The 132,692-nt window shown below is 47.8% G+C and overlaps 24 protein-coding genes across 26 annotated transcripts; 10 read left to right on the top strand and 14 right to left on the bottom strand.

Annotated features, from left to right (window-relative positions):
* The first annotated feature begins 141 nt into the window (after positions 1-141).
* Positions 142-1,913, top strand: LOC128270169 (uncharacterized). The gene is made up of 2 exons (XM_053007575.1): positions 142-303; positions 372-1,913. The coding sequence occupies exons 1-2, from the start codon at positions 142-144 to the stop codon at positions 1,911-1,913; spliced, it is 1,704 nt and encodes a 567-aa protein (XP_052863535.1).
* A 23,678-nt stretch (positions 1,914-25,591) lies between these two features.
* Positions 25,592-27,555, bottom strand: LOC128275051 (uncharacterized). The gene is made up of 4 exons (XM_053013427.1): positions 27,398-27,555; positions 27,000-27,208; positions 26,718-26,913; positions 25,592-26,641 (listed from the first exon to the last, which is right to left on the bottom strand). The coding sequence occupies exons 1-4, from the start codon at positions 27,438-27,440 to the stop codon at positions 26,358-26,360; spliced, it is 732 nt and encodes a 243-aa protein (XP_052869387.1). The 5' UTR covers positions 27,441-27,555; the 3' UTR covers positions 25,592-26,357.
* Positions 27,556-28,348: 793 nt separating this feature from the next.
* LOC128275050 (uncharacterized) lies at positions 28,349-35,599 on the bottom strand. 2 transcript variants are annotated; one of them, XM_053013425.1, is made up of 4 exons: positions 35,536-35,599; positions 30,541-30,827; positions 29,265-29,392; positions 28,349-29,189 (listed from the first exon to the last, which is right to left on the bottom strand). In XM_053013425.1, the coding sequence occupies exons 1-4, from the start codon at positions 35,583-35,585 to the stop codon at positions 28,923-28,925; spliced, it is 732 nt and encodes a 243-aa protein (XP_052869385.1). In that variant the 5' UTR covers positions 35,586-35,599; the 3' UTR covers positions 28,349-28,922. The 2 variants fall into 2 exon arrangements, with proteins under 2 accessions (XP_052869385.1, XP_052869386.1); XM_053013426.1 differs by lacking the exon at positions 35,536-35,599 and adding an exon at positions 35,222-35,508.
* Positions 35,600-35,927: 328 nt separating this feature from the next.
* LOC128272656 (uncharacterized) lies at positions 35,928-37,334 on the bottom strand. Its single transcript, XM_053010513.1, has 2 exons — positions 37,196-37,334; positions 35,928-36,963 (listed from the first exon to the last, which is right to left on the bottom strand). The coding sequence occupies exons 1-2, from the start codon at positions 37,332-37,334 to the stop codon at positions 36,422-36,424; spliced, it is 681 nt and encodes a 226-aa protein (XP_052866473.1). The 3' UTR covers positions 35,928-36,421.
* Positions 37,335-37,725: 391 nt separating this feature from the next.
* On the top strand, positions 37,726-38,867 carry LOC128273206 (uncharacterized). Its single transcript, XM_053011133.1, has 2 exons — positions 37,726-38,108; positions 38,223-38,867. Exons 1-2 carry the CDS (start codon positions 37,802-37,804, stop codon positions 38,777-38,779), a joined length of 864 nt encoding a protein of 287 aa, XP_052867093.1. The 5' UTR covers positions 37,726-37,801; the 3' UTR covers positions 38,780-38,867.
* Positions 38,868-38,924: 57 nt separating this feature from the next.
* Positions 38,925-40,574, bottom strand: LOC128270168 (uncharacterized). The gene is made up of 3 exons (XM_053007574.1): positions 39,796-40,574; positions 39,633-39,729; positions 38,925-39,561 (listed from the first exon to the last, which is right to left on the bottom strand). Exons 1-3 carry the CDS (start codon positions 40,572-40,574, stop codon positions 39,088-39,090), a joined length of 1,350 nt encoding a protein of 449 aa, XP_052863534.1. The 3' UTR covers positions 38,925-39,087.
* Positions 40,575-40,764: 190 nt separating this feature from the next.
* On the top strand, positions 40,765-42,100 carry LOC128275352 (uncharacterized). The gene is made up of 2 exons (XM_053013824.1): positions 40,765-41,184; positions 41,248-42,100. The coding sequence occupies exons 1-2, from the start codon at positions 40,809-40,811 to the stop codon at positions 41,529-41,531; spliced, it is 660 nt and encodes a 219-aa protein (XP_052869784.1). The 5' UTR covers positions 40,765-40,808; the 3' UTR covers positions 41,532-42,100.
* Positions 41,639-43,576, bottom strand: LOC128275348 (uncharacterized). The gene is made up of 3 exons (XM_053013819.1): positions 42,790-43,576; positions 42,630-42,726; positions 41,639-42,564 (listed from the first exon to the last, which is right to left on the bottom strand). The coding sequence occupies exons 1-3, from the start codon at positions 43,542-43,544 to the stop codon at positions 42,067-42,069; spliced, it is 1,350 nt and encodes a 449-aa protein (XP_052869779.1). The 5' UTR covers positions 43,545-43,576; the 3' UTR covers positions 41,639-42,066.
* Positions 43,577-43,735: 159 nt separating this feature from the next.
* On the top strand, positions 43,736-44,948 carry LOC128275349 (uncharacterized). The gene is made up of 3 exons (XM_053013820.1): positions 43,736-44,376; positions 44,446-44,475; positions 44,541-44,948. The coding sequence occupies exons 1-3, from the start codon at positions 44,049-44,051 to the stop codon at positions 44,900-44,902; spliced, it is 720 nt and encodes a 239-aa protein (XP_052869780.1). The 5' UTR covers positions 43,736-44,048; the 3' UTR covers positions 44,903-44,948.
* A 254-nt stretch (positions 44,949-45,202) lies between these two features.
* On the top strand, positions 45,203-46,393 carry LOC128275351 (very-long-chain (3R)-3-hydroxyacyl-CoA dehydratase 2). The gene is made up of 3 exons (XM_053013823.1): positions 45,203-45,367; positions 45,440-45,560; positions 45,641-46,393. The coding sequence occupies exons 1-3, from the start codon at positions 45,297-45,299 to the stop codon at positions 46,139-46,141; spliced, it is 693 nt and encodes a 230-aa protein (XP_052869783.1). The 5' UTR covers positions 45,203-45,296; the 3' UTR covers positions 46,142-46,393.
* On the bottom strand, positions 46,361-47,423 carry LOC128275350 (very-long-chain (3R)-3-hydroxyacyl-CoA dehydratase hpo-8-like). The gene is made up of 3 exons (XM_053013822.1): positions 47,238-47,423; positions 47,008-47,128; positions 46,361-46,946 (listed from the first exon to the last, which is right to left on the bottom strand). Exons 1-3 carry the CDS (start codon positions 47,315-47,317, stop codon positions 46,446-46,448), a joined length of 702 nt encoding a protein of 233 aa, XP_052869782.1. The 5' UTR covers positions 47,318-47,423; the 3' UTR covers positions 46,361-46,445.
* A 480-nt stretch (positions 47,424-47,903) lies between these two features.
* LOC128274443 (60S ribosomal protein L30) lies at positions 47,904-48,955 on the bottom strand. Its single transcript, XM_053012650.1, has 4 exons — positions 48,937-48,955; positions 48,790-48,846; positions 48,569-48,714; positions 47,904-48,231 (listed from the first exon to the last, which is right to left on the bottom strand). The coding sequence occupies exons 2-4, from the start codon at positions 48,808-48,810 to the stop codon at positions 48,048-48,050; spliced, it is 351 nt and encodes a 116-aa protein (XP_052868610.1). The 5' UTR covers positions 48,811-48,846; positions 48,937-48,955; the 3' UTR covers positions 47,904-48,047.
* A 625-nt stretch (positions 48,956-49,580) lies between these two features.
* Positions 49,581-59,365, top strand: LOC128274442 (YTH domain-containing family protein). 2 transcript variants are annotated; one of them, XM_053012648.1, is made up of 8 exons: positions 49,581-49,766; positions 50,352-50,656; positions 50,802-50,826; positions 52,773-52,894; positions 52,965-54,364; positions 54,433-55,142; positions 55,208-55,581; positions 55,756-59,365. In XM_053012648.1, the coding sequence occupies exons 2-8, from the start codon at positions 50,636-50,638 to the stop codon at positions 55,855-55,857; spliced, it is 2,754 nt and encodes a 917-aa protein (XP_052868608.1). In that variant the 5' UTR covers positions 49,581-49,766; positions 50,352-50,635; the 3' UTR covers positions 55,858-59,365. The 2 variants fall into 2 exon arrangements, with proteins under 2 accessions (XP_052868608.1, XP_052868609.1); XM_053012649.1 differs by having other exon boundaries at positions 55,719-55,851.
* A 1,624-nt stretch (positions 59,366-60,989) lies between these two features.
* LOC128271745 (uncharacterized) lies at positions 60,990-68,567 on the bottom strand. Its single transcript, XM_053009373.1, has 12 exons — positions 68,428-68,567; positions 66,472-66,931; positions 66,262-66,394; positions 66,053-66,198; positions 65,611-65,760; positions 65,351-65,521; positions 65,196-65,260; positions 65,039-65,121; positions 64,218-64,425; positions 63,685-63,795; positions 61,292-63,132; positions 60,990-61,210 (listed from the first exon to the last, which is right to left on the bottom strand). The coding sequence occupies exons 1-12, from the start codon at positions 68,565-68,567 to the stop codon at positions 60,990-60,992; spliced, it is 3,729 nt and encodes a 1,242-aa protein (XP_052865333.1).
* A 1,989-nt stretch (positions 68,568-70,556) lies between these two features.
* Positions 70,557-71,457, top strand: LOC128275758 (NADH dehydrogenase [ubiquinone] 1 alpha subcomplex assembly factor 3). The gene is made up of 2 exons (XM_053014369.1): positions 70,557-70,679; positions 70,751-71,457. The coding sequence occupies exons 1-2, from the start codon at positions 70,621-70,623 to the stop codon at positions 71,259-71,261; spliced, it is 570 nt and encodes a 189-aa protein (XP_052870329.1). The 5' UTR covers positions 70,557-70,620; the 3' UTR covers positions 71,262-71,457.
* A 4-nt stretch (positions 71,458-71,461) lies between these two features.
* Positions 71,462-75,116, bottom strand: LOC128275757 (PHAF1 protein CG7083). The gene is made up of 5 exons (XM_053014368.1): positions 74,931-75,116; positions 73,904-73,986; positions 73,233-73,840; positions 72,936-73,169; positions 71,462-72,857 (listed from the first exon to the last, which is right to left on the bottom strand). The coding sequence occupies exons 1-5, from the start codon at positions 74,998-75,000 to the stop codon at positions 72,494-72,496; spliced, it is 1,359 nt and encodes a 452-aa protein (XP_052870328.1). The 5' UTR covers positions 75,001-75,116; the 3' UTR covers positions 71,462-72,493.
* A 1,611-nt stretch (positions 75,117-76,727) lies between these two features.
* On the top strand, positions 76,728-83,208 carry LOC128274997 (ubiquitin carboxyl-terminal hydrolase 20). The gene is made up of 6 exons (XM_053013362.1): positions 76,728-76,793; positions 77,333-79,572; positions 79,662-79,932; positions 79,995-80,309; positions 80,384-80,993; positions 81,167-83,208. Exons 1-6 carry the CDS (start codon positions 76,728-76,730, stop codon positions 81,808-81,810), a joined length of 4,146 nt encoding a protein of 1,381 aa, XP_052869322.1. The 3' UTR covers positions 81,811-83,208.
* A 4,405-nt stretch (positions 83,209-87,613) lies between these two features.
* On the top strand, positions 87,614-106,485 carry LOC128275081 (influenza virus NS1A-binding protein homolog). The gene is made up of 9 exons (XM_053013463.1): positions 87,614-88,420; positions 89,832-89,980; positions 101,876-101,994; positions 102,080-102,163; positions 102,266-102,403; positions 102,895-103,233; positions 103,304-103,592; positions 103,666-104,428; positions 104,500-106,485. The coding sequence occupies exons 1-9, from the start codon at positions 88,410-88,412 to the stop codon at positions 105,164-105,166; spliced, it is 2,559 nt and encodes an 852-aa protein (XP_052869423.1). The 5' UTR covers positions 87,614-88,409; the 3' UTR covers positions 105,167-106,485.
* Positions 106,486-106,623: 138 nt separating this feature from the next.
* Positions 106,624-109,838, bottom strand: LOC128273454 (regulator of telomere elongation helicase 1 homolog). The gene is made up of 4 exons (XM_053011420.1): positions 109,641-109,838; positions 108,731-109,567; positions 106,798-108,670; positions 106,624-106,724 (listed from the first exon to the last, which is right to left on the bottom strand). Exons 1-4 carry the CDS (start codon positions 109,836-109,838, stop codon positions 106,624-106,626), a joined length of 3,009 nt encoding a protein of 1,002 aa, XP_052867380.1.
* A 465-nt stretch (positions 109,839-110,303) lies between these two features.
* Positions 110,304-113,912, top strand: LOC128270167 (DNA repair protein complementing XP-C cells homolog). Its single transcript, XM_053007573.1, has 5 exons — positions 110,304-110,479; positions 110,634-112,182; positions 112,265-113,155; positions 113,215-113,383; positions 113,466-113,912. Exons 1-5 carry the CDS (start codon positions 110,304-110,306, stop codon positions 113,756-113,758), a joined length of 3,078 nt encoding a protein of 1,025 aa, XP_052863533.1. The 3' UTR covers positions 113,759-113,912.
* On the bottom strand, positions 113,780-115,754 carry LOC128274884 (probable cytochrome P450 28a5). The gene is made up of 4 exons (XM_053013224.1): positions 115,551-115,754; positions 115,226-115,469; positions 115,046-115,153; positions 113,780-114,983 (listed from the first exon to the last, which is right to left on the bottom strand). Exons 1-4 carry the CDS (start codon positions 115,736-115,738, stop codon positions 114,009-114,011), a joined length of 1,515 nt encoding a protein of 504 aa, XP_052869184.1. The 5' UTR covers positions 115,739-115,754; the 3' UTR covers positions 113,780-114,008.
* A 585-nt stretch (positions 115,755-116,339) lies between these two features.
* Positions 116,340-119,620, bottom strand: LOC128275756 (probable cytochrome P450 28a5). The gene is made up of 4 exons (XM_053014367.1): positions 119,424-119,620; positions 117,710-117,953; positions 117,503-117,610; positions 116,340-117,436 (listed from the first exon to the last, which is right to left on the bottom strand). The coding sequence occupies exons 1-4, from the start codon at positions 119,609-119,611 to the stop codon at positions 116,462-116,464; spliced, it is 1,515 nt and encodes a 504-aa protein (XP_052870327.1). The 5' UTR covers positions 119,612-119,620; the 3' UTR covers positions 116,340-116,461.
* A 3,680-nt stretch (positions 119,621-123,300) lies between these two features.
* On the bottom strand, positions 123,301-127,497 carry LOC128270166 (uncharacterized). The gene is made up of 8 exons (XM_053007572.1): positions 127,313-127,497; positions 126,995-127,241; positions 126,310-126,937; positions 125,820-126,246; positions 124,926-125,153; positions 124,614-124,860; positions 123,919-124,546; positions 123,301-123,840 (listed from the first exon to the last, which is right to left on the bottom strand). Exons 1-8 carry the CDS (start codon positions 127,495-127,497, stop codon positions 123,401-123,403), a joined length of 3,030 nt encoding a protein of 1,009 aa, XP_052863532.1. The 3' UTR covers positions 123,301-123,400.
* An 819-nt stretch (positions 127,498-128,316) lies between these two features.
* LOC128273910 (DNA repair protein complementing XP-C cells homolog) lies at positions 128,317-132,216 on the bottom strand. The gene is made up of 4 exons (XM_053011983.1): positions 132,002-132,216; positions 129,409-131,938; positions 128,708-129,341; positions 128,317-128,606 (listed from the first exon to the last, which is right to left on the bottom strand). The coding sequence occupies exons 1-4, from the start codon at positions 132,214-132,216 to the stop codon at positions 128,317-128,319; spliced, it is 3,669 nt and encodes a 1,222-aa protein (XP_052867943.1).
* Between the last annotated feature and the right edge of the window lie 476 nt (positions 132,217-132,692).

Here is a 132,692-nt window from a genome sequence, read left to right as displayed (position 1 = left end):
TTTAAGACCAACACTTTTGGAATCCATGGCAACTCAAAAAAAGTCATGTAACCAATGGCCTTCACAAAAACGCCGAGCTTCATGTAGCAAAAGCATAGCAGGCGTAGCGATAAAAATCACAAACGTTTCGACCGATCGACAATGTTTCGTTTTGAATCGGGCCGAATTTCGGCCATGTTTTCGCGCAAGAAACTGACAGCGGCCAAGACGCGGCACCTGGCCGACCAGCTGAAGACGTGCTGCGGTATATTTTTGGATCCCACCATACGGTCGCCCAACATCCAGGAGGACCGGGCGCAGAAGGTATGCACTACAAACGCTGGGAACGTCGTCCGACGGATCGCCCAACATGGCCATGCTTGCTTCCGCAGATTCTCCGGACCCTGGTGAAACGATCTCGGCGTGACATAATCCAGCACATCCCCGAGCGGGACGCCATCCTGGAGTGTTCGCTGGTTTTGGTCCAAAACTATGTCGCCCATCTGCGACTCCGGCCGAGAGCTCTGTGGCACTGTGGCCGACGGCAGCCGACGTTTGCCGAGGCGAAGGAACTGTTCCAGGCAATGATCAACCAGCTGATACCGGAACAGCAGGACGAGGTGATCGACATTATACTGCGCTTTCTGCAGTACGAAAACCTCTGGAAGGTGGAGTTCATCTGTGTCGAAATACTGCTGTTCGTGCTCGAGGGTCGATCGCCCTCAGCCCTGCTGCTATCGAAGCTGATCGATCAGGTCGAACAGTTCCTCGCACGGGCCGACGTCGATCAGGTACGGCACGTGCTGTCGGTGCTGCAAAGCATCATTGTGCCCCGCCACTGGGATATGATCGATTACTCGGATCTCGCCAAACTGCTCCGTTTCTACCACAGCAGCGTCGTGATTGGGACCAGCCGGAACCAGATCTACGAACTGCGGCGTGGCTTCGAGAAGTGTCTGAAGAACCTCACCTCGCTGCTCTCGGTGACCGACTTGGGTTCGTTTGTCATCATGATACTTCCGCTCCACCTCGACACGGACATGTCCGACGAGGCACGGATCGAGTTTAGCTCGATCGTCGAGTACGCGGCATCGAAAATGTCTCTCTGCGATCCGCGTTACACCACGAACGGATCGTTCGTTATCGACTACCTCCTGAGCCACGTGGTCGGCCCGGATGCCACCAAATCGATCCAGGCGGCCAAGGTGCTGACGAAGCTGCTGGAAAGTGGCCACAACCCTACCCAGTTCCAGTCGCCCCAAATCTTCCACATCGAAACGCACTACGACATCGTGCTGGGCACCGGCTGTGAACGGCTTCGGCAACTGCTGATCGATGCGCGGCCCCAGTGGGAACATGCCCTGCTGGTGGCCATCCAGCGGCACAGCCTGCGCAAGATAAACCTGGAGGTGTTCTATCAGCTGCTCTGCGTGCTGCTTGTTGAGGCTCCGGACGGTTTTACCGCCTCGGCCGTCTGCTGTCTACTGCTGAAGGTCCAGAAGGCATTCCTCAACCCACCGGACGGAGCCGGTGCCGATGCCGGTGATTCGTATCGGCAGCCGCAGGAGCAGATAGAACATGGCCGCCGTGTCCATGGCACCGTGATGGCAGTGATGACCCTGATCAACTGGATCCACCGGACCGGCTCGATGAACGCGTACATCAACCGCATTCTTCACGCACGCTACGACGACGCCCCGTTCCTCAACCCGCCGCTCCGGGAGCGGTACCAGTGTGCCCCGCACCACGTCTGCTGGTACGAGCCGGCCCTGTTTTTCGACACGCTCGAGATCCGGTACGGGCTGTGGAAGTGTTTTCGCATCGCCGAGGAGAAGATTCCGAAACCGCCGGCCCGGATGCTGGCTGGTGGTGGTGCCACGGGCAGTAGACGCGGTCGGCTGCCTTGTACACTAAAGAAGTTTGCCGGAACATGAACGTTGACCCGTGTGTATGTGTGGGTGAGTTGGACTCATTAGTTTCTACTCGTGACGGAGATTCTCCGGAAATGAGTCGGTAACTGTAAAGCGTGCCCTGTTTGTTCTGCCTTCCTCCGTATGGTTAATTTTCGCATTACGAACTTTTGCGTTCGGGATCATGTTTCAGTCTTAATTAAAAATTTCCTGTATTTGTTTTTCAATGTTGTTGGTTTTCTGTTCAATCTAATTTAATGCACTTTATTGAGACTTTATAAAAACCATTACGAAATTTAAGTTGTGCTATGCTAGTGTAATGAAATATTATGTGAGAAACATCGACACCACAATAGTGAAGAATATGAAAACAGACCTATTTTTACACTGCTCAAAGGTAATCCGGTAATGTGAGGTAAATCCGGTCTTGTGAGTACTTTTCATATTTATAAATGTTTTAAACTATTTTAAATGGCACCGAAAACGAGAACCTCTAAATCAAAAGGAATTTGGTTGCGCTTTCCACCAAAGCAAACATTCGACTGAATAAACCGAAACCGGACATTATTCCGCTGTACAATGCGCTGGGGATTTGGTTTCAGAAAAAAAGTAAAAATAATAATTCTTTTCAAACCGTCAAATTAAAACAATGCGCCGTGTTCGTAAAGTTCGATGAAAACCGGAACGCGAAAAGGCGTCTCGGAAAAAAATACTGCACCGCAGTCACAGTGCAAATCTGATAACGGTGCATAGTTTATTTTTGCAGCCCTGTCACAGTCCGAGAACTTTAAAATATTCAAATAAATCCCCACCGACGGAGTGTTGCATTTGCGATATTGCCTCTGCCACCCGACGGATCGGAATCGACGACGGATGGGAAGCTGTGGCAAAGTGTTCATCCAAAATGGGTCTATACGTCGTCGAGGACCTGCAGACGTCCTATTTGCTTTGATTCTCTCGTTTAAATAATTGAAAATAATATTTTCGTTATCGAAACACGTCTTTCTCGGGGGGATTTCGAGGCGAAAAAAAAACATTGGCCATCGCTGCTAAATAATGCACATTAGCAATGATGATGTAAGACCGGCGAGCGGTACATTTCGATTGCCAACCGGTGGCCGACAGAGAGAGAGAGAGAGAGAGTAAGAGCGAGCGATTTTCGTTTTCCTAATGCAATCAAGCGTAAAGTTTTCCCCAAAGAAATAGCACACAACGTCCCAACTACTTCTATCGCGCAGGCGAAGGAAGTGAGAAACCGCAACAGGCCGTCCCGGGCGGTGCCAGAAGTAATCGGAAAATTCCTCACTACAACTACAACACTAACGGGCGCAGGAATCGGAACCAGAATCGACCCGGTGACGTGCGCTGCAATGAGCATAAATCAATCAGTGTATGAATATTTTAGAACGCGTTCCCGTCCGGTCTGCGGTCCTCCGTTTGTGGGCAGCCAGCAAGTGGCCACACAGTGGGTACGATGACGAAAACTTGATTTCGTTCTTTTTTGCCTTCACCATCTTATGCCAATGTAGCTTGCTGTGTTGCCACACTGAGTACGTCGGCCACAATCGCTAGCAGGTTCGATTCGACCGAAACCGCCGGCCACATGACATTAATGGTGTAATAAGACATTAGTGTATTGACATTATGGATATTGTTCGATTCGTGCAATTAGCATGAGGCGATAGGCTTCCAATAAGTCACAAATCCACGACTCATGATCGTTGACTACCGGTGTGAACTATTTATTACATTAGGCTTCATCATCGATCCTACACAAAGCTGACGCTCCCATCGGAGTAGGTTGAAAGTGTTAACACTTTCGCAGCCTTGAACTGCTGCAACCGACAACAGCTAGTCGTTTCACTCTCCAGTGCAACGGATACAACCGATTGATGATGGCACGGTTGAGCAGGCAGAACATTATGCAATGCGGTGCAGAAATGCAACCTTTCTCGGTTGCAACAGCCCACACCATTTCCTCTTCCGTTCGCAAGCATGCTCTCTGTGGCTTGGTACTTACCGCAATCGGTTTTCTTTCGCCGCCAGGTCCGGTCCGGAAAGGCAAACAAATGGCGTCGCAATCGAGAAACAGAAACGAGAAACGATTAAGAGTGCACCTTTGTGAACGGGAAAAAGTTGGCAGCTTTAAATATAGGGATGGATCCATTTCCTGCTGTGCACTCACACGTTTTGTGCCGTACTTGAGTGCGATGTACTGAACCATATTCTGGGCCAAACGCTCGCTTGGACACCATCACGTCTCGCCCATCGTTTGCATTTGATAGATTAACATATCAGCATATGTCATGCTCAAAGTACGATCGTTTGTCACGATGACAGCAGCCATTGCAATGCATTGGCAGCATCACCCGGGCGGTTTCAAGATGCTAGGTAGTAGTGAACCGAGCCAACTGGTTTTTGAAGTGACCAGCAGCCAGTGACACTAGTAGTTGCGACGGTATTGGTGGTATTAATAAAATCATGCCACTAATTAAATCATCAGCCCGGGCCAACAATGCACCCGAACGGTAATGGCTTCACTTCAGCAAGGGCCCGCAGCCCTTGCTGATGTTCGACCGGGGATGCATGCTAATTCTGTCCGCCGTCCCTGTGGTGGGCCAGATGGGCACGACATAATTGAACGTGTTTATGGCTTTCGAAATCGGTTATAAATAAGAGCTCGTGAATAAACGATGCGCGTTTGCTGTTAGATTGTTTTGTACTTTTCATAGGGATCCTCTCTTTGAACCAGTTCGAAGACGAATAATTGTTTTGTTTTCTTGTAGGTTTTGTTATAAGGTTCAACAAACATTCAGCAAATTGAAAGTTTGTCCCCGATAAGGGCAAATTTTGACTGCGTTATTTTTAAAATACCTCAACAAAAACCAAAACATGCCTAATTTTCGTGTAAAATATTGAAATTTGAATAGATTTTTGTTAAACATAATTAATCATCAAAAGTTTCTAAGCAGATACTGAATGTTATAACAGTACAGTAATGTTATAATGAAAGTGAACGAGAAAAACGCATGTTCAAAATCAGACACCAGCCGACCGCTCAAGCTCCAGGAATCGGGTTTCTGGAAATAATTTTCTCTTTATTTATCACTGCTTTCGAGGCAACAATCATTAGCGTCGAAACGTATGGGCCGGGCTTGGCCATACCCTTCAGACCACTTCAATCAGAGGTGCAAATTGGCGGTATCCCATCGCTCTGTGTATTTTTGTATAGCAGTCGCTTCTTCAACCTGTAATGTGGCTTCAAACACTGCAATTACTTACAATGATGTAGAACACCGATGGAACGCAAACCCGACCGACCCGATCTTGACCATTTCTTCTGCGTACTTTCGTGCCGAGGCGAGGGCATTGATGGAACCGAGCGGAGCCGAGCCGCAGCCGCACGGTGAATTAATTACGATCTGTTTCAAAGTGGCCACTCTTTAGTGGCGATTGGGGCATCGAATTTAAATGATTCGAAAATGGTTACTTTTGTTCAGAACGCGAAACTTTGTGGATGCATAATTTTTTCTGTTCATCGCAGAAAAGCAGTACAATTTTTTGTACAGCTTCTCGTTGCTTATCGCACTCGTGATTACCGAGTTTCCGCCCATTCTTCGCCCATGTTGGTGGTGATCTTGAAGCAAAAAGCCGCAGTTCTTCTTCCAGTTTCCATGTTGTTGGATGAGATTTCTGCTGCAGTGCAGCTAAAAACCCAGCCTCCAGACCAACGTTCATAAATGTCTGTCCGGCCGGGCCAGCATAACCGGTGGGAAATAGGGATTATTTTTCAAGAAAAACTTTCAAGCGATTCCCAAGAAGAAAACCGTCATGGCGCACGTTGCGTTGTTCATTTAATTTCGAACCGTGCCACAAACAACAACTCACTCAACCCATGAGCAACAGCGGCCTCCCGCCGTGTCGGGGTTACCAAGGGACCGCAACGATGAGGAGACGACGCATCGGCCATAGAGGGAGAGACCGGGGAGGCAGGAGGGTGACCAGGAGACAAGGTGAACCAAGTAAAACCCTCCCCGTGGTGATCGTAATTATGCTTGGCGTAAATATTTACTGGTTTCGAGATTTTAGTGGCTTATCCCAAGGGATTGCGTTTGGGATTTTCTTTTCTTCCGCTCCTCGCGCCCTTCCCGGATGGCCCCCCATCCTTCCTGCCGCATGCCACTTGCGCAGCTGACTGGCAGCGAGCGCCTGACTGAAATCGCCACCCCGCCGCGTACTGGCAGCATGCTGCGTGATGATACCCACCGCTCAAAACGTCAGTCTTGACGTCGAGTTAACAGAGCGTGAAAGAGCGAGAAGGGTAACACGGAGCGAGCGAAAAAGACACACACAGTTGAGGTGAGCGGAGGGAAACAAAACGAACACAATCCCACAAACCATCATTAGCGCCGTCCTCATTTTAGTTTCGTTTAGTTTCACAGCTACTTTTTTTTTAAAGGTAGATATATTTCACTGATTGGCCACCGGCGCGACGTTGTTGTGTACATCAGCGAGCGCCGCGACCGCGCGGCTCGAAACCATCGCCATAACAACGGCAACCGCAGTGTGAAAAGTTAACTCATTCGAAGTTGGGAAATAATGTGAAGAAAATATACGCTTCTAACTGCCACACTGTGCTAGGAAGAGAGAGTGAAAGACATAGAGAGAGAGGGAGGGATCGAAAGGTGTTGTTATCTACCTTTCGGATGGGAAAAGTAGCGAAAGGTGTAAGGTCCCGATTCGCTGCCACCTTCAGCTAATTACAGTTTGTTGGTCAACATGAAGTTGGCTCGTCTCGGAGCGTTTCGTCGTGTACCGTGTGACAACTATGCTCCTAGACTCGAAGCTTAGCGCGTTCAGTTGTTGGCCGTTGTTCCATTTTCTCAAGGGAAAACCTCTTTCCGGCTTCGTTTTCAATAATACCGGATGGAGATTGAGTCAATGATTTAAACACCAGGCTGCAAACTGAAGCTTGTCGTGCTCAATAATGCTGCGAGATCAGACGGATTCAGTAACTATTAAACGCTTCCAATTTTTCAGATTGAAGGCGCTGCTAGGCTTTTCACTAACTGAAGCAAACATTTCCTATCACGTCGCTCATCAAAATTTGAAATGTCCGTACGACCTTCGTGGTTCTAATGACCATTTCAAACACCTCTAAATAAGCAATCATCACTTCGCTACATTATCTTAAGTGCCTGGACGCTAACTTGATTTTACGGCACCATCGAACCATCGACGCAAACGTGGTGTTGATTGCCGTTGCTTGTTAAAATATATTCTCCCTCTGGTTGTAGCCTGACGGTCGTTGTGAGCGACATGGAACTTATTTCCCGCACTGTTTGCGATGCTGTGTCTTTTTTCTTCGCGCTCTCTCTCTCTCTCTTTCTCTCTCCCGGCTGGGCTGGCTGTCTAATTAGTGTGTGGTTTGTACGATTTTTACTGCAATTTGCCTGCGTTTGCGTCACGCCTGTCAAGCGAAGTTTAATGCTGTCGTAACGATGAATTGTAAATTAATTTAACGCGAACGTTTCGCACGCACGAAACACCAGAAACTGCAGGTGACAAACCTGATGCGAACCAATAACTGGTGCCCGGAAGGTTGAAACATTGTTTTGATTTAAGACCTGCAGGTCCGAACGACCCATAATTCACTGGTGTCCGCCAACACCAAACAACGACAAACAGCGACCTGGCGACCGACCACATCATCAAAACTCACTCAAAGCACTCTTGGTGGAGGCGCATGGTGGCGCACGCTTTTTTTCGCTTTACCCCATTTGCACATCTGTGTGTGGCGGCAGCAAAAAAAAGGAATTACAGACAGAGTAACCCGGTGGGTGGTGAAAACTTTTCCACTCCCCCTCCCCCCACGTGTGCCCGTCACAACGTGTCAATAAATCAATCGGAGCGGAAAGAAAATTACCGACGGCTACGTTACGCCGGCGGTTCGCTCCACCTGGGCCGGGCGGTTGTTTAGATCGTTCGGAAAGAGCAAAACTTTCCGCCGCGAACCGTTGATAAACGGTTCGTGGATGACGATGCTCCGATGTGGGGAGGGGTCGGCAAACGTCAAACGTGTTTCCGTCGGTCGTCCGCGCTGATGAGAGATGGTTGGTTAAATACACGTCGTCATCACCCCTTCTCGCGGACCACGGACCATATGGGCGAGATCCGATACTGAGGTAATGATGAACGGCCACAATCTTAAGCGGGACTATTATACTTGCTACAAACGATCGCACGTGTTAGATAAATTTTCTTTATTAGTTTGTCTGTGGGCAGTTTCCCCATTACATGTTGAGCTGGAGTTCTGCGTTGTTCTCATCAAAGTATGCACGACTTGCATAGCTCGAAGACGTAGCATTGCGATGACAACAACCATTCGAACCGGTGCCTGGTTTAAGAAAGGCGAGGTAAATCTTTGCAGCCTCAGCATACCGCACGCGACGAGTGATACATGCCTCCGTTTGTTCGACTTCTTGTTTTTCGTTCCACGGTCACCGTGACAGCGCTGGTAGACGAAAAATGAGACCCTTGCAGCCCAACCGGGCGAGAAATTGGAAAAAATCAACATTCCGAACTTGCTGCCGTAGCAAAGGACCGGTTTCGGTTGCCGGTGGCGGTGTATCACGGTGCAGATTCGTTCGAGCATAACGCGGCTCCAAGTGTTCCCAAATATGTTGTTTGCTCGGTGCTTGCGATAGCTACAGTGGCAGAGAGATGGAACGTTTCGTATCTACTTCTGCTACTTCTTAACCTCGCCATAGCAGCGGTTGGCTAGAGACCGATGCCGACGGTCGCCGAAGAAGCGATAACAACATTATCCGCAAACGCTTGCCTTTCCCGTGAGCGGTGAGCACCGATCGGTGAGAGGTGAGAAGCGAAAACGACTGAGTGTGCTGTGAGGCTGCGAGAGAACAGCCCAGCCTTCGCAGCGCAACGGAGATAAAATCGCAGTATCGGTCAAAGTGTGCCACCGTGAAACAGCTGTTCCTCAGCTACCGGTCTCCTTCGAAGACCCGTGGCCCTTACCCTAGCCGGTAAATGGCAAGAGAGCAAGCGAGAAAACGAGCGAACGAACGAGAGAGAGAGAGAGCCGGTGCGTGCGTGTGAGAGATTTTCGTGCGCCACTCAGCTCGTCCTGTTCGGCGTATGATGAATGGGTGGCGGTTCACATTTCATGGCCAAGGGCTTGGAAGCTGATCAACCTTTTGCTATTCTTCCCCCTTTTTGCTGCTGCTCTGTTTTTCAACTATCGATCGGGTGCCGCCGTTAAAGGCCATTTGCGCCCGTTCGGTTCGATTCGCCCAACTGCGGCCAACTCGGTCGACGCGTCCCTTGGCGTGCTGCTATTCCGTTGTGCGTGCGTGGAGCAGTTTAAAAACATGATTATTTTCCCGTCGAAATCACGGCGAAAACTCCGTCCGCTGGGAACGGGATGTTTCGGGAGGGCGCACCCGCAACAGGTGTTTGTAAGGCGTAGTCCGCTCGCTGCCATCTGTCATCCGACGGCTCAAATAGAACACGTCCACAGCTGGTGGGATGCGGAGAGGTGCGTGTAATATGCTTTGATGTTGCTGGTACCCAGAAGAGGCGAGAGCCACTCGAGCGCGCTTAGTACAGCACTGGGGACGGTCTTCAGACATATCAATTTGTGCTGCCAGAATGTCTTACCTTTTCCCACCGAGCGAAGTGAGTCCTTTCTACGAACGCACCGTGCCCGACCGGGCTGTAGAAACGAATAAATTATGCTGATCCAAGCCCGAGTCCTTTGCCGACTGTTAATGTGTGACCCGTTCGGGGCACGGTAAATAAAATGGGCCCCCCCCCCCAAAACCCAGCCCAGCCCAACATAAAACTGCCATCAGCGCCACCTGCGGCATCCGCCGGGGTTCGTGGGCGAACGGTTACTGCATAAGCGATGGGCTTCCATCACGGCGGCGACCGAGGCTCCCCCTTGGCTCATAAAAGTGTGCTGCACGCCGGTGCAGGTCAAGCGTCAGATCCAATTACTTTAATGAACCATAAAAACTGAGCCCCGTTATGATCAATCATAAAGAAACGGGCGAACAACGATTTTCTTCCGAATCAGCGCCATTTTGGCTGCAGCGACGTTGCGCTCTCCTCGAGAGTGTCCATTACGGCCCTCCGGCCCGGCTCGAGCCGCTATGAATAAACGGACGAAGCATCCGCCACTTATCCGACACTGGTAACGTCTTGCCACAGGCCGAAAAAGCCCTTCAGTTCACGTTTTGTTTTGGGCAAAATAATTTCCCAACTGTGACGCAGCGTGCTCCCGTTTTCTGTAAGGCACCAGCATCGACCCAAACCCCGTAGAGCGGCACCAACTTTGGCCCTTCTATGACCCCGCCAATACCCCGGGGCCAATCGTTGAAGGTCGTGCCCTTATTGTGTTTATGCTGATGCTCTAATTCACTGCGCGTCGCTCGGTTCGGCTGATACGGAGCTGTCCCGTTAACGGTGGGAAAATGTACTAATTCCGGAGCTGGAGCAGCCGCCTCAGTGGTTACCCATAAAAAAGCGGACCCGTTGAAGGATGCGAACAGGATAATGGGTGGTTTATTTATAGGTACATTGATTTCGGCTTCCAAACCTCCGGGGGTACGGTTGGGTATATAATTTGCACGACCACGTGCTTGTGGGAAAGAAAGGACTCCGGTCGTAGGACCCACCGTCGTCAATAGTTGGTGTGAGTGAGCGAAATTCAGACGTATCCAATGTGCTAATGAGCCGTTGATTGCTTGTGTACCGTGAACCGTTGTTGTTCACTTTTGCGGGGTTATTTTTGGAGCAACGATTTTGGGTTATCAATAAAATTATCTTTAGAAGCTGCACGCGCATATCCTTGGAATTCAATCAAAGTTTATGCGACTTTGCTTTCGCGTTAGGGGTTCCTCTGCATAAACCGTTCAAACCCGTATTAATTCCTACGCTCGCTGTCGCTACGCTATTCCTATCATTCGATCAGCTTACATTTAATTGAGTTTTTCATTAGCTTTGATTGTGCACACGCACTAACTGGACCCGAACGAACGCCGAGAACACGGTGGAACCTTTTCGCCAACCACCATAAAACGGATTGCTCGAGCTCGCTCGCACTGTATCGAACGAGCAGAAAACCAAGCGGCTGCATCCTTGAACTTGCAGCGCCGATTTGGCCGAGGGCCAATCGTTGCCGGAGCTGGGTCGAACAGCCAAGCGCAAGAAAAAGAAAGTTGGCAGTTCTTCGTCTCTGGTGCGGCAAAATTGCTGCTGCACGCATATCAAAGCGCAAAATTGCAGTACTCTTGCCCATTCGGGCCAGACGTACTGTGCATAAATGTGCATGCAAATGCTCTCCAGCGATGACGAGATTCTCTTTGAAATGGTTTAAAATTCGACGCTGAAGAAGTGAACAGTCGCATTTGGTAAGCTTGTTGATGTTCGTATGAAAACATAAAAAATGTAATAAGACCATCAGTCGACAAACGTAGAAAGGCTCTTTCAGAAGGCATCTTCTCACTTAATGAAATTGAAAATTAAACATTCAGACTTATTCTTACTCAAAAATTTATAAGACAATTTTATAAAACAAAGCCAAATCATTTGTTCGAAACATGCCACTTCTTTTACAGCATACCCCTCAGGGAGGCCCCAGCTAGACTACAGACTCTTTGTTTGCCTAATGTGGGTCGCAGTTATTGGTCCACGGGCTGGTTCAATTTTAAAATGCAATAAGCTAGTTAAACATTGGTTCCAAATGCACCCCTTCAGTTCTCGACCCACCCGCTGTCCGTCCTCGATTCTCTCGCAATTGGTGCCAGAGCGTTTTCTATCATCGTTAATGAGAATAAGCTTGGCCAGCAATTTGTCCACCGATACGATGTCAATAAAATCGAAATAGATATAGAGTGCCGACGAAGAGAAAGAGAGAGAAAGAGCCCGAAACGGGGGGTGGCACTAGTATAATGCCAGCATGTTTCAGCATCGGTGAAGAATTTTCACCGTAAATTACTCTACAAACTATCCGGAAGACCGCCCCGGACCATTTGCCGCGGCCGCGTGTTCGCGCAACACGCAGCAACACCAACGTGGAAGCTATTTTCCGATCAAGCGTATCGATTAACGGTTATTTTCCCTGTTTTATTTATTTTGTTTCGAGCATCGCATAAAATTTATGTTCCACCGCCACCGGTCGTCCCGGTGCATCCTGCGGTGCAATCTGTGCGTGGACCAACCGTTTGGATTAGACAGCGCTTTGTAGCGCTTCTTTTCCGGAGCTTTGCACCAAGCTTTGTACTAGGAGCGTGTGTTCGGAGTTTGGCACGCTGCCAACCGTCACCGTTGGGGTTTCGGATCGGGTCCATCGGTCCGCTAGGTGGTGGCCGCCGTCAATCTCCTTGACTGACCGCACGCTGGCTGGTCGGCTGGCTGGCTGACGTAACCACGACCCATCACGGTCGGGTCGTGGCCGCAATTCACACCCAGGATGCACAAGATGTCGCATCACGTTAAAGTGTCGCCACCGTCGCTAGGTGCCATCCCTAGGTGCCATTATATTGATTGATTTTTTGTTGTTGTCTGTTCTCTTCCCAACACAACACACCTGTCTCGTGGCGCTGCTCGACTGCACTATAAGCGGTGGACGAGCGAGAATAAACACGATCCAATCCAAATTTGTATCGTAAAACAACAACGATGCCACACGATGGTGATAGCGGCACACCGGGCCGATCGGTGACCACATCGACCTGGGACGAAACGGCGTCCACGGGGTTCGTGAGTTGTGCCATGTTACCGGCCTGTCCAAGCATCGCGGCCGCAAGGACGATTTACGATCGCGTAATAGTTTGGCACTTTGATGGATGGCTCATCCGGCGGAGTGTAGATTACCTCCATCATCAAAACGCGCGTACGCGACGCTGGCTTTGGAGCAGGTGCAAGTGTTGCCATTAGTGGCTTTGTGCTCTATTTTACTTCAATTCCGCACGACACCACTCGATTGCTTCGGAGCGTTGTAAGACATAAAATTAGAAGGAAATGCACATTTTATCAGGCACTCTAGTTTATTTGCCAAAATTGAACCTATCAAATGTGTGTCCTCGTGACATGTGAGCCCAATGCCTTGCTTGCCAACAACCCGACGGAGGCCAGGGATGCAATCGTCGCTAGCTGTGCCACATTCGCATGCGCGGCTCGTCGTTTTCCCGCCGGGCATCTTAAACCCGCGGGTTCGTCTGGAGGTCGTATTTTATCGCTAAGCCCCTCGATGGCGGAGACCGGGTCCAATGAGATACATTGTCCTTGACGCAGAAGTCCGCGTTCGGATGGTGTAATGGTTTTGGCATTGCCCGAAAAAGGGCAAACGCTGCAAGTGCCAGAGTTTGTACCACAGCAACATAAAAAAAGGAAAAAAGCTAGTTAATTTATTTATATTACTCATTGCCGGTTGCGAACTGAAAGAGTGTGCTGTACTATTGGTTGCATGTTGCTTCGGTGGTAGAATTTTCAGCGAAAAATGGAGATAATAATTTACTAAAACATTGCCCAAAATTATCCATTGTTCAGGATTCCATATTTGCGATAGTTAATTTGTACATGTTACGCTTATTCCCATATCGTAAAGCAGAACTCTGATAATCCAGGGTACAAATTGGCCAACCCTCGCAGAAAATGTTTACCAATTCCCAAACCCAAAGCGCGGACACGTTTTGGTGACGAACGAACCAACATTTCCAGCGTGTCCGTGTCAGAAAAACAGAAACTACGGATGAGCGCAAAAATGTCACTCAAAATTACACTCTTCCAGGGTGCGATGCGAAGAAGACTGATTAAATTACGACATAAATTACATCCGCTCGGTGATAATCGGCGAATTGTTTGAAGGCACCCGTGCCACGGGTGAAACAAGTCATTTTTGAGGCAGCAGGACCATGGCCAACGAACGTTGGCCTGATGCCAACGATGCCGCCGCCGCCGGTAGCCGGTCCGATTTATGAAAATTCACTCGTTTTCATTATTATAAACATGCGAGTTGTGCAGCAGCGAAATTTGAGTGCCAAAGTTTGGGCCACCGCGATGCGATGCTCCCCAGTACGTGCACCGGAGTGTTGCCCTGGTTCCTGGTTCCTGTCCGGAACATGGGCATCATTCCCGGCACCGCATTCCCTGTGGGGCTGTGCAACTCGAGCCTGGCATTATTACGGTGTTTTAAGTTTTTCGCGAACATCCCACACGCCCAATGGTTCTGGCTGGCCAAAAGAGGGTACATCGTATCCATACAATTATACCAAACGTGTACCGTCCGGACCTTGCCCAATTCTGCCCTGCTGGGAAGTGTGTGATGGGGATGCCGGTGATTTGCGTCACTCCAAACCCAGGTCGGACTAGGTTCTGCTATTTAATTAGTTTGGACTAGTAGTTTGGTGACGGTCAAAGTGTTGGAATAAAAATTACAGTACTTTTTGTGGCACTTCCCAAACGTAATCAGTTCAGTATTATAGAGAAACCAGATGACGTGTCCCCGCAAAAGGATACAAGTATTTTGTCAATACAAATTGGGACCATTCATATTGGCATTGCTTACAGTTCATTGAAGTTTATTTTGCAGGAACCTACAGAGTTCAGACCGGCGCCGGCATCCACCGAACGTCGTTTGTGGTCCGCTCCGTTAAGTACTTGTTTTAATGAAAGGATTACTTTTACAACAACGCAACGCTCGGTCTTGCGAAAAGCAATTTCTCCACCGGCCGGCCACGCTGCACGTGGCCCCCGATCGTATCGTAAATTCCGTTTGGCCCCATGCAATGTTGCAGTGTGTGGTGATGTGCCGGAAAATGGTTTTTCAGTCGGAAAATCCGGTCCTCAATAAAGTCCCGCCGCGTCGCGCAAGCCACGGAAGACGGTGAAAAGCCCCGAAACCCCATTAGAAGCCGTTTTCAAGCTCGTTTAGTTTGTTACGACCGTTACGAGGGAATAAAAATTGCATACCACCGACACGGGCACGGAAACCGACGGAAGCGACATACAGTCACCTCCTAGCCCCGTTCACCCGGGAGGGGGAGAGGGCGCACATAGTTTTAACGTCCTGTATTGGCTTTTTATTTCGCTCTAAATTGTCGTTGTCAGCCGGGTTTTTTCTAAGGAATCCCGATACCATGGTGCCCCATTGTAGTGAAAATGCTTTCCGAATCAATTTTTCATTTCATCACTCTCCCGTCTTATCGACGCCCGCACCGCACCCTGAACCGCACCTGCTTCCTTTTGTGGCTGCCCCACAGCCGGAAGATGGTACCAGGTTTCATGTTCACCCGGGGTGTGTGTGTGTGTGTGCTTTTGTTAGCTTTCTCTCCACATGACAATAACTTTGAGCCCTCTTGGCGTGCACTCCGGTTGCTCTCAAGTAGCTGGTGCTTCGTTAGCGAACGGATGATTCATCTGTTTTTGCTCGCTTCCACAGTACGGACCCCCACTCCCCCGCGCAACCGCACCTGGTTTCGTTCTAATCCGATCCTGGCCGGACTTCCGGTCAGGAGAACAAATCCCCGGAAAAGCGGCTGGCTCGACTGGCACGCACCGATCTAATGGGAAGTTGGCCGAGATTGGTTTTGTAAAACGCTTGCATTTTGTGTCGCTCCGCAACCGGAGCCGCCCGCCCTCCGCCATCTTGCCATCTTTGCCCGTTGTAATCAATATTAATGCCTCGCCGCCTGGGGTCAATAAGGACGAAGGCGACCCGGCAACTGCACTGCAACTGTGCAGGGTTCTAGCTGGTAACGTCACGACTCATCGTTCCTTGCGATTATCACGCAGGCCACCGGCCGAAGGCGAAGGACTGGCGAAGGAAGTAGAACTACTTACAAATGGCTCGTGACACGAAGCGATTGGCAAGGATTTGCGGTGCCTCATCTTCCTTGCCCCGTGGAGTGAGCACGTGCATTTCAATTACTAAAATTAGCACCCGGGGCCACTTCGCCACTAACGATGCCATGGTAGCACTTTTCAGTTCCTTCCTCTTTACCCGGATGAGGGGAGGGTTGTTATTGATTGATGTCAGCAAAAAGGCGAGAAAATTAATGCTTAATCGCGGAATGGGCTGGCGTAATTCCCATTGTAATGGAGTGCGGGTGGTCATGTTTCAAAAGGGATCGCACGCGCATACCTCCTTTTGTTATTGTGCGACACGAGACATCGCCATGCCGCTGCAACATTCTTGTGCTGCTGTAACTTGAGCCCAATTAGAAACCGATCAAACAGATGACGGTGCCCAGGATGGGAAGGCGGTACTCAAGTTGCAGCGGGGTTCTCTTGACGTTGACGCTTTTAAAAGGCCGTGCCACTCTTCTTCGCGTGCCGGCACCCTCGAAGGACATCCGATTTCGAACACAAATTGATCGACGCAATCATTACCGAGCGACACCTTATTAGACACAAAGTAGAGTCTTCAAAGCTGAACATACGAGTTTACAGTTCGATTATTTCCTTCCATAAAGCCTCATTTCTCTTTGGGTTACCATTTATCAAGTTTTAAACATAATCGAAAGCAAAGCGTCACAGCAAAATATAGAGCCACAATAACTTTCTTGAACAAATGTTGCACCCATTTGATGGGCCAATGTTAAGATCATGCCGTTGCCCTTTCATCATGCCATCATTAGACTCTAAATGTACAGTTCAAAGTAATGTCTCAATCGGGCATGCTCGGGATCCTACAAATTGTCCATATCTTGCTTCAACCGAAACGTGAGATAATATTTGTTCATTTCAGGGTAATTTGGGCACAAACTGCACCCTCGGACGGTTTTGCGCCAGGCTCCGCCCGGTTTGGAAAAATTGTAAAACCTAGGAATACGTAGAGCTGCATCAACACAGCTTAAGGCTGACTCGGTTTTGGGTGGCCATCACCATACGCTACAGCAAACCATAATTCTTGTCGTGGCGCAGCGCCAAAAGTTGCTCACCGATGCTCACCGGCATCGTACGGAGCGTGGCGACCGGAGCGTCAGTTCCGGTGCAAAATTTCATTCATCCACACACGCTGTTCGCATTTTTCCTGCTTCCGTTTAGGAGGAATTTTTCTAACGCTAGCGGTAGTGAACGAAAATTTGAACGAAGTACCCCGTCACACGGATTGCACACTAGTGCGCCATACAACAAATGGGTAAAATGCTACACTACGCTATACTTGTTAGATGCAGTTTATCTATTTTTCAAAAAATCTTTTCTTCGTGAAGCCAAGCATTTTGATAACACCTTCATAAATTTCTTTAACATATTACGGGCTATGCCGCGCGCTTTTTTGCATGTTTTCGTAACTTTCTTCTGCCACAGCATCGGTCGTGGACAAGGCGAACAGTTTAGCAGCCACGTGTGCCCCACGGGCGAAAGCATAAATGCCATGCAACCATAACAATATTCTATGTTGCCGCCCTGACGGTGCTCGTCTTCGTTGCCCAAGTGGATGGTACAAGAAATTACCGCCAACTAGTCACCGGGCACCGGGTCGGCGATGATGGTTTCATTCAGATTCTTTCCACTGGTGCTTCTGCCTGGTGCTTCTGCGAAAGGCGAACATGCCCCAGCCGCTCATCCAGCCAGCGCCCGAAGCCTTTCGGTGCACCGAGGCCAATCTAAACAACGACTGTTTGCCCACGCTCTCCCCCCGAGAACGGCAAACAATCTTTTCTGCACCGAAACCAGAACAAAAAAAAACCCGCAAAATGGTAATAAATCCCTCGGTTTTTTTCTACGGCAAAACTCGTTTTAAAACTGTAACGCCACATTTCTCCAATGGAATGGCGTGGTTTTTCTACGTAATGTCATCTCTCCCTAATTCGGCTGAACTGTGCAAATTGTGTGCTTTCTCAATGAGCAAGAAAAGGTGCTTTTTCGGGAGCATATTTAATTTGGCGGCCCGTCGTTCGTCGTTTGGCGCCCGTCGTCAGTCGATCGTTTGATGATCGCATTGGTTAATACGTTCATTTTATCTATTAGTTTTGATTATTATTTATTCTATTACGTTCTCCGTCATTTTGTTCGTCTGCTGATATGAAAGTGATAACGATGTTAATCACTTTCATGCAATTCTCTCTACTAAATAGACTTTAATTAAACGATTGTTTTTCGTTCATAATTTAAAAACAATGGATTGCATGCCTCGCATCTTCTCATAAACACAAGATGCGGAGTATGATCATTCAACCCGGCCACCGCATGGATGATTCGAAGGCGCAGGACAAATAGGACGCCTGAAACGAGTATTTATGTACCATTTTCTGGAGTGGCTTTGCTTAGCGCTGCTACGTTCCGTGAAATTTTCCTAGCATCTACTCGGGTTCCGCACATTTTTTGCGGTGACTGTGTGCGGGCTGTGTGTTGCTTTTTTTACTTTCGGTGGCGGTACATTCACCGCGAAGCTAGCGTTTTATTCGCCTTACCCGCAATTTTTCTCCCCGGTGATGTTGATTTTGAAATCATATTCTTCTGAATTCCATGCCCTGTCAGCTGCCCGTGCTCGGCGTTATCTCTGCTGGTGTTGCTCTTCCATTTCTTTCAACCTCTTGCCACGGTAATGTAATGCTTTTTAATGCCAACAGCTTGTACGGGGTACATTTTAGCGGAACAACAGCCATCCACAACGCTTTAATCATCGTGACGGTTGCCTTTAGCGGTGTTCAAGCATTTACACCATTATCTTGCTTCTTTTCGGCGCAACATTAGTAATTAGTTCTTGTGCTTGGAGTATTCAATTGTCGTGGCTGTAGTCATGGTTTAAATGCACTTCAGTTTTATTTTGAGTCTCTGAAAAATGACAAAAACGATTTTTACCTCGCCATTCAGTTTAATTTTAATCGACTTCGACCGACTCGACAAAATTTATTGCTATCATAGTTTACTTTTGTAGTAAATCATAGTTTTGTTGTGCATGAACATTTTCGAGTTTCGCTCAATGTTGGATGAGTCACAGGACATGTTGTTTACGTAGGTTTGTGTCAACTTCGTTTATACGAGCAAAATCCCCTAAGCTAGATCAGCGGATTAAGCGCAACTGACCGTACAACAGTAACGATGCAATGTGCATCACATTGCACATTGGTGGTTCACTCGCAAATCTTGTTACACAAATATCTTACGGCCACGGGGGTCGACAATTATTAGTTCTCTTTACCAAAATCCCTATGTACTTGCTAAAAGTTCACTGTCTAAGCGGGCAAAAGGCTGGTGGCATGCCCCACGCAAAACCATGGACACTCCGGGACTGCCCTAGTGCCCGCAGATGGGATTTTAAGCAATCTGCCCTTGTCCTTCGCACTTCGCGCGATTTCCGATTGCGAAGTTTCTCATTCTGAGCCAAAACCACGGGGCACTGGGTTGGTTGGTGCGAAAACACTTTACCATCCGAAATAATATAAATTATTGCGCACATACTGCATTATGCGGATGCAGATTGCCAAAACCCGAGACACATATACACACACATACACATGTTTGCTTAATGCCCGGCGGAAGCCAAAACTTTCCGGAAGTCAAGCACCGTGGGGACGAGGGCGCGCGCAGGGGGGTGCACCCTTCTTCATGTTTCAGCCCACTCCAGCATACATACAGATTGCCCGACCGCTCGCAGAACGCTCGAGCCAAAGTGCATGTGCTGTCCCCGTTTCTGATTACATTGCGAAATCGATTCGGGTTAAGTTCAAAGTTTTTCGGTACAAGGGAACACAGTTTGCCCTGAATTAAAAAGTTAAACCGTTTAAACGTTACAGGCTTTCGGGAATTAGTGGGCACATCTGGTGGCTGGGCCGGACATCTAGGGTAGAGCTCCGCCACAGCCATATGTCGTAGTTGCACGAAATTTTAATTTTACAATAGAATGGAATTAATTTATAAACAGCCAGCGTTTCTTCCTTAACGTTTGTTCTTCTTTATGTTAAACAACCTCAAGGAGAGATCGCCTTCGTCCCGTTTGCGATTCCCGTAACGTCTGTTGAACTCAATAAATGGAGCGTCCCCCGGACGGTCGGCGCTTGATGGAATTTCAAATGAAACAAGACGATGGCAAATGTGACATGTGTGCAACGGACTCGGATAAATGTGCCTCCGGTTGCTAAACGCTTGACAGGGTTATGCCAGGTACTGCAACCTGGACCTTCCCACGAATGGTCCCGGTTTCGTCATCCGGTGCTCCACTGGGCACGCCATTGCACCGGTATGCTGTGCAAGTGATGCTTCTGCAACGCGTGTTGGAATAAAATTACTCTTCAGGGGCCAGTTGCGACCGGGGCCACTGAATGTGGTGACATGACCTATGTAGGCACCTGCAACACCGCCGTTGGAGGTAGTGGTGACCTTCAGTTCGCTTGGTAACCACCTGCCAGCAGCTGCAGCCTAATGGGCAGCAGTGTTTCTCCGGAATCGCCTGCATTCGGATGCAGCTGCGATCGGAAAAATTGGTTAATTTTTCACCTCCCTGGACGCATTTGAATTCTCAAGTTGAACTTATCGTGTGTAACCAAAGGTAATAATTATGGCTGAGCATCGATAAAGGTACATCAGTAAGAATGGCAAATTCCTGGATTAAGTCGGTAAAGGGTTTTTTGTTACACGTTTTATTTCTTCGATAATGTTCGTCTGTATTGCCCAATAAAATGACGCATTCTTCTACTACATCCATGGCTAAAAGTATCGTAAAAGTAAAAAGTACTAAAGTAAGTATAGCTCAAATGTGAACTCTAATATGCAGCACTTTCCAGTCAAACTTTATTAAGCATTTTCTTAGCACTAAAACATCCCGATAATGAGCCCATGGTTCTATCACGATTCCTTGAAGGCACTGGCCTGTACTGCTGCATGACAAATTTGGCACCAATTTCACTTTTCGACCATCGCACGCCGCATTCTCAGTGGACAAATCAATCAAAGGGCTTGGATCATGGCCCATTAGCTGGGCCCCGCTGAACTTCCCACCCGAACGCATCCGCGTTACCATCCACATCGATGTTTATACGGCCTCGGATACCGACGGACCACGGCGTTTTTTTTCTGACTCTGCCCTTAGAGCAGCCAGTCACCGACGGACAAAGAGTTCGCAGACCCCACAACCGAGGGTGATTGATTGTCCCAAAGCAGGCCAACATCAGAAACCCATAAAGCACCGAACACCGGAACTCCGTATGGCAACTTTTTGGTCCCACAGCGCCCTCCCCCTTACCGTCGTATCCGAACTCGATCATTTATGCTCCCCTTTGCGCCACGGTGGCACGAGGGCATAAGGGCCGTGGCACACGTGGCTCATGCCCCCTGGATGGCAAAAAAACAAAAAAGGATCCGCAGGCGATGCACCACCGGTGGCACCGACGACGTCGGCCGAAGCCCCTGGATGGGTGTGTCCTTTTTCCGGTCGCTAGTTTTTGGAATTAGCATAAACGACGCTTATAGAAACGTTAGCCGAGCGTCTGAACTCTTCTTGGGGGGTTGTTGAACTGCTGCAGACGGCTGGATCCGGCAGAAAAGGCGGAAACCCGACAGATGGCCGTTGCTTTAAATTCAGTAACCGGAAACATACAAAATATGGCATACACACACACACACACACAGTCAATTAAACAAGCGCTAGTAAGGGTGGACCAAGATTTATTCGTTGTCGTCCTTTCTTCCGGCCGACGGTGACGTGCGGGAAGCAGGTTCATTTAAAAGACTTACATTTCGTACACTTGAGGTTACTGCATCCGGTTGCAGGTACTGCAGGTTGTTGCATTGCGTCCGCCGGCACCGTACAGTTCGGATCTGTTCGGACAAGAAGGGAACACCGGGCAATAAAATCGAAACGCGTAAATCAAAGCACTGAATGAAGGAAATCCGTTTCGGCTGGGCCATGCCACTCACCAAGGAAGTACTGTGCCTCGGACGGTTGACTTTCGGAAAGGACGTGTTGTCGTTGTTGATGGTATTCCGGTGCATGTTGCTGGTCTGCCTTCGGGAGTGTCTGGTACTGATGTTGCTGTTGGTGGAGATGTTTGCAGCCTTGCTGCTGGCATTGTCCGGTGAGCCCACAACCCTCCGCGCAGCCAACTATGGTGGCCGGCTGAGTGTTAGCCCACGGCTGGTTAGCCATCAGCATCATCGGCTGCTGCTGGTGACAGCATCGTAACGATGGCTGTAGCCGTTGAACCTGGTGCTGAGTGGGAAAGCCAACGGAACAGCCATCCGGACTATGTTCCGAGATTGGCCGATCGTTGACCATGTTGCCACAACATGACGCACCAGTGCACTTTAAATTCTGCAGATGCTGCTGCGGCTGTTGCTGTGGTACGAAGTTCTGAGGCGTCATGATCGGGAACGAAGGATCCACCGTAATGTATCCTGGCCGTTGCTCTTGGCACTGTCCCGGTTGCTGCAGCTGACTCGGAGCAACACTCAACGCAGGTGGTGGTGGTGGACACTGATGGCCGGGACATGCTACCTGCAGTCCATTGCGCTTTACACAATTTTCTTTCCGGGGCACAATTGGGTAGAAAAACCACGAATAAAGTAAGATAAAGCGTATAAAATAGGACCACTCAAACTTACCGCCTGGACGCGAACCACTCAAGCGGGATTTGGAATTTCGATTCATGTTGTATCAGAACTGGAAAAAAGGAAACTCTATAGGAAAAAGGCGACCGAACGATTCGAGATACTCCGATACAATGGCGAGCGTACAGACTGCGGTAGAGTTTAAAATGTGAATCTACCGACCATTGGTTACTCTGATGGTTGGGAAGTGTTCAAGTTACTGTTTCAAGTTACTTCACGATGTCGTCTGTGAAGTTTGAGATTTTCACTTTATAATCAAACAATTTATTTATCTTTATTGAACTTTATTATCCTTTTTTTAATTTTCCAACCATAAATGAAGAACACACACCATCATGATTGTCTCGAAACGATAGGAATTGAATGTAACCATAGACTTTCATTTAAAACATTCGTCTTTTTCTGTGGCAATAGTTCCCACCATACTCCATCCCGACTTGGTTCTGATCTAGTGCACTACGAGTGTAGGAAGCGTTAAAAAAGACAAAAATAATAGTACGCCATTTTTATCGTTTATCCTTGCAGCTGGATGGCGCAACATACCACGCGAAACAGGCCATATCGGCGGGTGGTGTGGGGCGGAATATCGCCGAAGGGATCTACAAAATTTATGGCAGCGTTAATCTGATTTCTGCGGTTGGCGATGATCAAGTGAGTAGGAACCGGCAGACCGTTAGGTGCACGGTGCCAAACCCAATTCCGACCGGCCCCAACAAGCGGTCCTTAAAAGGGGTCGAAACTAATTGGCACGCCCAACGACTTCCGCCAGAAAGTGGAGTTGCAAGGGCGTTTTTTTCTTCTTCTTTTACTTAAAATGTGCATTCTTTACCCCCGTCAGAACGGAGCTTACATTCGGCAGCTGCTGCCGGAAAACTGTGCCTCGTCGATTGTTCAAACGGGCAGCTTTCCAACGTCCTGCTTTACGTTGCTGTTCGATCGGCACGGCGATTGTCGGATAATCGTAGGCGACATGGCCGCCCATCAGACCATTACCCCGGGCTGGGTAAGTAGCGCACGCCCTGCCAATTGGCAGGGCACGGCATCGGAGACATTTATATTGGAACGCTTAACTAGTCCTGGCATACCATTGTGTGACATGGTGTTCAAATGAAATCGTCCTTGATTTTTCGCCTCCTGATGGCCTCATAAAGCCTCGATGAATATACGCGTTCCCTTTTTTTGTAAATCCTTTTTGGTAGAACAATCATCTCAAAGTGGACGCTACTGGCCGATATTAGATTGTGCGCGCAATTAAAATAAATCCAAACGAATCCTGTTCCAATCCCTGGCATTGGCGCTATTCGGTTTGCTTCAAAATACTTCACACCATTTCAACATACAAACTAGAACATGGGACATGGGACATGTCGATTTTTCGCACTGTGCTTTACCATTTTCTATTGCATTTTCCTTCACCGTTGTTTCATGGAAATCCATCAACATCCAACGGCACGGGTAGAAGAGTGATCGAATTTCACGCTTCACTGAGATTCGGGTATTCTGGTGGATGTTATTGTCACTTTTTGTGAAATTTTTTAAATTAATCCCATCACAGACGCTACCGCTAATTCGATTCACCGTCAACGGGTTGGGCAATAAAAAATAACTCCATTACCTCGAATAAAGTAATTGGGAAAACCAGGAGAAATCTGATGATTCTGTGGGGTTTTTTAAAATATGAGCACTCCTCGAACGGCATTAACATGGTCATACGAAAGCGGGACATGGCAGTTTCGTTCGATTGGAATAAATTTTGTAAATTTCCCATATTAATTAAATATCTTCTCTCTCTCTCTCGTGTCGCCGATCGGAACTGGATGTAGATTCAGTCAAACGCACATCTGATCCAGCGGTCACCGTTAACGGTAATGGATGCGAATATCAACGAAGCAGCCATGTTAACCGTCTTTCAGGAGTGCCTGCGCCACAATAGACCGGGTAAGTCACGCGCTCTACATATTTTTAACCCAATTGCAATCTCCTATGTTACCGATACATTAACAAACCGTGTTTTAGGTCCCTCATTCTCTAGAACTAAGGTGAGCTGAAAACATTCTGCTTCACGTGTGATTTGTTTAATGTTAATTACTCAAACCTTGTTCGAAATTAATTGCTCTGTTGTTTTAGTTTTCTTTTTTTCTCGCCTCTATGCTTCGCAAAACTTGATGCTAACTTGACAACACTGCGGTTGAAGTTTTCGTAAACTACGGTTGTAAATTTATGCAAAATCCAGATTCCTTCACCCTTCAGTCGTGAAGGATGTTTGCTCGCCGTGACTGTGACTGGTGACTGGTAGATAGCACTAATTTAAGTGCTTTTTTTACGGCATCACGAACAAGCCTGCGAGCCTGCGCTATTTGTGGTACAAACATTGCACAGCATAATTAATGCACAAGAGCCCCGTTAACTACTCGCGTTAAAGCTCGCATTCTCTCTCGACGCCGTCACGTTGAACCTTATGAAGACGAAGCGGCCGTTTCCTTCGTGGAAGGCGACAGTGGTTAGGCTAATTTCGTTTAGCTTTATTATTATTATTATTCAATGCTTTCAGCCGGCTAGGTAGGTGGATACATCCCGATCTTCTCCCACAAGCTTCTTTGAATCCTTCGTCGGAGTATTCGCAACGGGCCTGCAGTACTGGACCTTAACAAAAAACACTTCATACTGTGGGAGCAAAAAAAGGCGAATATATCGTTGACGATTTTTCGCAACCTTTGGGTCCAGAGTAATTACGAATAGCTGATGCATAGGAATTTGCTCCCTTCCTATCATGCAGACTCCACGGTCAACAGGAGAACATCCTTCGCTGTTCAAATATATCATAAAGAAGCCATTGATTATCCAAGACATGGAAGGTTGTGCTAAAATTATACGCCATTTATTTCCATCGTCGTCTGTTATCAACTTTTTTGAGATCCGTTTCATTAGAGCAGTTCAATCGATCGCGATACATCAACCGCGAATTTCAAACGATTTTATGACTCAATCGTATTTTATCCCTCTCGTCACGACCGATTAAGAGCCGCCCTATCATTCGATCGGAAGGAAAATTACCCGTTTAATCGCTGTCTGCGTTTTATGCCTGCGTGGGGATGAAAATAAATTACCGTTTTTGGTTGGTTATTTTTTTAATCACTTTATTACATCAAGTATGTACCACTTTTATCGAACATTGCCGATTGTCGATGCTATAAACTATACGTAGATACGCACATAACGTCTAGCTATCTAGCGCCATTTGATGAATAAAATTAAACAATACGTTCGTGGACGGAAGAGTTCTAAATGAGATTATTCGTTGCTCCCGAGAGGCTGTGGCCCATCTGGTTGCTAAATACAGCGATCGGTTAGCAAACTAAATTCAGGACACCAGCCATAATCTAAAGTAAAAAAATTAGATGACGAATATGCTTAACAAACACAAACAATACTCGAGTTACCGGACGGATAGCGTTCGCTTCGTGTCATTCTAAAACGGAGTGAGACAATAAGATTTTAAACCTAAGCCGGAAACGCTGTATGAATATAATCGAGGGCAGCGCTGGTCGGTAGATCTAGTGCGATCGTGTACCCTAAATAAGTTTTCGTTCATGTGTTACATGGAGGCACTGTTTTTTGCGCTAATCAAATACTTCAAGGCCACGTGCATTCGTGTATGATATTCTAAAATTCTGCTTTAAAATTCGCATTTGTTTCACAAAAAATATGTCCAATTGGTTCCAATTCAGTAAGGCAAGCAGGGACAGTCAGTCCCCTTCCAACGCTGTGTATAAAAAGCCAAAAGCGTTACGATTAATTATTCTCCATTATCGCGACACGGAGAGGTAGACAAAGATATGTTTGAATGAGTGCCGTGAACGAGGAATGAGGAGCCATTCGTAAGCCGTTCGATCTTTATATGTAGCCCCCACTGTGCAGGCTTCGGCTGGTGTGGTGGGACGGAGTGTAGCCCGGTTCGTGCATCTGCATTTGCATAACCAGGTTCTTGGCTTCGCGGCGCATTTCGTACGACTTGCGGGACTCCTTGTACAGCAACATTGCGGCCAGAGCAAGAATCATAAACGAAACCACGGCCAATTCGTACGACCACGATAGCACATTGAACTTCGGGTACATCAGCCAGTCGCGACGGTAAGCGTTTCCACCGAAGATGGCCACGGCCAGAAACATGAAGAATGCTACGGGAAAAAAGAAAGAGAAAGCTTTCATCAGTCTTCGGGTCTCGTCTAGTCATCACCCTCGGAGATCATTTACATGACGATGCGATGCCGGCGAAGGAGATGCTACTCAGCAGCCATTCGTAGCGCAGCACGAACTTCAGCGGCCATCTGATGATTTCACACGCCATAATTACCAGCGAACCGAAAGTAAACAGAAAGGAAACGGTCACAAATCCTTGTACCACCATTAGCCAGCCGGGCAGCAAATATTCTCGGATGACGTAGTACTCCTGCAACGGAACGCAACAGGGGCAATTAGACACGCTCCAGACATCATTAGCGACCGCGTCTGGGCGGCTTTCACACTCAGACGTACGTGGCTGAAGATGTGGTGGCAGCCGTTGAACTGCTTAGGAAACTGATAGTAAGGATAGGTGAATTCACGGAAGCAGTACTCCCAGAGCCCCATGTTTTTGAAGGTGCTGAAAGACTCCGGATACGACGCGATCCAGTAGGGCGAGCAAAAGCTCATCAGCAGAAACACAGCCGCAAGATACGAGAGCCCCGCTCCAAACACCAGCGCATCTAAAATGGACCAGACAACCGAAACAGGCGTGTTATTCGATGCATTTCGCACGTTGTGCCCATTCCAAAAGGGTGTGTTTCGTGCGTTTGTTTACTGTGTCACACCCGACACCGCAGCAATGTCACCAAAGGGGGCCAAAACGGGTTCACGGAGCGAACAAATTCCATCGCGCGATTTGTGCAACTTACTGGAGGCCTTCGGGTACTCGTTCTTTTCCACTGTCGAAGACATCGTGTCAACAAGGCACTGGGGAACAACGGGGAAAGATTTGTGGGCCTAAAAACTATCTCTAATCACATAAAACAGCACTTCCACTATCTCCCGTCGTCAGCGTTCAACAACTCCAGCAACGCACCGTCAAATTTGTGATGCAGGTGAGAAACTCCTCCCTTTCGAAGAATGTTCATCGCAAGTGTTCACTCACCTCTCAGCGCTGCCAACATTGCAGCGGTTAAACGTAAACAGTGAGAAGTTCATCCGAAGGAACTGTCACTCTGAACTGCGGCACCTGCGCGGAAGGGTGGAAAACAACAACCTGTTACTTTTCCTGCAAAACAATGCCCACAATAACCGTTGCCAGGGCATTACGTACGTAAACAAATTGTTATGTTTCTACGCCTTTTCCGATAGATTGCCTTGCCCTTGTCGACACGCATAAACATCGTGGCACAAGTCTATTAAAGGAATTCGCCCTTTGCACAAAGTTTGTGCATGGCTTAGCATAAAGAGCGAACAGAGAACGTCCGACGATTCTCGTAATAACTTTTATAAACATGTCATCAATTTGAATGATATAAGTAAACACGGCAAGCATTGAGTTCGATAAGTTTATTTTTCATTATGTTACCGCATAAAACTTCTCCATTCTGAACACATCTCTTTTCCGTACCTCACTAGCGACTTTGATTGTAAACTTGTTTTCTACCTTGTTTTTGAATGATTACTTTTTGCTAATAAGGCTGTAGTTTACCAAAGGGCACGGTTCCTTTCTTCCTTTTTCGTTGTAACTGGTACATCTAAATGTTCTTCTTTGTTCTTTCGGCGAACCTGTTTGCCGATTGATTAATTTAAATTTCGAGAAGATGCGCGTGTACTGTTCTATATTAACTAAGGCAGCCATTTGAGGTACGCACAGAGACCTTCCATCAGTTGATATGAAAGAGCAGAAAGAAAAATGACATGTAACACTTTTTGTCTGGAATGTTAAGGCCAATTTTGCATTAAAAAAACGTTCCCTCCTAACGTTCTGGCTAGTAAAATATTCGTTAAAAAGTTGTTATAGTAACACTAAAATGGACGGATAGAATTCCGATAGAGTTTTGTAACGTATCTGTAATGAGACAATTCTGCTTAAAACTATGCGAAGACGCAATGGACGGTCCCTACTTTGATTGAGATTGCTTAAAACGTAAACTAATCTTCTAGAAATGACAATCATTACATCCCTTACTGCGTTTTACTCGTCGAAGGCGCTGAGCAGGCGCCAGCAACAAAATTAAAATCCACTCATCCCGTTGTTAACTATTGTACTTCTTCCACTGGACGTACTCGTTTATGTGGTGGTGCGGTTCGATGGGATGGGAGACGAATGAAGTGTCCTGCGTAGCACGTCCAACTAATCAGTTGCATGTGTTTTTTTCTCTCGATCGTTCGATGTTGTGCTTGGAATGACGTACAAAATGTGCGATCGTACAAAATTGCTAGGGTAGCAACTTAGGCTTTCGATTCGCTGTCCATCTGGAACTGCGTCTGCGACTCCTTGAGCTGTCTCCGTTTGCGACCCTGCACGTGCGCTTCGGCGAAGAAGAGGGAAGACGTTACGCCGCACGCCACGACCCCGATGCAGGCGAGAATAAACGACCAGCCGAACCAATTGTTCGCATGCTCCGGCATCCATTTGTCCTTGTTACCGAAGCAGGCGAACACGACGACTCCGATGCTGCCGCATACCGCGGCCGCCAACGTGATGTAGCTGATTGCCTGCGTGCGTACAAAGTAGGCAGGGGATTAAAAGTGAGCCGAACAAAGTTACTTTCGCTGAGCGCGATCGCTTACTTTGATGAGTTTGACGAAGAACTTTTGATCCGGACCGGCGCAAAGGAAGTAAAGCAGCACCAAGACCATCGCCAGGATGACGGCTATGGCACAGAGGGTGTAGAAGAACTGTGTCGCCACCATGAACGCTAGAAACCGGCGAAAGAAAGTTTGAGTTCCATTAATAATCGATTACCACATTAGCAGTGCCGATGAGGGAAACGCTTGCTGCTGCGTTGCTTGTTGGCTTCGGGACTTAGCCGCGTAACGGTAAACTTTAAATTGATGGCTAAACTTGTTCGTGTGTTGTTTACTTGCGGAGATTTATAGTTCCTATCCTATATTTATCCTCCAAACAGAACATTGCTCTTCGAACACCAACCGACCCAAGCCCAACCGACCCAAGCCCAAGCCGACCCAACCTGTGCGTTAAAAGCTTTCTTTTCGGAACCACTGAACCAGCAAAACTTCTCTCACCAACCAGAATCGTTCGTGCGATCGCATAAAGGGCGATTCTAGTTTGCGTGTTTCACGGGCCAAGGGTTGGCCGTGCTTTGTACCCTTTATCGTGTCGTGTGATATGTCGTGGCGACCACCGTTCTCTTCGGTGCCTATGGGGGGTGGGAAAAAGATCGACTCCGGTGCCGCCTTTTCAATTGATTTCCATCCACGTTCCGTAATGACCAATGACTTTAAACGTACCCTAAACCGCACGCCAGAGGCCATATTTTCAGCGGCTGATTCATTCGACTGCCCTCCAACCAACCAACCATTAACGGAGATCTATGAATGGTCGTGTATTGTTCGTGCTGGCGTTAGGAGCGTGCCATGTTTATGTCGTGCGTGATGCATTATTTTATTTACCTTTGTCAAGCCGTTTCTCGCCTTGACACCTTTGCGACACCGCACTAGAGGCGCATATAATATTGTACACAGCATGGCATCCATTTTGTATGGAAATCCAAAAAAAATCTTATGTGCTGGAAGTTTGTTAGCCACACAATTCTTATTATTTATCTTGTAATTGGGTGGGTAACCGCCGTTGGCCATCGATGTCAACATTCGTTCGACCAGTAGCCACGCGGAACGGCTACAGTTAATTAACTCAATTAAAAGTCTCTCGCTCTCAATCGGCTACCACAAACACAGCATTCCTCATCCCGCGACACTCAGCAACTGGCCAGTGTCGCACGAAAGATAAACTGTGACACGCTCCAGTGTAGATGATTCACGATCTGCCGCAACCGGAACATGTTTACGGTTGCGCTCGACTCGACACTTCACTTTGAATACTTACGCGGGATGAGAAATCCTCGGATCTCGTCGTAACCGGTCGTGAACGGATCGTACACCCAGCGGCATCCGACGAAGAACCGGCGCTGGTAGTCATCGTTGACATCGGGCAGCGACCGGAAGCAGTGTGTCCACAGGCCCAGCCGATCCAGCTTGGCCCCGGTGATCCGGTAATCGCTCACCAGCCAGCTCGGCGTTGCAAACGCGACCAGCACCGTCACGAGCGCGATCACGAACACTCCGACGCCACAGTTTCCGGACAGCGATCGTCGCTTCATCGTGGCAATGTCGCTGTGGTCGGGTCGAGGAAAAGATTACAGTTTAAAAACTTGCGGAACGAGCAATGCGTGCGTTGTAGGGCATGCAAAGCAGCATCGAAGCGGTGATTAGCATTAAAACGCAAGGATTCCCCTTGCAGCAGGTGTATGCAGATGCGGGCGAGGAAACAGTTTGCAAATAATTGCGCACCCTCAGCAGGAGTGCAGAGCCGGCCGGCTTTCGTGCGGCACCGATTGTCCATTTAGCCTGCCCCGCCGTGTGCGCGGCTTTTCCGAGTGCATATCGTTCTGATTGTTGACGGTGAGAATGTTGTTCGTGCAAAGTTTGTTAGCAATCGATGCAGATACCCAACTTTTGCAACCCCCCCTCGGGGGTAACCTGTTGCCGGAAACGTTCGAGAACCATTCTAGACACCTGCGGGTCCCCCATACCCGGTGGACACAACAACATACCGTGCACCAATCACGTTTCCCACACACCGACTTGGCGAAGTGCCACCACTCGAGGAACTGAAACATGCAAACGAAACTATTCTACAAACATTCGCAACCTACGGTCGGGCCGTCCCCTCCGACGACCTGAGTTGGCCAACAACGGTATTCAATTAGCCGTATAATGGAAAGGGTTCTCCGCGAGTGGCGCCAATTCATTCACAGCCAAACCAAGTGCCGAGAGGATCTTGGGGATCGAATTTTGCCACACCTAACATGAAAGGTTTGGAAGAGCTGTGAAAATGACAACTGTTTTTGTGGATTTTTAGTATTGTATTTGAAATTTGGAATATTTTCTTGTGCGACTTATTCAAGACTCTATCGGCCACATGGATCCTTGTCGGGACACTTTTCCCCATCAATTAGCGAACGAAACGAAACGAACGAAAAACTTTTTAACCAAACCGGAAACCGAGCCCTGTCACGAACGCGTTAGTTAAGAAGCCTCATCATTGGTCTGCTTCACCTTGTGGTACAAAGTTCGCAAAAAGTGGCCACAAATTGTGTCGTTTAAGTGCCGTGTGGGGAAAAGAGGTGGCTCTAAGTTCGTGCTTCGCTAATGTGACCCCACGAAGCGGGTGAGCGCTATTTTCCTACGCTATTAAGCGGAAGTTGGCGGAAGGTGCTTTAGTAGCAACGATCATGCATAACGTGCCACGACGTATTGCAGTACTTAGAATGATGTGAGTGATGATGGATCGCGAACGGGGAATTATTGTTACATGATGTGTGATGGGTGTTAGGTGAAGCCTTACGGCTCGAAGGCCACTAAATAGGCGCCATGGATTTTGTCACCACAGTGAAGAACGGGTTTTGATGCTGGCATTTTCGGCCGCAGCGGTGGAAATCCGTCGCGTAATTACTCACAATGCAAGTACGTTTCGAATAGACGTGCGGGGCTGGACGGGTGGTTCCGGTCGTTGAGCGTCCGCTAAATCGTCAATGTCACAGAGTCAATCTAATGCCTAGCGTGTGCGTATCCTTGAAGATTTTTTCTCTTTCCTCGTCACTGCACCACGCGCAAAGAGACAAACGTCCGTCCGTCCGTCAGCATGTGAATCATATGGCGAAAGAAATATTGTTTGTTAGTGATACGAGATCCGGCCCGCCCGATATACCCGGGCAATGTCCCATTGTTTCCGAGTGGCGCCCCGCAATTAAGACGCTGACTGTGTGCCACCACGCGGGAACGACACGCGCACCACGTGGACGGGCACACATATTGTTCTCACTATTATGATGACCGCAAAACAATTTCACGTTGCCGCCGGTCCCCTACGGGCCCCCCGGTTTCCCTCAAATGACGGAGACCGCGAGATCGCGTAGCGATTAGCGTCTGTCGATTGTGCAATGCTTCGTTGCGCACGGGAACCCACGTGTGTCGGACACCTCCGACCACCGTTCTCCCGGGGGTCCGAACCGAAACGGTTGTCCGTTTAACCTACTTGTTGTCCCGAAGGACTCTGCCTGCCAAGGACACGCGCTGATCACGCGATCGGTTTTCTGTTCGGCGTATGTAGAGAATTGTTTCACTATTCGTTGTTGCATCGCGCCATCGCGCCACCGCGCGTAATATTGTGATAAATGACCACAGACGGCAATTAAAATATCCCTTTTCTCCTCGCATGCCAATTGCAGTTTTCTTTGAACCCACCGACATGAAGATTGCCGCAAAACCGTTCAACGGGAGCGCAGCATTGACGGCCGCCGCCCTGCAAACCATTCGATTCAGCTCGCCCAATCTGTACGAACTACGGCAGCTGGCTAAAGTGCTGCAGTATCCGCACCCGATAGCGGATATCCCGCTGGAGAAGTACGGCTCCGTGGAGGATCTACTGGCCGACATCAAACCGCTCGGAAGCTTCGTGTGCCATAGCATCGATCACGTGCTCGTAACGCTTGGTCTGCATGGAGTGGCCGTGTTCCGACGCTGCTCGGCATCCGTTCCGTTCTTCAACGTGCCGGACGGCAGTTATCGGATGCTTCGGACCACCGAGGACCAGCCCCCTCAGGCACGCTTCTATCCTGCCCGCCAGCTGCCGCTGCCGGTTGTGAACGTTTCCGGCGCAGGTGACAGTTTTACGAGTGGCTTCATCGTGTCGGCTATCGCGGGCCAACCCGAACCGGTGTGCATTAGCGTGGCACTCGAGGCTGCCAATTGCGCGCTGGCATCGCGTGGTGCCGTTGCCGAACGCTATTTCGACGCGACCCATCCTTGCTGGACGACCGGGAACGGAGCACCCTTCAGAGCGTTCTAGGAGCCCGTGCCACGAATGTAGGGCAAACAATCACGCCCTAAAGCCTGCAGCACCAGCACCAGACTGCGGGATCAATATATAATTTGCATCTATAAATTACGACCAACGGCGTTTGCTGGACCTTTTCGACGCGGCACCACCATCATTCTTCCATGAGTTCCTAGGGCGCCCAAAAGCTCCATATTCTACTGCGGGGTTTTACGACCACCGCAAGTGGAACTGTTTTTAAAATAATTTCTTTACGGATAACGGATCGGAATTTATCACCCAAGGGACCACTAAAAACAATACAAAAAAGGTGTGACTCTGCTCTTTTGAAACCAATACACAAACTACCTCAAAACAGTGTGGCAATCGCGAAGACACGCCGCCACACCGGAAGTTGGTTGTTTCCCAGTTCCCAGTAGTAGATAGTATCGAATGGGGACAATTTTTATCACACTACCGATAGCATAACCAACCAGGAGCAGTACAAAGCACCGTGTGGTGCGCTTTTTCAGCGTGAAACTAGAAAGGGGATTTCCCTATTCCTACTCACAAAAGACCAAGAAGCGTGTGCCGCCCCCGGGAACGTGGGGATGTTTTGAAAGTATGTAAATTTTAAGTAAATAAACTTTGTGTGCCAACAAAAATTCAGCCCAGGGACTGGTGGGCCCTCCAATTAGCTCACGGTAGAAGACAAACACTGTTTGTGTTTGACTCGGAACACATTGCAGCAGCATCACTCTCGCCAGATCTCGCCGAAACATATTGTGGACGGGGACGAATTAGGGTTTAGGGGCAGAGTTCCACAGTGACACAAGTCCATGCACTTTCCATGAGCCACTCGCTCAGTTTTGTTGGGGAACCCGGACGGGGAATAACCCGCATTGCCCAAGGTGGGTCCAACGGTGTGTTTACTGTTTCTCGCACTGAAAGCCATCACTTCTGTGTTTGCTGTACTTCGCCACCGACACTTTTGGGAGCCCCACCGCGACCATTTGCAGCTTGTTTTGTTTAGCACATTCCGCGGGTTGATCTCCGCTAATTAGCGCACACCGAACGGGTGCTGGGGGCTGTTGATAAAACAAACCTGGCCGTTTGGTTGCCCGAACCGTTACCACTCTTTCCCGCCCAGCTCTTGAGATACCGTAACGTGAAGCATCTCAAGTGTCCCCACTTTGCTGGCGAATAGCGGTCAGTGTCTGAAGCCCGCGTATGGTGCGCGTTTTCTGCAATGATCGTATCCCGATCGAGTGCGATCTTTACGATTGGCCCCCCGGCATCATCGGTTAGTCATCGCTCCGGTGACGTGTCTCGGCTAAACGTTTAGAGCTACGGGCCCCTCCCTCCGGGTGCTTGGCTCGACTGTCCATTGCATCTCTGGCGCTGTGATTACATCTTTGTCTGGAGGAGAGCTTAATTCGACCGTCGTCCTGCGTTTGGGTCAGCGGACGACAAAGAGTTGATGGTTTTTCCTCGAATGCTGTCTTCGCACTTCTTAGCACTCACACAAATCGTAACGTCTTCACGAGCAGTGCACCTTCTGCAGGGACCAAACTCATTAAACATCCATTTGAAACGCCATATTGGCCACCGCCCGCCACCACATTACCACCTCCACCGTCGCCATTCTCACAAGCAGCCGAGGCAAGCGCGAGTAATACAGAAGACAAACCCGATTTAGAAATATTCTATTGGTTTTTCGGTAGCAACAACCACCGCGCGCGTCGTTTGTGTTTCGTCTCCGCGCGACACTCCGTTGGTGTTGGTCTCCGAGCTCGGAACGCAACTATCGCACCTCACACGCCCTATCGGTGACTTGGCGTACGCACCACGGCGGAGGCACACCTTTGCGCTTCTCACGCACGGCACACGTTCCGCAGTTAAACGTCCCCAAAATCCCACACTATAATACACACGAACTCAACTGCTGGTTGGTAGGAAAACAATCGGCCACCATTCACCGCCCCTCCTCCGGTCAACACTTACACTGCTGTGGTCTTGGCGCGCCCAGATAGTAAATCCGAATTTTGTTGCATTACTTCGCCACACTGCGCGTGAGAATGAGAAGCTGGCTCTGGCTCTGGCTGGTGAACGCACTTTTGACCCGTCTGCGTGTGTGCGTGTGCCCGTCTTTGTGATGATGTATTTAACACACACACACACACCGGAAAAGCAAGCGAGGAGACGCCTTCTCACCGTGAGAAGCGTGAGACGATGAGCCGTGCGAGTGAATTTCGCTCATCGACGCAATCCGGTTCAAATTGCTATTTGTTGGACGTCGCACGACTCCTTACCCTTTTTCTTCACTGTTTCGAACGCACAACTCTGACGGAAACTCAATGCGACAGGATTTTATTAAAAGCTTTATTGTCGTTCTGTATCAAAATTCCGGTTCTGCTCGATTTGTAATACTTGCAGTAGGCGAAAACCACACCAAGTCTTTCGCATTTGTGAGGTGTGTTGTTTCACTATTGTTTCTGCTGCTCGACCACCAGAACGTTGTGCATATTTTATCATCGGTTCCGAAACGCACCGAATAGCTTCGTGTGCCCCCTAATGAGACGCTAATGTGCTTTTAATGAGCTATCGCTTCCAAATACAGCTACATTTCAAAATTCACTGCTGCTGGTATAGCTGGAGGAAATGTTTAATGCTAGTGGACGAAATTCGATTCTTTTTATCGTACAAAAGTTGCCCTACCTAATCGTTTCGAGTACTGATGTTATAGACGATCTAATGCTTACCGTTGCTTTTTGAAAAGCCTACGGTTTACGTCAATTGTATAAAAAGCAAACTTAATCTATTCTCCCGAACGGCAGATTTGTCGCCAGAGAGTTGGGATGGAATGAAAGGGGCGTGTTCGCGGCATCGTCTAGATATCCGTGTGACCTCCCTGATATTTGCGCTCATCCATCGTGTACGCCGCGGCCATTTCGGAGTTGGCAATGTTGTTCAAGCGCCTGTACGTGGCACGGCGCGCTTCGACGATAAACAGCACACCGGCCGGGAAGAGGGCAAACGTTCCGACAACGGCGAAAGCAAACGACCAGCCCATATCGTTATGCTCCCAGTTTGGCATCCAGTCACGGCTGTCGCCGTAGCAACCGAATGTCGCTACCGCGATCAGCCCGCAGAAAGCGGATAGCAACAGCACCGTTCCGTTGGTCAGTAGCAACATAATGTACCGGTCGTTGTCCCGAGAACAGGTCAAAAACATCGCCGTCATGATGACACCCATCAGCAGCAGGGTGAAACAGAGCGTGAAGAAGAACTGCACCGCAATGAAAAACCCCGGCAGGATGTAGTCGTGAATTATGTAGTACTCTTCCTCGAAGATCCACATGCAGCCATTGAACGGGTAATCGTACCATCGGTGTATGTCCTGGAAATTCTTGAGGCACAATTCCCACAATCCTACGGAGTAGACAAACGCCAAAGGCGGCCATAATTAGTCATTTCGAACATTTCGATCGCATTCGTCCATCAACATATTAGCATGCAATGTTTGTTTACACAGCCAGCAAACACACCGAACACGCCCGACAAACGTGCGCCACACACATTGCAAGCGTTGTGATGACACACCCCATACGCTGATGGACGAAGGGGGTGCTCCAATTGTGGGGCGTTTGGCCGCAGCACTTACCGAGATTCGTGAACTTGGGATGCGTGAGCTGGCCATCGGTCTTCAGCCAGTACGGCGAGCAAAAGGCAATGAGGATAAATATAAATGCAAATACCGTAAAACCGACCGCAAACCTTGCCGTCCTTGTGGCTGCGCCCATTTTGACGTTTGCGATGAGACTGACCAATTGAATTGCCTTTTTGGACGCTAAAGCTCAAAGCTGAAATTTCTAATGACAACCAACCGTCTGTCAAAAAGGAAAGCTTTCGCTGCAATCTTGCACAGTTAAACGAAAATTTAAAAACAATTCCATCTCATCTTTCTTATGATTGTTGAAGAACTTTCTCGATTGCTCCTCACGATGCATAGTGCAGTGCCTAAATCTAATTACGAAACGGAAACGGATGTAACGTGTCCAAGTATTGCACTAGAATCGAAACAGTTTTACGCCGTTTGAATGCTCTGACGCCAGTTTGCTTCTACAAACCTTGGCTCAGCTGTCACCGTTCCCATTGTCCACGAACTCGCATTGTTGATTGTTGTGGAAGCCACCAGGCTTCGCGTCGGTAAAAAAGCAGATTGTGGAGTCCCGAGAAGCGATCGGATTTGCGTGCGTGCGTGCAGAAAATGGCACGGCGCAACGTGTGGACGTCGGAGGAAACCCGAGCACTGCTTTCGATCATCAAGGAACGAGATTTGATCAAAGCGTTCGGTGAGGAGCAAAACAAAAAACTCTACAACCTTGTCCACCACGAAATGTGCAAACGCGGGTTCCCGGACAAGGGCTCGTTCCAGGTCGAGCACAAGTGGAAGAATCTGAAGCGGGTTTACTACAAAACGAAACGCGAAGACTACCTAACGGAATCGTGCGAATTTTTCGACGAGCTTGACGAATTGATGTCATCGAAACCACCTCCGGTAAAGAAAATCAAAGGTATGCTTCGGCCAGGCCAGGTCACCTTCACTTCGATCGTTGTCCCTAGGCGTATAAGTAGTCAAATCACTCCTGACCACCTTAACGGCGCAACGGCGTGGTTTCTGTTTTCAGAATCTACCGAGCCGAAACGACCCAGAGCGGTGCTGGAAAACTTTGACAAACTCCTGAGCAAGGTAGCCGTTATCGAGCGGGAAAACAACGAAGAGTTCTTCCGCAAACAGAAGGATCTGGTCAACTACGAGTTCGAGCTGTACACGCAAGACGAGCGGCTGTTCGCGAAGAAACTGTCCCAGCTACTCGAGAAGAGCGCCGAAGACTTTTGCAACCGAGCCCAGCGGATACTGATCGAGGAAGGTGTGATCGCGGGAACGTTGCCGGAGATCGACATAGAAGAGGAGAAACTGGAGCTGGCGGAAGAAGAAAAATTGGATCTGGCGGAAGAGGAGAAACTGGAGCTGGCGGAAGAGGAAAAATCCGATGCTGTCGAAGATAATGGGGTGCTGATGGAGGATGGACCCGCGGACCAAGTCATTGAACAGCTGGAGGAAGAAACTGTCGATACCGTTGATGAGGTCGTGGAAGAGGACGCGGAGGACGTGGCAGCGTACGAGAAGAAGGAAATTGTGAAAGAGTTCTATCAGACCTGGAAAGAAGAGGAGCCGTTTTGAAGCGTATCGCCCATGAAACTTTGAAACCTGAAACCCTTATGTGAAACTTCGTACGTTTGTCGCGAAATAAATTACGCCAATTAGATCGGATCGCATGGGAATCGTTTTATTTAACTACCTCGGCGGATCACAAAAACTCGTCGACCTCGCACATGCACAAATAGAGAATATAAAATCAAGTGATACAAAGAAAAACGATATCCTTTCATCGTTGGCAGTCATCGAAGCGCATTTGTATCGGGCGCTTCGGCCCAGTACGTGTGAACCGGATAGCGATCCAAGCAACCGCCACCGTTCCACAGCCTGTTTTATTGTTTGCCTCGATACGCGGCGAACACCCTTCGCGCCAACTGCATTTTGGCCCAGTCGCGTATCACCTCTCCGTCGGGCAGCGTTACCGTGCGGTCCGGCAGGATCGGTTCGGGCTGAGAATAACGTTTCATCGAGTTGACGTTTTCCATCAGCCACTGCTGGTCGAACGGCATCGAGCGCCGCTCGAGCATATTGTGCAGAATGCAACAGCAGATGACCGTCCGCGGTACGGTGCCAATGTCCGTGTCTATGCGGCGCCGCAGCACTTGCCAGCGCGATTTCAAACGATCTATCGCCGTGTAGAAGGCGAGCATTGCCTTGTCAATGCGCGCGTTAAACAGGTGCTCCTCTCGCGTTATTGGCACCGTGTAGCGTGTGATAAGGCGGGGAAGAAGTGGATACTCGCGGCCACCGAGCAGGTAAGGCTTCACCGACGCTTCTTTACACTGGTCGGTATAAAAATCGGATGGCTAGCGGGATGGGATCGGAAGTCAATCGGTTAGTTGCCCTTATCGGCCGGGCGCGGTTTCGAGCAGCTTACCAGTTCCGAGTTCTCCAGATGGTCATGTACCTCCGAATCTTCAAGCACCGTGTACGCGTCTGTGCCGCCATTGTGTGAGCTAGTGGCGTACCGGATCCTGCGAAAGTGAAGCGGCATGACAAAGAGACTCAGCGCTGATCCACCCAGTATAGAGGCTACTTACCGTCCCCTGTGGTCCACGACCGCTTGCAGTATGATCGAGGGCCAACCGGCCGCGTTTTTGTGATCAGCAGCATCGCTAGTGCAGTTGACGATCGGTATATGCGTCATACCGATTAGTCCCATCACTCGCGGCAACCCGGTGGTGACCTCAAACCATGCCGCCGCCTTAGCACTTTCCTGCTCCGATGGAAGACGAATCACGTTACGCCGGAGTCGCCGCATCAGCGCACAGCAGAACCGATGGAAGCACTTCGAAGCGGTCAGCTTGTGGACGCCGAACCGTTGTCCCAACGGTTCCAAGGACTCGCCGGTGGCCAGCTTGTAGAGCGCGATGGCACACTGCTTCTCGACGCTCAGCGGCTCGAGGGACGTTCGCAGATGGTCCGGATTGGGTGCCAAGTCGTTTTTTAAAACATGCACCAGATACTCGAACGTGTTCCGGTTCATGCGAATGGTGGCAAGCAGCGTGTGGTCGTCACCTTCCTGGAATACTTCGCGGTACCAGCTATCGTCACGCTTCACGCGCCAAATCGTTCGCGTCGGAATGTTTTGCCGCAGCATGCCACCCAATATTTCAATCCACTCCTCCCGGTGCTGGTCAAGATTGCGCTTCAGCTTGTAGCGCAAGCGCTTGTAGAATATTATGTGCCTGCGGCGGCGCTGAGACTCAAACCGTTCGCACAGCTCCGCCAGCTCACTGTCGAACATTCTGGCCAGCGAACCGTATTCGCGCCGGAACCGCAAAGGAGCCATTCGAGGGCTGCCAGAGAATCGGTCCATATTTGTAAATGGCAAACGTTATTCAAAGTCCCAAAGTTACTGTGATTTACACCAACGGGAGGAACCCACGAAAATCTGCATGTTTGTAAACAACGATTCAAATAGTACTGTCAGAGTGCGATCGTTTCGCCGAACCCCTTCATTCCTACCTCTGACATAGCGCCATTGTTTCGGTCTTCCGTAGTGTTGTTTTCGTCGTGTGGGCCTTGAATCTCTGCGCTCCGTTGGTCAAAGATGGACCGAAAGCCGAAAGAGATCGCTTGGAGTGATGAACAAACTTTCGATTTGTTAGAAGTCATAGCAAAAGAAACGGTGAGCGATGAGTTCTTGATTGGCGGATCATCGATACGCCAAAATTTCGAAACCGTCTACAAAAATATTGCGAAAAAGATGTGGCTATGCGGACACATCCATATGAACGGGCACGATATACAGGCACGCTGGGAGAAACTGCAGCGGTGTTACATCAAGGCGGTCCTCTCCGGTGATTCCACCTTTGCCGGACCGTTCTACGAGGAGCTCCATGAACTGCTAAGTGGCGAGCGAAAAATGGACAGCCCAACCAATGACAGAAATACCGCCGGAGAATCACCGGAAGAACCTTCGAATGGTATGTGCTATCGTGACTTTGTAGAATATTTTCACTGTTGAACGTACTTTGCGCACCTTTCAGGCCTTGAAGAATTGCACTCTTCGAAAAAAACGTCCCATAATGCGGTGATGAGGAAAATCAAAAAGTTCCGCAACACAAACGACGGAACTTACTACAAGCGGTGCCAACAGCTGAACGAGTACGCAGGCACACTGTCCGGGATGTTGTCGCAGGGCCGCAAAAGTCGGTTCAACAAAGTGCTACTCCGAAACAAAAATTCGTCCTACCGGCATTTCGAGCGAATGCTCGATGAAACAAACGATCAGTTCATTTTCCAAACATTCAGAACGCAACACCACCACTGACAGGGCTGAGATCAACGGAAGGAAGGGAAGGGTTATAATAAAATAATCCTAGCACCGAACAGTTGCTAGGATTTAGTTTCTATCGAGTAATCTCGGCAGGGCCGTATTTATTGGTTTCACTTTTGCAGGACAGCTATCAATTAGAATTCCAGTTTCATTTATTCAAATCAAATTTCGTTGTTCAAACTACAAGGCGGCTACTGAGGTGAAAGTTGCGCGAAATTTATGAAAATATCGATATTGGTCTTAAACAATTCCACCTCTCGTGCAAAAACATTTCAGGTCAGTTAGAGATCGTTTCTAATCCAAAGCATAAGTTATAAACAAGCGGCACAAAAAATGAAGGAAATAAAACAAAAACATTCGCGCGTTTATGACGAGTGATCCACAGAGACACCGAAATTGAACCACTTTTCAATCTTTCAAACCTTTACGCGCGGACTTTTTCGGCAAGCCAAGCACTTCGAACACGTGATCTATTCGTTTAATTTAATCTATTCAATGCCAAACTATTATAAAATATAATTGCCGCAAATCAGTGGTTCGGCTCATTAATAAAGTACACCTGACCGTACTCGAACGTTCGGAAGAGCATATACTTGGACTGAATATGATCTTTCAGTAGGTCGCGAGCAGCATCGCCCTCGAGTGTGGTAGTGTAGTTGCTCAAGTGTCCGCCGTCTGGCTGGGGATACTTTGGCTCCATCAGCTTTATCTCCTCTAGCCACTCGTCGTTCAGCGGTAGGTTGCGCTTTTCGATTATATTGTGCAGTATGCAGCACGTTAGCAGAATCTGTGGCACGAAGTTGACGTCGATGTCTATTTTCTTCTGTAGGATCTTGAAGCGGGCACGCAACCGATTAAACGAATCGTCCACGACTCGGCGAGCCTTCGCCAGATGCTCGTTGAATGTTTCCTCCTCTTGCGAGAGCGGCGTGTTGATGTACCCGTGTACGAGCCATGGCAGCAACGGGTACGATGGTTCTCCGACGATGTACGCCTGGACCACGTTCTCATTTATCACCTGTGAGGGCTGTTTCAGAAGGTTTCACAATGAGTTACGAGCCGGCCAGTGCCGTTTACCGAATCAACGCTTACCAGTTCCACGTTATTGAAGTGCTGGTAAAGGCCAGAGTCTCCCAGTACGGAGCCTTCCTCGGTGCAGCCTACATGCCCGCAGGTAATATGCCTAAAGCTAAACAAGTCAATCGTGAAAACGGATCATCCAATCAAGCCTATCTAAGAGTCAACCACTTACACGTAATTGCTGTCGACCACTCCTTGGAGTATGAGAGAATGCCATTTCTTGGGATTGACGTAGTTCTTGGAATCAGCCGCCGCCGGGGTGATGGGAATGTGAATTTTGCCGAGCACTCCCATAATCATGGGCAGTTCGCACTTTTCCTCGAAGCTGCGGGCTATTTCCACCATCTCTTCACCCAGCGGCAACGAGATCTCCGAATCCATAAAGTACTTCACCATGGATTTGCAGAATTGAAAGACACAGTTTTTCACCGTCGCTTTGTGTACACCGAAATGCTCCCCGATCGTGGCATAGTCACCGCCCATCGCAAGCTTGTAGAGACCGACGGCCACCTTCTTCTCGGTGCTGCACGACTGTGTCACAAGCAGCGGGTGCGGAGCCATATCCTGTTTCAGCGTATCCACCAGCATGTCGAACGTTTCCCGATCCATCCGGAAGTTCTGCAGCATTAGCTCGTTGTTGTCCTCACACTCAAACACACTCCGGAACCAGTGGTCGTGGCGGGTTAGCTTCCAAAACTTGCGCGTCGGTACGCTGTCGAGCAGGACATTCTCCAGCATTTCGTTCCATTCCGTTTGGTGACTTTCGCCATTGCGCTTCAGTGTGTATCGCAGACGCTGGAGGAAAATTTTGCATCGCTTTTTGCGATTCGAGTCGTATTGCTTCGTTAGCTCACCCTGCTTGACCGCGTACTGTGCAAAGAGATTCTCGATCGCTTGCTTTTTTTTGTCATTGGCCATTGAATCCATTCACTAAATTACGATGTATAAACGAGGCGGAATATCACTTCGAGCTTCAATAGGGTTTCAAAGTTTTCACTCGGTCGAAAGGGAAGCGTACACTTGAAACAGGGTTCATAACTCGCCCCGCTGCCGTGGTGAGAAAATAAACGTCAAAAGTTTTCGGCATTCAGTGTTTTAGATCAGCCACAAATCCACATTGCCGAATGGAGCATTTTTACTGCGAGTTTTGTGAAGTTATGTTCTGAAGAAAGAAACTTACCTATATCTTGCAAGTCTGCACGGAAATTGCGTTTGATAATATGGAAAATGGATACACCGCGCACGTAAGTCGCAAACCTGGTCGACGGCTTCAGTGACAACCGTGGTGAAACAGTGGTGAAAAATTCTGTTACCGTAAACAAGGGCACCGCCGTAAACACAGTGTCGCTCTTGCCCAAATGAAGCAACCGCAATTAGAGGTAGCTTATTAGTTACAGTAATCATCGTCGAAACTATCTACCATCTAGTAAAATGTCGAAACGAAATGTGTGGACGGGAGAAGAAACGATGGAACTGCTGGAAATCATCAAGGAGAAAAATTTAATGCAAGTGTTTGTTGCCAACCGCCATCGAAAAGATGTCGATCTTTACAAGCAAATAGAAAACGCAATGAAACACAACGGTTTCCACGACAAAGACGCCAACCAGATATATCACAAGTGGAAAAATCTGAAGAGAAGCTTTTTCGTGTCGAAAAAAGTAAACAAAGGTAGAGCATGCTGCGAATTCTCCGACGAGCTGAACGAAATACTCGAAAAGAAGTACGTCACACCGCAAGAGATAGAGGAGCAGGCACGAGGTATGTCCCACTCGTACGTGCGTAAAAAAATCAATATTACACTAATCTATGTCCGCTTTTGTTTTCTAGAAAACTTAGTGTTGGAAGACGGAGCGCCCGGTAAGTGGTATTGTTGGGAATTATGGCGGAAGGCAATCATACTCAACGTTCTGGTATCCTCGTAGCACCTGTAAGGAAGCGGCGCGGCGGTGCGTCGAAAACAATCCGGAGCCAAATCATGAATAAATTGGCCAAGACGCATAAGGATAACAGCGAAGAGTTTAGCAAAAAATGGAACGATCTGTACGATTACGAGTTTAAATTGTACAAACGCAAAGACAAAGAGCAAACGGTCGCACTGAATGCTATGCTGGAAACTAATCGGGACAGTCTAATGCGCCGATGCCGCTCGCTTTTCGATGCACCAGTTTTGCAAGTAGACCAAGCGGAGACCGAAAGCGCAAACGTAGTCGAAGTCGAAACTACCAGCACCGACCGTGGGGACAGTACGGCGAAAGAGTTTTATCAATCCCTTAAGTTTGCGTGAGCTATGTTGCCACTTCGCTGAACCAAAATTAAGATGAATAACTGTAATAAATGCCGATAATCATAATATCGTTGTTGCCAGGTGTCTAAGGCGAACATTCGATCTCTTCCAAGTCATTCATTCGGACGCTTGGTAGAGACCGTTACACGCTTGCCGCTTTGGTGAATTGGGAAGCGTTTCCGTGGAGCGCACACACACACCCGTGCATGGCCTGCTGTCAAAGGTGAACCAAGTCGTATGCCGCGGTGGAATACTCGATTATTTACCATCACACTTTCGTTCACGATCGCAGCGCAAAGGTAGCGAAGAGGTTCCAACTTTTTGCTGATCACGCTCGCACTACAAGTGCGAATCCAGTTATTTACTCGTTTGCTTACGTAAGAACACACGCGTCATGGCAGCCAAGGAACCATCGGCGGCGGTCAAGTTTTATCTAATTTTCTACAATGCCGCACAAGTGTTAGGGTAAGAATATTCAGAATTGCCAACGTCGTGTATCGAGCTGAGCGAAAACCTGTCCACTTTCTCTTTTCACAGCTGGTCGTATATGCTATACCAGCTTATAGCGTACTACACCGTCGATAAAGGCACCGACAAAACGCTCTGGGAGTATCTAGGCGCGACTGTAATTCTGTTCCAAAATGCAGCCGTGCTTGAGGTAGGTTCCAAGCTGTGTGCCAAGTTGGCGGAGTCACCCGTTACACCGGTTGTTCCGTTTTTGCTTCTGCCCTCCAACAGATCGTGCACGCTTTCACCCGTATCGTGCCCAGCAACCCTGTCCTCACTACGTTCCAAGTGTTGTCACGCGTGATGGTAGTTTGCGGCGTTGTCATGGCAACGCCAACAGGAAAAGTTTCTCCCGGTTTGCCGCTTGCCATCCTGGCGTGGTCGATCACCGAAATCATCCGGTACGGCTACTATGCGCTCAATCTCGTCGATGCTGTGCCGCAGCTGCTTATTTTCCTGCGCTACACTACCTTCATCGCGCTCTATCCGACTGGCGTGACCGGTGAGCTACTGTGCTTCTACTGGGCCCAGTCGCATGTGGCCGAAACGAAGCAGTGGAGTATCGAGATGCCGAACAAGTACAACTTTACCTTCTCGTACCTTTACTTCCTGTGGCTGGTGATGCTGCTGTACATTCCACTCTTCCCACAACTCTATCTTCACATGTTTGCTCAGCGTAAAAAGATTCTTCAGACACCGGCCAGTTCCGGCACCAAGCAGAAAGCCAAGTGACTAGCGGCGTTCGGATTTCCCGTTTGATTCGAATTAATCATAGGTGCAAGCGACCAGTTTGTTTTGTTTCAGGGCTGACTATAGACTGAGAACTAGAGATAATTTTCCAACGAAACATGGTTTACTATTAACGGTTTAATTTATTGCTAAGCGCAACGTGGTGAAAGTTTTCTTTCCTTTCTTTATAATCTTTTAAAAGAGTGCATTTGTGGATTGGGTTGTTGAAGGAATAAAAACAGCAAAATTTATTTAACACAATACATTAGTTTGACTGTGTGAAAACGTCCATTTCATTACTTCACTCTCAATTAGATTTCTCCGCAGAAACAGCAGCTCCCCTTCCAAGTATCTTCCGTCGCTGTGAAAACATGTAGAGGTACATTTTTGGGAACATTGGCAGATAGCCGATGGCCATTATCCAGATGAAGTAGTAGAAAGAAAATGTAAAGTTTGCCGCATTTGGCAGTTTCAGGCTCCACATGTTCGTTTCACCAATGTAGCTCTGGGCCCAGTAACCGCACAGAAGTTCTCCGATGAATCCACATGGATACATGGGAATGAAGATAGTGTATCGAAGCCACACCAGTACCCATGGTACGCTAGCCAGTAACAGATGGGCAACGTAATAGCCGTAACGTATAGTCTCGGTCAAGCTCCAACAGAACAATGCCAACGGTAGCCCTGGTGATTGCTGGCCGGTCGGGGTTCCATTGATGGCTCCGGCTACAACCATACACCGGCCAAAAACCTGCAGGAACGTCACTGGTACGTTGCTCGGCACTATCCCCGTAGCTGCGTGCAACACCTAAACCGGAAGTTGATCTATTATTCCTAATCGACATCGAAACCAACGAAACCTGCCATACCTCGAGTGTAGCAAGCATTTGAAAAAAGAAGGTTGCGCTTCCCACCTCGCGCCACAGTGTGTCCAATCCATGACCATGCAGCAGAAAGTGCGCTACGAATTGAACAAAAATGTACGACCATCTGCAAGGGTCCAAAGGGTAAACAACGAATTACGAATGCAGTGCTTCATGTTGTTTTTTCGCCAAGACAGAACGATCCGCCTCTGCCAAGCACATTAACATAAACTCACCCAGCCAACTGCGTCGAATTGTAGATGATAAGATACGCTTTCACTGTGGGCGATGTTCCGTTCTTCTTAAGCTGGGCCATATTTCTGCCGAGTGCGGTTTGTGTGACTACTTCCGAGTCGCGAAAAGTGCACTTCTGCGAGCCCAAATTTTGTTACCAATGACTTACCGGTTCCGCGCAGCACGAAGATCCGATTGATAACGCATCGAAGTATTTGTGAATGAACGTAACGAATCGAAAATAATGAACTCGAATGAATTTGAGAAGAACGTGAATGTGAATCATTTTTTAGCATTTCCACAAATTAAACAAGACTTTTTTATGTACAAATTGTAGTTTAATAGTCCCCGATTTACCTTTGTGAAGTGCTCAAAATATTTGGGATAGTATCAACAATGTGCTCCCGGCAACATTTATTATTATTACTTTCGATAAGAACCGAAGTTGCAAGATTTTAGCTCGTATGTTAAATATTGTGGTTTGTGGCTCTACTAACATGTACTCAACATAAAATCTCATCAAATTCGGAACAAATCGTTGAAAAGCCACAATTTCCCGTAACTAGCACTTAGTAATCATTTACTGTACAATCTTCTCATTAATTTCAGACGATTCTTTCAAATTAAGGCTATAGGGTCATCATGAACGTATAAGTTGAATCAGTAGGCAGGCTCAGTGTGGTTTTACGTGAAATCGTGGCCGATTTTACGCCTTAACCAAGAATTTATTATTTTCATACATCGTCGGTGATTTCAGTCCGTATGAGTAACTTCTGGCACCGAGAAGCGGAATATTTACAGTAAGATGTATTCTACTGTCCACCAGTCTGGGCCTCCGGCAGGCTGCGGATAATATCGGAATCTCCCGCATCAGTGATCGAGAGAGTGCACACGCGGAAGTATTTACCGCACGCGGTTCCGAGCTCGATGTTGTTGCCATTGTAGTGGTGCACACCCGTCTTGGCCAACATGGCGTAGTACTCAATCTCCGACTTGCTATTGTTGCGCAGAATGGTGAAAGAACAGTTGTTATCGTTTACCGTAAACCCTTACCTGAGAGTAGTTTTCTTGTTTCCAATCTTGTCACACCGTTTTGCAAACCATTTGGACGATTGGACGTCGACAAACGCAACCGATACCAGGTGCTACTGCACGTTAGTGAGTATGATTACTCCATAGGTTTTCCAGTAGGACCACAGAGGCAGATGCATCGTGGCCGCCACAGAAACATACTTCTCAGTCTCAATCGACTCCATATGGTTCCACGGGCAATGTGGCGAGCGTGAATGGAAAACTCTACTTCTCAGTAATCGCTCGTCCGTAGATAGCTTACCGAAGGTGCGGCGTATTATTGGCGATGATGATCAACTTGGCCTTTCCCTGACGGAGGGTCTTAAGCGTCTGCTTGTAACCCAGGCAGTACTTGCCGGATTTCATCACCAACGCCAGGCGGGAGTTGATGCTCTCCAGAGCTTTTTTCTGTAGAGCAAGAAACAATGAGGTTAGGGTTTCGTCGTTCAGCAAATGCGTACATCGAAGGGACAAATTCCGTACCTGTTTCTTGGCAGTCACCATTGTGGACAATCAACGAAGAATGAATGCGGTTAATACCTGAAATGATTGTAAAACGATCGTGTTAGGAAATCCTGTTTGGCACGTGGCCAGCACTGATGGAGCAAGGGCCCAGGAGAAACATCCTACCCGATCAACAGCTTTAGCGGAAAAGAAACCTCCAGTTTGACAATCCATTTGACGCCGGAACAAAGCGTTTTGACATACGCTGCGGCTACTCGATCGAGCAGTTCCGAACAATGCAATTGTCCATGCCGCAAGAAACGTATGAAAAATCATGTAATATCTTAATGTTTTTGCATCTGCTTCTGTACCAATGGCTATGCTTGGGTTAACTTAATGTCTCTACAGTAACATGTGGCTATTCTAACGGGAAATATTGCGTCCTAACCGCTCTTCTATCATATATGAAATATCGTTTGCGTTACTTGCAGCAAAAAGTACCCGCGACAACAGTGAATCCGACATACTAAACACACGGAGCGTCAAGTGTGCTTAACTCTAAGCTCCGCTAGCCGTCCTTGTCGCTCGATTGGCTTTGCGGGCAACACGGAGCAGTCTTGCTGTCGGCCTCTCTCGCTCTTTCCCGCTTGCACTCTGTAGCTTTCGCAAAGCTTGCTGGTACCTTCCATCAGTTGGCTCGGCCATATTGTGAAACGTCGTCGTCGTCGTTGCCGGAAAAAAGACTTGAACTGAGACAGTGGCAGTGCCGTGAATTCCATTTTTCTCTATTGATTGCGTTTTTGCCGAAAGGACTTCTTGGCCGTAGCGAAAGTGCCTGCTCTCCGCCCACGGACGTGATTACAGGTGATCCGTTACTGCCAAGAGCGGCGCATACGGAAGCCAAGTGTGTTTCTCGGTGCACAGAGATCCCCATTACGGGGATAGGAAGGGCTTCTTTTTCTGGCTTTTGCGACCAGCACGGTTCTAAGTGAGATTTCACCCGACGACGCCACACAGTAAGTTACATTGTTCGCGGTTAATCGAAAGCAACAGAGCCGAAAGTCTAGTTTGCTCGAAAGATCCACGTTAGGCGCACAGTAGGCGGTGCAGTGCAGGTGTCGGAAAATATTGAAAAGAAAAAAAGTTTTCCACACCGCCCGCTGTGCAGGAGAAGGTGGCGCGTGTGCGGCAGCAACAGAATTGCGAATCGTTGTGCAGCGCCGTGCACAGTGTAAAGCGTAACAAAAGTGCCCGAAGGAGTAGTGATCATTGTTGCGGTGGCGAAGGGAGAGCAAAGAAAATCATCACCACCACTACCACCAGCATCGCCATTCGAGTGCGTCGCGTAGTAAGCGGGGTTATTCTTGGACCGCATCCCGCTTCGGGTTTGGGTTCGATCCTGTGTACTCACCTGCCGTGACGCCGCCAACACCATCGTGATTGGCTGCGCCATAGCACCACCCTAGGTGTGCATTTCGCTGGAAGTTTGTCAAGAAAAGCAAGCAGCAGCGACACAACTTTCTTTCAGGTGTTAGAACGGCTCCAGTTGCGTGCAAGAATCGTAAAAATTCAGAATACTACAAAACCATAGCTTTCAGCAGCATCTCCCATCCAGCGTCATCTCGTGCCACACGAAAGCATCTCTTCCGGACGCGTTCCTGCGTTGCGTGGTTAGACCGGTTGCCGGGCCAGGGGACAGAGCGGCAGACGGAACTTCTGCAGTGTGCACACCGGTGTGTAAGTGTGTGTGCGATTGCGTGTGTGTGTGCGTGTCCAGTGCAGCTCCCGGCGCATTGTGACTCTCCTACTGCTCTTGATTGGGTTAGAGGCGGCAACTGGTTAGAAGCTTTGAGTGCAAAACAGCAGCCTACTACAACTACTACCAATGTCAACCGTGTCAGATCAGGTACGATGGGAAAAAGTTGACGATAAAAAGAGGTCGCCCAGAAATGAGATCTGGGCCACTATCTCTCCGGGCATGGCTAATCTAATTCTAATTAAACTCTTGTTTTTGTTTCCCTTTCCTTTTTCTTCTTTTTCTCTCCTTGCAGCGGATGAAAGGATCAGGAAATCATGGTAAATAGCTATCTTATACTACTCTCTGTCTGTCTCAGCTCAACCTTCAACCTTTATCTTCCCAGTTGGTGGGGGACTCGGGGACTATTCGGACACTTTAGGCAGAATTCGACACAACAATCGAACGCCGAATGGAAAATGACAAAATGTCGGCCTGTTTTGGGGCTTCGTCTCTGGGGTTGAAAATGTGAAAAATGTTTCACTTGCCCATGACCCAAAAAACAACCCTCTCCTCCGACCGGCACCTACCTTTTCTACACCCACACACAATCTTTGGTTTGTGATAACACGGTGCCACATTGGGCCAAAGCTAGCCCTCGCGCGCGTGTGTGTGTGTGTGTTATGTATTTGTTTGCTAACCATTAGGCTCTGCTGCTGCGCCACTGAATGCGTAGAATGGTAAACAACGAACCTTTGGCGTACGATGGTCCGATACAATGATATTGTTGGCCAGACTTCTGCTTTGATTTTTGAGATTGCCCATTTAGTGTTTAGAAAGAAAGGGTGAAGGAATTTGATTATCAAACTCGTCACTAGAAACGATGGCTACCAGGAGAACGTTCAATGGTCGAATTTCTTCATTCATTCCGTTGTTTCTTCTTTGTCGTGCGCGCAGACAGTAGACTGTTTCACTACGCAGTTCGCATGTTTCATTGAACTTTCCACAGCAAGCTGCGATCGAGAAACATACACACTCACACATGCACAAAGCGGCTCCACGCCAGCATAGAGCGGAAATACATTACAACAAAGCGGATCCACACAGAGTGCCGAAGAGGTTCTTTTCGTGCACGTGTGTGCACGTGTGTTTGTGTAGGAATGTTTGCCAGACGTCTGCCGAGTCTCGTGTCTCGCCTATTTGCTGTTTCTGAGCATGGAGCAATGAAATCTGGATCTTCTGGAAAAGAGCCATTCGTGTGAGATGACCGCGGGACACAGAGTACGTGATAAGGACCTTTTTCTGTGGGCGATTGGGCGTACCGTGCATTGCGAGCCCCATTATTATACGCATTTACTTGCCGACTATCCATTCTGGAACATCCGGAACGTATCGATCGCGAGTCGACGATCAGAACGAGGCGCGCCACATCGCTACATAAAATCATTGTCTAGTATTCCGCTTTAATGCGCGAAAGAGAGCGAGAGAGTATAGAGAAAGAAAGAGAATCAACGAGAGCGAGTGAGCGAAAGCATGAATGAAAGAGAATACCCATCGTGATCTTCCTCTCCAAGCGCGGCAGACACTCGCGCACTCCCCATAAGCCTACTGCGAGTGTTGTTTGTCGTGTTGGTGCGATTGGAGTTTTCCGCGAGATACGAGATCGCGCTGCGCGTCGTTATGTGGCCGCCCCGCCGTTTGCGGTGGAAAGGTGTAAGAAACGGGGCGGAGAAGAAAAGTACGATGAACTTGGGTGTTGAACCAGTTTGAGGGTCTCGGACCTTGGGGCTTCGGCGTCGTTGCCGAACGTTCACACCGTGGTGGAACCGGCATTTTTTACGTACGTCTCGTTTGTGCCGGTAGTAAAAAAAGAAGGTTGCGTTCATGTTTTTTTGTTGTTGTAATTTTGACGCTTAGTTTGTCCTCCGACTGAAGGGTGGTTAATAGATGAAAACAACCGATCAATCCGACACGACTGGCTTTGGTTGATCGTGTGCCAACTGTGGACGGCACCGCGCTGTGATCTGCACATGCTTGCGGTTGAAACTGTTTATTTACCAAAAATAGGACTTTTATTGCATTCCGTGTTTTCGAAAGTGGCGAGTCCTTTCTTCGGTTCACGTTTATCGATCGTATACGTAATCGCACCGCATTTTCGAAAAAAAATGCACAAAACGGAAGAGGTGCACCACGGGGGTTAGTTGGCCGTTACAAGCGAATTGTATTTGGAATATGACTTTTCTTGCAAACAATAATGATCGGTCTCTAAAATGGCTTATTTGAACAGGAAACGGCGATTATAATTCTTGGAGTGCGCAAGTGAATCACGGCCCGGGTGGTGTCGGACATCAGAAAAAGTCGAACGATGACTACTACCGTAATCATGGGGCTTACCACGATAGTGTCAAGGTGAGTGAGAGCCATCAGTGTGCGTTAAAAGCGAGTGCTAAGGCTGTCGGATTTTTTTGTCATTACACAGAATGTTGAGCACGGTATGCAAGGACTTGGGATCGGTTCCATGCACAGTAGCAACCATTCGGCGGGCAGCAACTCCACATCGAAACACTATCAGCAACAGCAGCAGCAAAAGGAAGCTCCCAAAAAGATGACCTGGGCCTCGATCGCTTCGCAACCGGCAAAACCGCAAGTGAACACCATCAGTACCACGGTGAAGAAGAAGGGCCCTGGCATGCCACCACCACCAATGATACCCGGCAAGCACAATATGGACATTGGCACCTGGGATTCGCCGTCGAAGAATGGTTCGGCCATGGTCGCACCGACGCCGCCGCCAATCATTCCGCCGCCTGTGATGGAACCATCGCCGCTGGCCGAATCGGCTCAACTGAAGTCGGGAGGAGGTGGTCCGGGAGGTGATCGATCGCAACTGCACCACCCATCGCATCACGATTCGCACCGTCACAACACGGGACCGGCAGGAATGCAAAGCTCCCGTTGGCCAACACTCGGGCAGGCACAGGTACAGCAACAACAACAGCAGCAGCAACAGCACCAGCAGCAGCAGCAACCCCAGCAGCAACAGCACCAGCCCCAGCAGCAGCAGCACCAGCACCAACAGCATCAACAACTACCACAGCAATCTAGTGGCGGCGATCGAAACAATGTTGGAGCGGGATCTTCCGTTGGGAATAACAGCAGCGCTGCAGGCGGACCGATGTCCTCGCAGCAACAGCAGCAACAGGCACTAAACTCGCGAAGCAGCAACCACTCGTCGCAGTATCCGGTACATGCGCCACAGCAACACCCGTCGGGATCCCACGGCTACAGCCAGTCGGTTCATCCGCAGGGTCCAGCACATCCTACCAACAGCCATAGCCTGTCTCGAAACCATAGCAACGCAGGATACGGCGGACCTACGGGTGGATCGGCGATGGGTGATCGCCACATGGGCATGGGTGGTGTTGGTAACACCAGTGGCTACCAGCATCACGGTGGCCAGCATCAACACCATGGAGGTGGCGCATCGTCGCAGCCACAACAGCGCCAGCACCTGGATCAACCTAGTGTGGGTTCTTCGTACCAATCGGGACGTCCAGCTGGTGGGCCCCCAAACCATCATCACGGTGGTCCCGGAGGTAACTATCAATCGCCTCCGGCAACAACCGAACGTGTCCGATATGGATCCGACAGTGTGGACAACAGCAGCTCGACTAGCGCTGGTGCTGGTGGTAGTGGCGTAGGCCTTGCACCATCCGCATCCGCCAGCTCGTCCGGCCATGCACGCTCGCCCTCGCCGTCGGCCGATGCCGAGCTCGCCAACAAGCTGCTGCAGTCGCAGATGATACTCGATCAGTTGAAAACCAAAAACAACTACAACCCTTCTACGTTGGACATTCTGAAAACGGCCGACCTGGCCAGGTAAGACATGCCAGACGGAATCGTCCGCCAGCGAACAACATACGAGTCACTTCCTATTTCGTCAACAGATTCTTCGTTATCAAATCGTACTCGGAGGACGACATTCACCGCAGTATCAAGTACGAAATCTGGTGCTCGACCGAGCACGGCAACCAGCGGCTGGATCAGGCGTTCCGCGAGCGAGAAGAGAAGGACGGCATGGTGTACCTGTTCTTCTCCGTCAACGGCTCCGGTCACTTCTGTGGCGTGGCGCAAATGATGACCGCCGTGGACTACAACTCCAACTCGAGCGTCTGGTCGCAGGACAAGTGGAAGGGCACGTTCAAGGTGCGGTGGATCTACGTGAAGGATGTGCCGAATTCGCACCTGCGTCACATTCGGCTCGAAAACAACGAGAACAAATCGATGACCAACTCGCGCGATACGCAGGAGGTACCGAACGCCAAGGGAATCCAGGCGCTGCAGGTGATCCACAGCTTCGAGCACCAGTCGTCGATATTCGATGACTTTCAGCACTACGAAAAGCGCCAACTGGAGGAGGACACGCGCAAACACGAAGCACCACCACCGTCGAACCACTCGTACCACAATCGCCGCGAAAACCAGGGCCAGTACTATGATGGGCCAGGAAAGTATCACGGCGCTGGCGGCAGTAGTGGCGGGTACGGCAAGTACAATGATCGCGGCGGAGGTGATGACGGTTACGATGGGTACGGTCGCGGCGGTGGAGGGTACCATGGTGGCTCAGGCTATAACAAGGGCGGCAGTAGCAGCTACGGTAAGTTGTTTGGTGTCTGCAGCGATTTTCCGTGTTTAACGTTTTGCGACCTTTTCTAACAACAGGCGGCTACAACAATCGGAGCAACTACAGCCATCACGACAATAACGGTGGTGGCCGGGGTTATCAGAGCTATGACCGTCGGAACAACAACGGCAGCGGTGGAGGCGGCAGCAACAACAACGGAGAAGATCATCACGACAACGGAGCCGGGGGCAATGGTGGCGGAGGCGGTGGATATCATTCGCGCGGTGGCTACAACAACCGCCCGAGAGACTTTTACCGCGAGGAACGGCGGGGCCCGAATGACTACGGGCGTCCGCGGCCCTCCAACAACGACTACGACGGAGGTCGCGACAGTGGCGATGGTGGTGGTATCTACAGAAGTGGCGGCGGTGGTGGCGATCGTGATCGTGGCTCTTCGAGAGATCACTACAGGGTGAGTTATTGTGTCCATTGTAACGCGCGCAGTGTGAACACATTGCTATCGTACATGAGCTCATCAAGAAACCGACCGACGATGAATGGAGATGATTAAACGTATTCTTATCTTTCAACTTTAATTTTAATTCGCAGAATTAAAATTATCGATTTCGTTTCCCCGAACTTCTAGGAACCCCGTAACGAGCGCAGTGCGCCGGGCACAAATAATCAACAGCACCGTGGCAGCGGTTCCGGTGGTAGTGCCTCCAATATTTATCGCAACCCAAACTAAAGTGCGACGCGTAAGTAAGCGGAGATGGGCGAAAATCGATGCTGGCTACTGACCACCCTTCACCCCGAACCGTGTTCGAGTAATCATGAGACGGCGGTTTCGGTCGGTTCTGCACGTGGTGGTGGGACCACACCACACGTGGCCGCCCTCCGTTGGTCCACCTTCGCTTCTCCGCCAAACGCCGCTCGGTACGCTGTTGTGCGGAATCGAACCACGTTTCCGAAGATTAAGACGTAAGACTTGTAGCCGCCGCAAACGCCTTCGTGCAAGTAACAAAACCCCACACAACTTTTAACACACGAAACTCGTTACGGCCGTAACCTTTGACGAGAGCGAGAGAAAGAAAGAAATAAAGAGAGAGATATCTGTATAATCAAAACTTGACAGTTGCACCGGCCGCGCATCGATTGCTGGGTTGCCACGGAAACGAAGAGAGATCCCATTACAAATGTGCTGCCCACTAGAATGTAACAGGATTGAGTTTTTTTTTACAGTTACACCCATCTCATCAGTGCGCAAACCTGCTGAGACAAAAGTAGTTGCACATTATAATGGTAACAAGTGATCGCAATAGTGTATTGAACATCTTGGATTTAAAAGGAAAAAAATAAGTAAAGATTGATGTACAGAATCAAATGAAAACAAGATAACAAAAGTGAATAAAAGTTACATTTTAATCATAGTAAGCATGTGCGGCAAGAAGTGGTGAAAATCAGACAAATGAGAGCGATAAAGTGAAAGGGAGAGGGAGAGAGAGAATGTGGTAAAGCTCTGGCCACCGGGAAAGATGTGGCGTGAATACAAATGACTAATGCGCTAATGAAAACAAACATCAAACAATTATATTATGAAAAGTATAACGGAAAAAATGTAACACACCCCCGAAAACTATATAATACCCCAAAATGATAAGCAGAAAAAGAATAAAAAATACAGCATAACATACATATACATATATACATATAAATAAATTAGAATATTCTGTTAAGTTATAAATTAAATTATCTAAGTTAAGCCCCCGGGTGTGTGTCACTGGGTTGCGCTGCCATCGAGGGCGCGCCATCATCTTTCACACAAGGAGGTAACTAAACACAGAACAAGAAAAGAGAGAGAGAGAGACGCAACAAAGAAATATAGAAAACAAAGTTTGCTACAAATGCATTACGGTTATGCACATAATTGAATTCAAATGGACTGAAACGTGTATGGGGTGTTACACCACCACCGGCTACACACACTAGAATATGATTTTAGGCGAAAAGTAACGTAAACTGAACAAACAACACAACACTATAAACACCACGACGCGAGTGGAGTAGCCATTGGGCGCCCACTTCCACTGCCCACTCTCTCGGTTATTTGTTGCGTAGGCTTTTGTTTTACAACAAACAGCAGTCTCCGCCCGCACCGAACGTGTGTGTGTGTGTGTGTGTGTGTGTGTCAAATAAACGCCACTAAAAGTATGAGAAAATCTCCCAAACTATAGAAGGGCTGCTATGTTGCCTGCAGAACACTCCTGGGGCGTGAATGGAAAGATGCAAATGTGGGTTGTTTCTCCGATTTTGTGACTTTAACTACAATCGCGGTAGAAAATCGATCTTCACGATTTATGGTTTCGGGTAGTCGGGCGTTTTTCAACCCCAATACGGCGTGTGGGGCTGATAATAAAACTAACAAAAAAAGAAAAACGAGAGCGATGCAGTGAACGGACGCGGCTTTGATCTTCACGTTAGCCAATTATTTAAGTTGCCTTTCGGTCGTCGCTCCCCAACACCCGCCACCGGCCGCCGCTGGTCGTGGGACGCGCGGCACCCGCACAGGCGAGTAGCTGATTCAGAACGAACTGAAACACGATAGACCTAAACGATGCAACGCAAGAAAGACAGTTTAGCAAGCAACTTCTCTGTACGAACATTTCCTAGCCAAACGCATCACGAACTATAATGAACTGGAAAATGGTGCTTGTGGCAATGGCAATTGGGGTAAATTCGAAACTAAACACTCACAAGCAGAAGCACCCAGAGAAAGACCCGTTGACACGAGCTAGCTAAATTGAAATTACGGTCCAAAAGTTGTGCACCAAAAACTATATTCCATTTATCGCACTCATCACGCAAGTTTCCGAAAAGTCTGTATAGGAAAGGTAGAAAACCATTGAAATGTTTTTTCAAATGACATTTTTGTCTGCTATGTTTGAGAACATTGCCTGTTTAGTTTTCATTAACGTAGAGAAATGAGACAAACAGCACCAGAATGCTTGGGTTGCGGCACCATGCACACGGAAGTAACTTGTGGTTGCACCTTTGTTTTAATTTTTAAATCGCCACTTTGGAAACTCGAATGTCCCCCTAGTACTGAACGACAGCAGTGCTAGTGATTTTTTAAATCCTAATTAAAGTAAATAAAACGACACTTGGCGTGTGATCTCTTCTGGGCCGATAGGGGCAGAAGATTTGGCAGAGAACAAAACGAAAGATGTGTAACCCACAATAGATCAATCTCTTATACGTGTTACATCTAAACGATAATAAAGGATAAATAAAAGCACACTTTCTCACTGGCGGGGCACCATCCAAGGCATGAACTTTGAACAACTTTGATCACGGGTGCAAGTATTTGGGCGTTTCGAACGGAGCGATTGGAGCGTAGTTTAACTGAATCTTCATTCACAAGTGGGCAACGGGGAGCGGATATTGTAGGAAACTAAAACCAGATGATAGAAAAAGGTCGCGTCGACGATGACACGAACGTTGCGAACAAATACAATTAGTTACGGTATGGCGAAATGGACGACAACTGCAAGTGAGGGCTGCGGCGCAACGTTTGAGCCATCGTCCACCGGCGACGCGCACGGATCAATATGCATTGGGAGAGAAAATATATTAAAAGAAGTTAGTATAATTAACCCATGCCAGTACTAAAACAACCAAACTGGCCGGAAACAAACAATATGCACAGTAGGCGCTGGTTTTGAACCGCGTTCGATCGATCGATGGAAGGCAAATTTGGATAAGTTGGATTTTCTCGACAAAAACATAACACGTGTGCATCGTGCAAGACGCGAAATGGCGTCGTGTTTTAAGGACAGACGATATTTGGAGAGTGGAACGATAAGCCTACAAAACCGCATACAAGGGACGAAGAAATACACACAGCAGGAAAGGTTTGAGTCGAAACGATGGTGATGCAACAAATGGACTAGAAGCACAGCCAATAGAAGCTGTGTATTGTGCACAGGCACGCACAGGACTCTGTGCCCCATCCGGTGTACATACGAGGACGGAACGAAGGGAAAAAGACCAGAAGGAACTATGGAACGACGGAAAAGCGGATGTAGGAATAGCGCGTTGCCGGACACGGTTAGCAGTAGCAGAAAAAACAGCGTGTGTGAGAACAAAGTATACAGTAAATGCATAAAAAACAAGCAAATCAAAGGAATGGTCACACACACACAACAGCAATGTAAGGATGAAAATGAACAAAACATCGTAATAAATTGTATTAATAATAAAACCCTAAAAGCACGAACCTGTGTATCATTCGGGAAGAAACCGGGACAACCGTTTTTGGTTTTTAAGTAGTGTTTTATTAAAAAAAGCGCGCATTTTGCACACCTCCGTACATTTGAGAGAAATCACGCCCCGGCGCATAGGTTTTCACCAGTTTGGGCGCATGTGCGAGCGTATGATTGAAGATTCAGTTTCAGGCGGAAAGCAGCGAAATTGTCAACCAGAGGTATCTTACACTACCATAAGAGTGAACCGAGAGGCGAGAAAGGAATCAAATTAAAATCAGGATTGGATACCGAAACAGTCTGCCAAGCAAGAAGGGGTTGTTTTTAATATCTTTCGGTTTTTGTGTTTATATTTTTTGATAAATGCCTTGCACTGGACAACCGTTACATTCGTGTGAACGGCTTTCGATTTGTTTTAATACCAGCTCGGTTTTGACGATCACTAGCGTCACTTCTTCAATGATTAACAAGTACCGGTTGTTTGTCTCTCGACTCTTCCATTTCGAGTTCCGTTAGATTGCGATTCGTTGCGCACCTTCAACAGCTATATGTTTGTAAATCTTAAATTCGCACAGTGTGCACTCTATTCGTGGTGTTGTTTTTCGTTTCGACATCAGAACCACCACCGCCACATAGAATCAATAGCATCTTTACAACGTTCGCATTTTATCGATTGTTCTGTCAACAAGCAAACAAAACCGAACAATAAACAGTCTCCCCTAACAAGCACACGTACACACACACACAGACCGTCTCGAAACGATTTGGCATATCGAATTCGAAGGCGGAAGTCTCGGACCGTTACAACGGTAGTAGGCTGTGGGGAAATATCCTTTCTTTGAAATGCTATTGTCGTTAGAGTACTCTGTTGCTACACGACTCCGATGAGAATGAAAACTAAATCTCATAAATGCACGTTTTTTTGTTCTTTGTCCACCGTGCAGCAGCACGACATTAACGATCAGTCAAATTCTATTGCTTCGTGATGCGTGGTGCAACAACAGTCGTGTTTCGTGATGGGTGTTACAACGCTACAAACAGTAAGACAGCGAGTGGACGGGATCTCGATGCCCAAATCAAAATCAGGTGTCGGAAGAGCTTCGTTTTCACTTCGAATCTTTCAGATCTTCATCTTTCTATCTTTCAGATAAAAAAAGGAGACACACTACAGAAAAGGGTCATAAACTGAGGGTTCCCTCGTTTCTTTTGCCCATTGTACCTCTTTCACTAACTCACATGCGCCACACGGCCTACTATGATAGCGTCTGTTCTAAATTAATAATAAAACGTTCGAAAGTAAACGTTGCCGGCGGTGGCACGGCCTCCTTCTGTAAGAGGTACAGATTTTGGTAAATAAAAGATCCAATTGTGGGACCTATTTCAGCGTATTTATACTTTGTATATTGTGTGCAGTCGCATGGAAAAGAACATCAAAACGATTGGAATGGTTCGGTTACGGTTGTATCGTTTCGGTTGTGGCCTTAACCAAAAACCCCTTTCTTATGAGTATTAAGTAGTGTGGAGTAGGGTCCAGGCATCGGAAAACGGGCATATTCTACTAATTCGATGCACATTTCTTGGAGAGCTTGGAGAAAAGTTCTCCTATAACCGCCTGCCTTTAGCCCGTCGTGTACGATTGGGAGGGATTGATTTGTATACGTATTTTGTTCGCATCGGACTGTATCTGGTGCGCCGAGCGGGACGATCCGAGCCGCGACGAGTACGCGCTTCCCGTGCCGGACGAAAACGAGCCCAACGTGGGCGAACGCAGTTCCTCTGGCGACGTAGGACCGCCGTATTGGTAGTGCGGCAACCGGCTATCGGTGGTTGGGGACACGCCTGTTGTACTGCCACCACCAGTGTCGTCGGGGTATCGCGGAGTGCGCGGTTGGTTCGCTTTCGAACCGGACCGGAACGAACCTTGCAACGAGCCGGGCGGGGAAGTGGGCGATTTCATACCGACCGGAATGCGGGACTGGTTGACAACGGACGGTGGTGGTGGTGGAGACGCGATGGCTGCTTGCTGCGAATGTTTGCCCGATGCGTTCGAACCTCGCCGGCGGTGGCTCGACGAACTGTCGGTCGATTGCTTGCGCTTTGCGCTGCTAACGGGAATGGACGAGGAAGCGGCCATGGGAATGGAAGAACCAGTGGAAGGGTGCATTCGGCGTGAGGAAAAGGTACTCCCAGGGGACGCCGACCCATCCGTTGGGGAGGCCGGGAGGAGCGGAACCGTTTCACTCGTCGGTGTGTTGCTTCCGTTCTGTTGCGGTTGACGCTGTCGCGGACGCTGCTGCCGTCCCTGACTGCCGGTACCCGCCTGGCTGCCGGGTGTACTGCGGTTATACTGCGGTAACTGCGAAGGACGGAAGCTTCCATTTGGCGGTGGGCTCGTCGATGAATCATCCGACGATTTGCCCAACAGTTTATCTTCGTCGTCTCGCCGTTCACGGGCACGGTGCGGTCCGGCATTTCGTCCCCCGTTGGTTTCGTCCAGCGCTACTGCGGGCCTCTCTTCGTCCTCTTCCTCATCTTCTTCGTCGTTATTGAAGAACCGATTGTAGCGCTTCGAAGGAACACCACAATCTAAGAGGGGGTCGTAATCGAACGGTGAACTATCATCGTTACCACTGTTCTGTCGGGACGAGCCCTTGAATGCCCGATACTCGACACCTCCTCCGCTGCTCCACTCCGTCGTTGCACCGTCGCCCGTGCCACCGTCGCTGAACGGTGAAGCCGGACCCAACTGGGGCGACAGGTTACGGTACTGGATGTTATAGTCACTCTTGTGTCCCCGGGAGCTTATGCGAGACGGAATCGAACCGTCGACTCCGGCATGCAGCTCGCGTCGTTCGTCACCCCGTTGCTGACCGCGGTCGATAGAATCGTACATTTCGCTCCGCGCCATCCGGCTCATCGATGACATACCGCCGGCACCGGTGATCAACTTCGCCGTTCTTCGCTGGAAGTGCTCATCGGAAGTGATTCGCAGCAGGCTGTTGCTGCTGCCGCTGCCCGACAGATGCTGCTGTAGCTTTGCTTTGGCCAACTCTTCGAACGACGTCATCCGGTGGATGTTGCTCTCCGAGCCATTCCGACTTCCGCCCGGTACTGCTGCTGCTCCACCCAGCACCAGACTGTTTTGGCTGCTGTGATGGTCCGGAACGTACTTACGGTTCTTCACGTGACTACACTCGATGATGAACTCGCTGTCCAGCATCGGAGCGGGCGATTTACGCGACATGCTACCCCGCCGGGACGACGAACTGGAGCGACCGTTCGAGGCGTAATGCTGCGTCGACGACGTGACTGATGATGCCGCCGCCGCCGGTAAGCCTTGGAAGTCGCCGCTAGGGTACTCGCTGCAGTACCGTCCACTAGCGTGTGCCGATGGTCCCCCGGTCATGGGAGCCGATTGCTGCTGCAGGTACAGATCAATTTCACTGTTGCGCCTTGTTTGAGATTCACCTTCGTCATCGTCGTCGTCGTCGTCGTTAACCGTCCCTTCGAATGGGCCATCGCCGTTTGACGATCGATCGGGTCGTCGGGCGTGCTGTTGGTTCGACGCCGTGCCACGTTCACCGTTCCGTCGATCGATCGTCGGCCGACCGTTGGCGATTGCGGCTGCCATTTGCTGCTCTTCCGGTGGTGCCGGAGGCACGTAGATTCGCACGACATCATGCGGTGACATGGCCCGCGGTGTCATTAGTTGCAGCGTTGACGGGCTACGCTCTACGACGCTTGTGGAACCGATGGCAGAACTTGTTTGTTTGTGTGAGAAGAGAGCAAGAAGAAAAGAAATGAAAAACTACATTAACTAGGCGCTCGGTTTCGGGTGGACGCAGCAAAAGGAAAACTGTCCTATGCAGCGCAAAACAAGTGCACAGACAAAGCTCAGATGCCAATTAGCGATCGCCGAACAGGAGTTTATACAGCTCTTCCTCATTTTTTATTCCCCAAACTATCTATTCTCGATTGTTCAACCAACAGACGACCCCAACACTTTCAATTTGAAACACTAAAATTTTTTAGCAAAAATGAGTTCTATTTACTGAACACCAGATGTATTCCAAATGGGCACGCCAAATACTACTTCACTGCATTTGTCTTACATTTGGAAGGCACCTTATTGCTAGAAAAGGAAAAAAATAGACAATCCGAACATAAAACGTGAATCCGATTTCTAACTAAACTCTATCCCGGCTGGTTGTGGCGCGAGACGCACGAACCAACCAAGAGTTTGGACAAAGAACACGCTCCAAGTTTCACTACACCTCACGCAGCGAGTGGCCTAGAAGCAACACACAACTTACGCGGCACTTCTAAGCTTCGTTTGCCTCTTCGTGGAGGCGGCGGTGGAGGAACGGCCAACGGGGGCCTCGCCGCGCATCTTCGCGGATGCCGAAGACTGAGTTCGCTTTGATCTGAAACAAAACGACGACTTGAGAGAAAGAATGGGCACAGAGAGAAAAAGGGGCATTATTACACTCCTTTGGCGATTGCAGTCAACCGCACCCGAGGTCGGCGATAACACACGTGCTAACGCTAACATATCAACCAGTCAGAATCGGTTAGCGTACCAACGGAAAGCGCTAAACTATTCTACCAGGAACTCGAACCAGAAACACACATCGAACACTAAACCGTGCTACGAGGAAAGGCTAGAAGCAAAGGCTAGATCGTCTAAAGGAACGAATAAAACCGACGTTTCTAGGAACAATGAAACCGCGGATTGCTACAGTGACCACTGCCACGTGCCTCGGACCTATCTACTTTCGAAATCCGAAATGGGAAAACAAACGGACGAAACTGTTTCAAAATGTCCAACATTCAGAGCGCTACTTACACCGGACTGCTTTCGCCACCGTCACCTTCGTCCTCGCTGGGGATCACTTTCTGATCTTCGACGTAGAAATCGAACGCCTGGTGCGATCGCTGACTTTGGCCACCGGACAGGACACTCAGATCGGCGGTCGACGTGACCGAGGTGTCGGCAAGCGATTTACGGGAACTGCCCAGCAGCGAACCGCCATCCTCCGACTCTGGAATGTGCACTGCAAACAAAAGAAATTGTTTAATGCCAAACTTCTTCCCATCAGTAGTGGCTATAGTGGACAAGGCAGAACAAAAAGGCTAAGAAGCATCAATGGCCAGTACGCTGATGGCGGTGGGTTGAATCTATTGCTCAAATCAAAGCATTGCTCTGTTTATGTGTGCTTTTGTGCATTGTTCACAGCATGTCGGATTGAAGAGCTGACAAAATTGATAAATAGAACTACACACACCCGCACACACACACCTTCTCGTTACTCTTTGTGGCCGTGGAAAGAATCAAACTTTATCGTTCTCGTCTTTTTGTGTAACAATGTGTAACGACGTCAAGATACGATCGGTTCAGGGAATTCGTCCTTTTTAAATGCAAACCCGTGGCAGCACTGGAGTAAACAATGGAAAGAATGTTCCGGTGAGTGTTAATACACCGCTTGCGTGCCTGTTCAGTATCTTGGTGCTACGTATGGCCGTGAAGATCGGCATGTTCAAAGTTAAACCTTTGCAAAGCAACAAACAACCGACACTCCAAAAGGCAGTGTGTGCATCTGTGTTTAGTGTAACGAGAATCCACACTTGAAAAAAGAACAAACGAATCATAGGGCGGAAGGCATTTACCAGTATTAAGATGTTGGCTGGAACCACCGGATGTTGTTGCAACTTGGCTGAGGGTGGCAATTTCCTGTTCCGTAATTTCACGCCTAAAATTGAAAGCATATCCGCAACAACGATTACATTCCGTGTAACAGAACAAAAAAAAACGGGTGCCACATACTTAAGTTTAACCGCTTCCGTAACATCTTTTTCCGTTTCGGTGAACTCTTGCTTCCGTCGACCGATCTACGGTGGGATAAGTGAAGAAAGGTTAAAATAAATAAATCAGTATTAACAGCATCGGGACCCCGTTTGCCTTAACATAAAAATGGTTACCTTGGCCTCGGTAGTCGGTTCCACGAACACGCCGAACGGTTTCTTCGGCAGCTCTATTTCGCTGGCCGGTGGCGGTAGCTCCAGACCGGCCTTCCGCAACTCTTCCATGCACTGTTCGAGATTTTTGAGCACAAAATCGTCATCGTACCCGAAATCCTCGTACAGTTTGGTCTACGGGGGAAATGGGAAAAAGTGCGTGTAACTGACCGAGTCCGTAGTGCCGCCTATTGGACACCTAGTAGTGAACGTTCGTCGGTTACCTGAATGTATTGCAGTATGAGGTCCATATCTTTGAGCTTGAGAATGCGATTCTTATGCAAGCGCAGTATATTGTAGGCCATGGCAGTGACCACCTTTTCGCCATCGAGCAGATACACATCCCAAACGCGCAAACATAAGCTGAACGGTATCTGCACACACCACACCACGTTCACCCGGTTCCGGAGCGCCACACGGTGCCACAGCACACAACCAAACGCACACACACAGAGAGACATACACGTGCCACGCGAAGTAATGACAATTATTGGCACAGCCCAGGAGTGTACCGAGTGTAAGAATGGGATTGGTGTGGTGCCGATACCGATTAGCGTGTCAAATGAGAGTGAAAACGGGAAACACAACGGCCACAGTTAGAACAGCGAAGAGCAGAAGGGGTGACGTGAAGGGGTGCGGAAAACTCTTGTGCCCCGTTCGACTTACCCGTTCGATGAAAACTACGAAGAACCACTTCAACGAGTACAGGATCGAGTCGAGATTGTACTGATCGAAGTGTTTCTTTAGCTTTGGTATGAATTTGGTTATTATTTTATCGTGATGCGCTAGAAAGCGGGTCAACTTGGGGAAGCCTGCGTAGAACGGGGACAATCGGTGGTTAATCAACATCTCACAAGGACAACAAGATTTCGTACCTTCAATGAACAGTCCATGCATTGCAAACTTCTTATCGGCCAGCAGGACACTGAGCGCCCAAAATGCTTCCTCCTCCTCCATGTACATCAGCAACACTCCGGCCAATCCCGACATGCCCTGGCAGTAGCCAACCTGTTGGGCGGGTAACCCACATTAAGGATCAATCAGGATTTTGGCACTCACCGCGCGCGCCCTCCGTTCGTCCTCACCTCGGAATTGTACATGCTGTATGCGACCAGCACGTTGAAGAGGCTTTTCTGCTTCGCACTGTAACGCTCCCGGTAGTCGATGTGCTCGCGAAACTGCCGATTGACGTCCGAATCAATCTGCCGGGCCTCGGTGCTCCACTGGCGGGCCAACAGTAGCATCTCACGGTACTTATCCTGGTTACCGGCCATAACCTCCTTAAGGTTGAGCAGCTTGCACCACACCTGCCGGCGGACCTTCTCCGGGATGCCCTTGTAGACCCGCTTCCGTACCTTCACCTGTACCGCACGATCCTCCCACTGGAGGGCCCGTTTGATGGGTTTGGTGGGCGGTAGGGTGTCTATTGGGGATTTGCCCAGCATCTTCAGCCACTTCTTTACACGCTCCATTTCGATCTCCGTCGCTTTGGCTTCGTGCGGATCGCGCTTTCGTGGTAGGCGTTTGTCGTGTATGAATCCATACCTGTGTTTGGTGGAAAAATGAGAATAATAAGGCTTTTCAGAAATCATGGTGTTATAAAATTGCCTTGCAATAAAAATATTCTCGGTGCTTTGAATGGAAGCCAATCCTTTCGCGCAAACCAGGGTTAGCAAGAATGTGAACCGTCTTTCCGGGTTGCAAAATGACCGCCGATTGGTTTGCTCGCTTGCGGGCACCTACGCCCGGAATGAAATTTTTAAATTATTCTGCTTGTGGCCCCAACCAGTTGGCGGGAACTAGATTCCCAATCGGTACACCATCGGGGTGCTGTTACGTACGTTTAGAGGGTAACACGCAAACGAAATTGAAAGTGACCGCACCGTCGGTGGGCATGCAAAGACAAAGAGTTCCGTGGGCGAAAGGCTCGGGTGGCAGTGCCGAGTGAACGTGAGCACGAATCCATCAAAGCGCCGAAAAAGGAAGCACCTACTTCCAGTTTGGTTGATTGAATTTGATGATGCACAACCAATGTAACGCAACAGTTCGGTTGAATGGTTCGGTGAACGTATTACATTGAAACAGAGTAATCGAAGTTTAAATAACTGACAACGTGAACGAATTATTCACAATTTTTATTACAACCACTTGGAGTATGTATATCAAATGAGAGGCAATGAAATTTGGAACAAGTTTCCTTAAGTTGCACCAACGAAACGAGTAGCCAAGCATGCCTTGAAGTTATGCAATAGGATTGCATGTTGTTTAACCCTCTTCTTTGGTTGTCCTGCTACTTTCACCTAAACTCTAACGGAAAATTAAAACCCGAATTTAGATGTGTGTGTTGGGCTATGATAAAAAAAACCATATTTCATTAGGAATTACCTGTTTACGAATCAAAAGCAATTCATATCAGAGGGTTGCGGCGTTCAGCCTACTGTCATTAAAATTCGCCAACATCTAGTTTCCTTTGAAACTTATTTACGTATTTAATATTGACGAAAAAAATTTACCCATAAATCACTCTAAACAAAGAGAAATCATCTTTTGTTTGATTTTTCGAAGAAGACATTTTAAACGAGAAAGATGCATGGCGTTTGCAACGGGAACTCACAGTTCGTGCGGGGATGCTTTGGTGTAAGCAAAGGTCAACGATGAATTAACATGATTCACGTAACGCACGTATTGGAGGCCGGTGAATGGAACGTAGTGTCAAGTGGGCCAATCTTTACTGGCGGGGGGTTTGGGGCCGGCCTAGCCTACGTGCAGTTCGGCAAACATAGTAACCCACGCACATGTACCCACCCACGCACGTTTTGTTGGTTCTCAGCGCGGACATAGTTGTTTTCCTTCGATGGCAAGCATGTTGGCGACAACTGAACGACATCAAAGAACTAACCAATTCCAATCTTGCGAAACGCAGAACGTGACCTCGGTAGTAGTAGGCCTATGCTGTGTGACTAGGTAGGCGTTTGGGCACAGTAGGGGTTTGGGTGTACAATTTCCCTCTCCGTTCCATTGAACTGATTCCAGCATCTTACCTATCGGTCTGATGGTAGACCTCGAACTGTGGGTCCTCCCACGGGTCAATCTCGGCGCCTCCTTCCCGGCCCTTTTCGTAGCGTAGGAAAATTTTCTCCCGCTCCTCCTTCGCCCGGGCGATCAGCGCATTCTCGTCCATTTTCGTTCCGGGTTCCGGGTTCCAATACCAACCCGTGGACGATGATCGAATGCCAAAACGAAAAACCTAAGATTGCTATGTTGCTTCGGGTTGGTTTTTGTTTTGGGTTTTATTCCGGTTATCACTGCTACAGAGCTCCGGCTGGCAAATGTTCTCGTTCTCGAACAAAGTGAAGTTCATGATTCACAGCGATTTCCGCTTGATTAACTGTCCGTCGCGACCATCGAAACCCGTCCACACTAACACGTTCCTTCCGAAGCACTCGTCATACTTAATCAACAGCTCCGGGTGGTTTAAAACTTTTCTACTTTTAGCTTCTGCTGCGCTACGTTCCAGTGCAAAATATCATGACGATACGCGAAAATGGGTACATTTCGGGTTTTCATTTTCCCCTTGGAATGTGGTTGCTACGACGATAACGAGGCTTTCCTTTCACTACTCATCACCGTCACTGGTTTTTCCGGGAATACTGCAGCACGGATCGTCGCGAAAAGTGTCACTTGCAGCCTCCCATGGTAATGAGAATCACTCCACTCCTCCTCGCCAATCGGTTAGCGAAACTTAATTAATGCAGCAGTGCGCCACTTTGTCCACACCCGGGGGCCAGATCGGAAGATCGCAGCAAACTAGGCGTCACCGTTCGCGACAGCGAAAGCACAGAGAAGAGTACATCAATGACTACAACACTAACTATAGCGCAACCCGCAACGGCCACCGGACCGGACGCGTGTCCTTATCTTTCCTAACGTGGTTCGCGCTTCGCTTTCGATTGAATGACAAACTCGTCAACCCGTCACTTATGCTGTTGGCTCGAAGTCACCTGCATGCTCGCCGATGCGCCACCTTCTGAGAGCCACACGCCTCTATTTACGCCTTGCTCTTAGGCCACCGTCGGCTGCTTCGTGGTAGCCGCCGCATAACCCACTAGCCACTGACCCATTTTGGGCCGGGTCCGGAAACAATCCAAATCGCCTTCGGATGCCCTGCACGGTTGGACCGGAGGTGATACCATCATCAACGGGTGGGCTCGAGTAAAACGATGAAGCCAAGTCTCGTGTAAAGAAAGGGAAAAACACCGTTCCTTGGGCCCGGTTGACGTTGCATCCGTTTTTGGGGCACGATTTTCGGGGGGCAGTTTTGAGTTTTCTCTTCGCACACGGTGCCACGGACCCTTGGCTAGATACTACTGCTTTGGATGCTGAGTTTGCGGATAACTGCGCTATTTAACATTGCCTTGCATCGAACGCATCCCGTTCCCGTGTTCACTAGCTATTTTACAACATCGCTCCAACTGCATTCATCACTTTATTTATGCTCATCCATCACTTCACTCTATTTGTGGGAATTGTCGTGGCACGAACTCTGGGAATCGATTGACACACACCGTGCGGGGAGAGAGCGAGTGCGAGAGAATTAGAGAGAAACGATGATGACGACGACGGCTATTACCACGAGCATGGACGACCTACAATCTAATGCCTAATGTTTAATCTAATGTTGCTGCCGAATTGTGGAAGCGACAGAGCGCTACGGAAGGTTGGGGCGAAGGAAAAAAACTTGTTTCGGCTTATTCGGTTCACGGGCTTTCACGCAATGCCTTCGGAGTGTGTTTGGCCGCACTCACACACAGGTGCACGCTCCTGTGCTTTCCTTCACGGGCTGTCATTCGGTTATTCACTGTCACTTTAGCTTCGTCGATTGTGTTTTGTTTTCTTCATAATTCCGTTAAAATGTCCTTCGCTAAAACCAATTCGCGTAACATTCTGTAGTAAAAATCAGATCAAACCATTCTCAATTTTAATGTGATACCTGATTTTGAAGAGCTACTAAGCAACATATATTCGGCGTTTATTTTAAATCTTTTCAAAACAAAATTGAGCATAAATTTAAGTTCTTTTTCATTTCGTCGAAAGCACTACAATCGACCAACCATCAGCTGTGACCAACCAGAACCCGTTGACAGTTCTCCGCGGATTCTGTAAACATTGTCCGAAACTGATCCTTATTTAGCAGGCGGTTCAAACATAGGAAAGTATATTGTAACCTGGCAAAGATGAACGTTTTACACGGACTAGGAAAAATTGCGCAGCGATCGCTTCGAAGGAACATCTGGTACGGTAAAATAGACTTTTCACCCTACGACCCGGGGGCGAATAATAAGCTTGATTACCTCTTGTCGGCAGCACCACACTGGCGCGACGATCCACATATGAAAGCGACGGCAAAACGTCCGTAACCATTCTGAATAAGGAGGCCGACGCCGGGCTGATGATCAACTCGTACAGTCAGTTCGGTTTTAGGCTGAACAACGAAATGGTGGTTTTAGGTCCAATGGCCATCTTTTCCCGGACTGTGCTTTCGTGGAATGTGGAAAGCTACGAGGACATAAACGACGCAACGCTCAGCTTGTTCTGCGCCATCGAACCAAAGATTGACGTGTTGGTGGTTGGTATCGGCGACCAAACCATAACGCCGGCCTTTTCGCGCAAAATTATCGACTTCATGAAGCAGCACAAGATCAACGTGGAAGTACTCGGTACGGAGCAGGCTTGTGCTACTTTTAACTTTTTGAACGCCGAAAATCGCGTCGTGGCGGCCGCCCTCATCCCTCCGATCAGCATTCGACTGACGGAGGACGATCTGATGAGGAAACAGATATCGCTCAGCAAAACGTTCGAAGTGTCCGATAAGTAAACGCAGAGTCCGTTAGTTTGAATTTCTAATGTGTACATAATAAAGTTAGAGATGCCTAGTTGTTAGACACGGAAAAGACGGCTTCGTTCTATTTATATGCTCAATTACTCACCGGGATTACTTCCTACACGTGGGCGATTCCATACACTCGGTTCGGTTCGGCCGAAATAAATGAATTCAAAGTACTGCTTTTTGAGTGTCCTTATAAATGATAAACTTATTTTTTGCTTTTATTCATTTTTTCGTATTTTTATGGTATCTTCCTACCAGAGGGGAAATAAAAAGATATTTTAAATCACATTTATCGCTTTTTTACGTTTCGGTGTTGGTTTTGTGTTAGTTTTTCTTGTGGTCAGCGCATAACACGTCTCGCACCCCGAAACCGGTGGAAACGCCCTGAGACCTGGGCTGCTGGAGAACTTGCACGGTTCAGGAGCCCGACAACAACATACCGATTGTTGTGAAGATGCCTTTTTCACTTTACATTAGAAACTTTTTACACATGTTTTTACGTACATTTTTGGTTGCAGAGTTGATTCCGTTTTTTTTTGTTTACGTGTCCTTGCTTCCGTGTTGTCTATAACTTAGATTTTTTTCAAGTTTTTGTGTGTTTTTTTGTTGTTTCGTGGGTTTTTTTTTGTATATTTGTTTATGCTGTTTCACTCTTAAAGCTATCCGATAAATTGAAATTAATCAACTAGAATCCGTTCACAACTTCACCCATCTCAGCCCGTGCCTGGTGTAATTCATAAAGAAGTACCGCAAGCTATGATAACACTTAAAAAATCTTTCTTAACCATTAGCATTCGATTATTAATATAAGAAAAAGAAGATAGGGAGAAAGTTAACATAAAGATACACAGAAAAACTCAAATAGAAAATCGTTTCTACAGGATGATCTTCTTTAACAGCAAAAACTGTGCAGGCGTGGAGGAGTAGACTCGCCTGCAGGATAAGGGTGACGGATGAACGTAAATACAGTTACTGACAGTGTGTTTAACTCTTTTACCCGCCAATGGCAGATCGATTAGTTTTGTGTACCGGCTGAACATTTCAACGGAAAGTTGCTGATGCTGTTGCTGTTTGAAAAACAGATCACTGATAAGCACTGCCAAAAACCAATTTCGATGTTTTTGAGGGGTCGCTAAAACGGTGGACTTACTTGGTGACCACGTTTAACCGGAGACCGAAGATCTTTAAAACAATGAGCTACGGTCACTGTTACTAGATGGTCATGCTGCTATGCGAATGTTGCTTTGTTTGTTAGCCTCTTGCAGTAGTGCCACATTTCGGTTGGTACTTCCTACGTTACTGCTGTGACCACCGGAGCTGGCAGAGTTCCAGTCTACCACATGAAACGGGGTCGGCGGAAAGTACAGCGTAACTGAGGCGATGAAGTTGTTAGGCATTACTTCGAAAATGATGTCCTGATAGCCATAGCTGAATGTCGAACCGAAAACGTTGGCCGTGTTGGTTGAACCGACACGATGCAGCACAACGGGCCGCTCAGCCGTAGCCAATCGTGATGCGATTGTGTCCCACTTTGAGTACGCTGTTATCGTCACTGGTGCATCAAGCGGCGCATCTTCGGTTACCCTAAAATAGAGACAGTGTATCCATCAAACACCGATTCCTGTGTCCCACGTCCCAGCCTTAAGAGAGCTTTTTACATACTTGTCGGCAGCAAGCTGTAACTGAAACTCGCAACGATGATACATGTTAAAGTTGTAGTGTCCCGGGTAGTTGGTGTGCAGAATGATTTTCTTTGCCTTGTGTGTGCGCGCATCGAACAGTACGTCGATACCGAGCGTGAAATAGTTGAAAAAGAAATCGCTCCGTTTTGACTGTACGCGGCGGTGGGCGCTCGGTGAATGAATTTTCATTTTGTCCTCGCTTTTGAAAAACACCCTAAAAACAGTTTAAAACGGAATGAGAAACAGAGACCACATTTTTTAAGTTTCTTGTCTCTACCTTGACGGTGATCCGAGACTGCTGGCAACATCCTGGCAGCTGTCCCCGAACATGATTTCGCGCGTCATACACTGTTTTCGGGGTTCGAGGGCACGCAGCGAACCCTCGGTGTAAAGCTGCAACCGGAGCCCACGCGTACCGTGCGCGTTTCGCAGCACGGTGGCCGCCTCCAGATAGAGTTGCTGTTGGTAGCAGGACAAGGGCAGTGGTGGTGGACGACTGTCAATGACACTAACGCCCGAGTAGATGGCCATTTTAGAAACGATCGGCGAAGCACCACTGGGAAAGTGTAACGAGCCAAGACCGTGCGCGTATCCTGGCTGCAGCTTACTGTCGACGGGGAAATAGAAACTTAGGCCACGGAAGTGCAGCGCAAAGAGCTGCTTTGCTGCATCGTACACGCCCGGGTGGGTGGCACCGAACGAGTGTTCGATCTCTTCGATCGATGGCACAACTTCGGGCGAGTTGAAGGGCAGCGAGCAGTACTTGAGCTTCACCAACTTCATGTTGAACACTTCGATCGTTTTCAACCGCTGCTGTACCGGGTCAAAGATAAGACGGATGCCGTCCTGTGGCAGGTTGATGATTATATCGACACACAGCGGATTCTGCGGAAGGAGGTAAGGTTAAGGATTTGTGACTCATTGCCACAACGGGACGTGCTTTCTTACCGTATCCGAGTAAAGTACTTGCACACCCTTAATAATTCCTACTTGAGATTGTATAATGGCCACAGCTTGCGAGAAATGCATACCTGAGAGAAAATTAATTTGTAGATGAATAACCGACCGATCGAAAAAAGTAAAGTAACAACACAAAACATTTACTATCAATAAATTCCATTGCATTGGCATGTTTTCGCACAAAAACAAGATATTTAGATGAACAAAAACGGATTCTAATCATATGTCAACAAATTTCGGAAGCATCGCGAAAAACCAACTCGCGTTGCAAGTGTGTTTATTTTCCTTGCAATCATCACGCAATCTCAACAAACCGTCAGCTGATTCTTTGCGTTGGTGGTCGTGCGACTCCAAACAACAAAGCAGGCGCGTACGTACAGTGCGCAGTGCAACGCACACCATCAAGTCCAACCATCTGTGCTCGATGTTGATGCTTTTTCGCCCATGCTACTGCATACTGTATGCAATGCTGGGCGAACTCAAACACACTGGATGCAAACGCACACCACAGCGATGAGCTTGATAAAAAGCACCCACACACTAGCAATCGCCAAGAAACAACACACAACAAAAGGAATCGTGTTATTCGGAGTAGCAGCGACGAAGATGCGAAATGGACAACGAAGATTCCTTTCACGCAATTGCGAATCGTTCAATGCCACTAGGGTTTGTCTTCGAAATTCGTAGAGGCGTATTACGTGAAGCTTTCGTTCCCTTTTCCAAGGTCACTGCTAAATCAAAAATTTCAGTTGCTTGGCGCTTCTGCTATCCAAAAAAGGAGCACATTACTTGAGTCGTTAGACACTGTCGTCCTTGCACCATGCACTTTGATCACTTTCATCACTCCTTGGCGCTCATGACTCGCCAACGAATATAATTTCACCACACATGTTGTTTTCCAAGCCTTGGATGACTAATGACAAAGTACCCATCATCGGGGAAGACGTAGTGACGGGCTCGTACGATAAACAAGGCTTTTGGTTGGCTCGTACTGCTCGAAGAAAGAAAGGCTTACCGAGAATAAACTCCCAATTCTCGGTGGTCGAACCGAGCGAACGCTCCGGAATCACTTCGAGATCGAGCATTGTACTGTTGAGTTATTGTAGTATACACCTTTAAAATGTCGACCAGCAATGTTTTTGATCGCTCTGGCACGCTAGAAACACTCGAAAACTGATTTTTTCGCACTCCGTAACTCTTTTACGCAGTTTTCTTTGTTTTTAATGCTACTCTGCTCTGGCACGGGCTTACTTTGCACTGTTGCTGCACTGTTTACACGACCATTCGTCCCTCTCGCTCGACGCTCGTCGCTGTCAGTTAGCTCACAATGATCAACATTATAGTATGGTCCGACTGGCAACCGTGTCTGCGTACACTGTTGATTCAAGTTGTGGTGCTTTTTCAATTTAGACACAAAATATGTTCATAAATTGAAAAAAATCGAAGCCATCGATAGGACCCGTGTATCCAAGAGTGGGCTTTATTTGGTCTGCAAACACCTGAAAATAAATTGGAAAATAATAGCAAATTGCTGTATGTTCAGTGCTGTTTAGGTGCAGTAAATATGAAAAAGAATCCTAGTAGTGGTAAGTAGAAACAAAACAGTAAAAATTACGCCACAGTATCAAGATCATAAGTGAATTAACAAAATTAATTTTCAAATGGCCGCAATGAACCTTACAACAAAGGAAAAAGAAGAGAAAAGTTCATCCCCAGCTGACACCTTTCAAAACTTCGGAACTGTCAGTGCGGACATTGACAACGGAGTGATGCGAAAAATCGAACCTCGTCATAAATTTATAAATTTCGCACGGTCAGCTCCGATTCCGACCCAGTACCAGGGCTCATTCCTTGCTTTTGGTCCGCAACTCAACGAGGTGCTTTCGCGCGGCGGCATCCTATCGCTGTGAACACGTACCGAAAGTCTCTAACACCTTTGCGTGAAGTGGCAACGTTCCGAAGGCATTCCAAAGAAAGTTAGCCTGCCGCTCGAGGTTTGTGATGTTTGCGCAACAACGCAGGGGAGTAGGATACGATTGCTGGAAGGACATTTGCGGTACGACAGCATTCGCTGCCCCTTGAAGAAGTTCCCACGAGGATCCTCCAGCACCGCGTGCCTGTGTGACTTGCGTTGTTAGTGGTGCATTTTTTGTCGTCATCGTCATCATCATTTTCATAAACATCACCCAGTGTCAGCGATCAAAACGTCACATTCCGTAGTCAGCTGCGAAGGTGATTCGTTAATGATTGTATAGGCTGTGACTGATTTGTGCTGCGGAATTTTGTCCAGTGTCGGATGTACGTTATTGAAATCGATCAAAATAATTGAGCGAGAAGTGGAAAGCAACTCTTTTCACCCATCGCACGCAATATTTATCCTAGTGCTGAACGGCGAGAGAACGACAGAGTAGTGTTGCCTTTGCGTCGAACATTTCCAATTAGTTCCGTCGCGTTTGCCAGGAGTTGACACTATTCGATGGAAGCTGGAGAAACTAACAGAAACGGTCGAGAGTAACCCATCCACGTGCCTCCACCGTCCTCACGAGGCTGGAATTACGGTTCTTGTCGCCGTTGGTGTTAAATTATGTTTCGTAAGTCGGACGGACCACCGCCGCCACCACCGACGGAGGCGGTAGGCAGCCTGCAGAAGCAACATTAGTGGCACCAACATTACATAAGAAACTCGTTGGACGTGCGGCTTGCGATTGCGATTGCACCTACTACGTCCAGTTCATTGTAGCCGCGGAAAAGCATTCGTTACCTTCCTCTCGGCCGATCCGTAGCCTGCTGCACGGCCCTAAACCTTTCAGCCATGAAGTGCACTCACCTGCAAAACGTCGTGCAGCTTTCGTTGTCGGAGCTCTGTAAGCTGAAGAAGGTAAAGCTAAGGTTCCACTTCCATTCCTGTGCATCACCTTTCCGTTTAAGTCCCAAGCCCAGTTACTCACTTTGCTAGTAATTCGCTTCATATGAAGATGCTCTCAACAAAGAAATTGCAAGAAGATTCAACTCTCAATCGGAACAAAGGCACACTTTGATTACATGTAGTCGCTATACTTGCTATCCGTTAAAATCGTTTCTGAAGTACATTTAGCGCTGTTTGGACCTATTGAGTCATAAGATTAAAAAAATTATGCAGGATTCACATGTCGATGAACAATTAAGGTTGTTGTCAAAGTTTATTTGCCAATTCATTCCCTTCGACAGTCCAATGCGCTTGCGATTCACAAGCATCGTTTTTGTCTTCAGCACAGCTATGTTACGATAAGTTTTTTCCCTCTTTTTCGAAGTGCGACACTGCGGACTATACAGATACCTTATACGGAGGCACTGAAAAACGGCATCCCATATTGACAAGTCGTTCTGTTGTTTGTTTTGTAGTTTCATTTATTTCTATCCGTTATTCCGTTTTTGCAGGACGAACCGTGCACGGATTGTGAGGCGAACGGGCCGAACCTTTGGATATGTTTGCAGAAGAGCTGCCTGCACATAGGGTGCTCCGAGCAGTGCAAAGATCACAGCACCATACACTTTCAAGCGAACCGCTCACACTGTATCCACATGAACTTGTCGTCACAAAGGGTTTGGTGCTATCTGTGCGAGTCGGAACAGTTTTTCACAACCTATCAACACCAGCAGCAGCTGTTGCAACAGCCGCAGCAACATTACCACTACCGCCGCACGTCGATCGTAAGCAACGATTCGAGCGATACCAGCCGCTACTCATCGTCGGCGGCAAACACCGACAAGTTGATCGTCCACGCCGACAAGCTGGTTACAGCGGCCACCTTTGATGGGGCTGGAGTGGGCGGTGATTCCTGCGACAGTAGTGGCGAGGACGACGATTTCGAGCGGCAAGGAAAGTGGAACGGCTTGGTGGGCCTTCAGAACATTGCCAACACGTGCTACATGAATGCGGCACTCCAGGCCCTCAGCAACAGTCCTCCGCTTACCGGCTTTTTCCTCGACTGCGGATCCATTCTTGAGACCGATCTTCTCGGTGGAGGTGGCAGTAACACGAGCGGTACCAAGCCCGGGCTCGCGAAGCAGTACCACAAGCTGATCCGCGAAATGTGGTGCAAAAATCGACGCTACGTTGTGCCGGGTGGCATTTTGTGCGGAATCCGCATCGTACATCCGATGTTCCGCGGCTATCAACAGCACGATACACAGGAGTTTCTACGTTGCTTCATGGATCAGCTGCACGAAGAGCTGAAGGAAGTGATGGCGCCACCACCGCCGGATGTTCTTACCACTAGACCAGACGATGACGATGAAGATGCTTCGGACGGGCATCCGTCACCGTGTTCGTCGCCATCCCCTTCGCAATCGGAGGGAGAGTACGAAACGTGCGACAGTGGTGTTTCTGAGCGGTCTAGTCTTTCCGATGATCAACTGTCGCCAGGTGTACCACCCCACGGACAAACGATTGGTCATCGATTTCGAACGCTTTCCTCCCGCACACCAAGTCCGCCAGCTAATCAAAGGACCGCAGCCAGCGGTACTCGTGTTCGAAGCACCACCACGACCCGACAGCAATCGCCGGTCGGAAGCAGCCGATCTGGCGCGAGTAGCGTTTTATCTGCTGCCACCACGGGTAGCACCATTGCTTCCAGTGGTGGAGGTGCCAGCAATGGTGGTGGTGGTGGCGGTGGCGGTGGCGGGGATCCATCAGACACGGGTACTGGCACCAGCCCACCGAAGGAGAAGTCGTCGCAGCGGTCCATTATAAGTGACATATTCGATGGCAAACTTTTGTCCTCGGTCCAGTGTTTGACGTGTGATCGAGTTTCGACCCGCGAGGAAACATTCCAGGACCTTTCGTTACCCATCCCGGGTAAGGATCACTTGGCTGTTCTGCACCAAACACAAACTATGTCCCCTGCTACCGCTTCCGGAGCTTCGGTTGCAGGAAGCAGCGCTTCATCGGTAGGACCCTCCAGCAGTTCGGCTAGTTCCGGTGGTAGCAGTAGCAGCAGCAGTGGCGGTATAGGAGGGATTACATGTTCCGATGCGGTCTATTCTGTGAATGGCGATACTTGGTTGTGGTGGTTCTGGAACTCGCCCTTTTGGAGCTGGGTGCGATCGTGGTTCTGGGGCCCCGCTGTCACGCTGCACGACTGCATGGCAGCGTTTTTCAGTGCCGACGAACTGAAGGGGGACAATATGTACAGCTGCGAACGCTGCAACAAGCTACGAAATGGTGTCAAGTATTCGCGTGTGCTCGCCCTGCCTGAGATGCTGTGTGTGCACTTGAAGCGGTTCCGGCACGATCTGTCGTACAGCTCGAAGATCTCGAGCGCTGTGCACTTTCCACTTTACGGGCTCGATATGCGACCGTATTTGCACAAGGACTGTCGGTCGGAAGTAACGTCGTACGATCTGTGCGCAGTGATTTGTCACCATGGCACGGTGGGTGGTGGCCATTACACGAGCTTCGCGAAACATGACCCGACCGGAAAGTGGTTCGAGTTTGACGATCAGCTCGTGACACAGGTTACGCCTGAGTACGTGCAAAGCTGTGAGGCATATGTACTGTTTTATCGCAAAAACAACGCCAACATGGTCACGGTACGGGCTCAGGCAAGTAATATTCTCACCATGGAGGAGCAAGCATCGGACATACGGTTCTACGTGTCGCGCAACTGGCTGCATCGGTAAGATAATAGTTGTCTATGAATCAATATGGGTTCATTCGTATGTGGAGTATCAACTATAAAATCCTTTCGTTGTTGCCATTTTGTAGTTTCAATACCTTTGCCGAACCGGGGCCAATCGACAACTGGACCCTACTCTGTCCGCACGGTGCGTTTCCGCCAAACAAAGCGTCGCATTTCTCCAAGCTGGTCGTGCCATTCCCGCAAACGCTGTGGGACTTTCTGTACAAAAAGTTTGGCGGTGGCCCCGTCTGTAATCATATCTTTCCGTGCCACATCTGCAAGAAGGCGGCCGAACTGCTGTCGCGGCGTCAACGTCACGAGCTTGAAACATTCACTGCGTACAACGACGAGTTTCAGGTATTGCTGGCTTTCTCTAGCTGCCTTTGAGATTCGGCGACTAATTCTCGGCTTCTTTATAGTTCAATGATACACCGACTACAATCTACGCTATTTCTATGGCATGGTTCCGACAATGGCAACTGTTTGCTCGTGGGCTAACGACGGACGATCCGGGACCGATTAACAACCGAACGATCGCAATCCAGGGCGACAACAGCGTGCCACTGCGCAGCGTGCGGCCATTCTCTGACTATGCGCAAATCAATGCAAATCTGTGGCACTTCTTCCACGGCTTATACGGTGGAGGGCCAGAGATTGTGCTGCAAGGCAATCCAGTACCACCACCGCCGGTACCTGCCGTTACGGTTGACGAACCGAAACAAAAACCTCCGAAGGTATGTGTAGAGAAGCCAACAAATCGAAAAAAACCTGCAGATCGAGAATCTTAATGTGTTTTTTTTTCCTAAAGGAACATTCGCCGGATGTGATGGACTTCGCCGAAGAGGATCGCTTAGGAACCGTTTCGCGCAGCGATTCCTTTGGTACCAATCATGCGGATCGTGACTCAGCCATCGAAGTGACGGTGTCGGAGTCGACATCGAACGATACCGTGCCGATTGCGGTCGGGACCACCGATGGAAACATTGCTACGCGCCCGCAAAAAAGTGTATCGTTCGAGGATAACGACGGCTATCGGGATGGTGACAGCAGTGAGGATGCACTGGTGGAGGACGAGACTCCAGCGGATCGTTCCGGTGTACCGTTGTCTTCGCAGTTGGCGAAGAGTGATAGTTTTACGTCAAAGCGCAAAGCTTATTCCAAAGGGTTCACGACTTCATCAACTCGACGGAATAGTGAAAATGCTGGCAAAGGTGGTGATGTTGGCACGGGAGCATCTAAACGGAAGCAACATCAGCACGGTGGAAGCAAACAATCAGATGCTGTTGGTACGCAGATGATCAACGGATTGGATAATGCAATTACTGTACCCGCTTTGGAGCGTTTGGAAATCGGCAGCAAGAAAGACCGTCGCCACAAGGGCAGCCTGATGAAGGCCAACGGATTTTTCGGTCCCGAAGGTAAATGACATTTGTAAACTGTGCTGGAAAGGTGAAAAGAAAGTCTGATGACCGATTCACATACTTCTGCCCTAGCATCTTCTATTTATTCTATTTATCCTGGAATAGTCTTGCCGATGGAAAAACTGTTTCAATTATCATTAATGTTTTTGTTTTGTGTTTGCATCTTGTAGGTAAATACCAAAGTTCTTCGAATGATTACACCAATGGAGACGACGAAAAAGACAGCGTGGTGGCACCTGAAGGTACCACCGGAGTACCGCGAACCGAATCGTTTTCCCACTATCCATCTTTTTACTCCGGTGGTGGAACAAACGATGGATCGACGACATCTGGATTGGCCAGCTCCTACTCCGTTCCCACCTTTGGCTCTCATAAGTCGGAATCGGTTGATTCGAATAGGAGTAGCACGACGGTATCGGAGGAAGTAGTTCCTCTTCTAGCAGTGCGCAACGGTGAAAAAGCTGAGGCGACCCTCGAGACAGATGATTACAGTCGAAACGTTGACAGTAGTGGGTCCCTAATGACATCAAGTGCCAAATCGCACCATCATCACCATCATCATCATCGCAAGGGACGGCACGGAGGATCAACGGAGGAAGTCCCGGGTACTGTTGAAAAATCAGGCGGCGGAATGTCGTTCGGTCGACGTAAACTAAAGATAAAATATATGAAAAAGTTGGCCGCTCGTGCAGGTGGTTCACGCAGTTCCCGTAACAACGGAACAGTAGACGGCCGCCCTGATGATGGTTCCGTTGAGGGAGTTGGAGTAGTGGCCATGAATGGTGTCAGTGAGCACAGTGAGGTGGTGAAATGAGACAGGCAACATCGTTTTCGCTTTCTATCATTCCGATAGCACGACTAGAAGGGGATATGATTTGATCTCGAGCCGCCGCGGGGCACCGGCTTGCAGTGTATTTCCCATCGTTCGAGAGCGGTGCGCACGTAAAGATTCACGGTGAAGGTTGACAATTGAATAATTCCATTGGTGTCGCTTCGCTTTCGTTGCGAAGTGAAGGGTTTGAGACAAACGTAGAAAGGCCGCAGGAAGTAAACATATACCAGAATGTGATTAGACTTAGGCGGTTTCGGAGAAGGGCTTTAGTTATTTATGGCTCCTGCTGAGGATTTCTTTGCAGATGATGCTTTGAACGGTACAAGTTGCAGCAGTATGGTTTTTGTTTTCTTTTTAAGTAAAATGCAAAAATTGAAGTGGCTTTCCGTCTCTCTGCAGTAAGTTATTTTGATGCGTATGTTGACATCATTTTTCACTTTGTTTTATGCAAGTTTGCTCGAATATGTTTCGTTTTCAGTTAAATTATGTGGGATTGTTTGATAAAGTCGAAATCCGTATGTCGCCGCAACGCTGAGGTCGAGATGACTACGAAAGCAATGAACCTCGTGTTAAGCGCTGTGTTACGCACAGAGACCGATATTGTTCGAGAAAGAGGTAAAGGATAAGCTATTCTGTGAGATTGAGTGAAGCCAAAAACTGTTAACAGAAAGCAAAACACCGGGTGATGTTCTATTATTGTAATAACTATATTACGCCAATTACGAATTACATGAAAGCACACCATTTGATCGGTATCGGTGCTGGTACTAGCAATAGGGTTCATCCAATTATAAAACGCTCCTGATCAACTTTCTTACTTTCTTCTGTCGAGATATAGGAAGGTGCCGGGTTGTATGGGTGCGCATATTGACACCCCTTAAATAGATTTAGTCGGTGCTTTAACATTGGTCGTTGACATCTGTTGCAGAAGTTTACAAATAGTAGAGTAATGGTTTACTTATTTTTTTTATTATTTTGCGTTATGTGTACACTTGTGATTCTGAACATGTTTGAATTGTTGGGTAATGTTCTAGTTTTTGTTCGTTTTATTTTCCATTAAATTTATGTATGCAATCGTGTTACAAAGGCTAGCATTTTTGGGTTATTTACCTTTCTTCGGCAAACGATATGAGACCACATAGCACGTAAGCAAGGGCAACGCGCGTAAGAAGACAGTGGACCAATTACGGGTTTTGTAGAGAGGGCACGATCGCGGCGAAGAGTGATTGATAGGAAATTTTGAAAGAACAACTTAAGAGCGAGAAAAATGAGACATTAACGCTTATCAGAAACGCTATCAATGTCAGGATGACATTCTTTGAGTTGCATTACAAAATGTGCAAGTAATAAAAGCTACAAACTACAAAGTTTACTACGAATTCCAAAGAAAACGAAAAGCCCAAATGTTTTTATTCTTATTTCGTTTTCCGAACGGTGGGAAACGGTCCGAACTATTGTATATTGAATCGGTATATGGTGGTGATAAACTCTTCATTTACCTTAAATTCAGTACGAGGAACGTGAGGAACAACCTGGGCGTACCTTGGCCCAATTGGACACAAAGTTCAATGTCCTCTAAAAAAAAAATTTATTCTCAGTGATCGAAGACGCACCCAGTTGTGTCCAATCTGAAGTAAAGATGGAAATAATAGTTCCGGAAGTAAAAGGATGGGTCATCAGGATGAGTCATTTGGGAGTTCCCCCTCGCTCCCCTTTTTGTGACCGTACTTTGAGTGAAAATAAAACAAATTAGGAAAACAAAATTTGAAAAAAATCACCATCATCGAGATCTTTGTTTCATCTCATTGGCCTAACTACATTCTTTCATAAATCCTACATTTTATTTTTCTTCCCGATTGCCTGTCGAAAGTATGCTAATGAACACAAACACTCGCACACAGATGCAGTCACAATGTGCAATGGTGGTGGTTTATGAATGAAAACCGCAAATCTCTCGACAATTACAGTGGACAACGAGCGAACGTTTGAAATTAAATGCAGGTGAAATAGTGTTACATACAATTCATTGTGGTTATTGTGCCATCTATATTGTTTGTGTTGCACGGGCAACTGACTTAAATTAATCATATCTACTGACCTACTTACAGTTCTTAATCTAAATTACTTTAGAAAATTCTCAGATAAGCTCCCTTTATCTACGCTCCACGTGTTCTAATGTTTCTCCCTTGGCGGATTAAAAATAGAAACATCGAGCGTTTCGAATCCCGGCAAAACTAAAGGAAAGGAACACTTGGTAAAAGTCACGTAGGCAAAGGAACGGTGAGCAACGGTTCAATCGGTTTAGGGTCAAACATAGCCGTGTTTCGTGTATGCTTTTCGATCGCACTCTAAATGACTGTTTGATGCAGACTGGGCTTTCGTACTGTTGAAAATTTGAAATGTTTTGTAAAAAATAATGCAATATCTATAATAGATAAAATCGACCGATCGAATATGGTGGCACGTAATTTGAACATTACTGTTAGTGCGATTGGTTTTTGTAAAATCGCAACGTCGACATTTATCATGCGCGGAAACAAAGATCCAACACAGTCGATCGATCAAGCCGGGGAGCAGACAGATTAAAAAATTATTGTTTTATTGCAACTCGCAACGTTTAGCTTGAATTTCGATACGATGCGTGATGTAACAAAAGAAATAATAATTTACAATAATATAATAGAAGCAGTGTGTTGTGAATTTCGTTTGGCAGGATTCTTTCGAAACCGATTCACCGGTTTATGCTCATCAAATAATGTCCAAGTGTTACAAAAAAAACATGGGCAAATTCACACGAGCAGCAGTGTTCGCAGCATAGAGGAAGAAACGGGTATCGCAATGATACGACACATGGCCGGCAGAAACTCAGGGAGCGCCTCTTCCATCTTTTTTTTTCCTTCCTTCTCAAACGCCATTCGTGAACGCGTGTTCGTACGCTTCGGAGGCGGATTTTGCGCTGACTTGAACGCACTCGTTCTTGCAGTAGCATCAGTTGCAGTTTTCAGTTCCGAAATCGTTAAAGTCTACGCTGTTATTGATACCGTTTGAAAATCGTAAAACAGCAGCATACTCGTTGTGGTTTGTCCCGGACCGGCGGAATCCTCTCGAACCGGCATCCGAATCGTTCTAAAACATTCTCGAAAATGCTGCATTTCTTGTGACATTCGATAGCCACGCAGCTTCCATTGCATCTATCGGCTTTCTATTGGTTTCTATCCGTTGAGACGATTGTGGAGCCCAACATCACGGTCCCGTTAAGCAACGCCGGCAACACACCTTTTCCAACAACAGGTAGGTACGTAGGTGGTTATCGGGAAGGGAATATCAATGTTCCGGATACAATTGTGTATCAAGAAGAAGCATGGCGAGTACGGCGAGTTTTGCTTGCAAAATTAAGTGATAAAAATGCCAACAAGCCAAGCAACGATTGACAAGATGGACGGGTACGTGGATCCAGGGTTAATTGGGCATCTCGGTTTCACACACCCCGTTCCCGTGGAGGTCGTTTGAGTCCGTCTGGCGGCTCTACACTACCTTGATAGATTACCGCTTTTGTCAGCATCTACGTGAGCGCGTGTGTGTTTTGTGGGCTTGAACGGTTGTGTGTGCGTGAGTTGTGCGGAATTCACGCGTTAGGCATTGTACCCTATTATTATTTGCACATATTTATCGCATGGAACGGGTTACGATAAACGAATGCGTACAGCGGCCATACTTTGGATGTGCGTTCGTAAGCGTAATATGATGTGAACCAATGGCGATGTCGATGCGTGCTTTGATTAACTGCTGATTCACCAACTGGAGAGCTGTTTATTGTTCTACAGACAAACACATACATCTCCAACACGTGGCTACCATTATTCTACGGGAGAGAGAGTTGGGCTACCTTGAGAAAAGACGTAACGTGTGAACACACGCAGACCGGTTCGGTCCATTTCTCTCCTGCGCCACACGCACTGCTTCCTTTTTTGACCCCATCGAACCCACGGTTGACGTCGCGCGAAGCCGAGAGCCTCTGTTGCTAGGTGACAAACTATGATATTCAAAACCTTCGAAAAATAAATACTTAGCAAATTAGCATAACCTAAATGGGGTACAGCTAAAATTTAACACCATACATTCATTTGAGCTATTTCTAAAAGTTACCTCTTCGTTGATTCCTTTGCAGTTGATATTTATTGCATGAAGGATCCGATATAATAATTTACAACTGTTCTGTCGTAAATCAAACCTCCGACACTTTTATTGCGCTACTCTAGCTTCTTTGCTGATCTGGTGGACGGCTGCTGAGATGATCTTCGTCGGAGTGAAAGGTGTTCGTCATGTATCTTCCAGATTTAGCTGATCGAGTCTAGTTTCGACAGCGACCGGCTTTCACTTTATCGTTGAGCATACCTAATATGAAACGGAAAATGGTTTCTCGTAATGGTGTATGCAGAGTTAGCATTATTTACAGAAATGCTTAGTTTTGAACATCTTTTTCATGTTTGTGTTATAAATTATTGTTTTACTTCAAGTTTGAACTCCCTTATGATCCTCTTTTGCCTTACCTCTGATCTTCTGGTTTTCACAGACATGGATGTTTTAGGAACCGGCTTGAAGTATGTCATCGAGTGGCCTCTCTCTCTCTTTCTTAGTTTCTCTCTCCCTTTCTCTTTCTTTTTCTTTCCTTCTCTTTCTCTCTGTCTCCCTCTCGCTTTCAACTTGCTTCGTGTGGGATTCGATCGAATATGGTTTTTCACGCATGCTGCTTGCCTACAGATCAACCTTCGAACTTTCTTCCGAAACCATAAATCGTACGCTAAGATGAGTTTGTGATGCTTTTTATCTGTCCTCTGCGGTAGCGGGTCAGATCCTGCAGCTGTTCAGTTCGTTTTCAAATAGTTCTTAATACGAAGACGCGAAAATCTTTCGCACCCATTTTTATGCATTTGATATTCTGGAACTTTTAGTCCTGTCATACATATTCATCATTTTGCCAGTTTCCATAAGTCACGACCATTGTTACGCATGGTGATACCTCAAACAGATTATGCGAATTATGCGCGCCAAAGTAATCGATGAATGATGGCAGTAATTTGCTGGCAGACCAAATCTAGCCACTAGACAGTGAGCTGGAATCATCTTCACGTTGCTCTCAAAAGTATAAAAAATCGATCTCTAATAATAGTAATCATCTTTTCTCTTCCAAAGTCGATGATTCTCTTTTCTGTAGTTCAATTCCTTAAAAAAAGATTAGTTTACTTCCCTTCAAACTGCTGCAAAAGAGCGATAGTCTCAATCAGCATAGCCGGATGTTTTGTAAGCGAAAGTGTGATCCTTACGCTCTCGGTGTGAAATAAACAATGCTCTGCTCGCGTTTTTGCTCTTCGTGCGTGGACTGCCTCTCTGTTTATTTCTCTCTTTTTCGGCCAAATGAAAGTGTAATTGTTTGTCCTTGCTTCTGATCGATTTTCCTGTTCGATGTGGGTTGATGATTACAAAGACAAATCCTGGCAGTGTAAGTTTTCGCGGCAGTTTGTACTTGCTACAAATTGATAAAAGAGGAAAGTAGAAGCTAAACCCAAAACCGAATTGCTTCATACGATATATGCTCTCGAAGGCGTTTCGTTTGTAATTGATAAAATTCACAATAACCCATAGTACCATGTAGTACAAGCCCTTCCCATTGGGAGGGATGTTTTTAGATGCTCAGCTCAACGATCGGACCTTGTTCTCGCTCGTATCGGGGTGTATTTGAGCAATAAAAGAATGTGTTGCTCGACAAAAAGAAAGGAACCCACAGTATCGAGCGACCAGTCGCGTTGCAGAGTTCTCTCGCCACGGTTCACTGTAACACACAGTATCGCTCGTTCGTGCTTCATTTTACTCACGAAATTTTCCTCGGAGAGAAAATCTGTTTTTTCCTTCACACCCGACACCCGAGCACTATACGGTTTGCACTCATTTTCGGGTTGTCTCTCGTGTGCACTTCTCACGACCTGTGCCTGGCGTGCCTCGAGTCTAGAAAAATTCCTCGTTTAGTAAACCACCCGTCTGGCTATTTGTGTCAAATTACTGGCAAGCCAGACTGCTGCCCGTTGTGCGTTTTCAGGTGCTAGTGTGGTTATAGTGTGTGCAGTTAGAGGCCCCGAGTCCTTTCGCTGGTGGAGCCGCCTGGTTGCCTACGTGACATTGGTGGCACAAATAGTGAAAGCGAATGAATGAACGGCGAGCAAGAAAAGTGTGTGAAAAAGGCACTAGACGGCACTTGGAAACACTCCCTGTTCTTACGGAACCTACGAGCCTTCGCATGGCTGCACGGTGGCTAATATTTTGCGTCGTGGAGCTATAACAGTATGCTCAATGGTATTCACTCAAAATCCATTCAATAAAACTCAGTTCGCTCCCATTCTACGCGTCTTGGCTTTCTGTGAAGCTGTAAAGAAAGTGTGTGTGTAACTTGAATGTAACAATCGCGTTGAGTACTGTGGACGAACCTTTTGGATCACACCCTCGATGGCTAAATGTATATTATAGTACATCATTGATTGTTTTGCTCCAACAAAACACCGTCCCGCAGCATCAGACATCCGCTGGAAATGGATTTAAGGCAAGCATAAGCATGGGTTTTCAGCGCACACCGTGACGTTCCTTGTCCTGGGACACAGAGAAAGATGTAAAGCACGACAGAGAGACACGTAGGTTGGAGCTTCGTTTTTGTCAGGATGTACAAAGTTACACAACGACGGCGGGATCAATACTTTGAGCTTCTGCTAAATCCCACACCATTATACAGGTGTGAGGATCGATTGATTCGTGGTACAACATTTTACGCTGCAACATGGTGGTTATTTTCAAGCAACAAAAAACAGTTATGTTTGGCCTTCTTCACGTCCCGTGAACCACCAGATTCTTTCAACTTCTTTTCGCATCATTCTTGCTGATGGTAATGCACTTTTTATTCCATGAAAAGGAAGCAGGGCTCAAATGCGACGTCGTCAGGGCTGTTGCTGATTTCTGTTTGTTTGACCGACCTATTTTACGGAGTCAAACTGGAGCAACTCGCTGCAGGCATCATGCGGTACTGCTACCTGAAATTAGCCGAGCTACAGTGGTTCCGATTGGCACAGAAATGGTTAGATGATACGAACACGTAGACACTGACGACAGGAAGTCATGGCAGTTTCATTAAATGGAGGTTGCTGAAGGAAGAACTGTTCATGCAAAGCAGCAACTTGAAAGGAAGAAAGAAGCTTCATTCATACAGTCCGAATAAGCATATGGTGACGCAACGGAGGGTTATTAGTCATCGGGTTTCATTGGCGCTGTGGGTCACGGGAATCAAACAACCTGGCGGCCACGGTTGAAGATGGTTCTAGTACTGTTGGCATAACGGGCATTGACGTCCCGACCGTTGAAGATGTCTACCGATGGCACAACAATCGCCCAAAAGGCCTGCTGTGTTCGCCATTGAGGCAAATATTTTATTTTTCCGCGTGGAGTCAATTTGATTTCCAGATCAGAGAAGAGTGATGATGAAGTGATAGAATTAGCACCCCTCAGGTTGGTCAATAAACTGTTTCGTTTATCCATGTCACGTTGGGTTTGGTTTACAAATTTGAACCACTCTCGAAATGGCGTTCGCTTGTTGCGCATGTGGTCGCAAACAAGAAGCTGTGGTCTCATGTGACCATGGCCGCCGACCACGGTTGGGCTTCTTATTGCTTTTGCTTTTGCTCTCTAGTTGGTTAGCCAAATATCTTTCCGGAAGTAATCGCTGCTAGGTGCGATTCAAAAAAACTAGAAGCCGAGGGGAGATTTTCATATAGGTGTAGTTCCGTGACTAATGCTTTACTTTTATTGAGAAAATTTTTCGTTTGCTTAAAGAACGTATTGCAATTTTTCAAATATTTGTTTCCGATAATTTAGAATCAAAATGAGTTTCAATGGGCGGTTCGAAAAAGTTTCTCATGTTCAGCGGGATGTTTTAAATCTTTCTCTTTACCTTCAATCACTTTCAGCGGTCATCTATCCGGTACATACGATCCTTACTCCCTACGGTCGCCGAACGCACCGAACGTCGCGAATCACTCCTCCAAAACGTCCTCGGTCAACGGAATTTCGCCGATTCCCCGAAGAATGCGTCCCCGGGTCGAGTGCTCCATTGGCGGTAAGTGTCGAACACGTCGTTAATGTATTAGTCCTTGAAGTGTCTAGTGGTGAATTTTGTTCTAAACCACATGGTGCGCCTTCAGACGTAGTCGCCAAGACACTGCGTTCTTTGCGTATCCACATTGGGCCGTCCTTTGGTGACGCGTTTGGAGGTGTGTCAACGATTTTACTTTCGTAACCTTCAACCGTCTGTGCTCTTGCGTCACTAAACTGCTTCCTCGTGCGCTCGATCGCCACTATCGGGGCGCAGTGGGTTGTTTTGCCGTCCCGCGCTTGCGGGTACCTCGCAAGCGCCATCCCCTAAAGGTTTCGATTCGCGGAAAGCAGTTTTCTGTGCACGTCCTCCGATCGTAGTAGTTGCCGGTGTGTTTGCATCGATTGCGCAGCAAACCGGAAGCCGATCGATCGATCGTGGTCGCGAACGAACGGAACAACAACTCACAGCGCACGTGCACTTTCTATTTGCAGCATCCATTGTTGAACGACGGAAGGTTGTTGTTGTTCTCAATCGCTCTCTTTTCGAAGATCGAACTCTGATCGAGGCGCGAACACCATCGCCCTAGCGGTATGCGCTACTCGATCCCACGCCCCGAGAGCGGACCCATTTTTGGCGGGTAACAGGTCCAAGATAAGAGCTATCTTTGGACGAAACGTTTGGCGTTACGGGGGACGAGTCGCGAGAATAGCTGTCGTACGACGGCGTGCTTGCAGTATTTTTAGTAGACTGGCCACTCATCGTAAGACCCTTTTTTGTTCACTGAACGTTTATTTTAACCTTGGGTGACTTGGGAAAGTGACAACCATGCTTTCCGGACACAAGAAAGAGCCCCAAAACAGCCGACCAAATGCGGGACAGCACAGAACCTTTGCCCCAAAAATTACGGCAATGGCGCCAGGGCAGCGCTGGTCGGTCAATCAGGCCAGTTGGAAATGTTTATTTGTTGTACAAATTGGCGCGGGGTTGTACTAGGGGCTCGTTTCTACGCCATCGACATGTGTCACTGACTGTTGCTGACTCATGACACACAGGACGACGGCTCAGCTACAAAAATTCATTCTTTTGAAGTAGGAAGCTACAAGGTCCGATTGATGGACATTTACGGTGCGTTGGGTGTAACTGTTTATGTTTGCAATGAACCTACGTTTGTTTAACAAATGTATTTAACGGACCATTTTATGATTGATCGCGTGCTTGTCATATTGTCAGTGAAACCGTAATGTGAAGGGTTATAAATGCGCAAACCTAGCTACTCTCTGCCATCTTCTCTGGGAGACGACGATCGAGTAAAGTGTAGCATCCGCAAGCCAATTACATCATCCCGATGATAGCGCTTCTCTGTCCTTCCGAGCCCGTTCAGATTAACCTTGAGCGCAGCGGTCAAGCCTTGAATTGTTGTAATCATTTATCTGCTTCAATCTGGCGCCCGACGGGCGAGAACATACCTTATAACTTAAAACATCGACCGACTAAAAATACGGGTTTCCTTCTGTCGACCGCTCCCAAAAAAAGGAAGACGGCTGAGATTAGTTGCTAAGATGAACGAACATCCGCCGGCGGAGGATTTCAACAATTGTGCCACACCCATCCATCACCCACAATGCGTTGGCAATGTTCAGGGGTCCGGAAACACGATGAAGAGAGAAAGACAGACAGGGTGGCGGGGAAGAAGACACATAAAAAAGAAGCTATATTTCAACAATGTGTTCCCCGATCTGTTCGCTGACTGATCACCTTTCTTGTGTCCGCGGTCAAAAATTTGCTTACCTATTGTCATCCGCCACAGTTTTTAACACTCGCTGAACACACTGGCTCACGTGAGGCAGGAAAAGTAGTAGAAAATTCCTGCTAAATGGGCCTTTCTTGCTCCATTTGCGAGCCCGTTGAGCCAGAACCGTCGAGATGATGACGGAATCAGTTGTAACTGACTGCGACAGGACCAGACACGAACTGGCGAGCACCAGGCGATATCGGGCCGCCGACTGGTTCTAGCAATTTTGCTTAACCTAGTATGCATCGTCCACCCAATGGCCAACGATTCAAAACCCAAATCTCGTGTGAGATTGGCTTCGTTTTGTGATATTCTGTTTATTTAGATAGCTTGTATCCTTTAGGTAAAATACTATCTGGGTCTAACAGCTGAGTTCGTAGCAAAGCATTCCAAGGAATGCTATTCATAGTTTGTGGGTCAAACATAAGTTGGCTAGTTTGAACTGGTAAAAATAGATGGCACACGGTGTCGGTTTCGTAGACTTCAAGTCACATTTGAGTCGGGCATCATCAAATGATGATGTTTCCCATTTGTAATCAACAGTTACGTTTCTATACACGTTACTCAAGCCTTTTGCCGTTTTGTGTGAACTCTCAACTCGCAACTAATCATGGTCCATTGCGTTGACCTAATTCTACACCCAACGCTCCGCTTTAATCAACCAATCTAGCCATTTCCGTCAAGTAACAGTTACAGATCAGGCGACCCAGAGCCTCATCAACGCTGGGGATGTGTTCGTTATCCTTTTCGGAACAGCACATTGTAGCGTCCTTGGGGACCCATTGATTGCGCGGTCTTCGCTCCCTGTCTGTCTCTGATTCATGATGATCTAGTGAGTTGCGTATCTTTCTTCTCACCGCACGCCAAGTTAGAGGCCCGAGAAGCGAGACTTGGCTAATCATTCAAGATAGCCGCTCCGTGGTTCCCGTTGAGCGTTTTTGCGCGTGATTTGCGTCATGTGGGAGGGTGTAAACATGTCACCCAGTGACACATACGCAACTGTGGGATCCACCCTCGGGGACCGGCGGCTGTCCATCGGACAGCGTATCGGGTGACGACGGATAGCAGGAAGTGCTTTTAATGCGCAAAGGGTGTGTAACTTAAGTAACGTTTTCGTCACTTAAGTCCCTTTGGCACATTTCTTGGAACGCGCGTGAATGTACGCAAGCGAAAAAAACGGAACCACGTGGTCGCTTCGCGTCACAAGCTGTGATCGACATCTTCGCCGCACAATTGTGTTCGTCGCAAAGAATCATATTCTTTCTCTCTTTGTTCCAGAAAAGGTCCATTTGATTTTACGAATATATTGTTAATTGTATTTTTATTTTCACACCGCAAAGCGCGACTGTTGGCGGTTCGCTGGATTTGCTGAGCAGTGTTAATCTTCTTATCCGTAAGCCTTCGTTCTTGGTATTTTCCTTTCGACACACAAGTAAAATTATCACTTGCCGCCAATATCTACCGGGTTTAACGGTGGACTTACCGGGCGGGATCGAATTTGGAGCATGGTTCGATTAACTTTGTGTCCACATTTATGTCACGCTCTGTAACGCTCGATCTAGCATAGGTTTGCTAATGGAAACTACATTATTTTGCGTGTCCGTTGGAGTTTTGCCAATGGTACGTGAAACGCTGGGTGGCGAGACATGCGAAAAGCGTCTCAAAAAAAATAATCATGAATTTCAGAAAAACGAAAAAAATCGACTAGATTTGGGCGAACCAGGTTCACCGCCAGGCATTGAATCCGTTCAATGTAGGACGACAATATTCCTTTGGGTCGCGTTACGTAAAACTATGGCCACTAGGCTCCCGCAAACGTATGGCCTGTACAATATGAAGATTATAAAGACGGAAAGAACACCAAGAATGCACAGCACGTGCAGTTTCTTAATTAAGTTAAGCACAGTGGCGCAGAATTTGCAAAGTCCAGGAAGAGTATACATAACGTCCTTGAGGAATAGTGCTCCTGAAGGTCGAAAAGTTACGTACTGTAGCGGTGTGAAGGCTTTAATGACCACTTTAAGCAAATGAGTTATAGTTTGACCCATCGAATTTATAACCATATTTTATCAAAAAAGTGACGGAGAAAGGGCAACATTTACATAGAAAACCGTCAGTTTAGCAATTATCTAATCAGAAAAATGGATGACTTCCTCTCATTGAAAGTAAAAGGAAGATAATTGTACCTCTGTCACTTGGGAATTTCTACTTTGAAAGCTAAATGGACCTAGAGGTACCAGCCGCCACCATCCGCTTCGGAGCTGTAGCGACTGACAAGGACACGCTCCTTTCACTCGAGTGAGAAAATTGATTAAGTGCATCTCGCGGCTAAAGGCATGGCATGATGGAAGCAATTAAAGAACTTAGGAGCGGGACTAGTGAGCGGCACCGCCGTAAGACTTGTCAAACTTCTTGACCTCTGGCAAGAGTTCCACTTCCGGGGAAAAGACCGCCACAGTGGCCGTGGTAGTACGGCACGAGAGGTGGCGGGTGGCCCGGTTCGCGTGTACTTGACCTCGCACCAGTGTGCACGGAATCCGTGTGCGGTGGCAGTACCTTCGGGTGGTGTTTGTTGGTAGATAGTATCGTTCGCACTACACTGCCACCGGAGTCGAAGTGAAAGAATCAATAGATGACGTGCTTCCAATCAACCGAATGCCAATAGACACTTAAGCCCCTGTGTCTGTGTGTGTTAGTTCGTTGATAACCACAACCATCTCAAAGCTCACTACCACTGGCCCCCGTGTGTGACGCGAGTCGTAGTAACAGTAACACAGTATTCGACACACGGGACGACAAACAGCGTTACTACCCCCACCAAACGGGGGGCCAGCAAATTACCGGCGGTTCTCCGATATACTTCCTCAAGGAGCGCCGGGAATCGAGAATGGTGTCGAAAGCCGGTGTCAGTCGATAGGTGGCCTCCGAACAGAACAGCAGTAGCTGGCTGTGTGGCCTACTTTTCTGCTCAAGCGTCAGTGGCGTTACGCGAACGAATCTTCCGGAAGCGGCATCAGCCGAGTTTCGGTTCGGCGCACTCGTTCTACGTTTGAAGTAGACCGAAAATAGGCAGTGCAAGGACATTGTTCCGGCGGAAGTCTGCCGTGTCACCGCGGGTGGACCAAAACAATCGTCCAAATCGGGAGCCGATCTGTTGTCCGAATCGCGGGCAGGCGTACGGCATTAGAGGCAGCACGGTTCTTGTGACGTACGACATCCTTGCGTTGCGGTTGCCCGTAGCAACGTTCGGGATTATGGCTGTGACTGTTGTGTCCAAGGTGAACGCCAAAAGTAGGTTCGACAGTGCGCCCGCCTGTCAGTCGGCTACTGATCGTGCAGCAGTTCGGAGATAGACAAACAACAGAGAACGTACTTTGGACGGTGTGTCCCCATCGAACCGTAACTCCAGGAATGGATATTGGCCCGTCGGTGAAAAACAACCGCAATCCGGTCCCGGTTGTGGTGAAGGTGTATTCACGGTTCAGGTACCATGTTTGGTCGGGAAGCGACTCACGCCACGTCCTGATCGATGCAAGTCGCTGAGGGTTTCTGCTGAGATGATCTGTGATAGCGAAACGAAGCGCGTCGTCGTCCGTCGTCGCCCGCCACCGTTGTGATATTATGCAATTTAATTAGCTTCTATCTTCCGTCCATCGGTGTCGTTTCTTCAAAAACAAATACGACAAAGGCTACTAAGTTTGTCGAAGGTTTTCGAAGGCCAGCCGTAAGTGAGAATACCGTTTACTGAGACGGTTCGTGGAGTGAGATTAACATTTTCTGCTCCCTTTCTGCGTGTGAAGCAAAATGACACGAAAAAATATCATCCGAGTTTCCTACGACAGTGGTAAGTAAATGTTACTACTCCTAATTAGCCGAATATGATCATTTTCTTTCCAATAACCTTCAGCGAATTGGTTGGTAGTGTCGCGGGAGCGTCACCGCTCGAAGGCCACACAACAATTTGCCCTAATTGCATTACGGGAAAATGCGGTGCATGCATACGCTTTCCACACGAACGGTTCGGCCAGTCGCAGATTATCTATTGACGTCAAAACGGGCGAACAGCGTCCACTCGACAGTCCGTTGGGGCACAGTAATTTGGCGCGAGATTGGTGGAGATTTGGCCTAAAATGAAACACGAGAGGGGCACGAAAATTGGAAATGCGTGCAGTTTTCGTTTAATTGGTAAATTTTTCGTAGCTCCCAGCAGCTGGAGAGGCGCAATCTTCGGCGATCGCAAGATGTTTGTTTGTAAACACTCTCGGCGGAGGACGGCGGCTTCTAACCGAAACCAGAAGTCTCCACGACCAGTTCGCTGTTGTGTTCGAGGCCAGCACTGATTGTGGAGAAGGTTTATAAACATGCGCTCCCCAGAACCGCTAAAGTAGATATGTTTTCCTTTTCGCTCTCCATTAGCGCGCCATTATCGGGTTGTTTTGTAGCCACGCGTCTCGTGGAAGGAATGTCTATAGGTCATCATTATTTTTGGTGAACGGACAGCTTCGTCTGCTTCAGCTTTATGGAAACGTTGGGCAATCAAGAACGGGTTTTCCAGAGTCAATAAAGTCACTGTAAGTTATTATTATTACATGGTCGTTAAGAAGGAAAAATCACCGCTCAATATTCCCTCATTAAACAAACTCTGATAGCCGTCGTCCCACGATAATTCATCTCCCTCCTGCGATGGCACGTGTTGCCGTCGGGCGCATTTCCGGAACGTGCACAAAGTGACAATTGTTTGTTCACAATTGCTAGTTCCACGACAAGCGAAAATTTTGAGTAGAAACAACACACACGAAGTCTTTGGCAGTCTTTTCCTTATTGGATCAGCCGATGGAAGTTGTTGCAGGTGCACGGCTTTATCAGTGTAGACACCTTGTAACAAGGGTACAAGTGTTGGGGTAATTATGGGTGCACCGACGTCACACCGGTCCAGTCCCCTCGTTCGTCCCCGGATTCAACCAGTTCCAACTGCAGCGCACCAACCACCGAGTGCTGTACCGGATGGCGGCGTTAGATAGCCCTGTGCCTGAGTGGCGCAATCGCGACATTATCAGTTGCAACTTTCCGCCAAAGGCCCAATTAGGGAGCCATTTTAACGACTGGTTTCTTCAGGCAAAAAAGGGCCCCAATAATTCAATTAACCGGCCCACGTGGCCCCGTTGTACGCAGCAGAGGCTGTGGAAAATTTGCGCCAAAACCCTTCGCTCCGAACGTACGGCGCAACACGTGCGTCAGCGGATCATTGCACGGGGTGCAGTATATCTTGGTTGGGTTCTTGCCGTTGGGGTGCCAATTAAACAATCAACCCGGTGTTTGTTTACAATACTGGAATATAAAATTACTCATCGATCGCCGAGCCGAGAGAATGGCCGGAATTTACAGTGGCAAAAAAGCGAAACAAACACACACATTGGCAGAATGGTGTTAAACTGAATGGGAAACATCGGATAAACATGCTCGGCCACGTGATTTATTACGTGCCATGGAACCGTTTTTTCTGCGGGCGCGTGTTCTTTTTGGATTTGGATCTTCGATTCGTGTCTTAACGCTTTCGGAAAACGCACAGAAAAACGAGTACTTCCCAGTGACAAGCTGTCCTTTTTTTCTAGTGCGACACGCGGCACCTATCATCCGTCGTTTGATAGAACCCCCAATCTATATATATAAAAATCAAGTTGTGTCTGTATGTCCCTTATAGACTCCGAAACTACTGGACCGATTGACTCGAAATTTGGTATACAGGGGTTTTTGGGGCCGGGGAGTGCAATAGTCAAGGTTAGAAACCCCTCACCCCCCTCTTTCTTTGCCCTCCCATACAACTAACTGTTAAAAACATCAATTACTCCACAAGTTATGGATCGAATTTCATCAAAACTTGCACAGTGGTTGCTGGTCACCTGAGAAACCATGTGACGAAATTTGGTCCTTGCAGGACGAGGGGAAGGGGGGGTCCCCATACAACCCCAATCCTTAAAATACGTCCTAGGGCAATATGGGTATCGTTTCTTAGGTTTTGATGGTCTCTAAATCGATTGGTTTCACTTAAAAGCCTTTTCCTTCCTTCTTCCACCCACCCTTCTTGAAGTAGTGTGATGTTGGGGGGAACTGCGTAGTTTGCGTTTAATTTTTAAAGAAGGTGAGAAAGAGAGGAAGAGAGAGATAGAGAGGGAGAGATAGAGAGGGAGAGATAGAGAGGGAGTGAGAGAGAGTGAGAGAGAGGGAGCGCGAGATAGATAGAGAGAGAGGGGGGAGGGAGAGGGAGAAAGAGAGAGAGAGAAAGAGAGAGAGAGAAAAAGAGAAAGAGACAAAGAGAGAGAGAGAGAGAGAGAGATAGATAGATAGATAGAGAGAGAGAGATACAGAAAGAGAGAGAGAGAAAGAGAGAGATAGATAGATAGATAGAGAGAGAGAGAGAGATACAGAAAAAGAGAGAGAGAGAGAAAGATAGAGAGAGAGGAAAAAGAGAGATAGAGAGAGAGAGAGAGAGAGAGAGAGAGAGAGAGGGAGGGAGGGAGAGAGAGAGATAGCAACGGACTGGGGGGCTCCCATACAAACGTAACATAACATTCAGCATAATTCGGGTTGTTTTCGAGAAAATCGAACCAAATTCTGCAGGTGGGAGTTTTTGGGAAGGGGAAATGTTCTGGTGAATGTTTGAAACCCCTCGCCACTTTCCAAATGGTGGCTCCCATACAAAATTTGGGTAAATTTAAGCAAAATTCGAAAAGTGTTTAAACAATTTGAGTCAAATTTAGCTGGTGCGAGTTTTGCCATGTATCCAACGGGCAACGGGAAGGAAAGCCAATCGGATACATTACCGGGAAGCCCTACCATTTGGAATAGAGTAACGGAACACGGAAAGGGAAACTAAACATATGCGTCACCGGGAAGCCCGATCGTCTGAAAAGTAGGAGTAACGGGAAATGCAAAGGTAAGCTGATCGGATACGTCACCAGGAAATCCTTTGAAACGACGGATAAGCGAGAAATGAGGATGAAATGAGGCGTGGCAACGCGCGCCGGGATCAGCTAGTGCTCAATAAACTAAACCACTAAACGGAGCAGTAAATCGTCACCGCATCGGTTGGACGTGCCGCGGTGATGATTTTGAAATTTTTCATTTTGAATTGTCACTGAAATCGTGTTCTCATCCGTCATTTCGTTCTAGCGTGTGGCCTCCCTCAGGCGGCGGCAGGTTTGGCATCGTTCCAATCGGCCGACAGATTGACGGTCTGCCGAACGGGACACTGTTTTTGGCGCGGGACGTCTGCACCCTGTCAAGCGATTGTTGAAATGCAATAGAGAAAAAAACACAGTAAAGAAGAAGGAACATAAAATGTTACACCAGAATGCGCGGTTGCCAAAAGGACAGCGGATGGCCCCAAAAATTGGTGGCAGCCGTCCGCGGGCTGGGAAAAAATACTCGGTTTTCGTAACACGTTTTTCGCGAATTTGGGGCAGCTTGAGGAGTGAAAAAGTCCATTCGTGAGTTCAACGACCGAAGGCAGATCACGCCGATGCTGCTGTACGCTGTGCCGTCTGCTGCGGTGCACCGGTGCAAGTGCATCTGCTGAACCAAGCCACACACACTCAGAGCGTTATGTTCTGAGCCCCGTGCAGAACGCAAGTGCGTACGGGCATGACTAATGACTTGTGCGGTAGGCCGAACAGGACGGTAGTCTAACGGTGGGATAATTATAGCTTCGGTAAGATTGCACATTTGGATGACATCGGAAAGAAGAAAAAGTGTCCGTTGCGTTGCACTGCAGCATCGCGGAAGTTCCTCAACCGCTTCACATTTTAATTGAGTTGCGCAATCGTTCAAATTTCATTTTTTATTCTACGACGGTTCGCAGAAACACTTATCGGTTCGGCGCCAGGCACAAACATGTGTCAAACATGGTCCTCGGATCCGCGTGTCATCAATGTCTACACTTTATGGGTACGATTTATGGTTTTACCACCGGCACCAGCCAACACTATCTGTGTCAACTGTAATGCTCTCCGGCTAGCCGGTAGCCGTCACGGTGTCACGGGAACGTGACTTCCGCGTGACGCTTTCGTCACTTGACGTCTCATCATCTCGAAGGTGGGCCATCCTTCTGGAGCGCTTGATAAGAGGCTCTCCGGAAGAAATGTGATCCGCGGTGCTGAATGAGTTGTGCCTCGTTTGTCGGTGCATGATTGGTCAATTGTGGACTTGTTGTTCAACTGATTACCACTGTGACTGTACCACCTTTTTTTGGTTCAATTCGGTATCAAGATTGGTCAGGTCATTTAAGTGATACGGCGCGTCGCAGTTCGGGAAAGTACCAATCCAAGCCCAAGCTTCCCATGAGAAGTCGAGCGAGGTACGGTGAAGTCATCAAGTTTCAATCGAACTGCTCAAGGACGACGCCGGCGGATAAGCAAACAATACAGACAACCGACTGTAGAAAAAGTTCTTGTATACTTTAAAATGTCCATCGCCGCTTAATTGGGAAAATAAATTGAGCCCAATGTTTACACAAACGGTGCACAGGGCGGGTGAGGAATAGTTTGAGCGTTCGTGCATTATGATTATCACGGTCACGCAAAAGCTAAAACCCCCGCCAAACAGCCGGTCGACGTGAAACTTCCATTAAGTTGCCGTAAGAATCCATCATCCGTTCCGTTCGTTCGGCGGCATAACTTTTAGTTTAAAGTCCTTCGAAAAGGGGTAACAAAAAGTGAAGCAGAAAAACACAATCAATACGAAGCGGAATTGCTCCTACAAAAATCGCACGATCGAAGCGCGTTTGGCGAATTTCGTTTGGCCCTCCCGAGCGAGTTGTTTAATCGATAACTACCGAAGGGACCTCACGGCCCTATCTGCGCCCCTTGCTATCTATTTCAACCCGGGGGCGGGGTGCATGTTATCTAATCGGTTTGTTTTGGGACACCGAAAAAACACTTTCCCGCTCTGGTTTGTCGGTCCTACAAGCTGGCACCTGTCCCCGGACCCTTCGAGGGTTGTAAAAAAGGCAATGAGCGGCACCAAAACGGCACGCCAATTGCATCGTGCAAATGTCAGCTTTAGAATAATGATCTTAAATCGGTTGGCGTTAAGGTAGAAAAATTGCATTGCACTTTCGGGTCAGGTCCACGTGCCCCCGTGGCGGGTTGGTAACGTGGGTCAGATACTTTTGCGGGCCGCGGAAGGCGCACCAAACCATTTATCTTTACCACGAAACCCTCTGGGGCGTGTTTTGTTTTGATTTGAGTCGAGTTGGTTTTTTTAACCGCCGTCCGTCCGTCCCGGGGCCGTGTTGTTTTGTGGAAGTAAACATGGCGTTGAGTGGCCTTCCTTCCTGGCGCTTGTGGAGCGGAAGAAGGAAGCATAATGTGGTAACGCAAAGTAGAGGCCACCAAACTCGTAAAAATCCGAAATTTTCGAGGTCAACTGTCGATCGAGCGAAACGCAGCGAAGACAACGCTATTGCGTAGTGCATTTCACGAAGCAACTGTGGTTTGGATTGTTGTTTGCTTCTGGAAGATGTTTTATTTTGTTACTTTCAACACCAATCGTAGCTCCAAGATGATCTAGAGACGAGACTTTTTTTTAAAGCCTCGCGTGAGGGATCGTGAACTGCACACGCGGCCATTCACGTGTTTCTGGAAACGCTGGGTCTGGAATGATCACCGCGTTAGAGCACCACACTGACCACGTGCTGTGTAGCTTGGTGCAGGTGTGCTTTTTAGGGTTGAGTATGGAAATAAACAGTCTCATAAATATACATTTTACGTCTGTTTAGCCCCAAAACAACACGTGATCTTACAGTAGACCTCACAGCGTTACTCATGGCGCGCCATTTTTTCAAATGCAAATTTATCTGCATCGTTATCGTGCCGTAGATAAGGCAAGGAGCTGAAGTATATCACTCTGAAACTTCGCAATCAATGTGTAAGCCGGCTTGAGATTGGCTTGAGAGCCCCGCACTAGAAGATGAGTCACGATTTTTCCATTTCCGTTCTCGATAAAGAATTCTTCAGAAGTGATAAATAAACGCAAAGCTGTAGATAACAATTGGCAAACGTAAATGATATTATGTAATGAATTGAATACAATTTAAATTTTGTGCCCTGTTTTTTCCCCCTTCGCAGATGATGCCATGGAGAGTTGCGGTTACCTGAAGTTTACGGACGACGGCATGAAATCCAACTTCCTGCTAAGTCTTAGCACGATGCGGAAGAATCGTCTTTTCTGCGACGTCATCCTGTTGGTGAGTGGTGACCGGAACGTTGTACCCCCTCTGGGGCTCCCGGTACCTCAGTGAGCTTAATTGCAATTGCGCTCTACCGTTGCAGGTCGACAACACGGAGATTCACGCCCATCGGAACGTGCTGGCCTGTATTTCGCCGCACCTGATGGAACTGTTCAGCACGGACGCAGTAAGTGCCCGGTCACCCGGAGACCAACCGGAAACGACCGAACCATCGTGCAAAGGAGTAAACGGCTCTAATCACTCCACATTTCGTTCCTTGCGTTCACAGGGCACCCTGAACGGTGCTACGGCGGCCAGCGATGGCAAGCTGGCGTGCTACCGGCTGAACGGGCTCGTCACGAAGCACGGCCTGAAGTTTCTGGTCGAGTACGCCTACACCGGATCACTGGAAGTGCCAGATGAGATGGTGAGTGGTAAAATGCGCACGAACCGCATTTAAGACAAGCCCATAGGTTGCGTCCCGTGCGCGCGAATGAACCGATCGTACCGGAATGCTCGAGGAAGGCGCAAAGCCGAGCATTTAGAGCAAGCATTCCCCGTTTGCAATTGGCACTCTGTGGCCAGCCCGCGGGGGGCGTTTGGGAGACGTTTGGGAGCGCTGATGTTGTTGAGTGCTGACCACCCTGTTGACGCTGCAACAACAACAGCCAACTGGAACGAGCGAGCGAGCGAGCGAGCGAGCGTCCTCCTTCAGGAGGCACCAGGCCAGAAAAAGGTGTGGATGTGAAAGTAATGTCGCCCTGAGGGCAGTTTTGTTTGACTCGGCTGCCGAACGGCTAACTTCCGTAACTCTCAGAATCACAGACTTGCTCACACAGCTCTCGGCCAATGCCCAAAACACATTCTCCCGCGCAAAACAAACGACACGGAACTGTTACGTGGCCATCTTCTCTATAGATCCGCGATGTCTATCTCGCTGCCTGGCAGCTGAAGATCGACAGTGTGGTGACGGAGTGCGCCCGCCATCTGGTGGGCGAACTGGAGCCGGAAATCTGTATCGAGACGCGTTCGCTGCCCGGCATCGAGCGCAACCGGCGCTTCGTGCAGGAGGTGGACGGTTACATTGCGAAACACTTTCATCTCGTGTCCGAGACGGCAGGCTTCCTGCAGCTGCCTTGCGTGTTGATCGAGGTGCTGTACCAGACCCGTCAAGAGATGTCGCTCGTGGCGGAATCGTCGCTCGGTCGGCTCGTAATTGGCTGGATCCGGCGACAGATCGTGGAGGAAGATGTTTCGGTAGGTTCGCTGGACTGTGAAAGCAGAGACTTGGCGGTTACATTCCTTATTAACCTTCCGCTTGACGCAGGTCTCTTCACTGCTGGAACGTTCCCACATGCTGTATCTGGCGCTGGACAACACGCTGCAGGACTGTGCCGATCTGCCGCCGGGCCAGGAGTCGGAAAGTGATCTCGTGCAGGACTACAAGCGGCTGGTGCTGAAGTGTCCCAGCAATAAGAAGCACCGTAAAGCACTCAAGACACCGGGCCGTCCGCGAATGATACTCTATAGCCGCGATATCGGCGAACGGGTGGAGGCCAACGATCAGGCGACGATGGAAATGGACTGGAACTTGATCGGGTGCAGCAAGCTGTCGGGTGAGTGCTGTTCGCCACCCGCTCTGTCCGGGGATCCTTTTCTCAATGAGTCTCTTTTCGCGCCCCTTTGTAGATCATTCCTACGTGGCACTCGTTACGCTGAACGGTAATTTGACACGGTTGTCGATCCAGTTGCGTCTCAATATACCGACGACACCGTCCCCGATCAACACGCCGGATGTCATGAGTACGAGCGTGAGCCGGGACGAAGATCTCGACGAGGGTCAGCAGCCGGAGCTGTTCTGCGAGGTGGCAACCATGTCCGGGCCGAAATGCGGGCTCGGGGTGGCCGAATTCGGTGGAAAGCTGCTCGTCTGTGGCGGGTACGACCGTGCGGAATGCCTCCGGTCGGTCGAAGTGTACTGTCCGGAGACAAACTGCTGGACGCAGCAGAACAACATGGGTGAAGCTCGCGGACGCGTTCAGATTGCCGTTATCGATGGAACCGTGTACGCCGTTGGTGGTTGCAATGGAACCACCGAGCTGGATTCGGTCGAGTGTCTGTCGAGGCAGGACAAGAAGTGGAAAAAGATGTGCAAACTACCTCTGGCCAGGAGCAACGCGGGAGTGTGCGCACTGCAGGGACAGATCTACTGCATCGGTGGCTGGAATGGGCAGAGCGGCATCAAACAGTGCGATGTGCTGCGGCCCGAGGAGAACCGCTGGACGTCGATTGCCATGCTGAACACGGGACGGTATCAGGCGGGTGTGACAGCGTTCGGCGGTCGGCTGTGGGTCGTTGGCGGTAGTGACGCTTGGAACTGTCTCGGCTCGGTGGAAGTATACGATCCGGAAGTAAACCAGTGGACTTATGCGTCGTCACTGTTGACAGCGAGGTAACGAATCTATTGTTTCCCGAGAGTAGTTCCGATAAATTAACAGGCTTTTTTTTCTTTTGCTAAATCAGACGTGGCTGTGGATTGGCAGAGTTTAACGGCAAACTGTACGCCGTCGGTGGTAGCGATGGAACGCATTCGCTCAACTCAACCGAGTGCTACGACGAGGACAGCAAGTGCTGGATTGCCGGCCCCAATCTCACCTCGCCCCGCTCGAACGTGTCGGTCGCCGTCGTCCAGAATCGACTGTACGCGATCGGAGGGTTTTCGGGCAAAACGTTCCTCAGCACGGTCGAATACCTGGATCCGGCCACCAACGAGTGGACGACGTTCGTACCGCAGACACGCGCCAACATTGACTCGCTGCTGGAAAACTCGCTCCGAGCGGCACTACAGAACGTTCAACGTTCCACGTCGTCGACCTCCTCGTCGCCGGATCACTTGAGCGGTGGAGTCGGAGGCGGGCGGGTCGCGGCTTCGGGCGAAGAAAACACCTTCCAACCGATACAGGCTGCACTCAACAACGAGTACAACCGGCAGCAACATTCGCCCAAGGTAGTAACCACCAGCAGCAAAACGGCTCTGCTGGAAGATGAGGAGGATGCCGAAGACGTTGGCGACGGACGAGGCAAGGGGGCCGTCGGTAAGACGACTCACGAGAACAGTATTAGCCTGCTGCAGCAGCTGGCGGCCAACAAGTGCACGGAAATAGCGACCGGTGGGAATAACTCCAGCTAACCGGCGCTGGAAGCATCAGCCACCGAAGCGCGCTTGTTGACCGACACCTGCGGCGTCACAGACGACCTTCCCGGTGCGGCAACGGCCCCTAACGAGTGCTACAACGGCGGTGAGCCAATCGGCAACGCCGGCGAGGACGATGAGGTGGATTAGTGTGACTAAGGAAGAACGCAAGGAAGACCATGAATGGGGATTCACGATCGGGCTAGGACGAGAGCACGGCGTTCGAATCGATGGAGGAGATCAGTGAGCAATACGTATCCCTATTGTTTCGCTGAATGGAGTGCGAACCATCGTAAGGCGATGCTAGTTGTAAGGAGCGAACGCGAAAGCAAGACATAGCTTAAGATACAAAGGGACACCAGATCCTTCAATGACGTTTTCTTCGTGAAGTAATGCCAGGTGAAATATTGTCACAGAGTGCAAGAGGATGCTAGTTTAAGGTTCTATTTGCTACACGTATTCTAACCCACTGCGCCCATTGGTGTCACATTGCGATCAGAAATTAGCAGTCGTGTTGAGTGTGGCTATTAGTGTGGCACTGCATTGAAAGAAGAAGGTTTCTTGTGTTTGCTGCATACTTTTACACCCCCTAACGTAGACCAACCCAACAGCCGCCACACGGCGGTATGGCATGATTCGAAGCGCATTCCTGAATGGGTACATTTTAAAGCTTCTCCATTCGTTAGATTTACACCCTGATCAATGTTATAGAGCAGCGCCAGAGCAAACCGAGACACTCACAGCAGTAGTGGGTAGTTACATTAGGATTAGAAGCAGCATACCTACTCACACCCAAATAAGCTCATGATCACTGATTCCTAGGTGACCGCAACCGCAGGGGTCCATTTTATAAACCAAACAAGTGCGTAGGCCATCTCGATCCGCGCTTGAGTAGAACGCAGATATGGGACGACGTTCGACATGTTTTTCTACTGCGTGTGAGAGTAAACTAAATCATCCTTTAAGATCCTTTGATCATCCTCTACGATAAGGCCATCCTTTTGAGAACCAATTTCACAAAGACATAAAGAGAGTGTAGGAAAAAGAGAGAGAGTGTGCGTGTGTTTGCGTGAGAAAGAGAGAGAGAGAGATGGAGCGGATAGCGAGTGTGTGTTGAAAGTTCTGTGTCGTAGGTTTAGGTTTTCACTACTATTCCGAAGTTGTCAGAGAACTGGAACAGGAAGCGGATAGGATGAACCAGTTGTTGTGTGTGCATTGAAAGCTGACACTTTAAGGAAAAGCATGTTTTCTGAAATCTTATAATGAAAGCACTGACACTATTGGTATAATTTTAATCGGCTCGCCGAGAAGAAACAGATTCGTTTTTATTTGTATTTATGAAAGAACTAACATGGTAAGTACTTACCGATAGAACGCTCTACAGTAGGATGCTAAAAGGTTCTACTTATGATGTTCTAACTTCATCGCATAGTATTTCCAATTTTTATTAACTCTCATGTGCCACCTATGGTACTCAAATTGTCTCCCACTGTCGATTGACCGATTTTTGCGTCGAATAGTGGTTTATGTTCGTCTATGACAAACCGTCGCATCGCTGCAAAACAAGAAAATGGGTCCCAACGATTAATGGGAAATGCTGAGATGTAGATTGCAGTATCGATGCGTACCTTTCAGAAGATAGTGTACTTGGGACGTCTGGAAGCACTCGCTGAGCTGGGTGTAGTAGGCTGTGAAGTCACTGTCCTTTTTGTACTGTACGACCGCTTTCAAAAAGAGTTTATAATGACCTTCGTCCATGGAGGCTTTAACGGTTTTCAAAAACTCCGTCCGATCTGCCGGTGCCACTGGCGCCGAGGTTGATGGTTCACCCGAAGCAGATACCCCACTCTGCGCTTCCTCCGGCTCAATTGCTTCATATTTAATGCCACGAGTTGGTACAAGGACCACTTTGGGTTTTTTCGTCCTCGAATTGGTGGCTCCTTCGTTGGCGGACTCCCGATCTCGCTTGTACGTGCTTCCAGCCGGACCGCCCTGCGGTGCGCTATCGTACGAAAGTGCGTCACCAAAGTTCACGGAGTGTGTGTGAGCATTAAGGTGCGAAATAATCTTTTGGTCACCGTTGACAGACTGCGTGGCGGTGGGACGTTCCAGATAGTCTGTTATGTTGAATAGGTTTTGCGAAAGCACTTTTAGCTGACCGGTGTTAGCGTTCCCGTCAACCGAAGCGGTCACACTTTGAGTCCGTTGAATGCTCGTGGAACCTTCGTCTGGTTGACTACTTTCGGGTTCTTGTTTGCAACAAATTTCTCTCATCTGTCTGACAGCCGGCTCTGAGATGGTTACAGCGCGGAAGAAGCGAGCCAGCTCGCCGATCACGACACCGAAACCTCCACCGCTGGTAGCACCATTCAGATGGCCACGGATCCACGACGACAGCTGCATCTGCTGGTAGGAGTTTTGGAACCGTGCATCGCATAGCAAAATCGCACCGAAATCGTGCCGGTGACGTATCACCCGTCCAATCGCTTGATTAACGGCCCGGGCCGCCTCCAACGAGTACCACTCGTCCCCGGTGATCATTTCATTTTCCCGCGTGCGATTCACATTTAAATATTGCTTTTTCAGCACGACACGCGCATCCATCAGCGGCGGAAATGGCAACCCGGTGATCATTACCGCGCGTCCGTTGTTGTCGGAAAAGTCCAGCCCTTCCGAAACCTTTCCCCGGCAGACGGCCATAAAAATGGCACCCTTCGTTTGCGGGTCATTGATCTTGGCGTAATATTCGTTCATCGTGCTGTTAAACGAATCTTTGCCGCGCGGCTCGATAAAAATCGCTTTCCTTCGGTTTATTTGTGCCCAAATGCCACTCTTCTGCCACTCCTCGGCGCACTTGTTCAGCAGCGTGTACGAGGGGAAGAACACGAGCAATCCGTTCGGGATAACGGGGCAGCACGCAAGTACGGTACGACCAAGCGAGAGGACGTACTCCGGGTTGTTCCGATTGTTGTAGCTCGAGTTGAGCGTTACCTTGTCCGGACCCTGGCTAACGACTTTCACCAGCACTTGATTGCGATCGATAATGTGCGGATTTTCGAGCGACACGCCGACAGGAATGTTAAGCTCGTTGATGAGCGGCCGCAGTGGGGCCAGTGTGCCGCTGGTAAGAATTATGCTACGAATGTTTCTGCACGTTAGTTGCCGCATGCCGAAACCGGGATTGAAGCACCAGAAGTAAACGATCTTCGCATTGTTCTTCGCAGCGGTTTCACTTTGTTTCTTCGAGGTCCACCCGTCCGCTCGTTTCGCGTTGCCTTTCACGGGTTTCGAGTCCTCGGGGCTGATGTGCACCTTGAAACATCGCTCCACCGCGTCGCGGTAGTTGGCGTCGCCGTCCGAAAATACTACCTCCAGAAAATCGGCCAAGTTCTGCAGACCGGCACCGCGTCGCGAGAAATTATTCTTCTCCGATACTGTGGCAAGATAGGAGATGAGGGCATTCGTTACCTGCAGGATCACGCCCTTGTTGGCAAAGTTTATCTGCAACAAAAAAAAGGTCATTTAACCAAGGGAGTGACTCGTTGGCACGGGACTACTTACGTTGGCTTTTTCTAGCAGATCGAACACGTACGTCCCAGCGAAGCTAGTGCCCTTGCTAAACTCGATCGGAATCGCATCGACCTCCTTCTCCAAGCTGATAATCATTTCTTTCAGAAGCACCAAATCCTCCAAAGTGAAATCCTTCTTTTCGTCCTCCGCATCCATACCCGGCAGACCGCCGGAATCGTTCATGGCTTCCATGACGGACGTGATGTCCTGGATTGCGAGCGCAATATCGGTTGAGCTGATCTGCGACGAACCGGACTCTTCGCACATTTTCTCCACATTGTGTGCCTCGTCCAGGATAATGATTGAGTTTTGAAGATTAAGGTTGTTCGCCTTACGCGCCTTGGCATCGAGCAGATAGTTGTACGGCATGAAGAGAATGTCCGCCCGGTCGACCAGCTCCTTCGAGAGATAAAACGGACACGACTTTGTTTTCGTACCGACCGTGATCAGATCCTCGATGTCCAGTATGGGCGTTTTCATGATTTCGCCACTATCCTTGACCTGCTCGACCCGCCGGTAGAAGGAACAACTGCGCGCATTCACCTTGACCTTGCAAAGATTGGTAGTCGTTGCGTTGCCCTCGGATTTCGAAACCTCCGGGTGAATGCAAAGCTGTACGCGTGACCCTAAAATGATGGCCCGAACCGTGCTGTAGCTGGTGTTTTTCAGCTCCTGCATTGCCTGGGACAGTTGCGAATGGGTGCGGGACGCGTAGATAATTTTCATCGTATTATTTCTTTCCGGCTCACCGAAGTGGGTCGCTTGATTAGGAATCGTCAGCATATTGGCGTTTTTGCGCGATGGATTGATCCCCACTTCAGGCTCCAGCTTATCGAACGAGGGGAGCTGAAACAGAATTCCATGAGAAACACGATGAGGCGATGAGATGTTAGCAACCTACATTTGATCTCGTTTGTAGTAACCATGCCAGCGAGGAGCACAGCAAGCTGAGCGTTTTGCCGGTGCCCGTTGGAGATTCCAGCACACCGTTGGTACCATTCTGTAGACAGTTGATCACTTTTTCCATGTAGTTTTTCTGCACTTGATACGGTTCGAATGGAAACTCCACCGAAATCCCGTTGATAAGACACACCGGCATTGCGTGGGGCGAAAAATACACCACAAAACAAATAAATATTAAACTGAAGCACAGGATTGAACTGAGTGCATGAATCGAAGTCAAATGGATATACTAAGATTCAACAGAAACGCTACTATTGAGATTGATGCAATTAAAGCAAAGGCCTCGTGAATGGCGACATAAGGACTGTTTACGCACGAAGATCCCGCCTAAAGGCCCCGCAAATGACAAGCAACAGCTGATGTCACGCACTACAGACACTCAATCAGGCACTCACACTGCGTAACTTTGCGTTTATTGTTCATTTTAATGCCGCGAAGCAAACTGACAGCATAGTGTTTGTTTACAAACGGGCATAACTGTATGTTGTTCGGACAAATTTGGACTTGTTTTGTGACGTGAAAAACGTGTTGAAAATACTTATTAGTTGTTAGGAGACTTACTTTGTGTGGAACGGAAGGTTGGCTTCCTTTGGCCTTCAAGATGAGCGATGATGCCGACGATTTCTCCGCCAGTGAAGACGAATGGTTGCCGGCCAAGTCCAAGGATAAGAAAGGCGAAACTTGCACAACTAGCAGTGGTTTCGATTGCGAGGAAGAACTTAACGAAGGTCGCCCAAAAAACAGAAAAACTCGTAGACGAATCGCAGCCACGAAAAGGTAAGGGCCACAAGAAACCGGTTTAATTTGTGGGATTTTGAATTCCTTGCGACCTTGGTTCTAATACTGATCCTCTTTACCTGTGCCAAAGAAAGGTGTTCATTGGAGGTTATTTCTTTCTATGCTTGATGTCGTATTTTTTTTATTGTTTTAGAAACATATTGACCGCGACACAAACATCGAAGAACAGGCAAAGTTCGGTCAATCGGGCTGTTGGAAAATGTGATCGCTATGATTCCGACAGTAGCGGCGATGAGCACCTGGTCGATCCGACACAGCTGGATTTCAGTTCCAAATTTTTCGATGAAGTATCTGCAGTACAAACGCAAAGTACGGTGGACGGCCACGATGTGGTTCCTTTTTTCGATTGCAATGCCGGTATGGGCCAGCTTTCCGATAGTTCTGAGGCTGAAAGCTTCGATCAGGCTGGCGACACTATCGAACAGTCCCACCTGGGCAAGCAGAAAGAAAAACGTGGCAAAGAATTGATCAGTAAAATCAACGAAATGTCAACGGCTTACGTGAATTTCCAAAATTTTACTCGAACGATGGAAATGGCCAAAAGTAATCTGCAGAGCGCAGCGAAGCAACAGCAGCAAGAGCAGTTCCCCGAAGCATCTGGGGGCAACGCACAGGACGTTTCCAATTTGCTGGCACTAGGTGAAGCGAAACATACTGCTACGGAGCAACCTATTCCACGTACAAAACCTCTGGAAGGCGGACGGAAGAGTAAGAAAGTTGCAGAATCCGATTCCGATTGGGAAGAGGTGGAAGAGAACGAACAGGCTAGTAGCACGCCTGTTCCGAATACGGTACAGATAACACTAAACCCGGAAGCCACTACTCGGAAGAAGCGTAAAAGTGCCGAAATAGATATGGAGGCTTGCATCAAGCGCATGATTAACCGTGACAAACGCGATGATCAGCTCGTACTGCACAAAATGACGATAATCATGGGGATTGCACACGGGAATCACGCCAACCGTGTGCTGAACGACCCAACACTGCTGACGATCGGCAACGGGTTGATACCGTCCAACCGATGCTATCCGAAGGGCCGAACGAATCTTCAATACCTCGAGCAAATCATGACATTCTTCCGGGAAATCGTAACACTAAAAGATACACGTGTGTTTTGCCGCAGCTGGAAACGTCTTACGTTACCGCAAACACTTCGCTTGCAGTTGCTCTCGCAAATGGCCAACTGCAAGCGGGACTTTGTGTATCTGTTCATCGTAGTGCTCCGCTCGATTGGCATCCAGTGCCGGTTGGTACTTTCGCTACAAGTGGCACCGAAACTGGTTCCTACTTCGGAATTGCTCAAGGTACCTGCTAGGAACAGTGGGAAAAAGAAAAAAGTGTTGGAAGACACACAGGACAATACCGAGCACGATCACGATTATAGCGTCCCGAAGAATGCAGATGCAAGCGGATGCAGCAAGCGTAAATTATCTCCAGTGGTGTTACCTCAGCTTGATGGGGCCGATGATGGAGGCAAGCAACGCAAAAGGCAACCCAGAAAAAATACGAAACAGCAACTGGAGAAGCAGAACGACGACAATACATCAACGAGAGAGAACGGAACTGCTCGAATTAGTACAATAGCAGGTTTACGGAACGCTTGCCCGGAAGTCATTAATTCTCCGAGGAACAAAGGGAAACAACCTTTGCAAAGAGCGCCTCAAAAGACAGACACTGCTGAGGTAAGTGCGGTTCAAGTATTTTGGCTTAAACGATCGAGGAAACTAACTCATTCTCTACTTCTAGGGTTCGACAAAACCAGAGACGCAACTGAAATCGGAGAAAAGTAATAACGTAAAATTGGTCGAAACGCTTTCCCCGAAAGCGTCCACTTCTAAAATGGCTCGAAGAGATTATGGCAAAGTGTCGAGTCCAACTTCCAACTTCCATAGTACCAACCCATCGGACATCCAAACAAAGCGTAGCTTGGACGGAGCCACTCAACCTTGGCAACCCTCCCCTGGATCGAAGATCGTTAAAATAGAAAGGTTTAGTGCGAAAACCAAGCGCGCACTCGATCGCCGCGTTCTTTCTTCGGACGATGAACAAAATCGAGAAAAAGCGAACGCTGATGGGACCTGCAAACCGCACAACGAATGGGTTGAAGCGTTCGCCGAGGAAGAGGAACGCTGGATACCCATGGATGTACTCCTTGGTAAACTGCAGTGTGTAGAAGACATTGTTCGGCACGCATCCAGTCCAATGCTGTACGTTCTGGCGTGGAATAACGATGGTTCGATTAAGGATGTATCCGCACGCTACTGCGCTCAGTATTTAACTGTAACACAGAAGCTGCGCATAATGCAACCGTGGATGGACAACACGCTTCTGCAGTTTCGCGGCGAACGTAGCGCACGGGACATCGTCGAGGATCGCGAGCTGAATCGTATACTCGAGGAACGCCCGCTACCGAAAACAATAGGCGAATTCAAGTGTCATCCGTATTTTGTATTGAAACGTCATCTGCTCAAGTTTGAAGCAATCTATCCGCCGGATGCTCCAACGCTTGGCTTCACCTCGAGCAATGAAGCGGTTTACGCGCGAGAATGCGTTCACACGCTTTGCGCACGCGAAATCTGGCTCAAGCAAGCTCGAACCGTGAAGTTGCACGAAACGCCGTACAAAATAGTTCCCGGCCGCCCCAAATACGACAGGGTACGTGTAAGCCATTTGCGATCATTCGGATCAATTTTGAATCACGGCTTTTCTTGCAGTCTTCCGCTCAAAGGTTACCGTCGCAACCGTTGGAACTGTTTGGCCTCTGGCAAACGGAGGAATACGATCCACCGACGGCAGAAGATGGCATTGTTCCGCGCAACGCATACGGCAACGTGGAACTTTTCAAACCTTGCATGCTGCCCAAGAAAACTGTTCATCTTCGCTGTAAGTCGTGATCATTTACTGTGTTTAAACGTGCCATATTTAACATCCTGCTTTTGAGCGGTTTTTTCCTTTTTTCTGCTAGTGCCTGCCCTGAATCGTGTATGCAAAAAATTGCGCATCGACTGCGCGCAAGCGGTTACCGGATTCGAATTTCACGCTGGCAGCAGTCGTCCGGTGTACGATGGGTTCGTTGTGTGCGAAGAGAACCGCGATTTGGTGGTTGACGCTTGGCATCAGGAGCAGGAAGCCGAGCAGCTACGGGCTCGCGAGAAGTACGAAAAACGCGTTTACGGCAATTGGAAGCGGCTGATTAAGGGCCTGCTGATACGACAGAGGCTGCAAAATAAGTACAAATTCAATAACCTTAGCCAGTAGACCAGAGGGTGGAGTGCTGGGCAAAGATTTTTTTTATTCTTATTTATGTTTCTAATTTACTCATTCGTTTGTGTTGATTTACTCGACTGTGAGTCGAGTGGCTGAACTTGGTTAAACCTAAGGTTTGAAATAAAATTCTATGTTTCTCTCTGAACGTTCGTTGTAATGTAAAAAAACTCTTAAAAATACGGCTATTACCGAATGACTTGCATACCGGTTTTAATTCATAAAATTTAAGCCAATTTCAAACCTAAGGAATGGGTTTATAATCGAGCCAAATGCTTCCTTTTGGCATAAGTATGAACATTTTTGGGTCCATCTCAAACGGTTCTTGTGTTTTCCGGTTTACTGTCAATTGGAAATTCTCAATAATTTCAACGATTGCCCGTTTAATCTGCGCTTGTGCAAACCGCATGCCAAGGCACATTCGGGGACCGTCTCCAAATGGAAAGTAGACGCCACGCTCGCGGTATGCCTTGCTGCCTCCATTGGCCGGAGAAAACCGTTCCGGATTGTACCGATGCGGATCATCGTAATATTTTGGATCGAAACTGATCGAATAGTACGGCAAAACGACCGTCGTGCCTTTTTTTACCACTATTTTGCGATCCTTGGGTCCAATCAACGTGGTGTCGGCGGTGCATCGTTTACGAAGTACGGAAATTAAGGGATGCATGCGGAGCGATTCGCAAACGATCTGCTCCAGCATTGTCATTTCCATCAAACTCTCATACGAAATATTGTCTTGTTTGGTCTGCTTGATCGAACGTATTTCGGCTCGCAGTGTGTCCTGTATGTGCGGATTGGACGCCAAATCATACAGACAGTAGGTCAGTACGAAGCTAGACGTTTCTACGCCATCCAGGAAAAATGATACACCGTGTCCCGCCATGTCGATGTCGGTGAGCTGCTTCCGGTCCTGCAGTTGTAGAAGATGATCCAGATAGTCCGTTCGGTTTACTTTATTTTCTCTCCGATAGCGAATCGCATCTCGCATAATGCGGATGAAGAATTCTTCCGTAGTCTTCGGGATGAAAGTGAACTTGTAGAAGCGAGTAACCGACGGACAGAACGCTGCTACCAGGAGAGCCAGCTGGGCAACAAAGTTAAAGTTCATAATGCGCTTGCCCATCTCGCGAATTTCTGATTTTTCCTTCTCGAACGATTGGCCGTTGATAGCAAATATGCAGCTGGCCACAACGTCCGTAGTGTATTTATTTGTAAGCTGGGAAATCATGAAGATTTATACGTTAGTGTAGATACTTACGACACCTCTTTGTACTGTACCTCTTTGGTGTCCAATGTGGCAACCCCGGTGATTCGATCACTTTCACTGTGCACATGTTTCGTCATCCGCTGGCAAACCTCATCCATGAGATGAACGAGTGCTTTAATCTAAACATAACCGAAATCCATAGGTAATTGAAAAATATTCAATCGACAAAGCTAACAATTCGATGAAACTACCCGATTGTTGGTGAAGGCGGGCGTAATTTCTGATCGTCGGGTTTTCCATTTCTCGCCGCTCGAGCTGAATGGATTCCGTGCCATCAGGGGATCAGACTTTTCATCAACAGCATCAGAAAAATCGTTGGCCGCAAAGTCGTGGAAACTTTTGCTGAGCACCTCTTTGATCAGCTCCGGATCATTAACCATTAGCTGTGGTGTGCGAATACTGTAGTAACCGATAACAGGTTCATCCTTATGCTCGCTGCCAAGTTGAGAAAATATGTAGAAGAAGAGAGTCCATCCTTTTCTGCATTCTTGTGTTTTTGCAAAGCCGTTCACTTACTTGTATATTTGATCATAGTTATACACTATATGTCGTTTGTGGGTTAACAGATATGGTATGTTACCGTATAATAGTTTCGGTTTGAGTCCTTTCACGCCATACTTTTCCCAATAACCGAAATTCCACGACAAAAATAGGTACACCAAAGCTGCTAGGCTGGCAATAATACCGAGCAAAAGTAGAATCATATTTGATTGCGATAGCTTCTTGGGTGAACGGCTGGAACTGTACTGGGTTGTGCACCCAGCAGATGCATAGGCCATTCGAATCAATTAACGTTGATTTTGATTAGGTCGTTGTGGTCAATTTAAAGAGGCAATACATTTGATAGTATCGTTGTGTCCTATCGTGTGTGAGCATCGCAGTATCTAGGTAGGCTGCGATAACGTTGCACTTTGCTTCGGGGTGTTTGCTTGAATTCTTTTTTCTAAAGAAGTTGTGTAAATGTTGATTTGATAGTTTCAATAGCCCTCATTCAGCAGCAAATGTTCGATTGAACAAATATCGTACGATACCGTACATCGTACTGATCACAAAACGTCTAATAAAAGAGCTTCCACGCTCTTCTTATAAATTATATTGTGTATTTGCACAAAAAACAGATTACTATTAATAATTGATTGAATTACATTTGATTTACATCAAATTTGTTGGCTTTAACAGCAATTGCTAAAATTTGCAAAACTGCAATGTTTACTAAATACATGTAATGTTTGATTAAATATTGTTACTATAATAACTTTTCTCAATAAATATGTTGTTGTTTTATACAAATATAAAAAATCGAAATACAGTAATAAAAAGCTTTTATTCGTCCAAATATTTATCCATTGGACGCTCTGAAAAGGGGCGCGGGACACTTAATTCCTCTAAAGGCGGCTATGAAGGCAACATTGTGGGGAACCAGTTTTCTAGGCGATGGGCTTGTAGTCCAGCCAAATTCCGCCTACCGGATAGAGTAGGAAATTCGTCGGGTCCATCTCGAACGGTTCTTGCGTTTTCCTGTTTACTGTCAGTTGAAACTTTTCAATAATCTCGACGATCGCCCGTTTCACCTGCGCTTGAGCAAACCTCATACCAAGGCACATCCGGGGACCAACACTGAACGGAAAGTAGACGCCACGCTCGCGGTACGCCTTGCTGCCTCCATTGGCCAGAGAAAACCGTTCCGGATTGTAGCGATGCGGGTCGTCGAAGTACTTCGGATCGAAGTTAATCGCATAGTATGGTATTGCAACCGTAGTCCCTTGTTCCACTGGAATCTTTTGACCGTTAGGTGCGATCAATACCGTATCCGCCGTGCACTGTTTTGACATGACTGCCACGATCGGGTGCATTCGCAGCGATTCGCAAAGTACCTGTTCCAGCAGGGGCATTTCCATCAAATTCTCGTAGGACATGCCTCCCTCTTTGTTTTGTTTCACCGAAATAATTTCCCTACGCAGGGCATCCTGCACGTCGCGGTTTGAGGCCAAATCGTAGAGGCAATAGGTTAACGCCAAACTAGACGTTTCGAATCCATCGGCAAAGAATGATACACCGTGTCCCGCCATGTCGATGTCTGTGATCTGCTTCCGGTCCTGCAGATGCAGCAGGTAGTCCAGATAGTCCGTGCGGTTGATTTTATTATCCCTCCGATAGCGAATCGCGTCCTGCATTATGCGGATAAAAAAGGCCTCGGTGTCCTTCGGTATGAAAGTGAACTTGTAGAACTTTTTTATGGATGGAATGAACGTCGTCGTCAGCAGTACCAGCTGAACAACGAAGCTGAAGTTCATTATGCGTCTTCCCATTTCACGGATTTCTGGCTTCTCCTTTTCGAAGGACTGCGCGTTGATAGCAAAAATGCAGCTTGCCACAACGTCAGTAGTGTACTTGGATGTTAGCTGAGAGTGAATTAAAATAAGAACGTCAGGGTACCTTTTCGCCCACACGACAAGCATCCATCTTACCTCCTTCGTGTCCAGCTTGGCTACTCCGGTAGTAGAATCGGTTTGAGCAACAACATACTTCGTCATGTTCTGGCAAACTTCATCCATGAGTTGCACGAGCGATTTAATCTGTCCAGAAAGAACAAAAAGTTTGATAATTAAACGTCGCTTTCCATATTATACACGTCTCATGCCGTTCCTTGTTTGATGATTTCATTATTGAATTACCCGATTGTTGGTGAAAGCTGGCGTAATTTCTGCGCGACGATTTTTCCACTTTTCGCCGCTTAAACTGAATGGGTTTCGTGCCAGTAGCGGATCAGATTTTTCGTCCACGGTGTCCGAAAACTCGTTTGCGCCGAAATTGTGAAAACTCTTGCTGAGCACCTCCTTGATCAGTTCTGGATCCTTTACTAGCAGCTGAGGAGTTCGAATGCTAAAGTAACCGACAACGGGTTCATTCTTGTAGTCGCTATCGGAAGAGAATGTGAGAACATTCCCAGTGAACAATTTTGAGTGCCCGACGCTCTTCTCACTATGGAGCATCGAAAGATTATCGAAAGATGATCGAAAGAAAATCGAAAGATTATCGAAAGACTAATGTAAATCGCCTATCTAAATCCCTTGTGAGATGGCCCAATCTTTCGATGGCAGAAAATAATCTTTCGATTTTTTTCTCGAGCGTGCCCCTTGTCGTCTCCCTCTCTCATATATGCCCTCTCCCTCTTTCTTTCTCTCGTATCCCCTGTCGGTTCCCGAAGTGAAAATGCTTCGTGTCGGTTTGGACATGCGCAGTGCCGTTTATTTCTCGCTTTTGTGTGTTCGCTTTTTCGTTCACTCTACCGTTCGCCGTCCTGCTTCAGTGCATTGATGTAAACGCCGTGGTGTAAACGCCTATGACGCTGTAAATGCCGGTGCCGCCGTAAATGCCGGTGCCGCCGTGTTAATTCCAGTCGATCGCTACTTAGTTTGACCAGCTTGAGGTAGAGATCTGAAACGAGCAGAGTGAAAACTTGTCAACATTATTTGAACACTACTGAACACTGTCCAATAAACTTACCTGTATTATTTCAATCAGGATCACACATGATGGAATGCACTTGAACTTGGTAGAAACTTGCAACTTGATCAAAGCACCTACACACACTATACAAAATAGACAGAGTTCGACTTTGCCGCGACTCGAAAATTCGGTTAAGTCCCCGACGGAATGCTTTATGCGACTGCCGGTGTGCTTCGCGAGCCGCTCGGGACTGTGTGTCGCTCTGTCCCTTTTTTCTATTCCTTTTCCTTTCTTTCATTCGTTCGTCTTCCACATGCTCGCGGTCGCTTCGCGTCTCGGCCCTTCCGCCCTTCCCTCTCCAGGTAATTTAAACCCACAAGCTCGCGCGTGAAACTCCCTCCTCTCTTGGTTCCCCCGTCTTTTCCGCCGCTGCCCACGAGCGGACCCTCATGAGCCGGCCTGCTCACTGCAGCGAGCGTCGCGCCCGCCCCCTCTCGTCTTTGCCGCAGGCAGAGGGGCGTTCGAGCTCACTCGTTTCAGCCTTCCTCGTCCCCTCCTCAGGCGGAGGGGTACCTCGGTCACTCAAAATTGTTCACTGGGTTGGTAACCTCCACATCACTGTAACATTTTATTAATTTATTTGGAGAAAAACGATTCATTTGATATTGCAAATTGAGCAATATCAGGAGCAGAAATATTTCGGCGACACTAAATTAATTGACGAGCCCGATGAAACGTAATCGATTAATTGGCAGAAACAGTTCAATGAAGAAAGATGTTAACTTTTTATATGGAATTTGGCATACAAAACAGCAGAAAGCACTACACTAAACACATTTAAAAAAAACACCATCCTCCGACACCAATCATTGCCATCTGCTTTCTTGCACTGACAAAACATTTCCTCAACTGGCCACATCAACATCAGAAATCACTTACTTGTACAACTGTTCGTAGTTATAGACCATGTTGCGCTTTCGGGTGAGCAGATACGGAAGGTTGCCGAAAAGCAGCTTCGGTTTTGGTCCTTTCACTCCACGTTTCTCCCAGTAGTTGAATTCCCAGGCTAGAAACAGGTACAACCCTCCCAGCAACCCGGCAACGGCACCGAGCACAGTGAGAATCATCGTTTGCTGTCTCTGTGCAGAACGATCGCTAAATTTGAACTGACCGGTGTCTCAAACATGGGCTGCCCAGCTAGGCTGCGCGTCCCGGCAATGGCTGGAAGCGCAATCAGTGATAGCAGACCTTGTAACGAACAGATACTTATACCGGACCTTGCGGACGTGGACTTAGCGAATCGAACCATCTAGCATACATCTGGAGTAGTGGTCATGCGGAGTGAAATTCATCCCGTCCAAAATGATGCAAATGATGTCTACATGGTCCTACAATGTTGTGCTGTGTGCTTAAAAATAAACGTGATTGCCTACGACGCACCGGTTAATCTGTTCCAGTGCGATAGAAGTAACCTCGAACTATGCCAGTGTATTAATTTGAAAATCAATTTTTATGGTATAGTGAAAGTTCTTCGACACGTCCCGTTCTTCCAGATGAACTTTTCGCCATTCAACATCACGATCTCTGACTGGTCGTTTTGTTTATTTTATATTTTGGATTTATTCAAGCATCACAGGTCACATATGAACGCAAGGTTATTTTATTTTAAGTAATTTGACTTAGATTTGCATTTTGTAAAATAATGGCGGATGATATAAGGGGATATGGTTGAATAGTTGGATTGCAATTCAATATTGAAATAAAATATTTTTGTGGGACTGCCACAGGTGTATTTCAAACGATTAAACCGGTTGGTTGGTTAGCGCTATACTAACTGCAATGTGGCAAATCTATGGCCGTATTTAGAGTAAATCATTTGATTCTAAAGTACGTGTTCTGAACAAAAATTGGTAAATGGAGCAAAACTGGTAAATGGAGTCGGCAAAAATTTCTTAATGATAGAATTTCATATTCTTGCATTCTTTTCTGCTAAATCATTGTCGGTAGGGATTCGGCTCCATGGTTGCCACAATAAATGCAGCATCATCGTCGGCACAGTGGGCATCATTCCAATATTCCAATTGAGTTCAATTGAAGCGACATCGAGGACCGCTGATGTTACGTTTCAGCGGTTCTTTTTCGGTTGTGCATATTCAAACACGTAAGGACATGTTACGCGAACAAACTGAACATTAAAGTAAGGTTAACGAAAGATAGAGTAACATTTGCTTGTGTCTGTGAAAGTCATCAGGATCGCAGGTTCTACACTTAGTCTGAAAACCTTTGATTTGAATTGATGAACTCCCCAATGCATAGGCTCAGTTTGCTTCCTTACTCCAATTTCATTAACGCATTTCCCCTCAACGTTTCCCCTCAAACAACATTCTCATCTACTAATTAATACTCAACAATAGACATCTCATTATGTTCATTTTTTTATTGATTGCCCTTTGACACGTGCCTTATATAGAAATGAGCACGGATTTGAATAACACCATTCACAATCAATCATCAACCGACTGTATCTTATCTATTATTTTCCTACTTTTCCTTCACACTTCACCTGTTCGTGGTATTGGCTTATAATCTAGCCAAAACCCGTTGAGCGGACACAAAATAAAGGGTTTGGGATCCAGCTTCAATGGTTGCTGCGTTTCAGCGTTGATGGAAAGCTCGTATCTGGTTATGAGATCGAAGAGCCCCCGTTTAACTTGCATCAGGGCAAAGCGCATACCTAAACACTGACGTGGCCCCTCACTAAAGGACAAGAAGGAGCCTTTGTCACGGTACACCTTGGAACTACCAGTTTCCGGAGCGAAACGGTCAGGAGAGAAGCACTCTGGGCCATCGAATTATTCCGGATCGCGATGTATAAATCAGAGCCTCATTCATGTTAATTGACAAAGCCTTACTCAACTTTGAATACCTGATCGAGGTAAGGCAGTTACAGTAACGTATCATATTCGATGGAACCATTATCTTTACTGGCCTGCAACAGTTGTTGCAACTTAAACGAGAGCTAGTAAATGATGTAAATGGTGATCTCCGCCCGCTTCTGTTTCCTTTCTTCGCCTTTCAACACAAAAGGATTGCGACCAAAAATAGGATCTGTTTCGTTATTGAATGAATCAGCAAACTCGTTATCGCCAAAGTTTCTAAAATTCTTCGTCAGTACATCCTTAATAAGCGACGGCTGCAGAACTAAAATCGTTGGCTTAAGAGCACTAAACACACCGACAAAGTTTTCTCGGGAACGATAATGGCTAGAATCAGATGTTACAGGGGTCAGTATCTTCGAACGGGATGTCGTAGACCAGTTAGTGCAATGACTTACTCGTAAATTTTCTGGAACTCCTCAACAAATGGACGATGGCGTAGAATAAAACTGGGAAAGTTACCAAATAGCAGCATTGGCGGCGGACCGGGAACACCCCTTTTCGCCCAATACCTGTGGTACCATGTTAAGTAAACGTAAATAAACGTGAGCGCCGTCGCAACAAGCGTAATCGTGAGGATGATTTCAAGCGGTTTACGCTGCAACTAGCCTGAATCAACGGAGATGTGTGACCGTACTACACATGTTTCTATGATTTTGGCATCTGCTTAACCTCAACAAACGAGATCAACCTGCCACTGCGTTGGTGTTTCATTTGGGCGTAGACGCACCAGTTAATTTGTAATTTTCGGCGCGAAAGCAATGCGCTATGCATTGTGAAACACTGTTCCCTTCTTTAACAAGAATATTTCTTTGCATTTGATAGGCATATAATAATTAATGCCTCCCTATTTTGTGCATTTAATACAATCTTCAATCAAATTCAATCAATTCAAATCTAAACATCATTTTGAATATACATTTTATATTCGATCCGAGTAAACAAACATGTTATTTCATGTTTCTATGGAGCACTACCCACACATAGAGAATGTGCCAGATTTCGGCATAGTCCAGAATGATGAATCGCATACTTTGGTTTCTTATCTATGGCCACTGTGCTGCTCTATATATAGAAGTTTAGCGTATCTGAATCGGAGCTCAAAGCCGACATTTTTACTGGAAATGACTTGATTTCCGCCTAAAGGAGAAAATTGAGAATAGAAAAACAGAACTGTGCACAACGTGATCTAAATATTGCACATTTTGGTTAGACTGAATTAGTGCACCGATTCTACAATGCACACACAATGATATAACTCTGTTGAAGAAGTTTTGTTTAATCTCGTGATGGCTCATTATTGTTGTTGCTTCTTTTTGAACCGGCACCGTCTCGCGATGCCGGTCACGTTCAAGGTCGTATTCATATGGCGTAATCGTGGTATTTCGAACCAATGCTGTTGGCAAACATTAATGACGCGCTCAAGAGCTAGGAGAGATACGTTGTAGGTCTTTCGAGGCTAAAATATTTTTCCAAAGATAAGTTCTTTTTCGTCTGTACCCTTTTTAACACATCATGTGATAATTTTCTTTTTTTCTGAAAAATTTACAAATTGAAAAACCTTTACGAGTTCGGTGTTAACTGAGATGTGGTGCAGTCGAAAATGTTGCCCCATCATCGTTCATAGCATACACGGTTCATGCGGCCACTTGAATTGAGTTTAATTGGCCAGCTTGTTTTGTAATGTATTGTAGGTGACTCCCGTCCAGTACTTCCTTTTGGTAAAAACATATGACTACCAATGCAGTTAAAGTGATGGCTCTGGGTGTCATTATGTTGATTCTCAAAGATAAAGCCATTACCCAACGAAGCTCTTTAAACCATTATGTTATATTTATTCCATGATAGAGGTAACTGATACGTGTATAAGTTTCGGATGTTTGTCAGCTGTCCATAACAGCTTTTGCAAACGATGATTTACTGACTTACTGACTGACTGTCTCTTATCGTTTACCATTAACAGTTATCAGTAAACCTAATCTATGCTGTGACAGGTTTGTAATCTAGCCAACATCCATTCAACGGAGCCGTGATGAACGCTTTCGGGTCTAGTTTTAATGGTTGCAGTGTCTTCGAGTTGACAGAAAGCTTATACCGCGTTACGACTTCGAACAGCCCCCGTTTAACCTGCATTAGGGCAAACCGCATGCCTAGGCACTGGCGGGGCCCATCACCGAATGGTAGGTAGCATCCTTTGTCACGGTATAATTTGGTACCACCGGCTTCGGGTGCGAAGCGGTCCGGGTTGAAGCACTCGGGATCATTGTAGTACTCCGGATCGCGTTGTAGACACCAAACAGGAATCATTACGGGCATTCCCCGCTCGATTGATACCGTTTTGCCATGGAACAGTTCCAACTCGGTTGGAACTGTACACACTTTGGAAAGAAATGCCGCTGGAGGCCAGAGGCGAAGTGATTCTACAAACGGTATGGTATGATTAACATTAATTCTTGTGTTCTTTTCATTCAAACGTATTCGGCGAACACACAACTTACCACTCAGTACTTGATCGAGGTAAGGGAGCTCTAGCAACGTATCGTATTCGATGGAACCATCATCGTTACGGGCCTGCAACAGTTCACTACGGAGTTTCTCCTGCACTGCTTGGTTCCGGGCTACTTCGTAAAGTGCAAAGCTCATCGCCAGGCTGGATGTTTCGAAGCCATCGATGAAAAATGTCACTCCATGGGCCGCCATATCTAACGAACTTATTTGCTTTTTGGCTTTCAAATTGATTAAGTGTTCGAGGTAATCGGACCGCTTCACGTGGTTCTTCTCGCGATACTCAACCGCATCTTCCATCAGCTTGGTGAAGAATTGCTCTACCGGTTTTGGCACGAAAGCGATTGGAATGAGTTTTTTAAGTGCGGGCACAATTCCGATCAGCAAGAATATCAGTACGACTCTGAAGCTAGGGTCGGTCAGCTTCCGGCCCATCTCCCGAATTTCGGCCTTTTCCTTAGTGAAAGACTGAGCATCTGCCGCGAATATGCAGCTCGACACGACGTCCGTGGTGAATTTGGCGCACATTTCGCGGGTCTCGATGGGTTGATTAGTGTTGCCATCGATGTACTGCTTCATGCGCTGGGACACATCCTCCACGAAAGGAAAAAGGGCTTTCATCTAACATAGATGTAGAGGATTGTGTAAAAGACAAATCCAATACGGTTAGTGCTAAGCTAAGACATACCCGCGAAGTGGTGAATGCTGGGGTGACTTCCGCACGTTTCTCTTTCCATTCTTCACCCTTCAGCATGAAAGGATTACGACCAAAGATGGGATCACTCTCCTTGTTGATTGAGTCAGCAAACTCATTGTCTTGAAAATTCTTAAAGTTCTTTATCAGCACATCTTTGACGAATGTAGCGTTTTGCAACAGCACTGCCGGCTGCCGACCATTGAACACTCCGGCGAAATTAGCACGAGCGCGGTATTTACTGGAATTCGGTATCGTAGGATAGTAGTACCGATGGTAAAGATGCTGGTGACGTCCATTACTTACTCGTAAATTTCTTGAAACTCCTCGGTGAATGGTCGATTGCGTAGGATAAAACTGGGAAAGTTACCTAACAGCAGCATTGGCGTCGGTCCGGGAACACCCCTTTTCGTCCAATAGCTGTGGTACCATGTTAAGTAAACGTAAATAAACGTAAGCGCTGTCGCGAGCAAGGTTATCGTGAGGAACATCGTGGACGGTTGTCCAAAAACTGTGGTCCGTTTCAATGAAGATCTGGACGCGTACTACGCGGTTCTATGCTGGCTATGTGCCGAGGTCGTCTAAATATCGCTCTGTTCGTTCGTTCGTGCGATGGTGAGCGTAATCTCAGTTCCAGTTAGGTTCCAAATGACCGTCGCATAAATTCGATGAATTTTTTATTCGCGGGTTGGTGATTGATCAGATTTGTCGGTGTGTGTATGTGTGTTTTGTGGTTTCAACAACACATCAAGGGTACATTTGGTCCAGCATTACCTCACCTCGCCCAACCGAGTTCTTGGCGCTTACAAATATGGCTATCTTTCGTTGTTTTATCACTTGCAGGTCTTATCATCGTCGATCGTTATTCAGAAGCCTTGGTGTGTTTATGCGTTCTACTATTATATCGTGCCCTACCAATATGGCTATCTGCATTTCGGCATGTTTCTGGCTCTTGTGAATCAAAGTCAAGTAAGATTGGTATAAAAAAACTGTATTTGTTTTATTTTAATTACAAACGTCACGGATTAAAACCACTAAGGTGTGAGCATCGGCAATAAATATATTTGCCGGAACCCAATGCAAAGCCGATTTCAATTGATCTGTTTTGTGACTTTTTATTCGACATGAGACATTTACAAAAATACGAAAGAATACAAGATTACATACTACCTTGCAACTATTTTTTTACGAATATCTTACGATACGTACGGTTTATAATCTAGCCACAAGCCATCCTTTGGGCACACAATAAATGTTTTTGGATCTAATTTAATAGGTTTCGGTTTAACGGAAACCTCAAACTTGGTTATAACTTCAAACAATCCGCGTTTCACTTGCATTAGGGCAAAGCGCATACCTAAACACTGACGTGGGCCCTCGCCGAAAGGCAACAAACATGCTTTGTCGCGATAAAGCGCAGTACCAAGGGCCTCCGGGGCGAAGCGATCTGGATTAAAATGTTGTGGATCGTCAAAGTATTCGGGATCGCGATGTATACACCAGAGCGGGATCATTACGGGAATTCCCTGCTCGATCGTTACAGTTTTACCACGGTACAGCTCAATTTCCGTTGGTACGGTGCATACCTTCGAAAGGAAAGCCAATGGAGGCCAAAGACGTAAGGACTCTGCAATTTAGACAATAGTTTGCGTTAATCTGTGATGTCGCAACCGTTCTAGGTGTAGATTACCGTTCAGTACGCCATCGAGATAAGGCAATTCCAATAGTGTCTCGTAGTCGATGGAACCGTCTACTTTACGAGCCGCCAGTAATTCGTTTCGTAATTTTGTCTGTGAGCCTGGATTGCGAGCTAATTCATATAAAGCGAAGCTCATGCTCAAACTGGATGTTTCGAAGCCATCGATGAAAAACGTTACTCCATGGGCGGTCATGTCCAGTATGCTTAACTGCTTTTTGGCCTTCAAATTGACCAGATGCTCTAGATAGTCCGACCGCTTTATATTATTCTTTTCTCGGTACTCTACGGCATCCTTCATCAGCTTCATGAAGAACTGCTCGACCGATTTCGGGACGAATGCCACCGGAATACTCTTTTTGAGTGCAGGCACAATACCCATCAGTATGAACATGAGTATGATTTTGAAGTTGGGTTCCAACAGTTTTCGACCCATCTCCCGAATTTCCGCCTTTTCCATCGTGAAAGACTGTGCGTCTGCCGCAAAAATGCAGCTGGCCACAACGTCCGTCGTAAATTTGGCGCACATTTCGCGGGTCTCGATGGGTTGTTTCGTGTTGCGATCGATGTACTGTTTCATACGCTGGGACACATCCTCTACGAGGGGGAAAAGCGCCTTCATCTGGGGAAGATATAAACGAAATAGTCAAAGCAACAATCCCTGTATGTTGCAACTTACACGGGAGCTAGTAAATGCTGGGGTGATCTCCGCTCGCTTCTGTTTCCATTCTTCGCCTTTCAACACAAAAGGATTGCGACCAAAAATAGGATCTGTTTCCTTATTGAACGAATCAGCGACCTCGTTATCTTGGAAGTTCTTAAAATTTTTAATCAGCACATCTTTGATAATAGAAGGATTCTGCAAGACTATTGCCGGTTGTCGGCCGTTGAAAACTCCGACAAAGTTACCACGGGAACGATATTTGCTAGAATTAGATTTTACAGGGGTCAATAACTGTTGACCGAATGTCGCAGACCTACGAGGCCAAAAACTAACTCGTAAATTTTCTGGAACTCTTCAACAAATGGACGATGGCGTAGGAAAAAACTGGGAAAGTTTCCAAATAACAGCATTGGGGCCGGCCCGGGAACACTTCTTTTCGTCCAATAGCTACTGTACCATGATAGATAAAAATAAATAAACGTTAAGGCTGTTACGAGAAGCGTAATCGTGAGGAACATCGCGAACAGCTCCGTGGATTCCAGTCTGTCTCGAACGAGGCCAGAGATCGTACTGAATGCTGTTATGTTTTCATTGCTTCTACGCGGAATGTTGCTACAATGGCAGATGAAATTCATCTCATCTAACAATTGCACACAAAACATACGATGGTAGTGGGATGGTGTCCAGCGGCGCACGTGGCAGATTATTTGTGTCTGATTTGATGGAGCAGTCCTCTGATGGAGCGGTACCAATAAGGCTATCTTTAATGCCTTCTGTTGGATTTCGGAAAAAAAAAGATTTTTCGTTTGCTTATCAGTGACCATGGTTCAGTAAAGAACCAACATTGTGTATTCTTTTTGTGGTCAAATAAGGCTATCTCCAAGTCGGTACGTGTGTAGCGGACATGAATTGAGCCATGAACGTCTAGAAGAATTTCATTTATTACAATGAGTAAGAGATGTAAGATAATTTTTTTTTAAACATGCTGAAACCATTAAAAATCCACGATAACAATGTATGGTTTTGAAGAAGTCAAAAAGTAATGAAGTTAAATATTAAAACTTTAAAAGTTTATTTGACTGCAATATTAGTAGTAAAAATTTCCAACACCTGAAACTGTAAAACATTTAAATTTGTACTCTACACACTTGTATGAATATAACTTCTCTCTGTCTCTGTCTCCTTCTCTCGGTAAACTTTCTCTCTGTCTCTTCCCCCCTCCCTCATTCTCTATCCCTCTCTCTATCTTTCTCTCTTCCTCTCTCTCTCTCTCTCTCTTTCTTTCTCTTTCCGTTTTCCTTTTTCCAAAGATACAAACATTTTAAATGCCTGTCTTTCTATGCAATGTTATCAAAATTGTACTTGTTCTGAAGCTTCCGGCGCAGCAGGAGCCCCTTAATCAACCGCTTCCAGTTGCCGTATATCCGTTTTTCTTTCTTTTCCTGTTCGCGCCGCTCCTCTTCCTCCATCTCTTTGTACCACTCTTCGACCACTTTTTCGGCAAACTCCTCGCAGACTACGAACCCATCGTACACAGGCACCATGCGCATCTTTGCCATTTCGAATCCGGTTATTGCTGTAGCGCAGTCAATCCGGAGGCGTTTGCAAACTCGATTCAATCCGGGTACTAATGTTTTACAAAGATGGTAAGAGACAAAGAGAAAAGGAAGATGGTTTTTTTCATGACATTACATCACTTTACATCGGTCAGTAAAGCCATATACTTACACTTGAGGTGCACGGTGCGCTTCGGTAGCATTTTCTCCGTAAACAGTTCCACGTTGCCATACACGTTCCGTGGCACGATACCGTTCTCCGCCGTCGGGGGGTCGTACTCGTCCGTCTGCCATAGGCCGAAAAGGTCGCACGGTTGATCCTTCAGCCAGGTGTTGGTCGGTCGGTCGTACTTCCAGCACTTCACCACTTTGTACGCCGTCTCGAAGGCGCAAACGACGCGCCCTTGCTTGTACCACTTTTCTCGTGTCTGAAGCGTATGCACGCACTCACGCGGATAGATGGCCTCGCCACGGATGAAGCCCAACGTTGGCGGTTCCGGTGGATGGATGGCTTCAAATTTGAGCAGATGACGTCGCAGAGCGTACAGAGGGTGGTTTTTCAGCTCACCGATAGTCTTTGGCAATGGCTTATTTGCATCGAATTTGTTTAGCTCGACGTCCTCAAGCTGATCCCGGTCGGTTTTGGGACCAATTAACGATGCGAGGGCACGATCGAGCCAACTCTGCTCAACACGCAGCATCCGACAGGCAGTGTTCCACTTTTGAACGTACCGAGCGGTCACATCCTTTACGTGGCCCTCGTTGTTCCAGGCGAATACGTACGAAATCGGGTTAGGTGCGTTTCGCTGGAATGGAATGGTCGGAAACAATAATTTTTGTTGATGAATCTTCGTTTATCTTTGTTTTGCTTACCACAATATAATCGATGCAATCTATCTTTCCGCTTCCAATGTCGTAGGTGATCCATCGTTTGGAATGTTCACAATAAAACTCAATCCAAAGGTCCAGCTTGTTGCTATTTGGTCCCCCTTGTTCCCCCTTGCCGATGGGCGATCTCTTAGCTTTCGCTGCGGTGGCAGATTGTCTTTTCGGTTTACGATTTGATGATGCCTTTGCTACATCGAAATCGCTATCAACATCCGAGTTGGGTGCAGGAAAGTTGATTTTCTTTCGGGCTCCTGTTTGTGGAGTTGTGGCTCTTCGAGATTTCTTGATCGAAAAGTTTGTTCGCTTTGACTGGCCTGTGTTCGCTATGTTTTCTACGACAACTGCCGGAATTTTTCCATTATTGTTATCGTCTTTTTGATCCTTGGCCTGCCCCTTTTTGGATTTGAGTGATACTTTTACCGTGGCCGTGGGTTTCTTGCGGCTTTTTTGCTGCTCTTTTCGAGCGGGTAATTCAAAAGCTTCATCATCATCAGATGGTGGCTCACGGCGACGTGTGATTCTTCTCTTAACCGGTGGTTCCTTGTTGGCCGTGCCATCATCCGTGTTTTGCGAATGCTGCTGACTGCTGGATCGAGTTATTCGTTTTGCTGCACCCGTCTGGGTTTGCTCGGTTTCAACTGTTTCTTTTGGAAAAAGTGTTTTTTTTCGTGCTGCAGTCGTTACTTGCGACGTAGAAATGCTTTTTGCGTCCAGAATGACTTTCGTTGTGTTGGATTGTCGCTTCGCGAATGGGGATGTTCCGGGAGATGCTGCTTCCGTTGCAGACTTAGCGCGTGTCGAGCGCCGTAAAGATTTAATCGGACCCGTTCCGCACTGTATATCATCCCCGCCGTCAAGCTGTGGTATGTTGAGAGTTGCTAGTGCCTTTCTGGTGATTCGCTTCTGAGGAGGGGACATTTCTACAGTTCTCTTAGCATTACGGGGCGACCGTCTCGGTACTGCCGAGTTTTCCTTTGTCGTTCTAATTGAACCATCTTCTTCTTTAAGATCGTCTATTCGGCTATTTTTATCTGCTTTATTTGGTGGTACTCTTGGTGAAGTCGATTTAACCGTCGAACCGATCTCCGTTTTAACTTGCTCCTTTTCGCTACCAGCCGATAGGCGTTTTTCAAACTTTTCTTTTATCTGCCGCTCGGATATGGGACAAAGATCGCTCATCGCTGGCCTCTTTGACGGTACAGTGGCGCAAAGTACGAGACGGGCTTGTGCCCCGGCTAGGCGTAGATATGTGAGAAACAGTAGCATAAAGTCCCGACGACACTGTACCTTTCGCGTGTAAATCGCGAGTGACAGCGCGAAACGCGTGTCACATCCCGTCGACGGTCCGACCATATCGTAAGATTGTAAGGTGAATTCGTCACAAAACCGGTCGGCCAATTTCGCTACTCTCATTGTGTTCCATTTTCCTTTTATCGAACAGTCTGTTTCATTCATTGTTGATAACAATAGACCCCGGACACGGGCACTGCCAGCGGTACGGTTCAACCGTTGCCCAATAGCGATGGCCAACAGCACGCTAACCTTGTGATAGTTCAATTGATTCGCTCGCTTCACCTTATTAATTTGTCGCCTAATGTACAGTTCCATTTCAAGCTCTTCCCTACGTTTTCTCCTGCTTTGAGCATTATCAAGCTCGATCGTAACCTGCCAACCGCCTTCTTCGTTCTTCGTTTCAGCTTTCTGCCCATCTGCGGCTTCCCCAGTTTCCACCTCTTCCCACTCGGAGTCTGTGCTAGCGCCGGATTGTGTTACCTTTGCCGGCAAGATACCGCCAGTCACCTCACCTTGGGCCAGTAGGTTCGAAACGCTCTCTTGGTGCCGCTCAGAAGTCGATGTAAGCTCATCCGTCATCTGCTGTTTCTCCGATGCTTCCCTCTGTTGGTAGTTTATCAGCAACCTTTTCGCCTCTTCCACCTTCGCCGTAAATTGATCGAGATTGTTAAAATTCATAAATTCACACGACTGCTGGTTGATGTGGCTGATCAGCTTATCAGCGGCCTGCTTCGGAATCGAGGCTGGCAATGGACCCTCACCGATTTCTTCATCCTCACCCTCGGAACTATCGGACAGTCGCATGCCGGCATTCACATCGAAATACGGTGCCGTGGCAGTGGCTGTGGCTGTGGCTGCGGCCGCAGCCTCGCCGCTGCCACTCGCTTGTTTGGATTCTTTTTTGTTGAAGAAATTGGATCGCAAGTCCAGCTTTTCCGGATCGGCCAGATGATCGTCGCCACTGCTGCAGGAATCGTAATCGTCTTCGGCGCCGACAGATTTTTTCTCGCCGCCGCCAATCGTGGGTTTCCGTTTGAACTGACATTTCTGTAAAATATCCATCACGCTGCTGTTGAGAGGAGCCTTGGCGGGGTGCAACTCTTTGAGCAGATCGTTTTTGTACTGCTGATAGAGACGATCGCGCAAACCGGGTGAGAGACGTTTCTTTTTTCCGGCTTGTCCGCTGGTTTGTCGTGCTGCTGACGATGATGAAGGAGTGGGTCTGAAAAAGGACATTACGACACCTAGGTTAAGCACGATCGCTTCCCTCGGTTCCAAAACACACCTTTTTCGGGACGACGACTTCTTTTTATCCTGCTTTTTTGAACCCACTTCGAAGTCCTCCAGATCGGAATCATCCTCCGAGCTGGTGGCGGTGATGGCACGCTTCGTACCCTGCTTTTGGGACGACTTCTTCGAAGGTAACCATTCGTCTTCGCTGGCCGAAAAGTCGACCTCTTCCTCCTCGCTCTGGGTTACATCTTTTTCCTCATCACTCATTTCTGCGAACCTAACAAATTCGCCGGCTTAGCATAAAACGGAAAACACAACACAAAACACGCTGTACTGAACAAGAAATTACAGGACGCCAATCTGATGCGGCCGACACTCCACCACACACACACACACACGTAAATCGCGCAACACAAAAAGGGCGCCAAACTTTGACTGAAGCATGGACAAACTTTGGGTTTGTGGAGATCTACTGTTTTGGGGGAAAAAGATGAATTTTGAAGAACGGGCAACGACGAATAAGCTGTGTCACGGTCCGGCGGAATCGACATTCTTCGTTGTTCTATTGAAAACTGAAAGGGCTTTATTTATACAGCTTTTATGTAGGATGGCAATTTGTGCGTTCCTTGACGGCAAAGTCTCCACAGTTCATATACATACCTCGGCCATTTGACAACCGGATGAGTGGCGTGTGGTGAGTGATTCGCCGCGGCAGCTCTGCGCGTTTGCCAAACAAGCTTTTA

Source organism: Anopheles cruzii, chromosome 3 (genome assembly GCF_943734635.1).
Source record: "Anopheles cruzii chromosome 3, idAnoCruzAS_RS32_06, whole genome shotgun sequence".
Classification (NCBI taxonomy): Eukaryota; Metazoa; Arthropoda; class Insecta; order Diptera; family Culicidae; genus Anopheles; species Anopheles cruzii.
The sequence above is the reverse complement of the archived record's forward strand: the minus strand, read 5'-3'. Positions and strand labels throughout refer to the sequence as shown.

Excerpts from the sequence above, each read along its gene's own strand:
- LOC128270169 (XM_053007575.1), top strand. The coding sequence starts at position 142 with ATGTTTCGTTTTGAATCGGGCCGAATTTCGGCCATGTTTTCGCGCAAG. Across the intron at positions 304-371 it reads AGGAGGACCGGGCGCAGAAG|ATTCTCCGGACCCTGGTGAA; the intron begins GTATGCACTACA and ends TTGCTTCCGCAG.
- LOC128275051 (XM_053013427.1), bottom strand. The coding sequence starts at position 27,440 with ATGTCTTCGACAGTGGAAAAGAACGAGTACCCGAAGGCCTCCA. Across the intron at positions 27,209-27,397 it reads CGAGTACCCGAAGGCCTCCA|ATGCGCTGGTGTTTGGAGCG; the intron begins GTAAGTTGCACA and ends GGTCCATTTTAG. Across the intron at positions 26,914-26,999 it reads GCCACCACATCTTCAGCCAC|GAGTACTACGTCATCCGAGA; the intron begins GTACGTCTGAGT and ends GTTCCGTTGCAG.
- LOC128275050 (XM_053013425.1), bottom strand. The coding sequence starts at position 35,585 with ATGCAACAAAATTCGGATTTACTATCTGGGCGCGCCAAGACCACAGCA. Across the intron at positions 29,393-30,540 it reads CCGAGGATTTCTCATCCCGC|CGTTCATGGTGGCGACACAG; the intron begins GTAAGTATTCAA and ends GCCGGTTTCTAG. Across the intron at positions 29,190-29,264 it reads TCTTCGTCAAACTCATCAAA|GCAATCAGCTACATCACGTT; the intron begins GTAAGCGATCGC and ends GTACGCACGCAG.
- LOC128272656 (XM_053010513.1), bottom strand. The coding sequence starts at position 37,334 with ATGGGCGCAGCCACAAGGACGGCAAGGTTTGCGGTCGGTTTTACGGTA. Across the intron at positions 36,964-37,195 it reads TCCCAAGTTCACGAATCTCG|GATTGTGGGAATTGTGCCTC; the intron begins GTAAGTGCTGCG and ends TCTACTCCGTAG.
- LOC128273206 (XM_053011133.1), top strand. The coding sequence starts at position 37,802 with ATGGCACGGCGCAACGTGTGGACGTCGGAGGAAACCCGAGCACTGCTT. Across the intron at positions 38,109-38,222 it reads TCCGGTAAAGAAAATCAAAG|AATCTACCGAGCCGAAACGA; the intron begins GTATGCTTCGGC and ends TTCTGTTTTCAG.
- LOC128270168 (XM_053007574.1), bottom strand. The coding sequence starts at position 40,574 with ATGGACCGATTCTCTGGCAGCCCTCGAATGGCTCCTTTGCGGTTCCGG. Across the intron at positions 39,730-39,795 it reads GTCGTGGACCACAGGGGACG|GATCCGGTACGCCACTAGCT; the intron begins GTAAGTAGCCTC and ends TCACTTTCGCAG. Across the intron at positions 39,562-39,632 it reads ATCTGGAGAACTCGGAACTG|CCATCCGATTTTTATACCGA; the intron begins GTAAGCTGCTCG and ends CCATCCCGCTAG.
- LOC128275352 (XM_053013824.1), top strand. The coding sequence starts at position 40,809 with ATGGACCGAAAGCCGAAAGAGATCGCTTGGAGTGATGAACAAACTTTC. Across the intron at positions 41,185-41,247 it reads ACCGGAAGAACCTTCGAATG|GCCTTGAAGAATTGCACTCT; the intron begins GTATGTGCTATC and ends CGCACCTTTCAG.
- LOC128275348 (XM_053013819.1), bottom strand. The coding sequence starts at position 43,544 with ATGGATTCAATGGCCAATGACAAAAAAAAGCAAGCGATCGAGAATCTC. Across the intron at positions 42,727-42,789 it reads GTGGTCGACAGCAATTACGT|CTTTAGGCATATTACCTGCG; the intron begins GTAAGTGGTTGA and ends TGACTTGTTTAG. Across the intron at positions 42,565-42,629 it reads ACTTCAATAACGTGGAACTG|CCCTCACAGGTGATAAATGA; the intron begins GTAAGCGTTGAT and ends CTTCTGAAACAG.
- LOC128275349 (XM_053013820.1), top strand. The coding sequence starts at position 44,049 with ATGTCGAAACGAAATGTGTGGACGGGAGAAGAAACGATGGAACTGCTG. Across the intron at positions 44,377-44,445 it reads GATAGAGGAGCAGGCACGAG|AAAACTTAGTGTTGGAAGAC; the intron begins GTATGTCCCACT and ends TTTGTTTTCTAG. Across the intron at positions 44,476-44,540 it reads GTTGGAAGACGGAGCGCCCG|CACCTGTAAGGAAGCGGCGC; the intron begins GTAAGTGGTATT and ends GTATCCTCGTAG.
- LOC128275351 (XM_053013823.1), top strand. The coding sequence starts at position 45,297 with ATGGCAGCCAAGGAACCATCGGCGGCGGTCAAGTTTTATCTAATTTTC. Across the intron at positions 45,368-45,439 it reads AATGCCGCACAAGTGTTAGG|CTGGTCGTATATGCTATACC; the intron begins GTAAGAATATTC and ends CTCTTTTCACAG. Across the intron at positions 45,561-45,640 it reads AAAATGCAGCCGTGCTTGAG|ATCGTGCACGCTTTCACCCG; the intron begins GTAGGTTCCAAG and ends GCCCTCCAACAG.
- LOC128275350 (XM_053013822.1), bottom strand. The coding sequence starts at position 47,317 with ATGGCCCAGCTTAAGAAGAACGGAACATCGCCCACAGTGAAAGCGTAT. Across the intron at positions 47,129-47,237 it reads AATTCGACGCAGTTGGCTGG|ATGGTCGTACATTTTTGTTC; the intron begins GTGAGTTTATGT and ends GGACCCTTGCAG. Across the intron at positions 46,947-47,007 it reads AAATGCTTGCTACACTCGAG|GTGTTGCACGCAGCTACGGG; the intron begins GTATGGCAGGTT and ends CTTCCGGTTTAG.
- LOC128274443 (XM_053012650.1), bottom strand. The coding sequence starts at position 48,810 with ATGGTGACTGCCAAGAAACAG. Across the intron at positions 48,715-48,789 it reads TGGTGACTGCCAAGAAACAG|AAAAAAGCTCTGGAGAGCAT; the intron begins GTACGGAATTTG and ends CTTGCTCTACAG. Across the intron at positions 48,232-48,568 it reads AATAATACGCCGCACCTTCG|CAAGTCGGAGATTGAGTACT; the intron begins GTAAGCTATCTA and ends GCGCAACAATAG.
- LOC128274442 (XM_053012648.1), top strand. The coding sequence starts at position 50,636 with ATGTCAACCGTGTCAGATCAG. Across the intron at positions 52,895-52,964 it reads CTTACCACGATAGTGTCAAG|AATGTTGAGCACGGTATGCA; the intron begins GTGAGTGAGAGC and ends GTCATTACACAG. Across the intron at positions 54,365-54,432 it reads AAAACGGCCGACCTGGCCAG|ATTCTTCGTTATCAAATCGT; the intron begins GTAAGACATGCC and ends TTTCGTCAACAG.
- LOC128271745 (XM_053009373.1), bottom strand. The coding sequence starts at position 68,567 with ATGGACGAGAATGCGCTGATCGCCCGGGCGAAGGAGGAGCGGGAGAAA. Across the intron at positions 66,199-66,261 it reads GCATGGACTGTTCATTGAAG|GCTTCCCCAAGTTGACCCGC; the intron begins GTACGAAATCTT and ends CGTTCTACGCAG. Across the intron at positions 64,426-65,038 it reads CAGCCAACATCTTAATACTG|TGCACATTCCAGAGTCGGAG; the intron begins GTAAATGCCTTC and ends TTTTGTTTGCAG.
- LOC128275758 (XM_053014369.1), top strand. The coding sequence starts at position 70,621 with ATGAACGTTTTACACGGACTAGGAAAAATTGCGCAGCGATCGCTTCGA. Across the intron at positions 70,680-70,750 it reads TCGCTTCGAAGGAACATCTG|CACCACACTGGCGCGACGAT; the intron begins GTACGGTAAAAT and ends TCTTGTCGGCAG.
- LOC128275757 (XM_053014368.1), bottom strand. The coding sequence starts at position 75,000 with ATGCTCGATCTCGAAGTGATTCCGGAGCGTTCGCTCGGTTCGACCACC. Across the intron at positions 73,841-73,903 it reads AAGTACTTTACTCGGATACG|AATCCGCTGTGTGTCGATAT; the intron begins GTAAGAAAGCAC and ends CTCCTTCCGCAG. Across the intron at positions 72,858-72,935 it reads TTACAGCTTGCTGCCGACAA|GGTAACCGAAGATGCGCCGC; the intron begins GTATGTAAAAAG and ends TCTCTATTTTAG.
- LOC128274997 (XM_053013362.1), top strand. The coding sequence starts at position 76,728 with ATGAAGTGCACTCACCTGCAAAACGTCGTGCAGCTTTCGTTGTCGGAG. Across the intron at positions 79,573-79,661 it reads TCGCGCAACTGGCTGCATCG|TTTCAATACCTTTGCCGAAC; the intron begins GTAAGATAATAG and ends GCCATTTTGTAG. Across the intron at positions 80,994-81,166 it reads CGGATTTTTCGGTCCCGAAG|GTAAATACCAAAGTTCTTCG; the intron begins GTAAATGACATT and ends TGCATCTTGTAG.
- LOC128275081 (XM_053013463.1), top strand. Across the intron at positions 103,234-103,303 it reads TCGTGGAGGAAGATGTTTCG|GTCTCTTCACTGCTGGAACG; the intron begins GTAGGTTCGCTG and ends CGCTTGACGCAG. Across the intron at positions 103,593-103,665 it reads CGGGTGCAGCAAGCTGTCGG|ATCATTCCTACGTGGCACTC; the intron begins GTGAGTGCTGTT and ends GCCCCTTTGTAG.
- LOC128273454 (XM_053011420.1), bottom strand. The coding sequence starts at position 109,838 with ATGCCGGTGTGTCTTATCAACGGGATTTCGGTGGAGTTTCCATTCGAA. Across the intron at positions 109,568-109,640 it reads TACTACAAACGAGATCAAAT|CTGGAGCCTGAAGTGGGGAT; the intron begins GTAGGTTGCTAA and ends TCGTTCGATAAG. Across the intron at positions 106,725-106,797 it reads AGTACACTATCTTCTGAAAG|CGATGCGACGGTTTGTCATA; the intron begins GTACGCATCGAT and ends CTTGTTTTGCAG.
- LOC128270167 (XM_053007573.1), top strand. The coding sequence starts at position 110,304 with ATGAGCGATGATGCCGACGATTTCTCCGCCAGTGAAGACGAATGGTTG. Across the intron at positions 110,480-110,633 it reads CGAATCGCAGCCACGAAAAG|AAACATATTGACCGCGACAC; the intron begins GTAAGGGCCACA and ends TTATTGTTTTAG. Across the intron at positions 112,183-112,264 it reads AAAAGACAGACACTGCTGAG|ACGCAACTGAAATCGGAGAA; the intron begins GTAAGTGCGGTT and ends ACAAAACCAGAG.
- LOC128274884 (XM_053013224.1), bottom strand. The coding sequence starts at position 115,738 with ATGATTCTACTTTTGCTCGGTATTATTGCCAGCCTAGCAGCTTTGGTG. Across the intron at positions 115,470-115,550 it reads AACTATGATCAAATATACAA|CGAGCATAAGGATGAACCTG; the intron begins GTAAGTGAACGG and ends TCAACTTGGCAG. Across the intron at positions 115,154-115,225 it reads CCGCCTTCACCAACAATCGG|ATTAAAGCACTCGTTCATCT; the intron begins GTAGTTTCATCG and ends GGTTATGTTTAG.
- LOC128275756 (XM_053014367.1), bottom strand. The coding sequence starts at position 119,611 with ATGATTCTCACTGTGCTCGGTGCCGTTGCCGGGTTGCTGGGAGGGTTG. Across the intron at positions 117,954-119,423 it reads AACTACGAACAGTTGTACAA|CGACTACAAGAATGAACCCG; the intron begins GTAAGTGATTTC and ends CTCTTCCGATAG. Across the intron at positions 117,611-117,709 it reads CAGCTTTCACCAACAATCGG|ATTAAATCGCTCGTGCAACT; the intron begins GTAATTCAATAA and ends CTTTCTGGACAG.
- LOC128270166 (XM_053007572.1), bottom strand. The coding sequence starts at position 127,497 with ATGTTCCTCACGATTACGCTTCTCGTAACAGCCTTAACGTTTATTTAT. Across the intron at positions 125,154-125,819 it reads GATTATAAACCGTACGTATC|ATCTTCATTGAAACGGACCA; the intron begins GTAAGATATTCG and ends GTACGCGTCCAG. Across the intron at positions 124,861-124,925 it reads GAGTTTCAAGAAATTTACGA|TAAATACCGCGCTCGTGCTA; the intron begins GTAAGTAATGGA and ends ACCGAATTCCAG.
- LOC128273910 (XM_053011983.1), bottom strand. The coding sequence starts at position 132,216 with ATGAGTGATGAGGAAAAAGATGTAACCCAGAGCGAGGAGGAAGAGGTC. Across the intron at positions 131,939-132,001 it reads AAGTCGTCGTCCCGAAAAAG|ACCCACTCCTTCATCATCGT; the intron begins GTGTGTTTTGGA and ends GTCCTTTTTCAG. Across the intron at positions 129,342-129,408 it reads ATTGCATCGATTATATTGTG|CGAAACGCACCTAACCCGAT; the intron begins GTAAGCAAAACA and ends ATTCCATTCCAG.